Source organism: Candoia aspera, chromosome 16 (assembly GCF_035149785.1).
Source record: "Candoia aspera isolate rCanAsp1 chromosome 16, rCanAsp1.hap2, whole genome shotgun sequence".
Lineage (NCBI taxonomy): Eukaryota > Metazoa > Chordata > Lepidosauria > Squamata > Boidae > Candoia > Candoia aspera.
Window position 1 is genome coordinate 8,026,454 of NC_086168.1, and position 103,398 is coordinate 8,129,851.

The window sequence follows — 103,398 nt, forward strand, 5'->3', positions numbered from 1 at the left end:
TTTATTTTTCAAATTTCTATTACTGCCCATCTCTCCCAAAAGGGGGACTCTGGGCAGTTTACAACAAAATCAAAGTTAAAAGCGTACATATTACATATAAGAGACCAATAAATAAAGATAAAATAGATAGATAAAATATGAATGAAAAAAACCCCCTGCTATTAAAGTACTGTAATTAGGACTATTATCCCAGGGATAATTTATTATTGTTAGGGTACCATGTTTCCAGTGAGTACCCAGGGATGATGAAACCTTTCCTTAGCTAATAAGCTCGGAGAATAACCTTCCCACCCACCATCCCCAGAGATGGAACACAGGTAAAATGATGCAAGAATTGCATACAGAAGATAATGGAGTTCTTCAAACAAGTTGGATGCCGAACAAAATCAGGGGCGTACAACGCCTGGCATGCACAACGCACCAACCCTTGTTATGGCTAGTTTGGTCTTATAAGGCTCTTCATGAATCCAGCTGTTTGGAGATCAGGGTGTGACTTAGCACAGCAAGTGAGAACCCCTGTGGCTTATGCAACAAATCAGGGTTAAAATCAGAGCATCTGAAGTGGCTTGGCTTGGCCAAGTCTTCTGACTTGGCCAAGCCCTCCTCCAGAATATTCTGTTTCATCTTCTTTGATCAGCGTTTTCTGGAACACACTTTCCCACCAAACTCTTTTGGAAGTCTCTCCTTCCCCCTAAGTTTCACCCTATGTTTTTTTTTTTTTTGAACTTCTGGGATAAAAAAGTTCAATTTTGCAGAATCGGCAAAACATCCCTCTTCTGCGGAGAGGGGACTACTTTGGCTCAAAAGAATGCCCAGGCTGAGAATAGGGGTGTCATTGACAGAAAGATCAATTTCCTCATTGGTTTCCTTCTTCATCAGATACAGAGGCTCCCTAATTATTTGTTGAGTTAGACCAGGAAAAACTCTTTGGGAAAACTCTTCTTTAGAATTTGAAAAGGTTGGTTGACCTGGGACTGAGTTCAGGGGCAGAGACAGAAAATCTGACACGACCAGGCTGAAATGTACTGCAGAGCCGTGAAGAGCTTGGATACTAGAGTTTTAATAAAAACAGTAATTTAATCTGCTGTTTTGAGTTGTTTTGTACACCACGGCCATGCTTGAAAAAGGGCAGAAACTACTTAGCCTGGACGGAAAGGCTGTTTTAGTTTGCATGAAATGAATTGCCTTTTGCATTTTGACACTACGTTAACATCAGGAGACCTTTCACTCCAGCAGGGCAAGGAATCAAACGTCCAAGCAGCATGGAGAAATTTTCCCCCCATAACTTTTAGCAGGGTGAAGAAGCAGACCCAGAAGCCAGATGTTTATTTTATTTTATTATCGTCTTTTTAAAAAAACATTTCCAAAAGGCAGTTCTCTCCGCCCTCTGCAAGGACGCAAACGGCCCGAAGAGCTGCACGGCAACGATGAAAGCTGATTTCTTAAAAACGGTTATTCTTCTCCGGTGAAAACGCAATTTCGATTTCTCCCCGTTTGCCCGGCTGCCGCAACCAAGCTCCGCCCACCCCGTACGGCGGATGCTGCTCCTGGGCGCCGCCATGACAGCCGGCGTGAATTCTCGGGCGGCGCCATGGTCCGCGGCGGCGGCGCAAGCGCGCTGCGCTCCCCTCCCGAGCAAATGAATGAAGAGGGCGGGGCCGGGGGAGGGCCGCGCGCAGCGAGCTTTCGAAAAGGGGGCGGGGCCACGCTTCGGGGCTGCTCCGGCCATGGCCACTGTGGATCCCGAGGTGAGTGCGGGCGCTGGGTGCGTCCACCTCCCTTGTAAGGCGCGGGGGGTGAAACGAGGAGGAGACAAGCCTTGGGGGGAGCCTCCCACGGCCCTTCGGAAGCCGAGCCGATCCCTGGCGGGGCGCTCGCCCTCGCGTTCCTCCTCTTTTCTTCCCTAACCCCTCCCCCCCGCCGCCGCATGGTTCAGTCCAGCCCTCCCAATAGAAAGCTTGAGCGGGGGCGCTCCCATTGTGCTCGGAAAGGGGTGGGTGGAGGGGAAGGTGGCGCAGAGGAGGCGGGGGGAGGCGAGCCCAGAAACCTGTATAGCGATCGAACGCGCTTCGCAGCGGCTCCCCGAGCGGGCCGGCTATACAGGTTCCCGGGTTCGCCAAGCGGCGGCCGCTATGCAGAGTCCGGGGTTCGGCGTGGCCGCTCGCCAGCCCAGTTGGCGCTGCGCCATGCTCGGTCCGGGGCCCGGGCGACATGGGCAGGGCCCGGCCCGGCAGGAGGCGGAGCAGGAGCGCGTTAAGGCAGGGCTGTTGATGCCGCATTCAGAGCTCGGGGCCCGGCGGCTGTTATGAGCTGTCCAGCCGGCGGGGCCCCGGGCTCCCTGCTTGGAGCGGCTCATTCATTCATCGGCTGCTCGGTTGCGGGCGGGTGCAGCTGGGGTTAAATGCATCAGCTCCCTCTGAGGACTTCTCTCTCTCTTCTTTAAATGCTGATTTTTATTTGTACGTTTATTCTGAAAGCAGGCTTGGCCAGCTCGGTGCTTGCTCTGAGTTGGCCACCCTGGCTGGGGATGATAGGGCTTTGTAGTCCAGCGGGGCATGGCAGTTCAAGTTGGTGAATTGAATTTAATTCTGCATTACAGGGGTTGCCTTAAAATGTAGGGGTGTAAGAGCAGGGCTACTTCTCTTGAAAGCTCTTGCAAATCTTGGCTTCCTCCCATCTCTTCCTGTCTAAGAGACAAGTTACTTATCTCTTTGCTCCTGAATTTTTGGAAGTTCAGTTGAAACTCCAGGCGAGGGAGAAAAGGTGGTTATGTAGTTGCAGCAGGTTTTATCTCATCTTCTTTATGGTTTTTTTTTTTTTTGCAAATAAAAACAAGTGTCAGAGTTGGTCAGACAGTAGAAACGAATCCCCAGTTACCATCCTCCTTTAGGATTATTGCTATTAAACATAATGGGTGGCAATAATTGGAAAAATTCAGTGTGCTCCTCCACTTACTTCTAGGCAAATGTGTTTTAAGTTGAGAGTAGACCTTGCTACCAAGAGTAGGACTCTCAAACAAATATATTTAGGATTGCATTGTTACTCTTTCTTCATATGATGTGCATGGGATTGCAGGATAGTTAAAACACTGGTGTTAAAACACATTATGAAATTGGAATTTAGGCCCTCAAATTACTGTTTGCATTTAAAACTAAGAGCGTCCCATTTTTAATTCTCTGGTGAATGGTTGTTAACCTGCCTTCTCTTGATCTGTAGTAGGAAAGACATACAGAGCTAAAGCAGATAACTTAATAGGATGACATCTCCCAAATATTGCAAATTCATGGTAGATACCAGAGTAATTTTTTCCCCAGAAATAATGGGTGTGTATGTGTTTAATGGGGACTATGAAGGAATTTTAATGGCTCCTGTGTTGAAGAAAGATACTATGCAAAGGCCATGTGAATTTTGACTTAGGGAAGAAACAGGCTAATGTTTTGTTCAAAGCAAGACAGGAAGTTGGCTGATTGTGGAATTGCATCCTGTTCCCAGTTTGCAAGTTCCAGCTCTGAGGAATTATTGGGTGTATATGTGTGCTTTCTAAACATTCCCATTTATAGAACACTCTGATACTGGAGGAGAGATCTCCTCTAAGTGCCAAATGTTTCGAGAAAACGGTGTTTGCCAACTTCCTTGAATGCACAGTGGCAATTAGCTGTCATGTTCATAATTCCAAACATCTCCAGAGATTAAAATGCACAGCTCTGTTAACGTACCGCTAGAGACAGGAAATTTCACATGATGAAAAGATGCCTTTTTGCCTGTCTCCTCACAGAAGACCTAACATTGCTGTGTTCAAAAAACAGCTCCAGCTCCCTCGGAGTTCATTTCCTGACTTAGCAACTTTGCTGCAGTGGTGAAGGTGAGCAGGAAACGATCACTTCAGAGAAGGCTGGTAGAACGTAAAAGGTTGTGCAAAATACTGTGTGTTAAAGGAAAAAATGGTTATCGCTACATATTCCTGCACATTTAAATTGTGACTTTTAGCATGCGAAGGCTGCCATCTGTGAGAGGGGGGCTGTCTTGTCATTAGCCTGACTTCGACCTGTTGGAATGGGCTTTGGGACTTCAGAGTGACATTTCCTGCTGTGTTCTTGCCCCATGTTCTTCTCTGACGTTTTTCAAGAGAGAGGATGGTAGATGCAAGAGAATAGACCATGAAGAATCTCAGCCTTCTGGGCTGGTAGATGTGAGAAGGGAAATAGCTCAGAATTTTTTTATGGGGTCAGCATAGGAGAAATTCTCTAACAGTGGGCCAGACTCAGATTGCAGGAGGAGCGATAGCAAAGATTGTGATGATGATGATGATGATGGTGAATATTCCCAGTCAGGCTCAAGTTCTTCCTGGTAGGGAAAAAAGCCACAAACGCAAGCTTTTTTCTTCAGGCCTAGCCAGAGCCTTGCGTGAAGTTAGAAAATGGGGCCATTCTGTACAGTTAAATCTCAATTTCGTGAGACTTTGGATGCAATGGTCAAAATTTTAGTGTGGCTTTTACCCCCAAATGTTGGACAAAGACCTTTGTTTCTGAAGCAGCCCATACAATTCATTGAGTCACCTTTTTGCGTCAATTTCACTGCCAGCTGATGGAAATGGTGTCAGTTACCTAAGGATGTCACTTAGGTCAATTACCTGAAATTGCATTTAATGGACATTTGGCTCCAGGAGACACTTGAGGATTCCCCTCAATTAGTCTGTAAAATGGAGGTTTTACTCCAATCACGCTGTATATTCTCATATGAGAGCCTGACTGGGGTAAACTGTAGGGGTGATTCAGAAATAGGATTTGCATTTTTATTCCTTTTCTTATCTATTTTGTTTTCTATTTTTATATGCGGTCTTATTAATGTTCTGTGTTTTATATTCTGTTCTTTGATATGGCCTAATGGCTAATCAATCTGAACTATACTACGCTATATATTCTCTGAGTCCAGCCACTTTCCTGTTGAGTTAAAGTTTTTGCATCTTTAGGGCTGGATTGAACATTAAATTAGATCCTTTTAGTGTTTGGGTACTGGCTGGGTTCTCACATTGAACTAAACCAGGATTTGATTGGCTGGGCTTTGGCTTAATGTAATGTGTGAGCCCAGCCATTGATTCCTGCAAATCATGGTTTAGGCCTTAATGTGTTATATCATACCAGCAAGTTGCAGTTCATTCAACAAATGGTGGCTTGCCACAATACAAAGCCCAGCTTGGTTAAATCCCTGGGTAACATTAAGTGCACTGAATTCATCGGTTGATAGGTGGTGACTCTATATATTAAATAAGGACTGAAACCAATAGTTGCAAATGTCCTGTCATGGGTAAAGCCTTTCCAAAATAAGTCCTTAAATTTTTCTTCCTTCCTTCCAAAACACGGGGAAGGAAAGATACCAGCAATTGCTGCATTTTGGGCTGTCAACTGGATTGATGTTCCTCATTCTCCTGGATGTACCATTTGGTTTGGCTGGCTTTCTAGCCCGATTGTAAGTGGAAAAAAGGAGATTGGTTCATGCTGGTTTGTTAACATGGATTACAATTATGGAACTATTGTGTTTGCAAGTTTTTAGGGTTTTTAGGCTTGCCTGTTGACAGATAATTGCTTATTATTGACCAATTGCCCCACTTAGATCATTAAATTTGATCACTATAGATTTTATTTTCAGTCTTTGGAGGATGCGCTGTCAAAGAGAGAAGCCTTTTTCCAGGTTGATAGATCACGTCTGCTGTGTCTTTAATGCCCTAACTTTATAGGTTAATCCTAGAGAAATAAAGGACGAAATCATACAATAAGAAGTGTCCATTTCCTGTTTGCTGGCTTCACTCTTTTTGGGCAGCTCCAAATAGTTGGGGGGGGGGAGGTCAACTTTGACTTCTGGCTTTTAATTCTGCTCTTTCTGCACAAAAGAGCAGAATTGTCTAAAGTGTGAAGCAGAGAACGTAGCCAGTGTGGACATTTCATAAATTAAAAACTGAATCTTAAAATGGCCTGACAACGTTTTCTGTAGCAATTTCTTGCTGGTTGTTGACCTGATGTCATCAGTAGTAAAGGGCCCACCCTGTGATGACGTTGCCCTTTTAACTTTGCAATTCTGCAGAGGATTGGATCTTTTCAGCCAACAGCAATGGTCTTCTGTGACGGAAGGGCAACCCCGTACATTTCACGCTTGTGTAAGAAAATGAAATGAGGCTACGTAGGGAAGTCACAGCAAGCCAGCTATGGCTGGCTCTTGCTTTTGCATCTAAATCAACTTGACCTGACAAGCCAGCTTGTCAAACTGTGTTCTGAAGCAGGTTTATAAATCAGGGTTCAAGCTAGCAGGAGTTTGCAGTAATTTCTGTGTTCATAGATGGTTTCGTCGCAAGTGCTGAGCTGGTGGAACAAGGTACAAGCTTAGCTTGGGATGACGCGTGAACTGAACCGGTGTTAGCGCATAGCCTTTATAGCAATCTCGGAGGCAGGATTGGTGCTCAAATTCCCCTCCCCCTCATTGCAATAAATTTCAAACTTAAAAACATAACGCAGCGCTGGAGAAGAAGCAGGCAGAGCAATTCACGGGGTGTGAAAAATGCCTGTTGTGCAGCAGCTTTTTAAAATTTTAGTTTTGTGGAAGCACTTGATGGCCTGAATTGGATGGGAATTACTTGCAAATGGGGTAATCCTTTCTCTCAGGATATATGTATGTATGTATGTATGTCATAAATGCAGCTTCACTGATGCCAACAGAGGATTTTTTTTAAGTGTATGTGAGTGTGGGAATTTTTGCAAATAAAGGAACTAGAGGGAGAGGCTAAGGTTTTTTTGCTCATGTAGTGGCTTCCAATCTTCCTCTCAATTCTTTCTAACTGTCAAAGCCATAAGTCACAAAATCGTTTTCTTTCTTACACAAAAAGTCGATAGGGGGTTTCTAGTCATCCACGAATGTCAGTAATGACTGTTCTCTAATCAAGGAGGTCAGTTGGTGCATCTCAGCAAGTTCTGTCAGTTTCACCAGCCATCCCTCCATGGTGGGCAACGCGGAAGCTTTCCATCTTTGTGCCTTTAGTGATCTCGCCGCAGTAATCGTATATAGCTGCTCCTCGTGAGGAGACCCTAGGAATGGGGCTTTTCCCCCTAATTTTTTCTAAAAAGAAGACACATGAGCATGCTCACAGGAAGGCTGTTTCAGGGAGAGTTAGGCTGCCATTGTATTTCTCTGCAATAAACATCTGCTCAACATTCTTGACAGGGAGGATTAATGAGTTCCATAATGGTATTTTAAAGCATCAGATTTCTTTTATAAGGCGGAGAGTGGGTCTGAAAAGCTGCACTGCTTTCTTATGCGTGACTTCTAATCCAATTTTAAAGGAAGCCCACCTCTTGGATGTGGGAGAAGACTCGCTAGTGATGGAACGGCAAAGCCCAGTTGCAGTCTTCGCGAACGGGGTTGAGAGGAAGACCTCTTGAAACCAGTGGGAATGACTTGGAAGTCAACTCACATAGATTCCCCTCTTAGGAATTGTTCTTGTTGATGACTGTAGGCATTGGTTTTCATTCTAGTGGGTGCTGAGGGCAATTTGGAATTTCTGGACTGTAATCCAATCCAATTTCATGGGGATAAATACATTTCTTAGTGCACCTGACAAAGAAAAGGGATCAAGTTGACTAAGCAGGAAAAGGTTATAACTTTTGCTTATTTCTAATGGAATTAAAGCCTTATTCTTGGAGCTGGGAATAGCTAGAAGTACTTTGTGCCTGGTCAGGTAAGGTTTCAGGAGATTTGACCAAAGTAGAGATTTTAATCCATGGAGGCTTCCTTATTTATTAGAAGAATCCTGCTTTCTTGTGCTACAGGTGGTCCTCGCTTAATGACCACAATTGGAATTGGAATTTTGGTTGCTAAGTGAAGTGATCATTAAGCGAATCCAACCCAATTTTACAACCTTTTTTGCGGTGATTGTTAAGCGAATCACCACAGGTGTTAAGTGGACCATGTGGTCGTTAAGCGAATCATGTGGTTCCCCATTGATTTTACTTGCCAGAAGCCGGTTGGGAAGGTTGAAAATGGCGATTATGTGACCATGGGACACTGCGATGGTCATAAATGCAAACCAGCTGCCAAGTGCTGAAATTGTGATCATGTGACCGTGGGGACGCCGCAACAGTCATAAGTGTGAGGACAAGTTGCAGGTTGTTACTTCCAGCACTGTCGTAAGTCCAAAACATCACTAAACAAATGGTTGTTAAGCGAGGACTACCTGTGTTTCTGTTTTGTTCCCATATCCACCCCTGCTTAAAAAATGTAAGCATGGCTCAACTGTACTTTTCTTTTTTCATTTTGGGGGTCTCCCAGAATGGAACTTTGTGGGCTGGATAATGTCCTAACAGTCAGGAATCATGCTGAGACGAGGAGCAGGTCTCTAGTGTTTATTACTGCTACATAAACAGAATCCTAACAAACTGAATAAGCGTGGGAAAAACCCAGACAGATAAACCCCGAAAGTTAAGGCGGGTCTGATCTGTGCCTCTTTGAATGGCTGCTTAATTCCTCAGTACTATGCATGCGTTTTCCCCCCTGGATAGGGGCCCCCTCCTGCTTGCCATCAGTCCTCATGACAGATAAGTTCATTTCGTACCTATTTTATTCATGTGAACCTTACAGCCTCCTTGCTCCTGAAAGCTGTTGAAGAACAATTCTGTCCAGATAAAGTTTTTGTTTTTTAAAAGTTAAGAACAGCTTGGGTTTTAGAAAATAGTTCAGGGCAAAACGCCTGCAGTGCACGCGAGGACAGTATGTGGAACGCTAATGCGGGTGACAAATCAAGCAGTCATCCTTGGCATGAGGATATTACAGGCATCCATGTGAAATGCTGGCAGATGTGTCATTATATTCTTCATTTGGTTTGTATTTGGTGGGAGGAGAGGTAAAGGAGAATCTAATTTAGTTCTAGGCAAGACAAAAGATCTTTCTCCTTTCTTCCCCAGCAAAATCCGCTGGGACTTCCGAGAAGTCGCAGGGCAAGGTCGAAGGTGTGTGGCGTGTTTTAAATCCATCCATGTTTTGATGGAGCAGGGGGGAAAAAAAAATAGGGGGCAATCCATTGGAAGCCATTTTATCATTTCAATCTTTTTGCGACTTCTTGGGATGTCAGCAGAATCTGCTGAGGGTTGCAGTTCGAGGCTGAACAGTAAATAATCCAAATCTTAGGATTTTCTAGCTTAGCAGCATCGCGGCATACTTTTACGGCTAGCAAAATGGAGGAGGACCATATTGTAATTTTCTTGTTCGTTGCCGAGGTGTGGACTCTACCAGGGTGAATAATAGCACTGATTATTTTGTGTTAGACCTTCCATGGCATAAGTTGGGTCCTGTTTCACTTGCTGGAAATCAGATTTTTGCTTTAAGACTGATTAAAAAAAGGTGCTTTTTCGACACCATGGCAGACAATGCTAATGATTTTCCAGTGCTTTATAGCATAGGTCTATTGCAGCCTGAGAGATGTTGCATCTCATCATTTCTGCTTGTCAGCTTGCAAAAAGTGAATGATATCAATGGAATTTCAAGTGGCATGTGGTTTTTTTTTTAATGTTGCTTGTTATACGGGTTTGTCGAACGATCAGATTGTCTTTTCTGGCCTGTTATAGATTATATAACAGTAGAAGTCCCAATACCCAGGTAGACCTATCTGCAAACTTAAACTTGTCTTAAAAAAAAAAAGGAAGAAAAAGTATATAATTCTTAATTAAACGTATATTTTATTATGAATAAAAGAGGGCAGCAGAAGAGAAACAATATTAAACTTTGAGTAAATAATCAGTAAAATCCTGGGGTTTTAATATACAAGAAAGATTGGTTTGATCAGTAAGTAGCACATAGACTCCAGAAAATCAGTGAGATGCTTTGAACAAATAAATACCCTTGAAAGCTTAAATTAGATTGTGCATAAATAATGTTCTGTATTGGTGAGGCCCATTAGAAAATGTTCACTGGGTTGTTCCTAGCTCAGCTCCCTTTTGAAAGCTTCTGTAGATGATCTGCACTGGGAGGAAATCTTGAAAAGAAAGGGAAATACTCTGTGTGTAGAGGATATAGTAGTCAAGAACAGAAAATGCTTCAGTGCTCTTATTCCAGCTGTAGCAATGAGGTTTAGAAAGTGGTTGGACAAGATGCCTGCCAGTTTTTCCAGTTTGGTGCTTTGACAGTAAGTCGAAGCAACATTAGATTGTAGACTCATGAGAACAGAAGAGGAGTCTGGTCTTTGGCTATTTAGTTTCTTAAACATGAATATTTTTGTGAATTACATCTAAATTTACAATGTGGCTAGGGGTTTGTTGTTTATTCGTTCAGTCGCTTCCGACTCTTCGTGACTTCGTGGACCAGCCCACGCCAGAGCTTCCTGTCCGTCGTCAACACCCCCAGCTCCCCCAGGGACGAGTCCGTCACCTCTAGAATATCATCCATCCACCTTGCCCTTGGTCGGCCCCTCTTCCTTTTGCCCTCCACTCTCCCCAGCATCAGCGTCTTCTCCAGGGTGTCCTGTCTTCTCATTATGTGGCCAAAGTATTTCAGTTTTGCCTTTAGTATCATTCCCTCAAGTGAGCAGTCTGGCTTTATTTCCTGGAGGATGGACTGGTTTGATCTTCTTGCAGTCCAAGGCACTCTCAGGATTTTCCTCCAACACCACAGTTCCAAAGCATCGATCTTCCTTCTCTCAGCCTTCCTTATGGTCCAGCTCTCGCAGCCATATGTTACTACGGGAAACACCATTGCTTTAACTATGCGGACCTTTGTCGTCAGTGTGATGTCTCTGCTCTTCACTATTTTATCGAGATTTGTCATTGCTCTTCTCCCAAGGATTAAGCGTCTTCTGATTTCCTGACTGCAGTCAGCATCTGCAGTAATCTTCGCACCTAGAAATGCAAAGTCTTTCACTTCTTCTACATTTTCTCCCTCTATTTGCCAGTTATCAATCAAGCTGGTTGCCATAATCTTGGTTTTTTTGAGGTTTAGCTGCAAACCAGCTTTTGCACTTTCTTCTTTCACCTTCATCATAAGGCTCCTCAGTTCCTCTTCGCTTTCAGCCATCAAAGTGGTATCATCTGCATATCTGAGATCGTTAATGTTTCTTCCAGCAATTTTAACTCCAGCCTTGGATTCCTCAAGGCCAGCTTGTCGCATGATGTGTTCTGCATACAAGTTGAATAGGTAGGGTGAGAGGATACAGCCCTGCCGTACTCCTTTCCCAATCTTAAACCAGTGGCTAGGGGAACCTTCCTTTAATGTAAAATGGCTGTGTATGTACACTGTGATAGGCAGTGATTCATTTTGTTTGGGTTTGTTTACGTAAATCCAGTCACTGTGGTTTCTAAATCGTCGTTTAGTTTATGGGATAACCTATCCAGTGATGAGTTATTTGCCCAGCCAGTTGTTGTTTGTTCAGTAAGCCACGATTAGATGAACAATGGCTGGCTATATCATGGAACCACATTCATGCATACCGTAGAGAACATTAATGCAGTTTAGTTGCTAACATGCTAGGTTAGTAAAGCTATTTAATGAATTTGACCAATGTTCATTTGCTGCCCCTCCCTGCAAAATCAGTGCAGTTTCTTTTTTCCTTTCTAAAAGAAACCGATTTATATGCATCTATCTCATCTGCAGACTTGGAGCTATTTTAAGTTATCGCAGTGGCTTAATAAGCACAAAATGACCTTAGCTTGCACCAAGGGTGACCGGGCAGAAAAAAACATGTCTGCTTTCTGAAAATATAAAAGCTGGTGCTTATTATGGTTAGCTCCTGGGCCAAGCAGTTCCTAGACCAGCCACTTTGTAATCTTATAAAACTGTCTGTGTATGGGTGAATCACTGGGACTAGTTAGACCAGCCTTTCTCAACCTTTTGACCCTGGAGGAACCCCTGAAATATTTTCCAGGCCTGGGGGACTCCTGCACATTCAGGCTCAAATATAGGCCAGAAGTCGCAAAATTATTTTATTCGTTTCATGGGTAGGCCTGTAGGTATGCATTCACAGTATTCTCAGACTGAAAATAAAGAGTGAAACTTACCTCTTTAATGTGAAGTTGCCTGAATTTGAAATAATTTTTAAAATAAATAGTGATCTCCCAGGGAACCCCCGGTGCCCTCTCGCGGAGCCCTAGGGTGCCACAGAACCCTGGCTGAAAAACCCCGAGTTAGAGTAACTTGCATCCCTACGAGAGGAGATGGCTCACAGAATTCTGGATTTGTGCACTAAGGCTACGATCTCACCTTGGGTATTATAAAAGGTGCATATCAAATAATAGATTTTATTTTAGTGACCCCAAAATGAACGAATTCCCTGATGATCCAGGGCAAAAGGGTTGGTTAAAACATCCATGGAGAAAGAGGAGAAGTGGCAAACAGACAGCTTGATTCATTGTCGGCTGTCATTACTTGTTAATAAGGACCATTAAAAGCCCGTGGCCTTTTCTGCAGTCCCGTAACTCTTTTAGCTGCTCATTACCCAGTGGCTGATAACCTTAAATTCCTACATTATGGCTCTAAGGATTGTAATTATGCACTATGATGAATCCACTGTTTGCCAGGCGGGTGTGTGGGAGTTTTCTGTATTTTTCCTTCATTTTTCCAAGTTCAGAGCGTACCAACAAAGCCATTCCTGAAACAGTTTTGTTCCTCTTACCGTGGCTGGTGCCACCATTCAAACATTTTTTGTGGGGAAGCTAAAACATTGTGTGGGACAGGTTATGACTCCCCCCCCTTTTTTTTTAAAATCAGCTCTGTTTTTGCCATTGTTTTGCTTCTCTGAAGATTTTACTTTACAGCAAAATACAGAACACTCAGCCACGAAGATGTAAGGAGAGTTGAGCTTTTGATAGCTGAATTTTTGATCTTGCTGCTTGGGATTTCTGTGTTAGAAGGAGCAGAACAGGGAGTGGGAAAGGAGGAAGGAAGATGTTTCAGGGTTCTTTTTAGGAAGAAGCACCTCGTTGTTGTCTTCGACAGGAATAATGTTTGTAGGGAATACAAGGGATGTTCATTTTACTGGTTGGCCGTTCCTTTTATGCCTCAGAGGTGATGCATAACATCCAAAGTGGCTTGCAAAATCACTTAAAATCTTTATAATGAATGAGGCGATTGTGGCCCAGACTTTTTCAGAGCAAAGTTACCTGCCAAAATACGCACTCAGGTAGGAATAAGCTGCTGTTGTGGAGAAGATGACCCATTTTGGTACACTGTACCATAGTGTGTGTGATTTTGACCTAGTTTGCATGAACACTCTTGGCGATTTGGCGAATGGGAGGAGGTGAGAATCATGCATCCTTGGAGGAAAGGGAGAATAGAAATGTGGTAACCAGGAAGCCTGTGAGTTCAAGAGGTAGAAACTCAGGTTTAGTGAAAAGAATAACAGGGTCTGTCTGTATGGGTGTTGTCCCTTCCAGAATGGTAATGGCTGGAAAACAAGATGAAGAGCGTTCTTCAACAAGGCAGTCCTTTTCTGTATAGCTTCTGTGAGCTCCTTCCAGCCTCCTGAATCTCAAACCTCATAGCAACAAATCTGCTGATGGATGCAGCAGAGTCCCTGGATGAAAAGGCAGGGAGAAGACGGAACTGGAGTCCTCCAAAGGGGTATGGTCTACACACCCACCTTTCCCAAACTGTTGCCTTCCAGGTGTATTGGGGTTACCGTTGGCACCATTCCCACCTTTTTCTCCAGCCTCCAGATCTTTGCAGATTGCCAGGTTCATCTGGAATATTCAGTCTCAGACAACGAACACTTGGCCGTCTTCCTCTGTATGGGCGGTGAGCGAGTATCTCAGACTTCCTTAATTGTAAACTCCAAAGGTTAGATGCAGTTACAACGCTTAGCCTAACATTGCTGGGGGGTGGGTGAGAATCCACGTTAAACCTGTTTGAAATTGTCCTGTTCCACCTGGCTGTTAGTCTGTAATAGCAGGCAGCTTTGTTGTTAATAATAGGCAGATGTTTTATGTCTCTAAATCCATGATAGAGTTTCTTTTTTCTTTTAAATGGCTTTAACCTGAATCGAGCCTGTATCTCTGGGGGTTGTGTTAAGGCAATCCCTTATTGGTCCTATCAGTTCCTTGTATTTCAGGAACAATTAATGTCCCGCAATGATTCCTTCTCTGTTGGGTGTGCATGGATCCTCTATTTCAGGACAGTGCTTTCAAAAATAAACCTTGTGGGATGTCAGTCCCTTTCACATAGCAGGTGGTATTTGCAACATAAGTGGGAGCATCTCTTTCTATGGGATGGGACAATTGAAAAATAGCCTGGAGGTGATAGGAGAACATGCATTTGGATCTGTTGTGTTTCCTGTTTTTATCTTAAACCTACTCTTTCTGCTCACAAAGAACTATAAATCCATGTTGTCATAGAAACGGCAAAAACCAATTGAAGCGTTAAAATTTCCACACACACATGCACATACTTGCATATGCACGGTCTAGATTTTTTTTTAAAAAATGGCTTGCATTCTTCCCCCCCACCCCCTTGCTTGAGAATCTTTCTCCAGATGCTAAGAGTTGTGGCCGAGTCTTTTCATTGACATGGCAAGTTTCCCCAAATGCCCTCAATGGGTATGAAAACACCTTGGGTGGGCTTCCTTATTTCTGCCTCCCTTTGCTTTTGAGGGACGTAAAGTCTCTCTGAGCTTGGATACCTTCTGTTTTCCAACCTCTCTTGAGGGCACAATCTTTTGTTTTGGTAAACAACGTGGAGTTTTTATTTTGTTTGGAAACATCCTGCTGCTTTAAAAATAAATCAGGGCAGAGTGCTGCAAAACAGGGGAGCTCCAGGATCAGCCAGCCTTCTGGTATGCATGCAGTTTTATCTTTGGAACACCTCCTGATACATCCTTCTTCTCCTTCTCCCCTTCTCCTCCTCCCTTCCTTCCTTCCAGTTTACTTCCTCTTTTCTTTCTCTGGCTTGTAATGCAACAGCTGGGCCTCTGGAGGCGTAATGAGAAAGCTGACGGAGCATGCTCTTAATCACCTACCCTGGGCTTCAACTCGTGGAGAGAGTAGGCCTCTCTGAAGCCTTGCATGAAAATCCCCAGGCCAGCGCAGATAGGCTTCAGAGGTATGATCGCTTCCAAGTTTTCTTTACAACATTTCTTACAGCTGCAGCTCCCATCCCAAGTGCTTTTTCTAGAAGACAAGTTGGGGAGGAATGACTGGATCAACCAAAATAGCAGAGCTCTGTGTGTGTGTGTGTGTGTGTGTGTTTGTGTGTCTGTTCGATCCTTTTATCTATTCTTCTGGAGGCCAGAGCTGAAGGGCAGCTTGGATTCACCCCGAACGAAGCAATCCATCTTTGCATGTTCAGTTCGAAATGCTAAAAATGCTGTGCCGACTGAGCTCTGAATGAGCACATTCTGTGGTTGCAGTGAGGGCTTTCTGATCTTCTTCCACCATCTTTCTCCCTTCCCTTCCATGAAATGGTTGCAACCTTTCCTTTTTAATGCAGGAATTATGCAGCAAACCTATGGGGTCACTGTAGAAGATGTGGAAAATAATATAAAAAGAGAGGGGGTGGTCAGTGTCTTTGGGTCTTCAATCTGTGTCTTCAGTTTTTTTTTTCTCCTCCAGAATTGGAGAGTTAGGGATGTGAAAATTGGGTGGGGTAGAAGACAGACCAAAGGGATTGCAGGAAAACAGAAAAACAGCTTTCTGGTTTTTTTTTTAACAATCCTTTTTTCCCCAGTTATTTCCTGGAAAACGGGAAGTTTGTGGAAAGTTAGGAGAAAAGGTCCTCTATATCAGTTTTAGTTCTCTTTTAAATAGTCATAAGAAAAATGCTTTAAAGGTATTTCAAAAATGGCTTCTGTTCACCATATAAGGTTATCAGTAGGAGAGACTATCAGATATTTTTTTGAGAGATGTAGCATTCTAGTAATTTTTAATCCATGAGCTGAAATTGATTTCTTCTCCAAAAAACGAAACGGGGGAGAAAATTAAAATATGTGCCATGCCTAATCATGTCTATGCAGTGTTGATTTTCCAACTCAAATACAAAATGTTTTATGTACAATATAGTGTATAGAATAATATTTTGTACAGTTATTAATTTAAAAAGTATAGTTGTTTTAGTTGGACAATACCTATTGATATAACCAGTGTTACGGGTGGGCCAGCAAACTGCTTCTAAAACATTAAATGCATATTGGTTTCATGTTGGTTTCCTGATTTGCTGATAATCACAGTCTGCTGGTCTGGATGAAAATGGAAACTGTAGTTAATTACAGAATTTCTGCTTTGATGGCATGCAAACTGGAAAAAAGGGGGACTCTGTGGAGACCTGGTTTGAATTAGATAAATGTTTCAAGTTGACTTAGAAACATAATACATATTTCTGATTTGATTACAGAAGGGATATTGCTTCTTAGGTAAATAATAAACCTGATTTTTGTTACTACAATGCCCTCCTTATTTCTTGAAGTGTCAAAAACCGAACAGTTACTCAGGCATTTATATTTTCACATTTTTAGGAACACAACAAACAGTCCACTTTGGTGTGCTACCAAGTTGTAGACGGTGTGTTTTAGCTGCACCTGGAATGGCTTAAAAATAAGGGTCATCTTAAGTGTGGCATATTCTCCCATCCCACCATTTGTAGAAGTGTTCCATCTGTGTCCAGTTTTTATTTTAAATGTAAGAAGTTTGATTTTTTTAAAAATTTATATATTGCATTTATAAAGGGCGATATCCCTTGACTCTTGTGTTGAACAAGCGTTGAAGGTGACTGGCTAGAGCGGTATTTCTCAACCTTGGCAAGCTTAAGATATGTGGACTTCAACTCAGCATGCTGGCTGGGGAATTCTGGGGGTTGAAGTCCACATGTCTTAAAGCTGCCAAGGTTGAGCAACACTGGGCTAGAGAGCACCCTTCTCTTAAGTGGGCCTTTCCAGATAGACTTGGTCTACAAATCCTGTCATATCCATCAGATGTGTATGTGTTGACTGAAGGCAACAAACCTGTGTCCCACACCGTCATTGTAGGGGAGATTTGCCATAGAACAACTTAGCAGCCCATCTGGGAATTCACAATTGATTTAAAATCGATGCTATTTTAGCATTGTATGTATAATCATTGTGCACCACTGCCATTGGAAGGCTGCTTCTTCAATTTTATTTTTTTTTCTCTGTGACAGCCAAATCAAATCAAAGGCAATTTCAGAAATGCACCTGCGGTGGTCTTGCATGCTAACAGATCAAAGTATTAGCCCTGGAAGAATGGAACAGCTGTGCCTTTTTATTTTCACAAAGCTCCTTGAGTTCAGCTCTTTTTGCGTATCGCGTGCAGAGGTCCCACCAACCAAGCAGAGGGACCCCATACAGTGCTTTGGATTTAGAAGGAAAAGGATACTTCATGGCATGCAAGAGTACAAATGTAGCACTTGGTCTACCACCAAATTCATCTTTTTCCAGGATTGTGTTGCAGTAGGCAGCCGCTTGATTCCAGGAAAAGACATAGGTGCTTTAATGAGTACTATCAGACTGGTGTTGCATTTGTGAACTCTGGTGTTCCAAAGGACTTTTCCCCTTTCAGACCAAAGCACCACACAGCCCTCTTAAAGCCTATCCTTGGGCGAACCCAATGAACGAACACCTAGCATATGACGTACCACAGGAATAAATGTGATCCAACTCTTTGCCTAAAGCAAGATTTTTTTGCACAACGAGTCTAAACCTAGTTCTAAATCCTAAACCCATAAAATCCAAATCACAAGATTCTGCAACTGGAAACAAGGGTGGGAGGGAATGCGGTTGATGAAAAAGGATGTGATTTGTATGCAGAAAAGTTCTGTGTTCAACTAACAGAGAGTCCAGCAGAAAGAGGTTATAAGTGATCCTCTTAGGGGAGCAGAAATTAGGTGGACAAGCGGGCTGAAGTTCGCACTTCTCATGAAAAACAAGAGGAAGTAGATGAATTTGTATGCCTGGTAGAATGTTTACTGAAGGTCAGAAAATGGATGGAGAAATGCTGATGAGCAAATGTTGAGAGATGGGCAATGGGTTCCTACCCATCTCTCAACCTTATTGCTCACTGAGAGAGGCGAAAATGGTGGTGTTTAAGAGTGTGTTTTTGGAAGTGAGAGTTGGGTGGATCAGGAGAAATGTTGGAAATGTGTGGGTAAAACAAGGGTCAAGCGGGTATGGTTGTGGAACGAATGTAGGTTAAATGCAGAAATGGGAAGTGGGATCCCAGAGGGAATCACAAACCAGCTATATGAAGGAAAAGTGGGTTGAGAGGAAGGGGAAGAACAATAGATACATGGTTGGGTGGAGTTCATGAGCTCCTCAGAAAGAGCGAGTCAGAAGCTTGAAGAACAAAATGTATGAGGCTGTGTATGGATGCGATAAAAGCAAAAATAGAAATGTAGGGAGAAGTATAGCTAATGGTGTTGATATTAACTAGATTTAGGTATATTTTCCTTTACCTTACCTTGTGCCTTTAATTTTCTAGGCTTCCTGTCCCTTACCCCTTTTGCCCTTAGCAAAACATGGTTGTTATGGTAATTGAGTCAACCCTGGCTGCTACTGATTGCAAGAAACCATGTGGTTTTCCTGGGAACGTTTTTGACTTGCCAGTGCCTTCTTCCTAGGACTCATAGAAAGTGACTGGCCTGCTGTCACTTAGGAGCTTCTGTTGCTGAGCGGGGACTGGAACATGGCTCTCCCTGCCACTAGTCCACCATCTTCACCACTATACCACATTGGCTCTTACGCGAAGAGAGAGGGACTGGCCCAAAGTAATCCAGCTGGCTTTGGCACCTAAAGCAAGACTAACACTTATGGCCTCCCAGCTTCTAATCCAGCGCCTTTAATCCCTGCACCAAACTGGAGTGTGGTGTAACATTATGTTCCCTGAAAGAGAAGAACCTGGTTGATACGTCTGTTTATTTTACTCTTGGATGCTTCCAGAGGAAATGGACTCAAATCATTGAATCCAACCTCATTTTACAGGGGAAGACCAAAGATTTGCAAGCCTATATTCCCCCCCCCCCAAATAATGATGCCAGCCTTGAATGCTTTGGGAGCAGAGTTGCCTAGCTTCTTAGATTAGCTTTATTTTGATAGGGTTGAAACTGAATAATGCAAGAAGCAGGAACTGCATTTGAAGAGTTCATATGGTCTGGATTTTATTGTCTTGGATGAATTTCTTCCATGTCTGTATCTAATCTTGTTTTAGTCCTGGGTGCTAGTGCTCAGCACCATATAGTTTGAATCTCCTGCCTATTTGGCATGTGTCTGCTGAGTATTTATTTTAATCTTGCTACCTCTTCCCCTCCTGGAAAACTCTGGCATGGAGAGGGGAGTTGGTTTTATGTGTCTGTTGAAATCATGGCCTGGACCTAGATTGGGCCAGAATTTTTTCCCACCTTCAAAGAGCAGAATCATTCCCCCTGACTTGCAAGTAGCATCCTTGCCCTCTGGATGCTTGAAATTGAGTGGGGTTTTTTGGGGGGTGGTGGTGTTTATTATCTTGTGAAATGTGTAGGAAGCTTGGAATCTCCAGCAATGCACCAAGGAGACTGAAGCTTTTCTTCCTCTTCTTCAACCTTTCTCCTAATTGAATCAGCGTCTTTATATCTGAAGTTGCCTGGGGGAAAAGACAGATACGTTGAGCTCCTTATTCCGTATTTGTCAGAAAGGTATGCTTTCTGCATCTCAGAGAAAGGAATCCTAGTTCCTAAAATCACAGTAACTCATGGGTCATCTTTTGGGAGTCAAGGCAGTTTGTAACACAACATTTTTTTACTTAGAGGACAAGAGGTGGATTTTGTCTTCCTGGGTGATTTGATGATGTAAAGGGATCCTCTGATGCACATGGTTGACCTAAAAATAGTTCAGAGCCATCATGTTCCAAAGCAATGTCATTGTTTGTGGTTTGTTTTCTTGGGTAGACACCATCTCTTGTTTTTTGTGTGGTTCAGTCAAATCAGTGGAGAAGAAATGGGACCGACTGGATCATTAGAGAGCAGCTTGATTGATTGATTGAACCTAGATGCTAGCCTTCGGTCAAAAGCTTATGGGGTTGTACGTAACCCCCTCTGATTTTTTTCATCATAGATAATAAGTTGGACTATTTAAATAAGCTATCGTTGGCTGAGCTCACACAGGCTAACCCATAAATAATGTCTTACAGGCCAAAGGGGCTGGCTTTCTCAATATACTAAGCCTGCACCAAACTAATGACATGATGGTTTAGTGTAATGTCTGAGCTGTTGACTAAATGTGGATTTGAATCTGGGTCCTTCCCAGACCACTCCTTCAGCTGCTTCCTACATTTATTTAAAGCTGTTTTTCTTAATAGTTCATGCAAAGTATACATTCAGATAAACGCTTTTGGTAGCACTGCTTTTCCGTCTCTCCCAATGACCCGAGAGATGGGTTAAGGGGTTAATTGTGAGATGGAGGAAGGGGATGGATAGAGGAAAGGGGTAATGGAGGTAACAGTAAACAGAGGAAGAACATACAATTTTGAGTACACACCCTTCTCTTGTTATGAGTTAGAGATGCTCAGGGTTAACATTACCAAAACTTGGAACTTTTTCTTATTTGGAATGGGATGGGTATAATTACACGATGACGCGAGGTGTTTTTTAAGAAGAATGTCACAAGTCTTTAATTCACTTGAGTGTTGTGAAAAGCGTACCCAAGGTTTGCTCCCAACAAACGGCTCTTTCGTTTTCAACCCGCCTTTCAGAGCCTTCCCTCCATAAAAGGAGCTCTGGGTTGACTGACCTCCAGTAGATCATCTTGCGGACTTTCCACCAGCATCCCAAGGGATGTCAACACTTTCCCCACTTTTCATGATGGGCCTGGTTGAGCTCTCAGCTTTGTGCACGCACGTGGGAGTCTCCCTATTTTTATGGAGAAAAGCCAACACTTTGGTGCAGAGGTCTGCGGAGTGGTGGCCTTTAGCACATGTCTCTAAGATAGCTGTTTCAGGAGGGTCCCTGTTCGCAGGTTAGCAAGAAGAGCAAACTCTTCATTTTTAGCCTTGCCTTGCTAACAGGAAGGTCATAGGGGAACAGCACATGTCACTATGCAGTCTTCTCCTGAAAAGCATGTGTGCTGGTGAGGTGGAGGGGCTCCTGTGATGGTGGTCTAGCACTGTGCATTTAGCTTAGTTCCACCGTGTTCTGCAGTAACATTATGTAATCTTCAACTTGAATAAAAATGTGAACCATTTCTGGATTTCATACGGAACTATAGGTTGCAAACAGCTCCGTTTCATAACAGCCGCAGTACTTGGCCGAAGTTCCGTAGTCACATTCATAGACCGCAAAGAGACTCTCTTGGCTGTCCAGAAAGAAAGTGATGGCCTAGATTCTCTAAAGAGAATGTGGATTTTTTTCCCCTCTATTACTCAAATCCTGAGATTGCTGACTCAAAACCTGATGCCAGAGCCGAGGTATTTAGAATGAAAGACTTGTGAACTTTGGAATTTGTTTTGAGTATCAACATGGAACTGAGCTTATCATCCTTCTGGGCAAATAACTATTTCTGATTGTCCCAATAATTCTTCAGTTATTTGGGGAAAAGAAGAGAGCTCCAGTTGAGCTGGCATTAAACAATTAGGCGTTAGAAATGCCCACTTACCAGCAGATCCAAATCTGCTCCATTCTGTTCTCCCTCAGTCTGTTCGGGCCAACCAAAATAGGATCTCATTCAATAGGTTGCAAACAATTTCACAATTTAAAACTCTTTGGAGTAGCCTAGACGCTTCAAGTGCTCTGTTTTATTTTGCAGAGTGTCATATTCTATTTTACTGAAAGAAAGATGGAGTCGTAACTACATTTTTAAAGTAGTTACTGCTATGATGTAAAACCTGTATTTCTAGGTTGTTATTGTGTGACATGTCCCATCTTTGAATATGCCACTTCTGTTTATTTCATGGTATCTCTCTGGCTGAGGTGTATGGCTATTTAAAGGTATTTCTTCATTTGTTGGGAAAAATAGCTTCTTTTAGTAAAAAAAAAATGTGTATCCTACTCAAACACAGCAGAGCAAATGGATAAAAAACAATGTAGGTTTTAAACAAACCACGTTTACACTGTTTGCATGTAGGTGATTTATGCTTGTGGCATACTAATTCCCGTGTAAATCACTTTCCCTTTGCTTTTGGGACTGCATCGTTGCCGAAGAAAAAGCAGCAGTGCGTTTTTGCTTAAATCTGCAACTGTTGATGTCCTAATTAAAATATAAAACTTGTCCCTTAGATCAGCCGCTGTGCTGAAAAACAACCCCTGCAAGAAAAGAAAAAGAAAAAGTTTTTATTTGCAATCCAGGAGAGTTAACTTCAGAACTGGTAGAAACATGCTTAATGATAAAAAAAAAATGAAGTACGCAGAAGAACAAGTATCGCTGAAGAAGAATCAGCATGGCTTCAGCAAGGACAAGCCTCTTTTTGTAAATGTTGTAGAGTTCTTTGAAAATGTCAGAGATTTGGTGGACACCACATTGCTGAACATTTGACAAGCTTGGAAGAACATTGAGTCACCAGGGTGTTCTGAGTAAATGTAATGATCTTCAGATAGGATGGATAATGTTATAGATCTGTAATTGGTTAAAGGAAAGGAAGACCAGGTTTGGCACAAGTCAATAGTTTTCGTGCTGCAGGAAGGTAAGAAGTGAGTTCTCCAAGAATCTGCACTGAGATTGGTGCTTGTTTTAACGACTGGGCACATGCTGAATGCAGAACTCGGTGGCCTGTGCCCTGAATTATTTTCTAGGAACAAGCGTATTCATTGTCTCCAGCATGATGTGTAAATGGAACCTTCATAGTTAGATGCCACTGAACAGCTGTTGGGGTGGAACTCTGGGGATAGCCTCCCTGAAAACCTCTGGCTGGTCATTGTTGGAAATTAGATGCTAGATTAAATGAGCATTTGGATGGTTCCAGGAGGAATAATTTCCTGCAGATTCTTGATCACTAAATCAGCTAGTATGCCATTGGAGGCCCCTGAATGAAAGCAGCTACTGATCAGAAACACTTCTCCTGCTTGAATCCCTTATTTAGCACGACCACGCCGTTGAACGTCCTCTTTAAACATGTTCTGTGAGGTGGATGTTTGAACCAGAAGTAGGGGTCTTGATTTTGGACTACCATTCCAGCAGGGCCAGTCACAAGTGATCTTGAGAGTTGTAGTCCAATAGCCTCTAGACCAGGTCTTCCCCATGGGGTGACTTCCAGATGTGTGGACTTCAGCTTCCAGAATCCTCAGCCATAGCTATGCTATCACAGATTTTCTTTGTCACCAGGAGAATGTATTATTTTCAGCTTCCGTTGAGTTCCTCCAGAGAGAAGTCATACCCCAGTGAATGACCTTTCCTGAAGAAAGCAACCCACTTTTGCTTTTGAGATACCCTTGGGCATGTTCATTTTTCACCTGTAGTTTTGGCAAATGTTTCTCAAAGAAGCACATTAATGTGTGACGTATGATGCCTTTATATGGTTCTGACTGAATTTGCTGATTTCCCTACATGAGGCACAGGAATGTGACCCTCTCTGAAGACAGCCAAAGTAAATTATTTTTGCTTGGGCCGTGCGTTTTGAAAACGGTGTTCTCAGACATTTGTGTTGCTTCTTTTATTTATATAATTTAATAATAACAACCCCATACTGGAACCTCACCGCGCTGGTGCCAATGTTCATTCCATAGCATTTGCTTCTTGACATTCTGCTCATGTGATCTTTTTAAATAAAATAATAATTTGGTTTCCAAGGAGACAAGATGGAAACATTTGAGATAGATGCATATCAAATAAATAGCTGTGCCATCCTCATAGATGGTCTGAACAGTGTAACTGTTGGGATTTGAAATGGGGAGGGGGGAAGCAAGTATGCAGAAGGAATGATCTTTGCTTCAAGGATTATCTGGGTTTGTGGAAAATATTGACTAGGAAACCATATCTGTGGCCCAGCAGTTGGTTCATGCCCAGTCTTGTAGTTGGTTGTAGAAATATTCCAGAAAACATCGTGCCTCGCGCCCAATGATTGTGTCTGAGGCCCTTAGAATTGTCACTAGGCTGGCTAAATCTCTTCTGGAGATATAAAAGTGCGCACCAACACACTCTTCAAACATTATGGGCTACCCTTGGCGATGTGTGATTAAATGCTTGGCAAGATCCTGAACCCAGCAGTCTGCAACTTGATATGATCTTTTTTAAAAAAAAATATTTTTATTGCGTTAGCATATAGCAAGAAAAGAGGAGAAAAAAATGGAAAATTGGAAACCAAGCAAACTGGAAGGGGAAAAAAAAGAGGCCGAACAATATATTAACAAACTCTGTTTTTAAACGCAGAGTTAAACCTTGACCACATGGAAAAATATTGATCAGTCTTTCCATTATGTCATTATAGAGCCAGCAAAGAGGGGATGTATGTCGTCAGGACTGTAAATCTGGCGTGGCACTCTCTTTGCGTTCTAAAGGAGTAATATTTTTTACTACGTTCCTCTGATTGGTAAATCCGTAGTTCTTTATGTATTGTTGAATTCCAGATCTTTGGTACATAACCCAAAATCACGTTCCCTTCTTTAAATTGTATTACTGTTCCCAAAACCATATTAATAACTTATTGATACTAAACCACAAAGGAGCAATAGGGAGAAAAGCTCTTGGCACATGCATAAGTGTCCTCTTTATCTTTTTACACTTCCAGCACAATGAAGTTGGCAATCAACCCTTATAAAACATCCTCCAGTAAACAGGAAAAAAAATATTTTCTTGAATTTGTTTCGTCATAAGAAACATTCTTAATATTCTTTTTAGGACTCTTAACCATTGCTTTGTTAAAATGGGGTATTCCAACTTTTTATTCCAGAGTTTTTGCCAAGAATTGATGCCCACCTTAACAAAGTTCTCTATCATATATTATAGATTTAGAGCCATTCAAAACATATTTGAATATTTGATAATAATTCATGAGTTTTAGAATCAACCAATTTGTGAAATCAAAAGTTCTCTGATTGCATGTACTGACATTCTGCAGGTTTGGACAATCCAAAGTCCTTTTGCAAAAAACTTAAATGGTTTAAAATCTTGATTGGCAGTCTGCTATCTGAAGTATAAAGTTGGTCCATACCCCCCCTCCAATTACCTCTTATTTTCAAACTGGGATTATTCTAAAGTTTACCATGTGTATAAGCATCACAATTGTATTTCTCTCCTAATACCTTCCTAATATGCTTTGCAACTTTTAATGTTGGAATTGTTGCTAAAAGACAATCCCTGCCATGATATGGAAGGCTGGATGTAATAATTCTCTAGCTATGCCCAAAATGTTTTTTTGGGATTTAATCAGTTTGATGACCTGTGATAAAGCTGAAAGTCAAGAAAATTGAAAACTTCCATCATTATTTTATAACTCTAATTTAGATAAAGCAAATAAAGGGGTTTGTCTTTCCCATAAAAGCTTTCTTAATTTATTAACTAACTAACCAAGCCTTAACTAAGATTGGGAGAGGGTGAGCCACTTTCAGAAAAACTTCATCTTGGTTTATATGTGGATGATGGGTTTTCCAAATTTAAATGTGCTGATGCCTAATAAAAGGGGCTATCATGGAACTAAACACATGGAAGCAGTATATAGGAAACACCCCCCCCCCCAATGTTTTCTGGATAAACTTAAATGCCTAGAGAACTTTGCAAAGCCAAAGGAAATTCTAAAATAGAGATCCGAAGCTAGGACAGGATTTTGCGGATTTAATCCATCATGCAGGGCTCCGTTTTTGTTCCTGTTGAATCAAAATATACTAGACCTGGAAAACTGACCACCATTTTATCATGAGGAATTAATTTTGGAGGTAGGCTTATCTTCTTGTCCTCATGGAAATTCCTTGAGTTTACTTCAGGAACCTGAAGAAAACAAATTAAAAACGAAGAATTAATGTATTAGAGAATCCCTCCGCTGGCAATGACGTTTGTCAGCCAAATGAAACATAAATGTTTGTGTGTTTCTCTCGCTCGCTCTTATATATATTTATATATATAAAATATTTCCTGCTTCTTGCAAGGATATATGACAGGCTTTCTGTTCCTGCTCTGCAGAACCATCCATTGAGTTGGAATGTTTTGTTTGTTTTCCCGGGCGGTGTGAATGATTCCATGTTTAGACTCCTGTGACCCAGGAAAACCTATGGCATCTGGGTCTTTAAATATCATTGGCACATTTGGTTAATGCCATCTGAGGAAACGTGAGTCTTGGAAAAGGCCCGGCGTGGGAACGCTTCTGAAGCTATGTCTATTCCGACTCAACTTCATTGGCACTTTCTTTTTTCCTTCCTTCCTTCCTTCCTTTTTTTTTTTCATTTTAGGTCGGCCCTGGTGCAAACTTTTCCTTGCCGGGCAAAAGGTGGGCTCTGCCCGGCGCAGGACGTCTCTCCTTGATGGGCTACGATGCCAGAGGAGAGGTGGGCTGAATCCCAGGGAATCCTGCTCTTTTAGCTAATGACACTTCCTTATGCTTACGTTTCATTAAAGCTCTGAAATGGCTGGAGATCAGCCTGCAGTGAGCATGCTCCAGTTAGCAAACTGCACCCATAGAGGGAGATGGAATTGTGAATGAAGGAGTTAGAGGCCTGGACGGAGGTTTGTGGTTTCCCTCCAGACAGAACCAGAGGTAGGGTGATCTGGCCGTTCCCTTCTTTATGGGTTGCGGGCTTCAGGAAGGGATCTGCCCCCGGGGCTAAAGGTTTCTGGAAATGCTGGAATCGGTTTTGCAAGGAGCAAAGAGAACATTTGACATGAGATGGCTTCAGAAATCTTCCTGTGTATGTCTAGGACTTGGAAACAAGGATCTTTTGCTGACCTGTAAACCTGTATCGATCAGGCCACGTCCAGAAATTTTGGCACAGGGATTCACGAGCAAAGGGGGAGGTTTTGATGCTTGGGCTGTGCTTTGAATTGTACTTCTCTTCTCACATTGGTTTGTGCCCCATAGTGCAAGAACTTAATCTCAGTTTCACACCAAACCTGCTGGCTGTGAAGAAGAGGATTGCCGTATGCAGTGCCCATGTAACTTTCCCCCCCCCCTTTCCTCCTTTTGGTTTATTTATGGGATACCTTTTTGTTTGTCTGCCTGAGAACATCAGGCCATGCAAAGTGGGAAAAATAAATCTGTTCCAGAAATGCAGCGATTGGGGGCAGTGAAATGGCTATGTTTTGTCTTGGCGTTTGCTGTGATTGAGAGGTCATCTGAAAAGAAAACAGCACCTTAACATCTATAGGCTTGGTGTAAAGAGATTTTGGACTGGAGAACGTTGGGACAGAAGCGTGAGAAGAAAATGCCCATTGCTGCACCGTGGTTGCGGGATTAATGCTGGTTTGGTGTTTTAGATTGGCAGGGGTTGGAGCAATCCTACTGTAGCTTTTTAACAAACAGGTCTCTTCTGGGGAATCCAAGCATTTTTGCACCTAAAATTTTCCCGACCGTTGGTTGTCAGGTTGTATGTTGGTTTTGTTGTGCGCTCTGCATTTGTTGATCATGTGGCCCATGGAGAGATCAAGTAAACCTGAGATGCAAATATTGATCAAAATTTGAAGACTCAGTAGGAAGAAAGTCTCTGTCTATAGACAGCATCCACCAAGTGAGAATTCCTTTTGTCTTGAACATAAATCTTGCAGATCATAGTTTCTGGCAAGGTGATGGTACTTCTCATGGTCCAGAAATGCACCAGCAGGAATCATTTCTGAAATAGAGCAACTGTCAGGAAGGTGTGTGTGTGTGTGTGTGTGTGAGTGTGAACTTCGCTCAGCTAACTTTCGCTTCTTTCGTCAATGTTAAGAAATGTGTGTGGGAAATTTGGCAATTCCAGCTACTTAAAATCCTGTTAGCCCAGGCTGTGGAGCACCAACATTTCTGTGTGAGTTTACATACAGATCCAGAGAGATGAAGAGTCTGGTCATGGAGAGAAGCCGGTAATCGTTTTAGATCAGTGAGTTTAATGAGAGCTGGAGCGCCCGCATGAGATCAGAATGTCTGGAGAAGAAACAAACGGTGTGCTCGATGCTTTGTCTTCAAAATAGTTTCCGCCTCCCAACTTTCAGTTAGGGTTGCCTTCAGGAGGACAGAATGCGAGGGGTTTGGTGCTTAATTTTTATCACGCTGTTTTGATCTTCACTTAAAAAAAAACCCAGCAAGGCAGATTGGCTAACCTGCTGCCACTTCTTCACAACCTCAGCAGCTCCATTTCTGTGAGGTGGGACAGTGCCCTCCCCTCCCTTGGTTATTCGAAGAGTCTCTTTGTAGAGATCTGTGAGCATCTGCTTCGCTACTTAATCTGCTGATTCTTCTGTGGGAAACGTCTCTGGGCGAGATCTGCCTTTAAAACCCAAGTGTCAGCTGATGATCATGGAGGCAGTTGGGAATAAAAGCATGTTGAGCAAAACCAGCAGGATCCCTTGCTCCCAGAGTGCAAATATTGCAAAACGAAGAGCCAAGATGGGGAAGCGAGGAAGAGAGATGCTGGAGAAGTAGGAGCAGAAGGTCTGGAGCTGCAGAAAGCGAGCTGCATGGTGGCAGCCATTTTGTCTGTCTTCAGTGGCAGAGTGAAGTTCACCACTAACATGGCCAGATCTCTGTCTCGGTTGTAGAGAATCTCCAATTGTTTCTACTCTTGCTAGAGAAGAGAGGCATAAAACCCCGGTGGCTGAACGGCAAGATTGATTTCAACCAGCCCACCTGAAGCACGTTCTTGAATGTAAAAGCAGATGCATGATTCAGACAAATTTCTCCTCTTCCCAGGCAAAAGATTTATTTATACAGGCGCGGCTGCCACTGTAGAAGTGAAGCAGTTGAACGTGATGGTGCTGAGAAGGAATGACATATTTAGGCATTCATGGAGGGTTGAGCCTGTTGTTTGTTGAAAACCGAGGAGCTAGCAAATTGGAAATGCAGTGGTGTATTTGACTGATTTGTGTAGATGCTCAACTGGCATTTTGCCTCTTAAATGGCAGGACATTGTTTTCAAGAGTCTTATAAGAGATAAGCATGGACATTTATTTTTAAAGCAGCACCCAGCACCTCCTTCAATATTGCGGAAGAGTGTTGAAATAAATGGGACATGAACATGTTTAACTGTGTCTTGGATTAAGCCCATATTCTCTTTCTTTGCCTTTGAATATTTACACTTCTTAAAAGACTGGGGGTGGGGGGAGTAGGTGCAAATTGGATCAGTTTTGGTCTTACCTATAAATGTTGTGTCTTGGAATGGAGCAGTGATACAAGGGTAGTATTTTTCATCTGCGTTTAACCTGAAAAGCTTCAGACTGTTTTTCCTTCAAGAGCCCACGGTCTTCACAAGAGGCGGGGGGTAGCTTATATGGCTGGAGATATGAGAATCACGATAGGGCGTACAATTCTCCTTTTATACTCAAAGCAATTAAAATTAGCTCTGTTATGTGTAATTAAGCAACATCCTTATGGAAATACAAGCCCCCTTCCCCTTTTGGGGTAAAAGAAGGTTTTGTTCTTCCTGGGAATGGGAAAAAAGATTTAAAAACCACCCCAAGAATTTCAAATGCCATTTATAGAGAATTAGGCATACAAAAGAGTTTTAATAACAGCCTGGCCTCTTGGAGAACACATTCTAGAAAGAAAAAAAAAACTCCCTTGCCAAATTCCAGAAAGGTGCCGCCTACTTTTTGTCTGTTGAAGCAAAAACAGAAATAGCCCTAAGAGAGAGAAGAGACTAGCAGTAAATCTCTGCTCTTTCCACACTTGTTGATGGCTGAGTTTGAAAACATAAATGAAATTAAATACATTGGGTGGGTGTGAGGTTGGAAATCATTTTGAAGGAAGTTTCATGGTAGAGGTAAAGTAAATGAATATATTTTACTCATCCATGCAGGGTTCATACATTGCTTCATTGACCTGTGATTTAGCCTTGTCTACTCCAAACATGTTTTCCTTTTATATCAGCCTACCCTGTTGACTGATAACTGCTTTTGTTCTTGACCACCAGATTGGATGTGACTTGTGATCCAAAAAATGTAGACGGGTTGGGCAAGTCAAGACTCTTAAGGCAGGGAAGGTCTTCTGTGTGTGCAATTCCATCAGCCTCAGTCAAGGCCTGGAGAGCACGGCAAAGCTGTTCCTGCCCATAGTTAAGGCTAATCCTGTATGAGTTGCAGCCACAAACTTTAGGGGCAAGAGTTTTCAATGTTTTATGCAGGGCCTCTCTAGAGGAAGAGGGTGAAAGTGAGGCTTTGCAAGAGCAAGGTTCCTTCGCCAGACAACAGTTAGGGGTTATGTCTGAACGCAGCCAGCGTCATTCTATTCTTTATGGAGGGGTTAATTAGCAAAAATAGATCCTGCTGTTGCCGAGCTGCTTATGGTGAAAACACATCCAACTGTTTTCTCTCCTCACATGTTAGTCTTTTCCCCCCATAGTTAACGATGATAGCAATTTCCTGCTGGCTCTGCTTTGAGATACAGGGTTTGAGCCTATGACACTCCTATTTTTTTCCTCAACAAGTAGAGGGGTAAAAATCGGAAAGTTTGCCTGTTGCTCACGACCAGGAAGGAAACAAGCTTTTCTGCTGCAAACAGCCTTTGTCCTGTCTGCCAGGCAACAGATGTGAAAGCACTCTTGTGCAGAGATGACAATTCAACTTGACAAGTGCGGCATAACAGCATTCCTAAAGATCACACCTGAATCCCGCCATGCATTGAGCAAGATCGTCCCTTCCCTCAACAGCGTACCCCCAAACTGTGTCTTTCAGGGAGTGATTGTGGAATGGAAGGGTCAGAGGCTGGTTGATGGATTCCTATTTCCAAAGCTCCTTTGAAACAAATGTCCTCTGTTCTAACTTGGTAAATTACATTTCAAGGGCTTGATTTCTCTTTCCATACCATCTTGCCTTGTATTCTAGTTCCTCTCAGCCCCTATGGGTAGCACAGTCTTTAAATTGTAGCATAGAGCTTTGAAATCAAGGGACTTTGGTTTGGAGAAAGCATCTGTAAGACTGGGCTGTAAGGCGAACTGTCTTCCCACGTGCCCTTTGCTCTGCTCATCGTAAAGTTCCTCTGTGAATTTAAAGCATAGGGTGATTTCCTTCCTTGAGACGTCACATTAAACTCCAGAGGTTTAGAACAGCGTGAGAGGCTTTTTTTCCCCAAGCAAGGTTGGGTTTTGCTAGGCCAGAAACACCACCTGCTCTGCAATCTTGTTCGCTTAACCTTTTGCAGTTGCTTCATTTGTGAGGATTGAGATGCATCCTTTGGGAATCTGTGGGGTATCACCGTCCTAATTTCCTAGGCTTCCTCTTGAAACAGCTTATGATTGCTTGGCTGTTGGTTGCTTAAACAAAAGACTTCTGCGATTTCTAGGGGCTGATAGGGAGGCTGGAAAAATCCCCCTGTCAATTAAGCGTAACCTGAAGTTGTTTTATCAGAAATTTAGCAAAGCGGCTGTGATATTTTCTTGAAACTGAAGCCTTTCCCCCCCTCATTTTTTCTTTCTTTTTTATTCCTTTTAATTTGCCTTTTAGTTGTTCACCAGGGAATGATTAAGTGCTTGGGGAGAAAAAATAAGATCTTTTTGCTGATGCAGTCTTGTTCTTCTTTTCCATGGGCACGCTGAGTTTTTAGAATATCCAGATTTAACAGGGTTTGATACGTAGCTTCGGGAGCGCTGATGGGAACTTAAAACAAACTTCCTTGCATATGAAGGAAAGTGGAATTAACAGTGGGGCTTTCAGGTGGAAGTGTCTCTGCATATTTCTGTTTTCATGTTTTTTAAAACGTGTGCCTTTTCCCATATCATCCCATAATCACCTGGTTTGCAGCTGCTTGCATGTCTTGTGATCTTGAGCTGGTCATATTATTATTCAAGGAGAAGCACAGCAAATTTGGCTTCTGGAAAACCTTCCTTCCTTCCTTCCTTCCTTCCTTCCTTCCTTCCTTCCTTCCTTCCTTCCTTCCTTCCTATCGGTCCAGCTCTTTTAGTTTCAACCTAAAGAGAATTGTTCTGTTAGGAGCTTCCTACCTGTTATAAAAAGGATGCTTCGTTCAACAAGAGGAGGTTTTCGTGATGTGAGCATTTGCTGTATTGAAATGTAGGCAGTGTGTCACTTAGACGTGTATTTGTGTTGAATTTCCTTCTAGCCTGGTTGGTTGAAATAGACCAATTAATAATTGACATTAAATAAAACCACTAAATAAACTATCTTAAAACTAAATAAAAGAGTAACTAAAACGGAAGAGTTAAGAGCTCTCTAAAAATGTCGTCACTCTGTGGCCATCTTGCTCTGCACCCCCCTAGAAGGAGACAAGCAATGGAGAAGAAATTGCATTCGTCCAATAAAATGTAGATGATACACTTTTTAAATATTCTGTATTCTGCCTCTGCCAGAAGACCACAGATTTTAAATCCAAGCTTCTTCCAAAACGCTGCCACCTTCTCTAGAGGCAAGTGACCCCTCTGAAGCTTGGATCGGCATCAGAACTTAGACTTAGCCATCTTAATTTTTATGCGGCATGGTTCACAGTCCCCATATGTTTCTCTGTTGTCTGAACAAAGCTGGTGAGGTCTGCAGGTTCTCTTTGAAATGGCTTCAGCCTGAGTAGTGAAAATGGTTCCCACTGAGCATGCTCACTTGTAGGAGTTGTGTGTGTGTGTTTTTAATCACATGAGCAGAAATGAAGGACTGCTTATGAGGATCTAAGATCAAGAACTCTGTGCATCTCCCTTTAAAAGGATCCCCTTTCTCTGTGCACAGGTATAATTATTTGCAGCCACAGCTGCCCACCTTTTCCATTGCAGGCTAGTTCATTCCAGCCTGCTGTTGCATCAGGAGAAGGTTACCAGGCGCTGGAGAGAAAATCCTTGGAAAAGTTGCTAGTCATTTTGCTTTAGTTTCTGCTGCTCTACACCCAAAGGGCATAGGAAGGGAGAGAGGAATGCAGATGGCAAATGTTAGAAGTTGCTCCTACTCCTTTGAGGAAAAGTTAGGCATTGCTGGAGCTTCCCAACTCTTTCCTCTGAGTCCTTTTCTTGTTCAGCAGACACATAATCCACACATCCAAGGTGTGAGTAAAATGTGTCGGTTTTAGGAAGCACGTGCTGAAAATTATTCTGCCTTTGGACATCTGAGCCTCACCCACCTAATTTCCTATATATATTAGGGGAAGAGGACTGTGGATGAGCAGATTATCCAGAAATTTAGGTAACAGCTGAAGAGAGTTGGCGTTGTTGTTGTTGTTGTTGAAAGTTGTACTTCCAATGTTTTTCTGCTTGAAACAAAGTATAAAGCCCATGGTCTTCAGAAGTTGGAACGTTTTAGCTACCTAAGATGAGAGATGGGGCCTCTAGATGCGATTTTCAGTTGTCTGGTTAGAAATGAGTCTAAAAATCTTGCCTAAGGTAAAACAAACAAAGAGAATATGAATGAGGATCAGTTATGGATATTGGGATAGTGCAAGGTTGCCTTGGTGTGAATTAATTTTATTTGTTATTGAATTTATACCACAGCATTTTGTTTATTCCACTGCATAAGGTGGCTTGCAGCAATTTTTTTTTTTAAAAAAATGCAGATTTGGTGCTTAGCCAGAAGGCATCAGTTTGAATGAAAGATGCCATCTGTAGGGTAGTGACCTGTTTAGTTGACATGAAAGTGTTGACTAAAAAAAAAAAGAAGAAAAGAAACCATATGAGAAATTTCAGTTTTGAATAGATGCTCTAGGGATTGTGACAAATATTGTAGTCTTTAGTTCTAATCTTGTTTTAAACCAAGCAAAAAGTTGCATAAAATTCAAAAATACAGAGTTCATGTAGAGAAGTAATACGTCTATGTCTATGTCTATGTAGAGAAGAAAGTTTTCTATCAACCTTGGCCGCTGATGGGACATGAAATCCAAAACATTTGAAAAGCACCCGACAACTTACTCTTGATGCGACTGACTTGTAAATCACGCAAGGTTCTCTCACCTTGCTGAACATTTGATAATTCTGACTAGGTTCAGAATGAAGCTGTTCCTTTCCAGCCAACCATGATGATAGAAAACAGGGTTTACAACTTCGCACATCGCTTTTGCAGTCAATAAAACTGAAGGGACTAAACTGTCTCTGGTAAGACTGTGGCTCCTAATCTGGCGTGTTAATATGATGAGCTATTCAGAGTCCTTCTGCCCCCCCAACACAAAGACACAAAATGAAGGAAAATGCCTATTTAGCTAATCACATGCAGCTAGGAGTAGTTTAAAGATGAATGTATTTTTTAATTGAAGGTAGGAATACTGAAGGATGTCGCTGCAGCAATGAGGCAATATTCCTTTTGCGACTCCCAGCTTTGGTAAAATCTCCCAGGATCAGGCAGGGGGGCGTGGGGAGGGAAGGAATTCCTGTTTACTTCAGCGGAAAAAGCTATTGGATGCTTCAAACGTTGGAATTGCGGGAAATAGGACTGAGGCTGTTCATCTTAATTAAAACACCCTTGTGCTCTTTTGGCCTCAAGATGTCAACGGCATTTAATTTTTTTTTTTGCAATTTCCAACTGAAAAAAAAGAAAGGTTTGGATGGCTCATTTCCATTTTCATACTGTGTCAGTTATGTTGTGTCTAGGGCTGGCCTGACAAGCAGTAGATCAAGTGAACTTCCACCTTGAGCACCAAAATATCTTGTCTTCCTTCCGTTTTTTTTTCTTCTGAAGGTTTTGTGTTTCAATCCTTTAGCCTGTAGCTGTTTCCAGTGATTTATGGCTACTGTTTGCCAAGATATGGAGGTAACTCCTTGCTCTGGGTACAGTAAGTCTCACTTCTCATCCTTGGCATCTCTACGTTGAAAGGTCAGGTGAGCTGACGATGAGATCTTGTGAAGCTGTTGTCCTTCAAAGAATACAGTTTTGCACGAGACGTGTGTCGTAACTCCAGTTTAAGGCAGATGCCTCTTTTTCCAAGCAAACAGACCAGTTTCTGCAAGACTTGGATGCTCCAGCTCAGAATTAGGCTGTCCAGTAGGGCCTGTCCTTGATGGGCTTCCTAAACTTTCACCAATACTTTCAAGATTGTCTAAAAGAGCGTAAGAATCTCTAGGTTTCTTCTGTAATCAAAGATGTCCATAGCAGGACAAGTTGTTCCTGTATTTTCCTTTTAGCCAAGTCTTTACCACAGTGTTTCTCAACCTCCTCAGCTTTTAAGATCTGTGGACTTCAACTCCCAGAATTCCCCAGCCAGCAATCCTGGGAGTTGAAGTCCACACATCTTAAAAGTTGAGGAGGTTGAGAAACACTGCTGTTCCATCTGACCTCCTGATGCCAAGATGCAGCTGGAATTCCTGTGCTGATATAACTTCTGGACTTTCAGGTTGAGCCACTCAAAAAACGAAGCCAGTGAAGCTGAAGTAGAATTTGGGTTTGTTCTGAGATAAGTATTTCTGGGAGGATTTCTGATCCGTTTGTGTTGAGCCTGGGGGTAGTGATGGTCTGTTATCCAGCGAAGAGAGCCAGTTTGGTCTAGTGGTTAAGGTGCTGGGCTAGAAACCAGACGACCATGAGTTCTAGTCCTGCCGTAGGCATGAAAGCTGGCTGGGTGACCTTGGGCCAGTCACTCCCTCTCAGCCCAAGAGCCAATCAGGTGTGGTAGGTGAGTTCTAGTCCCACCTTAGGCATGAAAGCCGGCTGGGTGACCTTGGGCCAGTCCCTCTCTCTCAGCCCAAGAGCCAATCAGGAGTGGTATGAGAATTCTAGTTCCGCCTTAGGCACGAAAGCTGGCTGGGTGACCTTGGGCCAGTTCCCCCTCTCTCAGCCCAACCCACCTCACAGGCTTGTTGTTGAGGGGAAAATAGGAGGAGGAAGGAGTATTAGGGATGTTCGCCATCTTGTGCTATTTATAAAAATAATAAAGGCAGGATAGAAAATATATTTTTTTAAAAAGTAGGAAAGTGAGGTAGGCAGTGTTACTTGGGCCTGCAGCAATGGATCGTCCTGGTATCAGATAGGAAAGCTTTTGAACCCTTACCCAAGATGTTAGAGATTGAAACATCTGCATATTGACACTGAGTTATTGTCCTTGGCCTTGGGGGCTGGGAAGCAAGTACATAGTCCTAATGACTGAATAAATGGTTGAACTTAGTTTGAAAACAGGAAACTGTCTTCTGTGGAATTTGATCACTCGGACTCCTAACTCCATATTATATATACCGGCTGCCTTCGTGCATTGTGCAATGCCTAACCATGGGTAAGTTACATCTGGCTACGATTGCACATCTTTTTGTGCTTTAAGCCGTGGCTTGCAACAGGGTGGCTGAGTTCAAACAATATGCTCACCCAACTCCTTATGGCATAGTGACATGCAGTAGGTATGCTTAGTGAATAGAAGGAGGTTCCCAAAAGTTTGAGACAGGGATTGTGGCCAATTCTACCTGAAGATGCTGAGGAGCAGCCATGAGTGGCCAGGGGCATGGATGACATGCTAGAGTCCTGGTCATTCTTAATGCATGGCTTCTCAAGGACAACTCCTCCTCCTCCTGTTTTTATGGAGACTGAAATCTAGTAAGCACTTCCAGAAGCCAGCTGATCCTGGATCCTTCAGAGATGCTGTGCATTAAGATTTAAAGCTAGCTTCGCATGTCAGAGTCACCTGGACCTTTCTGTTGCACTGTGCTAAGAATATGTGAGGCTCTTTCTTCTCAATTTGCCCCCTGTCTTCCTTCCCCTCCACCCGCTTCCACAGATAGATGTGTTCTTCTGGCATCTGTGAGTTGTACAGCCAGGGATTTAGTTGTCCTTGATGTATTGCCCTGAAACACTCATTAAAAGGGCAACAAATTCCATGTGCCAAACCACTGAGTGAATTGCAAAATGTAAGCTAGTGTGATTGGATGGAAAAAAGGTGATGTGTCTCCTGTTTATGCTCTGGGAATGAGCTCCCTTTGAGTTTTTTTTTTTTTTGTTCACCCCTCTTGCAAACAATTCTCTGGTTTCCTAAACAAACAAACAAAAGGAAACAACAGATAAGCTGATTGTAAGAGAGAGTTTCATCCTCTTCCTTCCCTGCTGAAGGAATCTGCCCGTTTTGCCTGGAGCGCTGGCAGGAAGAAAAGGATTTGACCAAAGAGATGGGGGGTCACGATATGCAGAATATTGTTGGAGTGCCCTTGCACCAGATTTGGAGATGGCCCCTCTTTGGCTCCTGGCAGAATAAAGAAAGAAGTCGGGGGGCACCTCTGCATGCTGGGCTTCAGCGACTCCATTTTTGAGAAGGAAATCGCACCTTCCTGGTTCTTTTTCTTATTCTCCCCCCTCTCCAGCTCCAGTGGCAGGCATCGGAGGAATTCAGTGTTTGCAGTAGTTCCAAAAAGGATATGGCATCTGGAAGTTGGAGAGGGGGAATTCCTTAGCTCCAGTTTCTACTAGAGTGGGATTTCTGGAGCACAGGTCTCCCAGGCATTCCTCTTTTTCCTCCTTTTGTTTTGCATTGCCTTTAAACATTTCTAGACTGGCCATTCTTCCCTCTTTCGGACGTTGCAAGGAGAGTCGGTGGCCTGGGGAGGGGGGGGCGGGGAGACCTAAATGTAGAGGCTCTCCTTCCCCCCCTGCCCTACCCCCTACCCCAAGGTGGAAAACACCAGCTTCTATTTTCCTGTCAAAAAAAGATGGCAGGTCGGTGTGTGCCTGTAAACAATGCAGTTATGAAATGGCAGAGCCCCGGCGAGCTGAGCATGCTCAGAATCGGCCGGTAGGGGGAGGTGGTTTGAAAGAGATGATCTAATTCAGAGCAATTTTTGGGATGGAAAAGAAAGGCCAGGCTCCTTTCCCCCCGCCATGACAGAGCAGGAACGAAGCCTTGGGAGGCTTTGTCTAAGAGATTGCACAGCCTTGCAGCCCTTGAGGGAATCTTGGCCCGTTGAGTTGTGAAGAACCCTTGGTAGAAGTTCCACCCTCTGGGTTTTTCTCTTCCCTTCCTGCCTGTCCCTTCTTCTCTCTCTCTTTTCTCTCCCATTGCTTCCTCAGGCCTTTGAACCCACTGGCTCTCCCCTTGCTCTTGAGTTGGACGAGGGTGCGATTTCATTTCATCCTTGCGTTGTGTGGATGGCGCTCGGTTGCATTGGTTTCTTCCATCTTCCTTCTAAAAGCTGGGCTGGGCCTAGGACAGAAAGGAAGAAAACTGGTTCTGATTATTTGGAGTGTGTGTGTGTGTGTGTGTGTGCGCGCATATGGGGAAGGGACTTTTATTTCTTAAGGTAATTTTGGGGAAGTGAAGCACATATGTGTGCATTCTCTGGCCAGCCGTGGGTCTGAAGGATCTGCATTTAATTGGAACAAGCTCACCATGTTTTCTTCTTGTTGCTGTTGTAGATCTTCTAGGGGACCAGAAGTGTTCAAAATGGACAGCTTCCTGCTTTCGAGGGGGAAAACCCTGTGCAGTGTGGGATGCTAGTTTGCCTAAGCATGTTTACATTGAAGTAAGTCCCTTTTATTTCCCTAAGACTTACTTTCAGGTAAGTATGCTTAGGAAAATGTTTTAAACTCTTGATTTCTCCCTTCCCAATGTGGCTACCTCCCCCACCCTCCTTCCCAGGAAATTCTGAATAATATCACAATATTTTTCTCCATATCAGGCTAAGCAAGGAAGTGTTTTGACTCATTTGTGTTTGGATGTGAAGTTTTAAGAAATTTTTTTTGCCAATTAAACCTTTGATCTCTCTTGAAAGCCGTTCTTATTATGTCTTGATTCCCCCCCCCCCTTTTTTTTCTTTTGATGGGAAATGGATTGCAGATATTGGAGATCAAAGGTGGTAGGAAGAAAAATCAAAGAGCTGATCATGGAGTTGATCAAAGAAGGAGGAAGAACTATTGTTTCAGATTTAAACGATGGTATAAATGGTTGCAAAATTTGAACATGTACCTGGGAGCAACTGGCTGTGGTCACGGAGTGTGGTGAAATGATCAACCTTGTATCACCTTTCTGTCCCTTTCTGCCTCCTTTATTTGATAGTGCACAAGATGATTTCAACTACCCTCAGGGTGGAGCAGAGTGAGGACTTTACAGGTGCCTTCTCCAATACTATCTGGAATACTTTTTCTTCCACACAATTGCCAACCTGTTGGGGAGGTGGCAGTTTTTAAGACATGCGGCATAAAGAATGGCATTCTGTTGACACTGCCAACTGTTGCAACATTTGGGTGTCTGTGTTTTACGAAGGACTTGCTTCACTGTTCTTGGCTTCTCCACATCATACTTGTTTTGGCTGTCTTGGGCAGTAAGCGAACAGTCGCTTTGGCAAGGCGAATCCTGAGGCTGTGTAGCGATGATTAGAACATGGCAGGGACTTCTGGCGTTGGCTCTGGGAGGCAGAAGGATTCTTGGTGAAGGTGGAAAGTGGAGGAAGGCACTGCAGGAAAGGGGATGTTGCGAGAGATAGGGAGACACATCCAGCCCTTCTCGGGTTTCCAGTTAACTGTGGTTTCGGTGTGCCTTTGTAGGCCTTTGAGAATCCCCTGTTCCTTTGTCCGTGGTCCACATGTAGAGGCTGCTGTAGCTGGAAGGAGAGCAGAATTTTCCACAGTCGGAAGTTAACCTCTCCTTGATTTGTTTCCACCACGTTTTTGGGGAGGTTGACTCATGCTTGTCAAAGCAAGGTGAAATAAGAACCAAGGGAACTTTATGAAGGATGCCATCTCAGGGCTTCTTTACTGGGCATGTGAATGCCCCATTCCATGAGTTGGAAGAAGAATAAATAAAGCCATGTCACAGTTGATCCATTGGTGCCTTTTTGTGGCCCTTTCAAGACCCGTATGGACCTGGTTGCTCCCATATCGGCTTGGGCCTCCAAAGATCTGACTCAGAATTTGCTTGGCAGCAAGCAGTGCAAGTTCCTTTTAGAAATATGTTCCTGTATGCTCCTCTTTTCCAAACAGCAGGGGAGAGGCGAACCTAACATTTCCTTTGCCTTGCCATCTTAAAACAAAGAACCTCTTCCAACGAGGCTCATCAGCGTTGGCTTTAAGAAGCATATAATATCTCCTCGTCTGCCTGGGAGTCTGTGTCATGTGTCTTACTAATGCTGGTTTGGCTTCTGATACTCCACCTTTGTATAGACTCTCTGGTGACTGAACATTATTAATCATTCTGCTGTAGGCAGGAGAATAGAGACAGACAGCTGCAGGAAAAGGGGAGGAAGGGGAAAAAAAAGAGTGCAGAGGCTTTTATTCTGAAACAACCTTGGCTTGGCTGTTGGCTTTTGTTGGATCTGCTGCTAAGCAGACATTTCTTTGCTTGGGAGGGTTGGGTATAAGATTTCTCTGCCAATCAGAAGCCGGTAGATTGGGGCATGGTAGAGTGTGAGCAAAAGGGAAGTTTGTCTTGCATTTAAGTGGGGCGGGGGAAGGGGGGCGGATGGAGGTCTTGCTAGAGTTGCTGGAAGCACGTTGATGCTGGAAAAGGTTGGGTGGTCATTGCAAAAAGGCTCCTGGTTTGCCTGCATTGGGAGTCCATGGCGTTTGTTGAGTTCTTCATGGTTCTGTTTTGTGTGTATAACCTTCAGGCTGCGGTTCATGTTTGTGCTGGATCAAGAAGGGAGAGAGTGCATCCTTGGGATTTTCATGGAGTTGGAGCAAGGTGATTGCCCCCGTTTCCGTCCCGCGTCGATTCTGAATACTTAAAAACTTGTCAGGAGCAGTTGGTGGATGGGCTTTCTTTCTTCCTGCAAGACAAAGAGGCGGAGTGGCAACTTCAGCCCTTGCTGTTGAGTTTGGTTATGCTAAGATAGTTAAAGGAATAATGGCCCATGTATGCACGGCAGAAGAAAAAGGTTGAGTGGGATAGGCTTTGGATGTTGGAACTAATTCCTACCAGTTAAAGCAGTTCAACAGTGAACCAGAGAACTGGTGGGTCCCCTGTTGCTGGAGGGCTAGACAGGCATCTGTTCTGGATGCTTTATTTTGGAGTCCTCTCTTGAGCAAGGAGTTTGCCCATTCTGAGTCCAGCATCCTGGGATTCTGTGACTTGTCTTGCACTTTGGTGGTGAACAGGAACAAGAGCTGTCTTGTATATAGTGGAATACCTGTGCAGGCATCATTGGCTGGTTTCTGTGATGTAAATTAGGCCAGGAAATCTTCAACCAGGGTTTTCTAGTCTTGAAGGCCCAAGGTGTTGGGTATTTAGAACATGTCTGATTGAAGGAATCTGCTCTCTCAAAAAGGAAAAAAAAATGTCGGGCACATGACACTTCAGAAACTTGAAATCCTTCTCCATCCTCAAGTTCAGACTTGACTTTAGATCGAAGGGGCTTCTTGGTTTCAAAAATTTTTGAAAGGTTTTTGAGTCCTGCCTTCAAATCTTTTATCTGGAATCCTGAAATTTATACCTGATAGATTTATTTAAAACTGTATAAGCCCTGAGAACAAAGTGGATCCATATTTTTAGGATGTGGCTGGCCAGGCTTAAAAAAATAAAACAAAATAACACTTGTTCTTTGTTTGCACAAACTCAAAACAGTATTTTGGAAATGCTGGTGTTGAGTGGTGTTGGTTCTGTTGAAAATTTCCTCTTAGTTTAACCAAGGGAACACACAAACTTAATTCTGGTTTTAGGTGACAGAATCTTTCTTCCCAATAGGCGAGGCGAAATGGTTTGCTTTATTCTAAGTTGGATCTTTTACACCCACTGCTTTAAAATTCATAACCTTATCTTAATATATATGGGCTTCTTAGAATGAATTGGCAAACACCTTTATTTCTTTGTTGCTGTTTATCATCCATCCCATGGAATATGATTGTATATGCTATGAATTGGCAAAAAATATGTGCTAGGTAGCAGGTCCAGATTTTAGAGTTCCTGTAATCCTGGATATTGCTTTGAGACAAATCTGTACTGTATTCAGGGTTAGAGGATTGCGGGTTAGCCTTCTCCACTGGATTTTCATGTCCAGGCATAAGGACAAGTAAGCAGGGCTGGAAAAAAATGCATCTCACTCAATCCTTGGGTTTCCTTGAGACTAAGCTGCTTCCAGATGTATCTAAATAATACAAGGGCAACCAGTTTGAACTGGGTAAGACAAGCCTCTTTGGCAGGACTGGGTAAAAGGAACCTCTCGGGATCAAATGCAGTCATTAAATTCTTTAAACTAAAAGATTAAAGAATTTAAAACTAAACTAAATTCTGCAACCGTACATCTTTGGTCCTTACGATTCACAAAATTCAGTTATGGCTGGTAGCTGCTGTTCTTCCTTTCCAAATTAGAACATTTTGTCTTATTCCAAGTTTGAAACTGATGGAAAAATGGTAGTGGCCCACCTGGGGGAGGGGGAAAAAACGAAGATTTACTTACCAAGGTAAAAATGTGCCTTGCCGAAGGCTGAATAATACATATTTTGCCAGAACTGTGGAATTGGTTTGTTCTCACTTCCTACTGTCTTTTGCACATTGTGCTTCACCGAGGGAGACTTATATGTTCCACTGATACTCCCATCTGATGGCCCATTTTTGAATTGAATTTTATGCCACACAGTTGGTTTTGGAAGTATGGGATACGCGCCTTCCAATTCCAATGTGTTACTGTGCTATAAGCCTTTGCTTCTTGATTCAACATTGCATGAAACTACAGGAATTGATTTCAGAATTGAACCTGACTCAAAACTCCCATAGAAAATCCTTTAGAAAGATGCTGTACTCTTTGTACTCATCACTATACTTGGAAGGTTAAGTTTAAATTCTATGGGGGTTACTCGTTTTTTAAAAGTGGAAGTAGTATGGGATTGTCAAAGGGGAGAGGGTGATCTAGGAGGACGTCGAGCTATTTGTGTGTGTGGCTTTGATTGATTGATTGATTGATTGAATTTATGTCACCACCCATCTCCCCCAATGGGCGGTTGTCGAGTTTTCACATTTGAAATCGTTGGTCAGCTGGAATACCCCTTGGCCACCCCAAGGGTGACTCATAATTATGTGAAATAAACAATAAGCTCTTCGCAACGTGTTCCCTTTTGGTGGTGCTGGGGAAAATGTGATGATCTTCATGGTATTTAAACCACTGTTTCAGGATGTTTTGTAATTCTCCCACTCCAACCTTTTCTTTTGACAAGAGATTTCCATGAGTTCTTAGGTGTAGCATATGCTGATCTAATTCTGAATCCCAAAAACACTGTTTGGAAATGAAAAAAAAAAAAAGGTGAAGGGTCCACTGTGCAAGCACCGAGTCATGGAAATGAGCTGTCCGAAAATATAAAACTGGCATATACTGGGTTAGATAACTGGCATGCCCTGCCCCACCTCATCTATCTGCTTCCAGTGTCCCCCAGATCTCTCTTACATCCCAGCATGGCATAAGCTTTCATAAACTTGAGCCTACCAGAAATGAAACAAGCTTATGTCTCAATGCAGCTAATTGATTTTAAGATATTGCAGGGCTCAGGGTTGAGTTTGCCAGCTTTAAACAACCTTGTGGATTTAACCAATTTGCCTTTCCAACCAACACTGTGCCATGGAGTAGGATGAAGCAATGGCTTGGTTAAGTCCATGAAATAGACATTGAATTGGGTTGGAATCCCTATTCATGTATTCCAGGGAGGGACACAATTTGGCCTTCTGCTCCCATTCTCAACAGTTCCTGCTGGCCTAGCCAAAGATAAGGCAACATCAGAGCAGCCTCTTCTTGCCCCGTCTTTCTAGCTGCCACACTGCCATGGAATTCTTGGATGGTTCCTCATAGTGTTTAGTTGGAGATAGATAGATAGATAGATAGATAGATAGATAGATAGATAGATAGATAGATAGATAGATAGATAGATATTCAATCTAGTCATGAATCATGGGTCTGGCCTGGGGATTAAAATACATCTTATTCAGCAGTTCACAAACATATACAAACTCTGCTTCTCCTCCCCTTTTCCCATTTAGCAAGCTCTGATGAGTAAGGGAGAGACCAGAAGAGATAGCTGCATGAAGACGGAGCTGTTGAAAGACATCACCAACAATAAGGAAGAAGGTGAGTGCATCTTTTAAGCCCAGGCTGTCCTCTTCCTTTCTTGCATATGGAGAACAATGAACCTTGGCCCTTACCATTGGGCTGCTGCAGATTCTCTACCTCCAATTCAGATGTTACCAGTGTAAGCATAACCATAACTCACTTGAAAAGGTTGTAACAGGTGACTTGTGTTCCCTTCCAGAACTTTAAAAGTACAGGTTGTGTATAAATGTAAGCTCCCTCCCTCCTCCTGCTGGTTTGGATCCAATGCTAGACGTAGCCCTTGTGGAGACATGTAGCATAAACCTTCTTGCTCTAGATCCAAGATGACTGAATTCTGCTCCCCCTCTCTCCCTGAAACCCCTATCTGGGAGGAATGCCTCCTGAGGCCTCTGTTGAATAGAAGGGTGGGAAGCTGTCAGCCTTGTGGGGTAGTCCGGACAAGAAGCACACCCAGAAGTACTAGCTCTAACATTATTGTAAGGTGACATTAACAGAATCTTGCAAGTCTGAAAGTACGTGTCTTTCCCCCCGTCTTTGCAGTCCAAGAAACTAGGGAGGGCCCCTTCTGAGATGCTTCCCACACAACTTTTCCTTCTGTGGGCTCAGCTGCCTCTTATCTGACTGCTGCCTAGTCTGCAGTTCTCCCTCCGGTCTCCCAAGGTCATTCCCATGTACCACTGCAGTCCCAACCACCTTAATATTACCAGCTGGCTTTTGAACCCTGGCCCCTACGACAGGGCCCTGCACTGGCAGTTTGGGAAGCCTTCCCATTGGCCTTTTCCCCATTTTCTCATTTCTCTCTCTCTCTAGGATTTAATGCTATGGCCGCTGGCGATGGTGTGATAGACAAGCAAGTTGGGGAACTGAAGATGGCTCCCGACGGCGAGACCAACGGCGCCTGCGAGTGCACCGAATTCAAGGGCCACCCCAGCGTAGCCAAGAACACTCAGGACAACACGAAAATGAGCCAAGGGGACTCGGTGGCGAAGCTGAGCAGGATAGCTGAAAACGGCTTTTCTGAGAGAGACGGGGACGCAGGGAAGCCGAACCACCTCAGAGCGAGCGACTTCACCCAGACCACGGTGACGGGGAGCAACGGGTACATTTTGCCCAAGCAGGTGGCTCAGGACCTCCCTGTCAGGACTGCCGGTAGTGCTTTTGCATCCCTCCCTGGCCACGCCGCAAAGACGCTCCCCGCAGGAGGAAGCAAAGGGAGAACTCTGAGCCCTTTTGCCCAGGCGCAGGCTGCTCTCCCGGCCAAGCTCGGGGACGGGGGCGGCAAAGACACGGAGGCGAAAAAAACAGCCGGTATCAAGGTCCACCGCGCTCGGAAGACGATGCCCAAGTCTCCCTCCCACCTGGTAATGTGTATGAAAGATGCCCCGGTGATTCTTTTCTGATGCATGTGCATACATGTGTGTGTGTGTGTGGTGGCCGGTGCAGATGGAATCACACAGTTGCATGCACAAGGCAGGGCGTGTCACACACAGACACACACACACACACCAGTCTCCTCCTTCCTCCTTTAATGTTGGCCAAAATCAGATGGCGTTCCAGGAGTCCAAATTCATGACAAAGAGCTCTGATTTGAAGCATCCTGAGATTTGTCTGCACATCCTCCCCCCCCCCCCCCGACTTAAAAGCTGATTCAGTGAATAATCTTCCCTAGGTGCAGTTTGACACTAACTGTTCCTTTCTCCGTTTTGAACAGTTGCCCGTTTCTGCTCATCGTAGGTTGCAGCTTGTTCGTCAGTTTCAGAGAGAGATTTATAGGGCTCCTCTCCCACTCAGAGGCAGAATAAACTTTGAACTTTTCCTGAAAAGTAGCAGGTGGCATCTGGCTTGCTGCTGGGCCCTTAAAGGGCTGCCTCTGCAGCTGTTGTCACCTGGAAAGCTTCACTTATCCATGTGTTTACAAAGATCTCAGAGCCATTCAAAACTTGGCATATTATCTTCTTTTTCTGCAGTGGGTCTTTCCCACCCTCTTACTTGGGAGGCAGGGTTAGAAGGACTTCTGAATTCAATTCCTGGGCAGGAAGGAGTTCTCTGACCCGATCCCTTTATCTTCCACGTTCTTTTCGTGCCCAGCTTCTTCCATGTGATGGAATGACGAATTTGATGGCCTTCCCTCCCTCCCTCCCCTCCCCTCCCCTCCCCTCCCTCCTTCCTTCGCAATGGGGAGATCCAGGTCACTGGGTCATCCAAACGAAACCTGGGACTGATTTTTTTTCCCTGATCTCCCATGCTTGAAACAGGGCCAGAATTGCAGCCAGCAGTAGGCTCTGTTTTTACAACCAAGGAAAGGCAGGAGGCCAAATTCATGATTGCTTTCAACAGATCTTTTTTCCCCAGCCTCAGAATTTCTTGCTGCTTGCCAATCGCAGAGGTGCTTTTCATTTGTGGAGAGTTCACAAGCCACCCCAGGAGTTTAGTTCGATCCCAGCCTGAAGTGAGCAGGGTTTTTGATTCGTTTGTTCTTGATCAGCTTAGGACGGAGTTTAAGCTTAAATAGTTAGGAAGTTCTTCCAAGGGTGTGTCAAAACATTTCTGTCCTGGCATTTGGAGGTCAGAGATAATTGCTAAAAGACACCTGCTTTGCTAAGGGGCCAGATCTATCTTATCAGGGATGGGACGAATAGATAGGGACCTTCTGATGCATCTCTGGATCATTTGCAGTAGATCAGTCAGGGATTCTAACTCCCAGCAGTTTAAAAAATGGCAAGGCGTTATTTCAAATAGGTATTTCTATCCTCAGCTCTATGCTAATAGTTTCTCTTTCAGCCTCCAGCACATCCTCCTGCCTGCAAGCTCTGAGTAGTGATTGCCTGCCCTTTTCGGCAAAGCCGTAGGCTAGGTTTAAAGTCTTCCCACTGGAATCAATCCGGGGATGTCCAATGATGCACGGTGGAAAATCTCCCAGGGTTGCGCTTTCCTCTGTCAAAAGCCTCAAAGACATGACTCCCCAAGCCCCACTTTTACAAATGGTGTATTGTTTTGCACAAGGAAAGAACCACCCCAGCTTGGGAGAATGATGAAGTTGGTCTGATTGCCTCCTTTACTCCCCTGTCAATCAGGACACCAGGTGAACGGGCAGTATTTTTCCCTGTGTATCTCTTTAATTCCTGCAAGAACATGGCTTTAAAAAACCAGCAAGAATACTTAAACCAGGAATGGGTTGTTTTAAGTGGAGCTCTGGATTTAAGTGGAGCTCTGGCCAAGATTTAGCCCCTTTGGAATTCCCCATTTTTAGATAAGCCCTTAAGATTATGGTTCTCACAGTTAGCTGTAGAATTGCCAGAAGTACGTTTCTTGTCTATGGAACTGTTGGCTAGAAGACTTCTGGGCCTGTATGGAGCTAGACCTTGGCCTCTTCCCACCCCACTGGAAGATGCTCTTATGAATAACCCAGGACATGAACACAGTGCAGGTCACATTGGGCAAATGGAGCATCTGCAATACTGATACAGTTTTAAAGATAATGTCACTTGCCGATGGTGGTTCCTAGAAGGCACAGATATTTATACTTCAGGCATTCTGAAATTTATATATCCGGCAGTCTGATATGCATTTTGGAGGTTTTGAGGTCTGAAGTTTTGCTTTTGTAAAACCTAAATAATGCAAGGGAAATGTGAACTATCGAGTTGCTGTTCCTTAAGATATTTGCTGGTAATTCCAGTAAAAACGATGTCCAGGTAAAGCTCTGAACTTACCCGAAACGCACCTTAACCTTTAAAACGCAATGCCTCCTCTTCCCCCTTCTCAGATATCTCGATTTCAGCTCAACTGCTTTCGGTTATTGGAAAACCTTTTTAGTTATTTATAACAGATAAAATGAGCAACCCTATGTTTTATTAAAAATCCTGAAAATTTAAAGAACATTATCAGTCCATTTTCCATAAGTATAGTGGAACTGGATGATTGCGAGCTAAGTCTAACATTAGGCGAGAACGTTTCTCCAGGTGTAACTGGCATTAAACCTGTTGTAATGCCCGTTGGGGGGGAGATGGGCAGTGAGATAAATTTAATTAAATAAATAAATAAATTTTGGGGGGTCAGAGTTGGTCCTACAATATGCAGTGGGGGGACGAATCAAACTGCCAGCTGTTTTCTGTTCTGGTGCAAGAACACTGCTGGGTGCAATCCTGTGATGAGCTGTCTAGTAAACTCTTGTCCCTGGTGGTTGTTTGAAGAGAAGTATTGTATGTAAAGTATGGACATACATACATGTATTCCTGGGCCTTTGAATCAGTGTTGACTCCTAGTGACTGCCTGGACAAGTCCCTAAAGTTTTCTTGGCAAGAGTTTTGGAATGTTTTGCCCTTATCTTCTTCCTAGGGCTGAGAAGAAAGGACTGGCCCAAGGCCACCCAGTTGGCTTTGTGCTCAAGGTGGGACTATTACTCCTGGTCTCCTGGTTTCTAGCCTGGTGCCTGAACCGCTACACCAGACGGATTGTCATTGTATATACATTATACGTAGATAATTTCAGCAAAGAACTTATGCTTCTCTACCGTGCTTCATTCTGCTTTTGCCAGTCTGGGCACCTCTTCATGTGAGGACCAGCTTCCAGAACTCCTCAGCAGCATGGGCCCTGCTTAAATGGGAGTTGAAGTACACACCTCTGTAGGGTGTGCAAATTGGAGAAGGCTGATTTCATGGTTTCCATTCCTTGGTACTGTTTTGGAACTGGTTCCATCCTCCCCTCCCCTCCCCTCCCCTCCTCACCCCACCAGCAGAGATATTTGAATCTAGCTAGGAATAAAGGACCTTGGAACATGAGTCTCTGGGGAAAACAAAATTCTGGATTCCGTCTGCTTCTGTATCCCCCGTGAGTTCTGTTGGGATGGTTGTATTGTCACATCTGCTTCTGTCAGTGAAACTAGGACCTGGTGCTTTTTATTGTGCTTCAGGATGATCTGTGTGGGATCCTGGACTTTCAAGTTGAATCTTCACCTTAAAAAAAAAAAAAGGGAAAATAAAAGCAAGAGGAAGTGGCATCTGTGCAGTTGCTCTCTATGAAAATGTTTTGCATGGAAGGGAAATTGTACCCAGTTTCCTTGGTTAATTAACTGGTCCTGAATGTTTTGATTTGAATAGGGAATGGGGACTTCCGTTTCTGGGAAGTCTCGGACAGCGTTTCAGAAGTGCGGCAACTTCCAGGTTGTAGGCTTCAACTCCCAGAAGTCCCCAGCTTGCCTGGCTATTGTTGAGAATTCTGGGAAATGAAGTCCACACATTTGGAGTCCATGAGGCTGGGAAACACTGGATTATGGAGTAAAGAATAAAGAACAGAGCACCAGGCTGTGGATATGTTTTGGAAGGCAACCCAATGTAATTTCACTGATTGGATTTTCCCCCCCACATTCTTTTAAGTGATATTTCCCACTCCCACTCCCCTTCCCCTTAATTCCTTTTCACCGGGAAATATAAAAGATCCCTTTCGACTTCTGTTTTCCAGCATACCAATAAAGACCCCAAAGAAACAAGAACGCATAAGGAAGACGGCAGCAAAGCTGTTCTGGAATTTGGAAAGCCCCCATCGTTGCCCTCCATCCCTGGCCTTCACTCATCTCTACCTCAGAATCAGAGCTACCTGGCCACCTCAAAATCACAGACAGGTAAGAGAAGAAAATTCAGGCTTTAGAGATCTCCTCGGAGTGGGGCGGTCTGAGAAGCAGAGAGGTCAGGTCTTGGTCCCTGAATGGAGAGAGGGTGACCTGGTGTCTTCCAGACGCCTTAACTTCCCACATTTCCAAGTTCTATCAGTCCCTGCATGGTCGTGGTTCCCCAATTCCATCAGGTCCCATCAGCAAGACCGATGGCAATAGACTATGGCAGCTGTGATGCTGAACGTTCTGAGGGCCCTTGGCAATAGATCCGTTGTGCTTTCCCTTTGTGCGTTTGTGTGGTGGTTAGTGTAGTGCATCTTCAATGCCGCATTAGCAACCTGTCCTGGGTCGTGTTCCTCCCAGCCTGTCCCCTCAGAGCCCACCTTCTCCCCGCTCCTGATGGATCTTTCTCTTTGCCCTCCTGCACAGCTACTTCAGTATCTCGAAAGAAAAAACGAAGAATGGGAACATACAGCCTGGTTCCCAAGAAAAAGACCAAAGTTTTAAAGCAGAGGACTGTGATTGAGATGTTCAAAAGCATCACTCATTCTCCAGGCGGCAAGGTGAGAAGCAAGATGGAGGTGGCCAGATGTGTAAGAGGTGGCCACAAAATGCCCTAGAAGGGGTCTGCTGGGCAGATGAAGCTCAGAAGGTGATTGAAGAACGGGTCTGTGTTTCCATGCCACTTGTTCCTGATTGCAAGGAATTTGGCCTTAGGAACGTAAGAACAGCCCTGCTGGATTCCATCCTGTTTTGTCCAGTGTTTCTTTTCACACAGTAGCTACCCACAGATCTCTGGGAATCCCATGCCCAAGATGTGGGCAGCACTCTCCAGTATTTGTTACTTGGTAGTTTTATGGCTACTTGGGGATTTAGATAATAGCCTGTCATTGTGGGAAAATCAGTTTGTGTTTCTTCTGCCGCCTTCCACTTGTATAGGATTATAACTCTCATATCTGGGCAGCATGGCCTTCAGATCTTCTGCAGGAGCTTCTACCCAACATACCTGAAAGGCACCAAATCCTCTTGAGAAGCAAGATTTAAATTTGGGGCCTTCCTTAACATCTACACTTTAGCTGAACCATGGTTTGGTTAACCAAGGCCTACTTAACCATGTTGGCTGGGTCAATGCAACACTCTAAGCCAAAGCCAACAAGTTTTATGATGGCTTAGTGTGAACCAGGCCTTTGAGCGGGTGTGGTTACTCAAGAACACCTCTGGAAAGACCTGAGTTCAGTTTCTTGCATCGCCAGGTACACCTAGGAAAGACTCCTCCTCCTTTGAATCTATAGAGAGCCATGGTTAATTCATGGAGACACCGTTGAACTAGGTGGCTGAGTAATTTGACTTTCTGTGTTCAGAAATAAGATGCAGCGGGGAATGCCCATGAGCTCTAGATTCACGGTTGACCTTTATGTGTGGGGATGTCCAGGTTGAGAAGGATGATGGCAGTCCACATGTGAACGGGGAAAGATTGGATGTTGATTCCGAAGAAGATGACTCGGATGAACTGGAGGAAGATGATGGACGTGGAACAGATCAGACGGCTACCTTTCCTGTGGAGGAGGACAGAACTGCTAAGGAGAGAGATGTGGCAGTTGTTAGCGATGCCAGAAAGGTGATCTGAACGCTGCTCTGGAGGATTTTAGACTTGGCATGTGAGAACATGGGACTGGCTTAAGTGCCCTCTAAGACTTAGTTTGCAGTTTGGATTTCCTTTGCCACCTCCCTAATTCTTTGGTTATCGAAACCAGCACCCCCATTTTAGCTGAGGCATTATCGGTATGCAGAGAGCACGTAACCTTTTCTGCTCTGCTGCGCTAATTTAGGGAGTCATACAGTAGGTTCCAACTCCTCACGTAGCAAGGGTATTCTTTGCCGATTCCTGAGATGCAAAATCCCCAGGACTCGGCATTTGGCACCCTTTGCCAATCTGCTGCCAGGTCGTAAGCTGATCAGATGATGGTGCCCTAAGGCTTGTCAGTCTCTTGTAAATCTTTTGCCATGGGTTGAAAATCTGCCCCATATGATTTATGGTGAAAATAATGCACTAAGGGAAGAAGGCGATCCCTTTAGCTTGGCTTCACGTCTTGCATTGTAGGACATGCGAGGGAGCAAATGTATGTTCCACAGCGGAATCAGCACTATCCTGAAGACGTTATCATAGCACCTGCATATGAATTTTACAAATGAAACGGAGTTAAATATATAACTGATTTTCTAGTGACTAGTAGCAGCTGCCTGCTATGGTATTTATTATTTAAGTTCGTTACGATAGTTTGTGTACCTGTTTTTTTTCAAGGGTTGCATGTAGGCATTTGAAAAAGAATGCTCCCCCTTGCCCAAATTGAGACTTTATGAGCAAACTGGAAATTTGCTATATTAGGGGGAGAAAAAAAGCACACTACTTTTTTTCTTTCTAGCTCTCGTTCCTTTTCCTCTGCAAGCTTAATATGTTAAAAGCACCATATATGATAAAGTCTTATGGAAAGTCTGTAGTTGACATGCAGAGTGGACATGCTCTGTGTTGTTACAGGTCTTCATTGTCCGCAGTGAGAGTACATTCGTACTTCCAGCTTAACGCTTGTGTGTTGTCGATGTGCGGGTTCCATCACACTGGACCGTTGGCCAGATTGGGGAAAGATGAGGCTCAGGGTTGGAAGGCTAAAGGGTGCTCTTTCTTAGATCTGGAGAACCTAAAGAGAGCATCTGGAGGCAACCTGAGAACCTGAGTCTGGGACTTGCTTGAAGTGTCAGATAACATGAAAGACCCTCTATTTTGGGCTCGCTTGTCAGGAAAGACAGAGGATAGGAACTCTGGTGCCTCCAGGTACTTGGGGCCACATAGGGTCAGCAGAATTGGCAGACGTGCCGTCTCAGACACCTGAAGATGGCAACTTGGGCCACAGGTGGCATGGAGCTGAATGGATTCTGCCTAGCTCCAGGGCGCAGCACCCTTGCTCATGTGCAGTCCAGTTCCTGACATTGCCAAGAAGGAGAGAGCAGGGAACAAGGAAGATCTTTCCTTGCCCAGGACTCTGCAGAGGCACTGTAAGGCAAGATACAGGGTAGTGGACTTCACAGCCGAAAGGTCTGGTCCGGTGTAACCCAGTTTGCTTGATCCTTTCAGCGGGTGTGGCCTTCTGTGTTTTCACTCGGTCTTCTTTGGCTGTCACAGATGGTCGACGGAGAATCCGAGGAGGAACAGGATTCCGCAGACTCTGGCGAAGAAGAGGAAGACGGCGACGAGTCGGACTTGGTGAGTGCCGTCTTCTGAGCGCCTCTTCTCACTCAGTGCTCAGAGAAGGGACGATGGCGAGAAAGCCAGCGCCATCCAGGCTTGCCGTGACCCAGCCTCCAGTTGCGAGGGAGTTCCGTTCTTTGTGCAAGACCACTCTGTTTGCTTCTGATCCCTCCCTCCCCCCGTCCCTCCCTCCCTCCCTCCCTCCCTCCCCCGCTGATCCGGTTTGCGACCAGACTGTGTCGTTTGCCTTTTTTTCCCTCCCCCTTGCTGGTTTTGAGGGAGCTGCAGCGGAGGACGCCCGCCGTCTCTTCAATAAAAGTTTGTTGCTCTCTTGTCAGGCCTCAGCAGGGGTCTGCTCTTGGTTGCCAGGTGCCAGGACCAAGGCGCGGTCCAGACAGGCATGGCCAAAGCTGGAAGAAGCAGGACAGAAGCAGGCACGTGGCCCAGACAGACCCTGCCCCGGGCCAAGTTCTGCAGGAAGCAAGGCAAGGCTGCTGCTGCTGCTGCTGCTGCTGCTTGTAGGGAGCCATTGCTCAGATTCTTGGGCTTCAGTGGACCAGGATGGGCCCCCCCCAGCCCTACCAGTAGGCAGTTGCCTGGTGCGTGTTGGACTACAACTCCTGTCATCCCCTGCCAGAAGTGCTGGCAAGAGTGATATAGGATGTTGTAGGCTACTGCACCTGAAGGATCCCAGATTGGGGAATGCTGGCTTATGCATTGATTCTGTGCTTACTGCAGCCAGGTAGTCCTTGCTTAACAACCACAATTGGGACCGGGATTTCGGTGGCTAAGCAAAGCGGTCATTAAGCGAATCCGACTCGATTTTATGACCTTCTTTGCGGCAGCTGTTAAGCGAATCACTGTGGGCGTCAAGCAAGCCACGTGGTCGTTAGACGAATCTCGCGGCTCCCCACTGATTTTGCTCGCCGGAAGCTGGCCGGGAAGGTCAAAAATGGCGATCGCGTGACGATGGGACGCTGCGATGGTCATAAGTGTGAACCGGTTGCCAAGCGCCCAAATCGTGATCACATGACCGCGGGGACGCTGTGATGGCCGTAGGTGTGAGGACTGGCTGTAAGTCAGTTTTCTAGCACCGTCCTAAGTCCAAATGGTCACTAAATGAATGGTTGTTAAGTGAGGACTACCTGTATATGGCAACCCCTTACTTCATGGCAGGAAGATTGGTAGGAGAGGTGGATGCTGGATCTCTCTCTACCCGTCCCCCCCATCGATTCTAGACATGCTTCCCACGTGCTTTACATTTCCTCTTCTGTTCTGCGAATTCTGGCTTGGATTTCAGACCCCTGTTTTTTTTTTCCTTGTGCCCATTCTTCTTCTTCATTGCAGTAGAGCAGGAGGTGGCCTCAGATTCTAGATGACCACGTCACTGTCCCTGCATTAACATATGTCGTCATGTATTAAAGTTGCTGAAATCTTTCAAGGTTCGGGGTCTTTTGGGGATAGGGGCAGCTGAGGTTAGAAAAAAATAGTCAATTCCTGATTTAGGTGGTGGGTTTTGTCATGAAGGCGTGCGTTGGGTTTGGACATAGTGGTATTCAGTGGGGATCTCTGCTTTGCCGTGGTGCTCACTTGGGGTGGATTGTTCAGTTGAGGATCCTTGGTGGCTGGTGGTATTCACTGGGGAAGGGTGTTTCAAAATCCACAAGATGAGGTCCCAGTAGAAGTCCTGCCCAGTCTGTACAGAAGGGGCATGGCTCAGTTGAGGCGCCGTGCCCACCATCTTGCAGATTTTGACATCCCCATGCAGACACCCACGTTGATAGTGCAATAGATCGGTAGATCTACTCCAATGATTGTCTGGAAGCACACACATTCCTGTAAGAGTAGCACAGAACGCGGTTGCATTCAGATTCCCACAGCACTGTTCTCCGTATGTTGGCTTGCAATGAAGTACCGTTGTGTTCAGCAAGACTTACTCTTAAACAAACCCGTATAGGCATTGAGGCAGCGTGGTGTAGTCCTCTCCGTAGTTTTTCTACAGTCAACCTACCTGTGTTCAGTAGGACTTAGGCCAAAGAAAATATGCATCAGATTATAGTCTTGGATAACTATGTTCTGTATAGCCATTCAGAAGTTAGTTCCTTGGATTTCAGTGAGGGTAATTCTCAGGAAAGGAAATGTATAGGTTGGGAGCCTTGGTCTTTGCTGTTAGCTCATCCCTTATGAAAGTAGCCCTAAAATACATTGGCTTCCCTGGGCTTGTTTTAGATCCGTCTGCGAATGCAGTTATTTGACCTCTCAGTGATTAAAATTCAATAATTATTGTTTCTATCATATGACTACCAGACAAAACCATAGAAAAATGCAGCTCTGGGAAAATCAATTCTTCAAAAGGAATGGGGCAAGAACTAATCATCCTAACTGGTGTAAGAGACTCAGTGTTCAGATGTTGGACTGCTTTCTCTTAAAGGATTTTTAATTTACTGTTTTTTTAAAAAAAATTAAACATCGAGGACTATCTTAAATCTTCACATATTAATATATGGCCAAAACAGTTCATGGAACATAACAGTAAAATTAATTTTGCAATGGCTTTATCAATGAAACAACCTATCTTTCTGGGAGATGCATGCACACTGAACTCTTCTTTGTCTGTTTCCTAACTGAGTTAATAGTTACGTTGCCAAGGTTACCGTTCCCTGCATGGCTTAAAGAATAACTCAGGTTTGATCACAATAAAGCTTCCCATTAAGTTAAGACTGACAAACTGTGATGCAAAGCATCCCTCTGAATCCATGACCATGAATCATAGTTCAGTTGTGGTTTAGAGAGCTCCCTACAATGTGATTGTAGTGTGACTACAGACTACAGTTTGATTAAGCCAATGAGCTGGGTTTGTTCGTTTTTTTGATCAATCCACTAAGCTGTGTGAGGAGAAGTAGAGCTCCACTTTATTTATCAATCAATCAATCAAATTTATCACTGACCATCTCCCCCGAGGAAGTTTTAACTTCTCATTGATGGTTTGAGATAGTTGCCTGGTTTGCACACAGCAGTAAGCCATGTGGTTTACTACAGCATACCATCCATGAAGGCTTAGTGTTATATGCAAACCAAGCTACTATGCTAATTTATACAATAGACTCTGATTTGAAAACAGGATTATCCTGGCAGACCTAGATGATACGGTTGGGGAAAGAGGTTTCAAGGGAGGCGGAAATCATTCACCTGGAGGGCATCCAGATTAGCTAAGACTGGCTTAGCATGATGAGCAGAGTCTGCATTCATGGGAACACCATGGGGAAAGAGAGATTAAATACTGAATTTATGTGTTTGCCTAAGGAGACGGAAGGACATTTGGATCTTTCTGTCCTTGAGGTGGGTGGTAAATTGAAATCTTCTGTTTGTTTGAAGGTAGCTACAGTTTGAGCAGAAAGTTGCTCTCTCAGGGATCCTGTAGCTAGAGAAGGGAGACTGTGTTTCAAGCAAACCTCCTTTGTCTCTAGAAGACATGACATCTCACATCTCTAGCTCTGAATGTAATTGGTCACTCTGCACTCATCCCAGGTGTGGATTGCTCCCACCCCTTCCTAGTTGGGCTAACCTCAGACCCTGACCCTGACCTTCTACTCCTTGCAATCAGGATTGTGCTGACTGTAGTTCATCTCCTGCTTCCTTCTAGCCATGAGCATCCCTTGACCTAAAGAAGGTAGACTGTCTCCATTTGCAGCACATCACCTGTGTACTGAGGCTCTTCTCTTCTCCATTAAAGGGTCTTGGCATAACACAAGTGGAGCTGTGGTGTCTGATCTAAGTCTTCCTTTCAGTTGCTTCTCCAAAGGTTCTTCTCACATCAAGAATAGAAACAAAGCCTTTGGTTTCTTCTCCCTTCCCAACCCTCTTCATTTGTTTAATAAAGCCTGCTTCTATCGCCTTTCAGGGCAAGATGCCTCTTCAAGTGAATCTCTGGGGTCTTATTATAATGGTTGGCTTAAGCAGCAGAATGAAATGGTTTCATTTTGGTAGGAACCACATCGAGTCAAGAACCTGCAACTCAACTGGCCAATGCAGTTGGCTGTCATTATTGAGTTACAAAGCAGACCGCAAGATGGGTCTCTTCAAGAGACAATTAGGAAATGGTTGAGTTGGTATGAGGGAAGAGAATCCAGCTAGACTTCCAGGGGATTCCCTAACAGCAGGCCTACCACCAAAGAGGTTTTGAAGGGAACTAGGAAAATATTTCTACGGCGATCCTTTTGCAGAGTTAAGCATGTTTTTAAAAAATCTGTTGATTTCCATGGCCAGCCCAAGCGTTTTGCTGCTGGAGTTGAAATAATGATTACCCCTTGCCCTCTCTAAGAGCTGCTCAGGATACTGTAATGGTTAAGGCAGAAATGTGCATGCGTTCTCTTCCTGGTAATAAAATACAAGATGGAGGTTGAGGATGAAAAAGTAAGTTTCTGGGTTTTTCACGATAACCTCTATAGCTATCTATTTTTCCCCCCTCTTCCCTCTCTCTGTCTCCCCCCCCCCCACTTCTCTTTCTCTTTGGCTTATTCTTGATTACAGCTTTCTCCTTGCAGTTGTAAAGGCAGATAGAAGAGTGAGTGCAATTTAGTTTGATACAACAGGTTGAACAAGTGTGATGAAGCAAAACAGTTAAAGGGTTTTTTTTTTTGAAAGATAAACTTCTTTCCTCTTGTTAGCTCTTCTTGAAACCTCCAAATTCGAGTTGTTGGTTTTTTTTTTTTCCAGAAGGTGAATTTTATCTAGCGACAAATTGAGTTGGCCCATTGGGCTTAGATTTCCTCTGTTATTTATGACTGTGGTTCAGTTCCAGCCTGAAAACACTAGCTGTGCTTAGAGATCCTGTTGAAGAGGTGGGCAGGGGACTTTGGAAACAGTAGATCGTCAAGAGTTCCTGTTTAGCAGCAACAGAACAAAACCCTTCTCTGTTAGCATATAATAACAAACTTGCTATTCTTTCAGTGTGTTTTCTACAGGAGTCTGAACATAACTTAGCTTCTCTAAACCAGTGCCTTGAAATTTGAAATGCCGGATCCACGTGTTCCATCTATATGTTCTGACTGTGATCCTGGTTGTAGAAAGCTGTAATTTTGAGTTGCCTCCCTAGCTGAATTCCTCCTTAAATTCCAAATGTCACATTGATTTTTTTGACCCATTATTGAAATATTTTTCTCTGTGAGTTGTTACTGAGCCACTGTGACATGTAATGCCCAGAACAGCATACTGTGGTTTCAGGTAAGTTTACTAACCCAGGATCCTTTTAAACAATGGTTTTCCATTTTGGACATAATGGCAGAATTATGGTTAAATCAGACCAGGTTCAAGTTCCCCAAAAGGGCCAAGGGATGCCCGTGTGAGTCCATCTCTTGTGCTTTTAAAGTTATGGTCTATTAAGCCAGGACTGTTGGGTCCAAGCCAGCCTGTGATCTGGTTTATCTTCTTAACTGGGTTCTTTTTATTGATTCTGGTTTGTTGAGATTTGCTGACCTGCATACTATCTGTAACCTTCATATTCCTCTTCCCAAAATCTGTGTGTATTTATTGTTCTTGATCTATAGCTAGGTATCTTGCATAGGGCCAAGGTGAAAGGCTATGTCAGTCTTTTTTGTGGTTTTCTTTAATAATTGATTTATTTTTAGGTACCTTGCACTCAGATGGAAAGGCAGGGCAAAATATTTTAACAAATGCAACACTGTTAGCTAGGAGTAAAATCATCCAATGCTATATGCTTCTGTTATAGCATGTATTGTGCTGGGGGAAAAACACACAGACTAAGAGAAGATAGTCAAATTGCTTAAACTGGTAATTTTTAACAAATGAATTAACCTTAGCATTTCAATAGGCTGAATGCTCTTTCTTTCTTTCTTTCTTTCTTTCTTTCTTTCTTTCTTTCTTTCTTTCTTTCTTTCTTTCTTTCTTTCTTTCTTTCTTTCTTTCTTTCTTTCTTTCTTTCTGCTATGGGAAAAGCTGGATGGCCACACTTGCTAAGAAAATGGGGCTGTTATTTTTTTACAGTTCTATCCTGCAGTGTACCAGCATTGAATCCTTGGCCTCTGTTGTCTATTATGTGATCTTTCAGGGAGCAGCTTTGTTGCTAAATGTCGCTAAACTGTGCTCCTCTGATTCTGGCCACTTTAAAGAAAGGGGTGGGGGAACTAGGACCACAGTAACCATGGCGTAATGGCAGGCCAGGCCTCCTTTTCCTAAACCAGATGGTTCCTGTGGTTTTGCAGAGCTCTGAATCCAGCCTCAAGAAGAAAATGATGAAACGGAAAGGGAAAGCAGAGAGTCCCTGGTTGAAACCCACCCGAAAACGGAGGCGGAGAAATAAAAAGAAAAGAGCCAATATGTTAGGTAATGGAGTTTGACTACTCTTTTTTCTTTTAAATCCTTCTTTACTGGAGACCCCAAGGGAAGGGTGGTTAATGATGCTCTCCAGGAGGATGGGCGTGGGGATGCAGGCTGAGAGAACATCTGGAGAGGAAGTTGCCTTCCTCTCAAATCTTGGCTGCGGTGTGGTTCCTTCTGTGCTGTGAGACAGAGATGAACCTTTTTGTCCCTTACTTTATGGGGCAGGTTTCAGGGTCAAGCCCCTGAGACTAATCCAGCAACTTGAGAAACACCCAGTGTGGGCTTCCTCTCTTTTCCAAGGCACAGGCAGGAATAGGAGAGATGGAATGGCTGTATCCAGAGGTGCAGTTTGGAATGGGGCTCCGTCCATCAGTATTTCTACTGGCCATGCTGATACTTCTGGGTGAAGTTACTGGCTGGGCGGGGTTGTATTTTCCCCAATCTTGGATGTTCTCATTCTGAGATGGGAAGCTGCTGCTTTGCTTGTTCCTCCTTCAGGAGCGGGTTGTGGTCCTCGAGATGATTCTGGGCTACAGCTGAATACCTAGGATCATTTCCCCATGGGAAAGGAATGGAGGTGATCCCCAGGTCAAAAATCAGCCCTCCTCCTGCAAAGTCCTCTTTGTTCTCAGTGCATGGGCTGCTAAACTCTGATTCTGGATTGCAGAAGTTCTGCGCTCCAGTCTTATTCAGCCTCTCTCACACTCCCTCTGGGCGGTGGCTAAAATATAATTTTTTTAAAAAAGAGGTGTAGTTAGGCCATTTATTTCCCCACAGTCATTGGGATTCTTCTTCCCTTCTCCTTGGCCAATAGCAGCAGGGTTGAGCAGAAGGACGTGGCAAATGGTGGGGCAGGTGACCAGTGACATGGCATGATATGCGCTTTGCTTATTCCTGTGTGGCAGGGAGGTGAAGGGCTTTGTGTGTGTGTGTTTGTGTGTGTGTGTGTTGGAATGTGTGAGTGTGTGTGTGTGTGTGAGAGAGAGAGAGAGAGAGAGATGGAAGTGCAAATGGAGAAGAAGTGCGAACTGGTTCCCACACATTAGTTTTCATTAGCAGGCTCCGCCTTGCTCAACAGGAGCCTGCGATTGGCATGCAGCAGTCCTTTTTGCATTCAGCCAGATGTCTTCTGCTCCCTTCACCTCCTTCTGCATGATTGGCTTGTCTAGTCTGGCTTGGCTCTTCAGGCTTTTTGCATCAGGGTACGATGAGCCAAGAGGAGCCCAGCTCTTTCCTTCCATCTTCTCTCTGTGCCAGGCAAATTTCTGTTGCTAGTGCTGTGCAGAAGCAGACAGATGTCTCTGAAAAGGCAGGCTTCCCTTGCTTATGTTCCTGGTAGCTAACAACTTTCCACTGTGCAACAGGAGAAGATCTACCCCAATCCGGGCAAGAAGAGGAAGAGATCAGTGGGCCCAGCTGTTGCATTTTAATTGTTCTCTCTGCATCTGTATTTACTGATTCTTCAGCGGGTGTAGCCTGCCTACTGTCTGCTAGAGATGAATGTGGCCTTTAGAGAGAGAGACACATGCATAGTTCTTTCCTGGCGTTCTCAATCTATATATATTTTAAACCCAGGTTCTGAATCTTACAAGCCCCCTTTGGGGAGTGAAGAAGCAGCTGGGCAGGAGAACAACATGGAATACATGGAGGTGCCTCTGCATTCCTTGGATCTGCGAGTGAAGGGAGTTCTGTCTTCGCAATCAGAAGGTGAGTGTGTCAGGTTTCTAAATATGGCCATGTACCATTTTGGTTCTTTGTTTCCTTGGATTCATTTCTCTGTATTAAGACGATGCCCCCTGGTGGCTGCTAATAGGAGAATGATAGGAGGCTGGCGTCCCTTGAAAAGAGAGAGAGTGTGTCACAAATGGATCCAGTGGAGAGAGTGGCAAAGGGGGGAAGTAGTAGGTCACTTGGCCCAGCAACCTAGGGAGAGAGGAGGGATGTAGGAAATAGAATCTGTTTGGAGGACACTTCAGATGTTAAGGACTCGGTTGTGTCTGGATGCCACAGAGCCATTCAGTGCAGTGATGGTGCCTCCTGATGGCTTCCAGCTCTGGTTTCTTCTCTTTGGCTTCTCCACTGACCAGGAGTGGCCTTTCCTGCCCAATAGAGTTCAGATTCCATGACCTTCCGTGGGCTTCCTTGGAGTTTGGGTACTTTTGCAGAGCAGCGGAACTTCCCAATAGCTTTGCTCAACCTGGCTGGTCCAACAGCAACCTCTTGCTCTTGCCCAAGGTAGTGTCACTTGCGATCTTCAAGCAGGAGACACGTTCTGCCATGCGCACGCCATCTTGGCTGGAGAACCAGGTCATGTTCCAGGACCACCTGAGCTGCAGAAATCCCCTCTCCCTGTTGACCCTTCAGCTTACCTGTCTGAATCTTGGCTCTCCTTTGGACTCACTTGGCACATTAGTAGATGGAGCAAACTCTCCATTCCACAGTCCACGGTGGTTTTGGTTCTTGTTAAAGACGATGGCAAAGAATCTCTCCTCTCTCCCTTCCCACCTGTTAGAGCTTTGGCAAGCCAAAGCATATTGATTTTGAGAAACTGTGGCACCCACCTTGCGATGGGGAGCCTTGACTTCAAGCAGCAGCTGCTGAGGATCTGCTCCTGGTTCAGGAAATAATGGATCAGTTTACCCGTTCTGAGCAGCACCCAGGATTTCTGAATTGCCTGATGTCAAATGTAGCAGGCCAAACACCCGTATCTAGCTCTGATAGCTGGGCTGAAATCAGATCAGAAGACAGCATGTTCCTGTCCCTCTGGAAGGCTGGGGATGTGTCGATTCAGTAGAGGCACCTTGGAGCAACGTTCTTCAACCTTGCGTCTTTGGAATATATTGGACAACAAGTCTTGTAAACTCCAGACAGCTGGAGGACAACGCAGCTAAAGAGGAGTCTCACAGAATATGGAGCAAGGGGACATTTTTCACCGTAAAGAGTCTACAAGGTGCCATCAAAGTGTCCTTCCTTTCCCTTCTGTAACTTCTAACATGCATAGTTGACTGTGAATGCAGCATGGATGTCCCACAACCCCACCGTCCTTCGGATAAAGCCATTCCCCCCTTCTCCCGGGACAGCAGCAGAGATAGTGTCCTATGTTGCTATCCAGAAACACCTTTATCCTGTGATTTTCCTTATTAATGTTTCAGTCCTCCTCCTCAACTTGGGACATGATGTGTGCAGAGATGTGGAGGGAGAGAGTGGCTTCATTGACCAGGGGTTGAAATACTTTGCCTCATTAGGATTAGGGAAAGTCATCTTGAAACAAGGGGGACGGGTTGTTCCCATGTGTGGTTTATCTTAGACTGGTTGAAATCCACCCAAAAAGGAATAAAACTTCTAGCCAGTTCAGTATGGGGATTATGTGCTTAACAGATGCACTCTTGGTCTTCCTAACGGGGCACCACCTTCATAGCTGAGTTTTGAACATCCCTTAAACACTGGTCTCGTCAGCTCTTCCAAATCTCTTGTTATGATTGAAGTCAAGGTGGTGGGCTTGTTTTTCTAAGCGACCTGCTGACCATTCGCAAAGGAATGCCTTCGTTCTTCAGATTTATCTCTTGCTCATTTCTTAAAACTATTCACCATGTAGATGTTGGCATAAAAGCTGTTCTAGGTAGATTAAAAGCAACAGTTGTCCATTATTTATTACCTGTTTGCTGGCATGCTAGAATCCCATCCAGCCCTTCCTCTCTCCCATTGTTTTCCCCTTAACAGCAGCCCTATGAGGTAGTTTGGACTAAGACTGACCCAGAGTCATAGGTGAGCTTCCATAGCTAAGGGTGACCTCCTCCGTTCTGCTCCAATGCCTAAATCATTACACTTTACTGAAACTTGTTTAGTTATCCAATAAAAATGCATTGATACTCTTCCTGTACGGTAAAGCCTGGGAAGATTGAAAATGAACGTCTTAGGAACTGTTCAGGAATCATGCTTATTGGCACCATCAGAAGGGCAAACCTTCTAGCCCAGGTACATTCTCCCTCTTGTATATGTAGTAGCCCATCCAGATTCTCCCATGTTCATGATTTGGGACTCTCTTTGTAAAACTTTGCTAGCTGGTAACCAGCTAGTCCTGTCTTGTTGCGGATTGATTAGGAGATTGGTTCTTTGGGAGTGTGTGATGAGCTTCTCTCTCTTAACCTTCTGTAGGAATCTGTGTGTCTTTCTTCGTCCCCCTACAGGTCTTTCCAATGGTCCTGGAGCAATGGAAACAGACAGTCTTCAGGAAGTGCCTCTCTGCAGCTGCCGCATGGAAACGCCCAAAAGCCGGGAGATCACCACGCTAGCCAATAACCAGTGCATGGCCACAGAGAGTGTGGATAAGGAGGTAATGTCCCTTTATGTCTCCCCTCTTCTACTGCTACTTACGGGTGACTGTTGGCAGTGTCTGGTTCACCTGCATGTGCTAAGGAGATGTTTGGTCCTGTGTTAGGACTTTGAGCCTGTGCTTCAGACATTTGAGCTCCTGTCCCAGGTCTGGGATGGGTTCACCTGTTAGGAGACCGAGCCTGTCCTGAGCTTCCCAAAGCCTTCACTTCTGGTGGTGAGAGAAATGGGGTGCATTGCATGTCTTGTGGTTCGTTGTTGTCCTCTGTTGAGAATTTTTCAGAGTGGGTGTGATGCAGCGGTGGGGTTTACACATCATAGAGAACACAACTTTGGAATCTCTTGATACATGGACTGAGGCCTCCCATTTGTCTAAGCACAATCTGGGTATGGCTGGTTAGCTTTGGCTCAGTGCCTTATGTAATTCCTGGTAGTCATGGTTTGTCAAGTCTCACTTATGGCTTACCAAGTTGGTGAGACCCTAGCCAACAAACCGCATTTATCCCAACTGAGGCAAAAGACAGTGGGTGCACTCCAAGTGAGACACAGAGAACAGGAAACCACAGTTCATGAAGGGAAAGTTAAGATTTACTTGCTGTTAGGAGCTTGAAGTTCACCTGTTTCCTGGAACACGGCCCTGTGTGGAGGCATGGCTGTTTTATAGAAAGCACCTGCAAGTGTACTCACAACCAGGGTGCAATGAGAGAAGTTGGGTGTGATTGGATGGGCTGGGAATCTTAGTGCAGGAAGTGCAATGGAACAAAATGTCCATCAACCCTTTTTTCTCTCCTTGTGATCTTGAATGGGTTTTCACTGGGTTTTCCTGGTCCTTCTAGCTCTTTCTTAGATCTTGCTTCCTCTTGGTCTCTGGTACCTTCTGATTCTTCCTGCTGCCTTACCATTGGGTTTCCCCAGTAGGCCACCTCCTCTTTTGTCGCCCCTGAGTCATCTTTTGCTTCTGAAGACTTTCTCAGTTGCTGCTGCAGCTGCTTATTCCTGTAGGGTTTCAATTAGCCACTGCTGGGATAATCAAATGCTAATCAATGCTTATGGCTGGGAAGTAACTGCCAGGAGATTTTCTAACCAGGATGACCTCTCCGTGGAGCAATAAATAGGGTTAAAAAGCTGGAATGACTGCTTTCTGGACTCTCAGGTTGGCAGCTTTTGAACTGGGGAGAAAAGAGGCTCTGGTGAAGAGTTGGGGTGTTGTCAAGTCAAGTCAAATCTTTAGTATGGTCATCAACCAGCATAGGGGTGTTTTCATAGCTAAAGTGAAGAATGAAATATTCTAGAAAAATTAAATATGTTGGGCAACCTATTACCCTCCCAATGATTTGGGCTTCAGCTTCTGCCTGTCCCGGCCAGCAATGTCCAGTCCTGAGAGATCATGGGAATTGTAATCCAAAGCTGTCTTAGTTCAGAAGTTGACATGGCCAGGCAACGTGGAGAGAGAATCTCTCTGCTTTCTGCACTAGCATAAGGATATTAGAACGAAAAGCCAACCCAGAGCAGTAGCATCAGGAAGTGACTTGCATTAGTGATTTGGCTGTTCAAGATAGAACCTCCTAGATTGCTCCCTGTCTTTAATCTCAGTTCACACCTTTTTCTTTACCAGCTGGTGAAACAAGAACATGGATAAGCCCCTTCCCCCCGAAAGAGACCTCAATATTTTGGGTGGGGAGGCTAGAAGAGTTTTCTAAAAACAGGTTTTTCTCCAGCATATGGAGGAAAAAGAGAAAGAAAGAAGGAACTGCTTTCTCTAACAAAGCCAACCAGAGTTTGGATGTGGAATCTCTCTGAGCAGAAACAACCCTTTTCCTATCCATTTCCTTGGGCGACTTTTTGCATTTTAATTAGGATAAGTTACTCTTTTGTGCAAGGCGCGGTCTTCCGTCGGGCAGCCAAGGGAGAGGCAAAGATGCAGCTTCCACAGGTTGTGGCCCAAAATGTATCATTCTTTGGGTATCAAATTGGCTTGGGGCTCGTGGGATTTGCTCCCTGCCCAGGGCCGTTGTGCAAAAGGGCTCCCAATGCTCACAGCAGGGCAGAGGAATCTGTTCGGTTCTCTCTTTCACGTGCGCGAGCCAGAAATCTCTCTTCCCTCTCTCCTCTCTCCCCACCCCACCCCACCCTCAGCTGAGCCGATGCACCAACCGCGTGCTGAAATACGAGCTGATGCGTGCATCTAACAAAGTCCAGCTCCTGGTGCTATGTGAGGACCACAGAGGGAGGATGGTGAAACATCAGTGTTGTCCAGGCTGTGGTTTCTTTTGTGTGGCGGTAAGCATCCAAAGGGAGAACCTTGGTGCTGGACGGCCAGTGGGGAAAATGCTGTTGCCTCTTTGCAGGAGACAGTTGCCTTGTTGTTTACTCCTTTCTTTGGGGAACAGTTAAAACAACAACAACCTTCCTGGAATGTAGGCAGGCTGGGTGGATGCTGGCTATGATCCCTGGGTGCCCAAGCACTGTGGAAGCAGGTGTCCTCCTAAAATGAGGTCCTTCAACACTTCCTTTCTGGAAGAGGGTGGTATTCTGCAGGACAAGCTGTTCTGCAGGATATTTTGAACCCAGCTGGGGGCATGGTGTAGGGGAAAAAGCCCACCACAGTCAACAAGTTGGTGGGGGGGAAAGAAAGCCAAGATGGAAGCTTTGATTCCTGGGTTTGGGCACATCAAAAGGAAAACAACAACAACAAAGCTTTGTGGCATTGATTGGTCAGTGCTGCAGCCAGGACTGGACTTCAAAGCTGAGATCTAGTATTCAGCAGCTCAGTGTGTTCCATAGGAATAAGAACCTGCTAGGGCCCCTTGAGCCAGTAGCACTGATTGCAGGGCCTTCTTTTGACGCTTTAAGAAAATTGGGATGGGGGGCTGTGCATCCTCCTGATTATAGTTACTATTTTATTTTATTATTTTATTTTATTTTATTTTATTTTATTTTATTTTATTTTATTTTATTTTATTTTATTATTAATTTCCCCTTTAAAAACACATTATTCCTCCCAGCCATGACATGGCGCTCCTTAGTTTTTTAGATGTCTAGGAGAAGAGGCCTAGGACAGAATGAGGATGGGGTGGGAGCTGTGTTGATTGAGCTTTTCACAAAGGAAGTCATGCAACGTATCTGTCTAAAGAGACACTTTGGAAGAAATCAAGATCGTTAAACTGAGGATCTAAAATTAGCTGCATCACCGGGGTAGGTTTATAAATAGCTGGACCAGACCAAAAGCGGTTTCAGCCCTGCTTTCAGTTTCCTATGCTGGCCAACATATGCTAATTTCTCCTTCCTAGGTTGAATTTCCCTCTAAAGCCACATGGCCCTTAAAGGTGATTTCTGTCCGTTGTGTTGCAGCGCAGTAATTCTGCAGGCACTTCACTCGTCTTATTTAGCAGTTGGGGGCATCGGTGTTGAAATGAGGAGGCCTGGCTTCTGGGCCCAGCTCCTCTTCCACACTCAGCCATGCAGGGCACAAGGGGTTTGACGTCAGTGCTGCCTACCTGATCTAAAATGTGTTTTTGGAATGAAACAGCCCCTCTCTCCCACTTTTTCAAGGCAAGAGAGTGCCCAGGATACAGGCTTTCAAAGGCTTCTTCAATGTTATCTGTGGACTTTAAAAAAAAAAAAATCAGGGCACTTGACTCATTGCTAAGTCTAGTTGTACTTTTTCTCTAGGCCAGGAGTATTACAAGGTGCGTCTGTTTTGAGGCGTTCTAAAGTGCTTTTCTCCATTTGGGGGGTGAAGGCCAAACTGCTGGCGCCAGAGCACTAAGATGAAGTTTCTGGAGTCTGGTTGCCAAGTCTTGACTGCTTCGAAATGCCAGAAGACAACAGCAGAGCTAGAATAAAACCAGAAGGGGCCTTAGCTCACAAGGAATGGAAAGCCCAGGAGTAGAAGTCTTGGATTGGTTCTGTGGCTGTTGTTGCTAGGTCGACAGACATCACCCTGGCTTTATCCAGTCTCTCTCTGCTCATCTCCCATCCGAAGGTTGACAAAACCAAGGCAGAGAACTGGTGTTCTTGGGAAAGTTCTGGGCTCCCCCTCGCTGGTGGTGATTAAGCAGAATATGGATTGCCATCTGTTAGGAAGACTGTAGCTGCCTCCCACACTGCAGATCCTTCGTGGTTGAACCAGTGATCTAGGAGGCCCTTTCTAACCATCGAGATAATGAGTGTGTTAGGCTAAAGTTTCCCATTTTTTGCCCCCCAGTAGGGTCAGCCCTCCATCTTTCCCTGTTTCTCCCTCCCCCACCCTGCTTGAGACTCATACCCATTTCTACCTCTCCAAGTTAAGGCCTGTTCGGTGCTCTCTAGCCCCTGCCTATTTTGCCCTCTGCATCCTCTTCCAGGGCACTTTCATGGAGTGCCAGCCGGAAAGTGGCATTTCTCACCGGTTCCACAAGGAATGCACTTCCCACGTCAAAGGCGTGAGCTACTGCCCCCACTGTGGGGAGGAGGCCTCCAAGGCGAAAGAAGTTACTGTGGCCAAGGCGGACACCACCTCCATGCTCCTGCTGACCTTCGAGCAGAAGAAACCAGGTGCTTTAGAAGGAAAGGCTGACACGACGACTGGGAGGTAAGCCCCAGCAGATGCTGCCAGGAGAAGTTCTCTCTGAGGCTTTGTTTCCACGGGATGCGAGGTTCAAGTAAGGGGAGTTTCCCTTCTTTCTGAAAAGTTGTGTGGGACCCTGTCCTTGGTGGTTGGTTGTCCTCCCTAAAGCATAAATTGGAACGAGAATCAGAGGAGCCAAGAGTTTAGGGACCGACCTGCCATCGCGTCTGTCAGGAGGGACCAACGAATTTCATTTGGAGGCTGCAGGGTAAATGCAACAGCAATCAGCTGCAGACCAGCCTTGGCAAGTTAGCGTGAAGAGTTAGCTTTGAACCTTTCCCCAGATGTCGTAGTTTTCAGCTGCAGGATGCTTTTGAACAGGCAGGAGAGGTAGCGAGATGGCGGCCTGTGTCTCCCATCCCGGCAATTAGAAATGAAGTAGCCGGCCGAGTTCTTGTAGCTCAGCCTCTCTGCGTGACTGTTGCACCTCTAAAGCAAGAGTCGGGGTAGATAGCTTAGCTAGGTCTCAAAATTAATTTCTTGCAGTCCGGTGAGGATTATTCCACCTCCTTTGGAAAGACTTCCCTTTTCCGGGCTTCTGTGCAAAAAGGTGTGTGTTGCTTGATGGTGGGATTTTGTTCTCTTGGGTTCAGTTTCAGTGGGCCTGGAACCCAGCAACCTGAAGAAGGCAGGTCTGAGAGCTTGTCTACCGAGATGTTTGATCTGGCTGGGACATCCACGTTTCCTAAGCCAGCCCCGACTGGTGTATCCCAGGGGCCTGTGAAAGAAACGTTGGAGAGTGCCTTGATTGCCCTGGATTCCGAAAAGTAAGAACAACTACTTACTCTTGCACAGGGGACCTTTCCCACACTTTCACAAGAGCAGCTAAGTTGGTTGGGGCTTCTGTTCCATGACTCTGGTCCTAGTTGCATCACAGAAGGTCAAAATCACCTGCACTGACTCATTCTCCAGGCTGCCCTGATTAAGTTTATCCAATCCAGCTAAGCTAACTGAATACTGATGTTTCCCCATGGTGGGGATCAAGGGGAAAATCTTTGAGTGGGGTGGTGGGATCAAGGAGTTGTACCGTTCTCCCATTGCTCACACTCTGGTTTTGTGGCTCGGCTTCCAACTGTTTGCTCCTCGTTTCCAGCAGAGGAGACTCAGTACATTTCAGCAATAAAATGGGGTGGTTCTGTCAAAAATAGCAGAGTGGCCGTTAGCTACGAAACAAGTTAGTTTCAGCAGAGCAGAGGAACCGTATTGATATTCTTGCAGATAGAAAAGATATGCTGCATACAATAAGATAGAGAAAAGAGGGCTTTTCTGGTGCTCAAGAGAAATGAGAATGTTTTCCCTGTGTTTAATTTGTTTTCTTTGGGGAAGGTGAGGGGCCATATCAAAACCAGAAGCTTCTTTCCACGCAATGAGTGGAGAAGGCAGAAACATGCTGCAGATCCTTCACAAGACTTTGTCCTCCACCTCTGTGGCCTCCTTTTCTTCTCTCTCTTGCCCTACACTTTGTTCCCATACAGCCTGCTCAATCTTTCAGGTCCCCCACCCTACCAGGCCCTATATCCATAGGGCTCCTGCTACTGCTCAGCTGTCCTTGGGCCTGGCAACCTGAAAGTGTTAGCCTTCAGAGCCTGAAAGGGGGAAAAGTCACAGAAATTTCAGAGCCCTCCACCCACAGTGGAATGGATTAGCAAGCAGTGCCTTGGATAGCTTTAGCTGCCTTGTGCTTTCCAATTGTGGGCAAGCAATTCCAGAGCAGGCAGAATCCAGAAAGGCATTTCTGGTTCTATGCAAGAAGTCAGTGAGGAATTGACACTCTTTTGTGTTTTTAATACAGGTAGTCCTTGACTTACGGCCGTTAGTTTAATGGTGGTCCAAAGTTCTGTTGGCCTCGGAATGGGCACTTTACAGCCTGTAAAGCACTTCTGAGCGTTGCAAAATGTCACACCCCCCCGCAGTCACATGATCGCATTTCGGGCACTCGGCAACCAGCTCGCTTTTACGATGGGTTGCAGTGTCACGGGATCACGTTTTGTGACTTTTTTGCCGTTTTCCCGCAAAAATAAAACACCCACCGGGGAAGCTGGATTTTCTTAACTACTGTGGTGATTCGTGTAACAGCTGCTGTAAAAGTGGCCATAAAATCGGGTCTGGTCACATGGTGACTTGACTTATGACTGCGAAGACTTGCGGTGGAAATTCCAGTCCCAATTGTGGTCATAAGTTGAGGACTGCCTGTAAAGTAAGAGAGAGAGGACATAAATGGCATTCCACCATACCCACTTGGGGTAACTCTTCCTCCGCCTTCCGCAGACCCAAGAAATTACGGTTTCACTCGAAGCAGCTGTACTTCTCAGCCAGGCAGGGGGAGCTTCAGAAAGTTCTCCTTATGCTGGGTAAGTAAGATTCCTTCCCCCAGATTTAACAACACATGTTGCAATTAATAGGTATTCTTGATTTGTTGGATGGGACCTTTAGGATGGCTTGATGCTGTAGTGTGTATCCAACACAGTATCCTCCAAATGGGTGGAATTATGATCCTCGTAATTATCATCCAGCCTGGCCCATAGCTGCACCAGTGTGGGATTGTGGAAGTTGCACTCCTGGTCTGTCTGTAGGGTTCCAGGTTGAGGAAAGCTGGACCCTACAAAGGAAGGGAAGATGCTTTGCAAGAGAACATTTGAGCCAAGGACTGGCTGAGAGGAGTGCCAGTCCAACTTAAACTTAATTGAAGCTCTTCTCTGTATTCGCTGGAGAGCAATCAAGAGTTCTCCAGAAGGAGGTGGGGAAGAGAATCCAAGAATGTGATCTTGGATTCTCTTCCTCCCTTCTCAAGTGAATGCTCCTTCTGCTGAAGCTCAGGGAGGTGGTAGTGGGGGGACTGAGAAGCAGTAGGACTGGTGAGTTACGGGTTGGCAGAAAGCTTCTTGCTCTGTGCTGTTGATGATGCTGATGCAGACCATTTCCCATGAATTCTTCTTTGTGGTTCTGTTCCCCTTTTGCCTTGTTGAGGCTCTGAACTCAAGCCTGTTAGAGGGAGAAGAGGGCTATGGCAAGGCTTTTGTCAGCCTCTGATGGCACTGGGTCTAATCTCATAGCAGTGCTAAGACTCAAGAGGCATGCTGTGAGCTCCTCCTGGAGCAGAGGGTGTCCCCTCCCTAACGGCTGCAGAACCTCAACTCCCAGCTTCCTTCATCATTGACCATCATGGTGGGGCTGCTGGATGTCGACATTCAACAGCATCCAGGGGACCCATGTACCCGTCCCTGCTCTTCTCTGCCTCCTGTAATACTTACCTCTCCATAACTCAAGGAAAACTGGTTTCATTTTGTTTCGTTTGCCCCTTTTTTGCCCAGTGGACGGGATTGATCCCAACTTCAAAATGGAGCACCAGAGTAAAAGAACGCCTCTTCATGCAGCGGCCGAGTCGGGACATGTGGACATTTGCCACATGCTGCTTCAGGTTCATCCTTTATTGAAAAAATTGGTGGGGGGTGTCTTTTCTGCCTGGGGGCAGCTCCCCTCTTGAGCAGTTTTCCTAGAGAGCCTAATCAACCTGCAGGGACGTTGAAAGCCGGTTTCTTTCATTAAACAGCTGCTGAGTTTGTTCTAAGGCATAATAAACGTATTGCAGGTTCCAAGCCTCTGGTGGTAGTAATGAACCATTTGGCTCAGAGATACTCGTAACTGTATAGAAAATGAGATGCTTCATCTAGATCCATAATGCTTACCCCAACTATTGGCTCAAAGGTTGAGGAGGATTTTTTCAACTCTGGGCAGTGGAATCAAGTAGATTGTTTTGGATTTTCTGCATGGAAGTGAGCAATTTGGCTGTCGGTTGAAAGAGTGAGCTTTGTTCATTCTAGCCAGGGTGGTGTAGTGGTTTGAGTTGCAGATCAGGACCATGGAGAGCCACCTTCAAATCCCCACCTCCCTAAGGATGACTTGGATCATCCTCCTTTCTCTGACTGGCCCACTCAGTAGGCCTCTTGTGAGGAAACAGTAGGGGCCAGTCAGAGAACTGTGTGTGTCATCTTGCGCTTCTAAAAGAAAAGCAAAAGAAGAGACAGAGAAACTGCAATTCCACAACAGCAATGTCTTTATGGGTTCCGTGCAGCTCCAGAACCCATAAGGAACATTGGTTGTGTCTATCCGCGTTTTGTAGAGCAAGTGGCAGAGTCTGCACAACATCACTAAGCCACAAACTAGCAAATCTCATTATGGCTTAGTGTGATGTATGACCCCAATCGGTATGTCTGGTGGGCTGTTTAGCAACTCAGTTGTCTGAGTTATAAAGATACTAACTGATTCTTTCTTTGTGTTCTTACGTGCATGTGTACGTCTGCACAGGCTGGTGCTAACATAGACACCTGTTCTCAGGACCAGAGGACCCCCCTTATGGAAGCAGCAGAGAATAACCATCTGGAAACTGTGAAATACCTCATTAAGGCTGGAGCATTGGTAGACCCCAAGGTAATGCTTTGTTTGTTTTCTTAAACTTGATTTCCTGGATGAGCCACAATGGGTGCGAACCTGGTTTGCAAACCACAAATAATGCATTCACATAACCTGCCAAGAAAAACACTTTTCAGCGTAGCATCAAGTGGGAACTTCTTCTGAGAGCAGTTGGGTTGAAGATAATGCTGTTGCACAGCTGTTGATGCAGCAGTTCAGCCCTAGATGCCTCCCAAATGCTCCGGCATAGGAGAATTCGGTCTCCCTATAGGATGCCCCATGTGGACAAGCTCTGTACTCCTGTCTCAAGGTTTTGAAATTCAGCATTGACAGGCCATCATGAGATCTCAGCACACCCCAAGGGTGAATATATGCACTCCTAAAACCTGCTCACGGCTGTCTCAGAACTGAGGCGGTGCCAGGAAATAGGTTTGCAAGTTCTACCTGCCAACTGACAAACAGGTTGAATGCGGTGAGAGTTTGGATATGCAGCCAATGCGTTCGAGGTGGCTTTGCAATGCTGCTTGACGTGTTGACTCAGGAGCCTGGGTTTCGGTCCCTTGACTCTCACAGGAATGGCATTGACCGCTTCCTAAGCAAGCTAACGTTAGAAACAAAAACGAAAAAACAGAGCACTCCTTTTGCTTAGCAGTGAAAATCATTTGGCCAGCAATAGATTACCAGCCAGAAATCACCTGCCCCAAACCCTTGGCTAATAACCAAGGATCTTCTTTGCCCCTAAGCTGCAGACAGTATACTTGAGGTCCCTGAATCCCAGATTGGCCCACTGGAGAATATTAGCGATCTGCAGTTGAGAAAAGCTTCCTTTTCTTTCAGATGAAACCAAAACCACAGCTTCTTGATCTCGGCCGAGGTTAATTAACGTTGCATGTCAAATTAGGCTGGTTAAATGGTTATTCGTCTGTATTATTTTTTCCTTGTAGTATGTTAATCATCCTTGAAGGAGAAGCAGCAGCCCTTTACAAAAGAGGCAGCCTGTGTGGGTTGATTTAATTGTTGCTGAGTAAGGATAACAATAGGAATGCCGTGGAGGTCTCCTGTTGTCAAAAGATGGAGGCACCTTGCCTTGCAAGCTAGGGCGGATCCTTGATTCCCATGGAGTCAGGCGCAAGGATGGTGCTGCAGAGGATGATGGGAGAAGGGACTTGAAGCTCTTCATGCTCCTGGGGGCAGGAGGACATTTTTGGGAGACCCTCTCCTTCAGGATTGCACAACCCCAGGGCTGGATGCAGCCCACCCCAAGCTTGGGGTGCCCTTCTAGAGGTTGCACTTTTTTCATGTGCAGAAGAGGAGATGGCTAGAAGTATAATCCTATGAACTGCATTTAATTCAATTTAAAGACCAGATTTCCTTTTTGCCCTGCTCCCTGACATTGCCTCCTGTTTGTCTCAGGCACGTCACTCAAAAGCCCAAGGAAGTAGGTTCTCTACTTGGTTTTAGAAGAAATCTAATGTAGCAGGAAGAGAGATGGGTTGGAACCTACCTTCTTGATGGGTTTTTCACTTGTAGGGAGGATTTGGGAGGGTGGGTACCTTCAAGTCAGTGTTGACTCTGGTGACTGCCTGGACAAGTTCCTGCAGTTTTCTTAGCAAGATTTTAGAAGTGGTTTGCCCTTACTGCCTTCCCAAGGCCAAGAGAGAGGGACTGGCCCAAGGTCCCCCAGCTGGCTTCCTGTCCAAGGCAGGACTAGAACTCACAATCTCCCGGTTTCTAGCCTGGTGCCTTGACTGCAGAAACACCCACCTGTGGCTGCTATTCATTAACTGCCTGCCAAGGGGGGCTACTTGGAAGCTGCAGAATTGGGGGAGGGGGCAGGGGGTTATCAAAAACCTGGCATGTGGTTGTTGAGCTGCCTTATCACACCATCAACGGTGTATGGTTTTCCACACCTTCTGATCCTCCTCCTGGCTCTGCTGACACCTCTACCTGGTTACCTGTTTTGGCTTAGGATGCCGAAGGATCCACCTGTTTGCACCTGGCGGCCAAGAAGGGCCATTACGATGTGGTGCAGTACCTCCTATCCAATGAACAAATGGATGTCAACTGTCAAGTAAGTTGCTTCCCTTCTGGGTGGGACAAGCGTTTGCAGATATGTCAGGATGCACATTCCTCTTGGTAGAACAGCTTTGTATGCTCCAGGTGGCTGGGACTGTAGGCCCGCTCGCCCTTTCCCCTTGCCCAGCTTTTGGAAGCTGATGGGAGTCAGCCCAGAAGACTTTGCCTTACTCTGGGATCCGTTACAGCCAGAATTAATGAAGCCCACGCATTCTCCTTGTCTCTGATGCTTGCAGTTGCCTTGCAACAAAGGCATTTCAGGTTGTTATATGAGTCACCGAAAGGACATTTCTCCCCCCTCCCCCCCTTTGTTTTGTTTGTTTGGCCTTCTCCAGGCCTTTCCACCAGAATCAGCACATGATGAAAATAGACTGGTGTGGTTGCAGGACAGGAACGGGCCAACCACGGTTTGCCCTCAACTTCCTAGCACCCCATTTGTGGCCTCCTGAGCCCTTACAGAGTGGGCAGGGCTGAAAACATTGGGCTTGGAGGGGGCTGCCTGGATGCAGACTAGTTGCCATGGGTGGCACAGCTCATCACCAAGCTCCTATTTATCAGAAAGGTAATGATAGAGGGACACCTCTTACTTTGGACTTTTTTGCTTGGCACATGAGTGTCCTCCTAAACTAAGACTTGGTGGGCAGTCGCCCACCCTTTGATTTTCTAAAAATGCCATCAGGATCCACGTGGCCTCCTAAAGCCCTTGCAACTTTCCCCATACCATAATATTCCATTTCCAGAGTAGGCAGTGTCATGTTGGGGTCATCAGTCCCGTAACACTTGTTGGTCCTTGGAAATTTTCATAAAAACATCAAGACAGAGCATTCACCCTGCCTTCCTTTCACCTCCTCTGCTTTGCTTTTATTCCAGGTTTTGCCCTGGCAACTCCATATGTACAAAGGCTTGAGGTTGGGGACCAGTAATGGTGCAGGTTGGGTAGAAAGAGATTGGGAGAGATTGGGGGGAGGCAGGGAAAGGAAAGGAAGGGAGGGTAAATATAAACAATGAAGGAATTGAGAGCAAATCTGTTGGCAGCTTATCTCCTAAATGTCAGCTTAGCCCACGTGGAAAGAAATCTGGGAAGAAAGGCTTCAGAGTATTCAAAGAGACTCTACTGTAATGAAGTCACTGTAAGCAAGGCTGGCAACTTCCAGTTTTTCAAGATTGATTGTTGCCCCAGACTAGCTTTAAAGGTCCATCCTGAAATCTGTGTACCCCTTGCTTCCTTGATCTTGTCCAACTCCATGGAACTTCAGGGTTTGGGATCTGATCAACTGGTGTTCCTTTGTTCCCAGGATGACGGAGGCTGGACACCAATGATCTGGGCTACGGAGTACAAACACGTGGAGCTGGTGAAGCTGCTGTTGTCCAAAGGCTCTGACATCAACATCCGAGATAATGTAAGTTGGGTGGGGCTGAAACCCATCATTTTAGTGACAACCCAACTCAGACTAGGGAACCAGGCCATCAGAGGGAGCAAGTGGAAGTGCTGTGGTGTTTCAGTGCTGGATCAATTTAAGGTTGAGGGAAGGCGGCAGATGGGGAGAAAGAAACGTTATGTGCAATTTCAGTCTAGCAGTAAGGCAGGGAAAAGAGGGTGGCTGGTTTCCTTTTTTGTAAAAGAGTATTTTTCTCCTGCCATTCCTTCTTTGCAAGACTTGGAGGGGTGGCCAGGCTGAACTTCAGGTGAGGCCAGAACTGAGAACCCCTAGACTCCAAGAATCCCTAGACTTGAGAATAAACCCTTTCTCTGCCAAACGGATCAGCCCTCATAAACTTGCAGGGTTTGAGGGAAAGAGGAGGAGCAGAATAAAGTGTTTAACCGTGGCCTGCAGGCAGCTGCTGGCCGGGGACCCATGCTTACACGTGTTCTGCAGCTCCTTTCTTTCTGCCCTCCAAATTTGTCTGCGCTGGCTGCCCTAGAGGGATGTGTCATCTGGAGATCTCCAAGGGCTTTCCTACGCTTCTCGATCCGGCTGCTTGGCTCCGACACCTTTCCCTCTGCATCTGTGGCATTTCCCCGGGGATGCACCCTGAGCGTGCTGTGGCTTGCAAACAAATGAATCATCTGTCCTTGGAAAGCGGGGGAGGGCAGTCCCTGGAAAGCGGGGGAGGGCTTGGGTCTCCCCCCCTTCCCTTTCTCAGGGAGCTTGGAAGTGGCTGTTGCTGGGATCTCCCTGTCTGGAAGGAAGCTGAGCCATCTAGAGAAGGCAGCCCACAGAATTCGGAGGAGGGAAGATCTTAGGAATGGGGGGTGTTCCCCCAAGTGACAGGCAGGCAGGCAAGGCTCGACTGCCCCTTCCCTTCCCTTCCCTTCCACCTCCCCCAATGTCTCTTTTCCAGGAGCAGAATATTTGTTTACACTGGGCTGCTTTCTCTGGGTGCGTCGACATTGCCGAGATCCTCCTGGCTGCTAAATGCGACTTGCACGCGGTGAACATTCATGGAGATTCTCCTTTGCACATTGCAGCCCGGGAGAACCGCTATGAGTGTGTAGTGTAAGTACAGAACTGGGGGGGGGGGTCTTCCCCTCCCGCTATTGTTTTCTTCTCCCCAAGCTGGGCACTAAAAAAACTGGAGGGGGAAAAGATGCTTTTTTCCCCTGCTTAGGACATTAAAAGAAGCCTGTTGCTTTCTTTGCCCCAATCCCACTTTTCAAATCAGCGGCGATTCTTGCTGGGGTCAGAGAGAGGATTTGGCTAAGCTCGCTTTGCTGGCCTTGCGGCTGCGCCAATTCCCAGGACTTGTCTGCGACACCTTAGGGGCAGGGCATGAGCTCCAGCCACGATGACAGCCCGAAGGTCAAATGCCAGCTGGCTGCTGCTGAGTTCAGTCCCTTCTCTCTCTGTGACGTTGTCCTCCTTTCCTGGCAGACTGTTTCTCTCCCGCGGCTCGGACGTTGCCCTGAAAAACAAGGAGGGCGAGACTCCGCTGCAGTGCTCGAGCCTCAACTCCCAAGTCTGGGTCACTTTACAGATGAACAAGACACTGAAAGAATCAGCTCCAGAGAAACCCGCCCAGGTGGAGAAGATACTAAGCAGGTGTGACAGCCTGCCTTAAGTTTCAGGCCAACCAAAGTTGTGCTGCCTGCTTTTCTCCTGTCCCCCAAATTTTGGAGAGAAGCCCCCCATCCTCTTAGGAGATGGAGGCTGGGCTGCTGGTCTTTCCACTCGACCCAGGGTAGGTGGGAATCTCCCATGAAAGCAAAATTTTAAAAAGGACAGGGCAGGCAGGGATTTTACCAATCTCCCCCAGCTGAAGAGCATCCATGGCCAACTTGGGCAGAGTCCCTTGGATTCAATCAAACTCTTTAAAGAGCAGAGCTGCCTGCTCTCATTAGCAACCTCAGTGGGTCCTTCCAGCTTTGGATTTTCAGCATCAGCTCCTGCCAGCTCATATGTCGTATTTTGGGCTGATTGATTTGGTGGGATTGGTGGGTTGGAAGCAAAGCGAGATGAAGCTTGGATGACCGGCAAGCATCTAGCTGGTGCCTGCAGCCAAAAGGGAGTGAGCTAGTTCTAGATCCTGGATTTTTAACATGCGGCCTCCTTGGGGGATCCTGTGCCTTGCTTAATTTGCTTTCGGGTGTGGGAGGCCGGCCCTGAATCGCTGGTGTCCCGCCCCCTTGTCTCAACCCGCCCAGTGTGAACCAGAATGAGGCATCAGTTGCTGTTTCATCTGGGTTTTCAGCAAAGCCAAGGGAATTTTCTACCACCCCTTTTCTCTCCCTTGGCTGCAGTTTGGGGGAAGAGCTGTTGCTGGACAGCAGTTCAGGGAGAGGAGCTGCCCGAAGGAGTTGGGTGCAACGACGGACTGACTTTAGAATCCGGGTCGAATGGCCTGAAGCCACCTCTCCTGACTTTAGAATGCGGCAAGGGGGGAGTCTTCAGACACAAGGCTGCGTGTTTCACCTGTGTGCCTGCGCAGCTGCTTGCTTTTAGAGCAGTTCTTTCTCTTCTCCCTTCTGTGACAGAGACATCGCCCGGGGTTATGAGCGAATCCCGATTCCGTGCATCAATTCTGTAGACAGCGAGCCGTGCCCTGTCAACTACAAATACATTTCCCAGAACTGCGTGACTTCCCCCATGAACGTGGACAGGAACATCACTCATTTGCAGGTGCCAGACTGTTGCAGTACTACGTGCCCCTCCCTCCCTCCCTCCCTGATCCCCTCCCTCCCTCCCTCCCCCAGTTCACTGGAGCTGCATGGGTAAATACAGCTGGTCAGAGATGACCAGCTGTATTTCCTCCGTTTCTTTCTCCTCCTAGCAGTCACAATAGAAATTAACACCCTCCATTCTCCCTTCCTCCATCAATGGGCTGCAGGCCTGATGGATCTTCCTGAGCAGCAGCTTCCATCACCCATCACAGTTGACTCTGATGGGAGCAGGGGTCGAGCACCACATGGAAGAGCCTCGGTCCCCTCCTTGTGGTCGGTCCCCTCCTTTTGGAATTGTCCTGCTTGCGGATTTGAATCTCCTGAATAAGGAGAGATGCCAGGACACCACTTCTGCATGCTCAAATCCTTTGAAAGGATTTGCTTTCCTTCGGTGGGGCATGCCCTAGAGCGTATTTTCTTGCTTTAAACCAGAGAAAGACAGCAGTTAGCATCTGGAGGCCCCTTAAAAGAAAAACAAATCCTGTAGTGAAGAGTTGTGCCAAGAAGAACATGATGGCAGGATGCCAGCTGAGTGTGTGAAACCTAATAAAGGCATTTGAAAAATGGCGGACCATCAGGAAGTAGATAAAGCAGAGAGTGGTCTACTAAGAAGCAAATATAAAAAGAGAAAAAAGTAAAATAACATTAGAAACGATAGGAATAATAAGCAATAATGGCTTATAGAGCTGCGTAATCCAGGGTGGGGACTGTGGACCTAGTCAGACCCAACTTCTCTAATCCTGATGGCTCTGGCCCAGCATTTTGCAACTTCCATTGAGTTTTCATCAATGTTTTACTTAGTAGGAAAAACAAGGTACCTGATTATGGCTACCTTGAGCCTTTACACATAAGCAGGGTGAGAAACCCTAGGGGGCAGGTGGTCCAGGAGACATCTCAGAAGAACGTGAGTGGTTGAGTCAACCTCTGCATCACGTTCTTGATGAAGGATGTGCCCAGTCTCTCTTCCATCCCTTCCAAGGATAGGATGCAAATCTCATCCAGAATAAATGCCCTTCTTTCTTTCTTGTTGTTGTTGTTATTTCAGCCCTGGCCACTTGAATTAGGACTTCTTGGCCAGAGACCATGACAGTTTGCCTTTGGTTAGCTCTGCCCCTGTATCCAAACTGCAGAGCCTCTTAAGTAGTTGAACCCACTCCAGTGACTCTGGTTTTTGTTTCTTTGCTTGCAGTACTGTGTGTGCATAGATGACTGTTCCTCCAGTAAGTGCATGTGCGGACAGCTCAGTATGCGCTGCTGGTATGACCGGGTGAGGAATTTGCGCAGGCGTTTTCATCTGGGGAGTTCTGGGGGGTGACGGGGAAGGGGTTGCTTGATTTCTCTCCCCTGGTCTTCCAGCCGTGGTGCCCTGGAGCTCCCATATGGGTGGCAGAAAGGGGAGTACGGAAAACAGGGTTAAATAGGGCTAATGTCAATTTGTTGTCCTGGAGACCGACTCCTGGAGAACATCTGCGAGCAAGGATTCAGGCAATTAAGTTGTGAGAAAGCAAGAAGAGGGGAGGAGTTGGGCAGCTTTGCTGAAAACCTCAGGCCGCTGGGTTTACCTCTGATTTTTATTTTACCTAAAATGTTTATGCCGTGGAGGCTTGTTCTGATGGATCAGCTGGGGGGAGGACGCGCCCCTCGCTCCTGAGCGTCGGCAGAATCGCAAATCGATCCTCTGCCATGGTTTACGTCATTCAGCGAATGACGTAAATCGCCACACAACACTTCATTTGAATCATTCGCATAATGACGTCTTTGCACAAATGACGTAAATCTCTGTGGATAAATATATGTAGATGCTTCGTTGGGTCTACTTCGGGAGCAGTGGGTTTGTCTCTTACTTGCAGGGGGGGGACACATCCAGAGAGAAATCAGGGCCCTTAAGGGGTCCATTAAGTTGAGGTTCCACTATATTTGGCCTTGAGCCGCCTCGGGCGAGGGGGCAAAGGGCTTCATTGGTATGGGACCATAAACCAAGAATTCCCTTCTGTTGGGGACAACATGCAGCTCTCCTTGCCAACAGATGTACAGCTAAAACCTCCCTTTTCTCCTGCACAGGATGGACGGCTCTTGCCAGAATTCAACACGGCTGAGCCGCCACTCATCTTCGAGTGCAACCACGCCTGTTCCTGTTGGAGGACCTGCCGAAATCGGGTGGTGCAAAACGGCCTCCGGTGAGACGTTCAGATGTTCCTCCTTTTGATCCCTCCCTTTGGTGTTTCAGTAGCTCAGTTTTGGCTAGAAACCTTAGTACCTGGATTTGCACATGTGCGCATGCACACATGCACACACACAGTAGCTCCATGTAGCCAATACTAGTTTTGGCTGAATTGGGGGATGGGAAACGAATCACTTTGTAAAATCAGATTTTGAAAGTGCAAACAAAAGCACGTGGCCCTTCCTTGATTCAGCTGGGGAAAGGACATGGAGGGGCCACGCCAAGTCAAGGTTTGGAAAAAGTCTCAGCATCTCACTCCAAATCTGGTCTCCAAAACTAGAAGTCCCCACCAGGATTTGGCTGAGGGCATCATATGGCTTGAAATGAGTCCTGTAGAACTTGGCCAAGATGGCCACGGAACTGGTTCTTTTATGAATTATCCCCCTTGCCTTTGGCTGGAAACCCCACCTGTAGAAATCAAACTGGCCATTTCTCTGACCAGAGTTCACGCCCACTGGTATCACAGAGCCTCATGGGGCTGCCTCTCTGCTCTCTTCCAGGGCGAGGTTACAACTTTTCCGGACGAGGAAGATGGGCTGGGGTGTGAGGACGATGCAAGACATTCCGCTGGGAACCTTTGTGTGCGAGTGAGTGCCTTCTCTTTCAACCCCTGGACGAGGGAGCAAGGATGTGATGTTGGGGGGCAGACTTCTCCTTCTGTTCAGGCTTTCTTAGGAGAAACAAGGTGCCTTAATCATGTACAACATACAAGCTCTTCCGGATGCTTCCAGATTTGGCCCTCCAATGGCTCATTTCCCAAAATGTACGTGTCTCAAGCCAAGCAGCGTATAGATTGATGTCTCTCGGCTCCCTTCCTTGGGTTTCACCCAGACAACTTGGGGTCAGCGGCCTGAATGGTTTGCAGCCAGATTTCGAAGACTTCTGTGGGTAAAGAAGTTAGACCTCTGGAAAGGATTGTCTGACCCTAGCTTGGCAGTAGGACATGGGGTAATTTTGATGGCTTCCTTCAGGATGTGATGATGGTGCACTGGCTTAAAATGGTCCTGGGCAGATGCATGGAAGAGGATACCTTGGTAAGCTAATAATCTCGATGGCTCGATGTGGAACCTCCATGGCTCCGTTTCGCCCATGGGGGAAAGCTTTGGCCCTCTGCGTGCTCTTCGTGGCATTTGGAGGACCTCTGAGAGGCAGCCGGGGTCAGCTCAAAGGTACTTCGGTTGGACCAGCCAACACTTTCTTAATAGCCTCCCTCAAAAGGGAGGAATGTTTGAGAGTATCAGAGGCTCTTGTGAAAGAGGAAGATTGGCTGGATTAGGAACTAGAGCCAGAAATCCCTTCTTGGCAATGCATATCCCCCCCGTGGACCTCTTTAAGTGGAGTTGCGGGTTAATCAAGTTGATGAAAAACAGTCTCTGCTCTTCTTCTCCACTGTAGTGCTTTATTTGAAGCCATACGCGGTCGGTGGCTTGCTAGTCTGTTGGGAAGCTCAGGTCGTGCGGGAGCCAGTTGATTTCAGAAGGGCCACGTAAGATGAGCCACGCAGAGGGATGACACAAGTTCAAAAGGGGGAAAGAAACCTAAAGCTCCCCGTTGCATGAAAGTCCCATTGTGTGTTTTGCCGCTCACCGGCAGTCTGGAAAAGCTAATCCCTCAAACAACGTTCAGTCGCAGCTCCTTCCAAGATGCCTTCCAGGGAATCTGAAGTTTCAGTTTCAAGATAAAAACCTGAAGGTTGACTCTTAGTTGATTGATTGTGCAGCGGCCAACTTTACCAGGAGGCTTCTCAGGCAACGGTGATGTGTGTCAAACGAAAGACATTTGCTTGATTTTCAGAGCTGCCAAGATACTTGTCTCTTGTCTGAAGGCAGCTATGAAGAGTTTTTCTTTCTGGATTCCTCCGCTGTCAGATGACATCATCCCAGCAGAGGGCACAGAGGAACGTTGCAGGGTGTTCTTGTTAGTTTTGCTTTGTTTTTTATCCTGGTCTCTGGGTGGTTTGTAGTAAACCTGTGAAATGGGTTAAAAATTTAAAAGCAAACATACCAAGTGCACAAGCCCAACTGGAGCAAAGGCTCTTCCATATACCAAAAAAGATTTGGGTTAAAAGGCTGAGAAGATCAGTTGGCACTGAAGAAGCCCACTGTGTGGGTGCCAAGCATGCGTCTCTAGAGTGGCTATTTGGCAGTCAGGATGCTGCTATTACTGTACACTCCTCTGCTGGTAGCCGCTAGCCATATTTTGCTTGCAGTCACATCCCTGTGTGAGATTGGTTTGCTCCGAACAGTGCAGTCTTGAAGTATCATCAGGTGCTCTGGGGCTGGAGCTGTGGCAGATGCTTCACACAGGCAAGCCAGCGTATGCCTACCTGAATTGCTCAGCCCTTCTGTGACCTCACAGCAGCTCAGTGAAGAAAACTAGAGGGTAGTCACAAAGGATGCCTGCCATTCATGCTGGCTTGATGTCAAGGTCAACAAGGAGTTACGCCTGCAAGGTGGAATGATTGGCATCTTTGGTTTAAAAGGATTATGCGCAAGATGTGGTCTGGATAAGATGGTGGAAGGATTCTGGGAATTAGAAGATCAAGTGAGTGGACTCAGCGGTCCAGCGTAAGCTAAGGCAGCTTCCATCAAATAGTTACATCATGATTGGTTCATAGCCTTTGTCCTCTTGATGGGCTCCTCAGAGACTTCTTGCAGCCTACCTTTGGAGTGCTTTGGACCATAACTGCCACAGATCTTTGCTTTTGGGTCGTTCTCTCTGCGGCTGATGGGAAGCAAACTTCAAAACATCTGAAAAGACTCAAATAGTCTCTCTGCGTTTCCCAATCATAGCAGTTTCCTGATATGTAGACTTTAGCTTCCTGAATTCCCAACCAGCATGGCCCTTGCTGAGAATTTTGGGAGTTAGTTAGTTAGTTAGTTAGTTTGTTTGTTTATCGCCACCCGTCTCCCCCCAAAGGAGGGACTCTGGGTGGTTTGCAATAAAAACAATGTTAAAATTCAATGCAGTTATAAAAAATAATAAATATAAACAAAGAATAAAAATATAAAATATGATAAAATCCAGGTGGACTGAGAAATTCTGTATCAATCCGTTAAAGGGCCATTCTAGGGGGCTAGCCATCGCCAGGAATAACCATTCCCCTTCCCGCTCCAGGCATGCTGGCAGAACCAGGTTTTTAGTTTTTTTTGAAAGTCCAGGAGCAAGGGGGCTTGTCTCACCTCTGGGGGAAGAATGTTGCAGAGGGCGGGAGCTCCTGCAGAGAAGGCCCGCCTCCTGGACCCCGCCAGATGGAATTCTTTTACAGACGGGGTCCGCAGCATGCCCTCTCTGCATGACCTGGTGGGGCAGGTCGATGTGAGTTGAAGCCCATACATTTAGAACTTGCTAAAATTGGGAGTCACTGCCTTACATCCTACTTTCCTATTAAAAATCATGTATTCCATCCTCCCCGCACACAAAGTTTTTTTGGTTCTGTTCCTGCAGATACGTTGGAGAGCTGATTTCTGACTCAGAGGCAAATGTTCGTGAAGAAGATTGCTATCTTTTCGACCTTGGCAACAAGGTAAGTTTTTTTTTTTTAATTGCTAAGGGCTTCAAGGGCAAATAGAAGTGCTAAAATGAATCCTCCACGGCCTCCCCTCCTTCCATCTTCCATTACACCGGGCAGAACAATCTTTGAGCTGGTGTGTGAAGCTCTTCTCGCCTTTTAAAAAGCAAAGTCCTGTGGAATGGGGGCAGAGAAGCTCAGAGGTTTGATAGTGGGCTTGGGTGAAGGGAACAGAAGCAGACAGACCTTTTCAGGCTGCTGATTTAGAAAAAGGCTGGTTTGGTGGATGGCGAGAAGCAGGGAGCCAAACCCGATCATGTTAGGAAACGGAGCACCATCTTGGAGCGGTGTCTGAGAGCCAGATGACTCAACCAACCCTAATTTTTTGCGCATAGATGCCCTTGCTGGCAATCATAGTTTCAGCCTAGGTTGCCATCCTGGCCATGGAAGATGTACGGGAACAGCTTTTTGTGACTGCATTTTAGTTCATGCACCCCTGCCCCACCACTGATCATTTGGTAGGTCTATGCTGGTTTCCAGTGGGCCTTTAATGGAAGGAAAAACACAACTTAAGTCCCCAGAAAGAACAAATGAGCGAGTGCAAGGTGGCTGCCTTCAAGAAAGATAAGGCAGAACTATGGATATCATTTCTTTTTTTGTCTGGGGTATTGCATAGCTGCAGTCCCCCCACCCCCCTACACGCTTTCATCGTCTACTGCAGTAAGAACGTTAATGACAGAAACAGTAGACTTTTCTCCACCTTGCCTAGCAGCTGAGCAGGGAATCTATAGCTAGCATCATTGTATTGAGTTGGGTGGCCTTAAACATTTGACTTATAGGTAAACAAGGCTGCTGGTTTTGCAGAGTCCTGTACTGCCCAAATTGAACAAAGCCCTCAAGAGGTGCTGGCAGGCTGAGATACCAAAAAGTTCCCTTAGCTTCCATTGGAGGAGCACGCGTTGCTCCTTTCTTTCTCCGCCCCGCTCTTTTTTTTTTAAAGTTGGTCATCTCATTTGCAAAAAAAGTGGACATCCTGCAGGGCCTGGATTTCATACGATTGGATGTCAGGCTCAATAGCATGAACGGGAAGAGGAGATGCCTGGAGCTGTCATGGTCTCTGTTCCAGTGTTCCTAAAAACATCATAACGACTTCCCATGCCACAGGGCTGGCACGAGTTCTTGTACGGGAGGGGGCTGCTCCCGTTCCTTGTACCAGCTTTGAGTTTAAGGAACATGGCGATTGTCATCCCAGCTGCACAGAGAAACTCGTCGTAGGATTTTTCTGGTGGTTATGCATGTGTGAAGCAGTGTTGCCTACGTGTACTCAACTCTTGCATCAACTCAGGAACTCTAAGGGCAATTCATGGTGGGCTGTTTTTAGCTACTCTCCCATCCAGCTCAACTTCCTCCAGATGCGTTGGACCTCAACTCCCACAACCCCAGCTAGGAAGGCCACGTTCTGGTCCATCGGGGTGACTGGTGGCATGGCCCAGTGCCTCTGTGAGTGGGTGCCAAGTTGAGATGTGCAGGTCTAGCTCATGACGGATCTGCAGTGTTGTTGGTGCCCAGTTGGGTTCCTGAAATGAACAGCTGCTTTATTGTTGCTGTTGTTTGCTTATTTTATAAAATCTATAGGCCGTTCCAGCCTAAAAACATCTAAGCAGCATATGAATTGTAGAATAGGATTTCGTCTTCATTTCATTAGATTATCTTTCCAGGAAACAAGAGTGGGAAGCTATGGAAACTTGCTGGGGGGTTTTGGATCAATCATTCTCACTCCAACGTGACCCATAGGATTATTGTGGTGGAGAAAAATTGTAGGAGAGAGTGCGTTATACACTGCCCTGAGGAAACTCAGGGTATAAAATAAAAATGAAATTAATGGGGGTCTGGGGGATTAGAGTTTGACCAAAGCAGTCAGGCCAGCTTTGGAAATGAAGACAGCAGGAAAAAGGATCCAGATCATCATAATAATAAAAAAAAACAGTGAGAACATAAAAACACAATTTCACATTTTCAAAATGTTTTCCTGCATCAACGCAGTGAAAAAAAAAAAAGAAAAACTCAGAGACTATCAGCAGTTCTAAACTGACATGTTGCAGTTTCACAGTATAAAATATAAACTGCCGTTTGATCCTGCTTGCTTGGATTATGTTGTGAACTCGTTCGGACAGAACGCCATGAAGAGGAAGGCTGTAAGTGAATAACAGCAGCAATAATAAATGGGATTTTTCACAAGGTAGGATGCTCGACTCCCAGGGCACCAGCCCCCGCCAGCCCTTCCTTTACTGAACCGCCTTGCCACAAACCTAAACGATGTAGTATTATTTCCACAATAGCTTTAAAGTACTAATCCTTTTGCTCATGTCCAGCCAGAAGTGGGGCTCTTGGTTATGGTAGGAAGGCATGATTTTAAAATATTTAAAACCCCATTGGCACCCAGAGGGCATTAAAAACCTGGTTGCTCCCCCAGGTCTTTGGCTGAGGGAGTTACTATCCCATCTGCTGGATGTGAGACGTTGGGATGTTTTGGGCAGTGTGCCAGCTCTCCTCCTCCTCCTCCTGCTTCTCCTCCATCATCATCATAATCATCTCTCCTTCTCCTTCCTCTTCCTCTTCTGTTCTAATTTGGTTTTGTCATTCGTAGCTGCTGCTGCTTCTGTTCTTCTATTGTCTGGTCCACTGTGAGCTGTTTGGAGTCAGGCAGCATCAGATCAAATCGTAAAATGAATAATGCAGCAGTGCAAAGTGTTTAAAAGTCATCAGCAATGAGCGCTTTTCCCATTTTTCCCTCCCTCCCCTCCTCCTCCCCTCTTCCCCAGGACCGGGACGTCTACTGCATAGATGCTCGCTTCTACGGCAACGTCAGCCGCTTCATCAACCACTTTTGCGAACCCAATCTCATTGCCGTGCGAGTCTTCATGTCCCACCAGGACCTGCGCTTCCCCAGAATCGCCTTCTTCAGCAGCAGACACATACAGGCGGGAGAAGAAATTGGGTACGTCCCGCCCCGGAAGCAGAGATGGAAACTGAGGGGGCGGAAAGAGAGAAGGCCGGTGGGGGCACACCCCTGTAGCCCCCTTTCTCATTTCCCCCTTGAGCGTTGCTGCACCCTGTGCCTTAATTCAGGGAAGCTGGTTCAGAGGATCCTGCTGTAGAAGCAGCGCATCCATTTTTAAATCTCCCCCTTCTCCCATCGCTTCTCAAAAAGAAAAGCTTGTACTGTTTGGCAGGGCCTCACCTTGAGCCTGATCACAAGCCAAAAAAAAGGAGAAAGGGGCAGGGGGATGCGTGCCCCTGACAGCCAAAATTTCGCTCCCTTCTGCCTTTCTTTTCCTGGATCAGCTGCAGGAGGCCAAGAAAAGAGATTGGGGCAGAAACGCTGGGACCCTTAGCTTTGGGGCAGGCTGGCCTGGGTGGTTTCTGTCCTGTCACTTCTGTCTGGCCAGCACTTGGCCAGAAAAAGGCAGCCCAGGTGTGGGGCAGACCTGCGGGTCGCTTCCGAGGCAGGAACTTCCAATGCCATCCCCCGAGTCAGCAGGCCTCTATTTCTGCAGGTTCGACTACGGCGAGAGGTTCTGGAACATCAAGGCCAAGTATTTCAGCTGTCTCTGCAGCTCGCCGAAATGCAGGCACTCCAGCGCCGTCCTGGCTCAGCGGCAGGCCAGCGCGGCTTCCTTCCAGGACGCCCCGGAGAACAGACTCCCTGACACCAGTTCGGCAGCCTTGGCGCCCCCACCTGCCTTTGGAGGGCTTCCCTGAAGAGCCCGGCCCCACCCAAGCGGAGGCCAAGCCACCGGTGGCGTGACGACGATGATGATGGTTTTCGTTCGCTTTGTTTTGCCCTCTCCCTTCCCAGCAAGGCCAGACCCTCTGGCGCATCTGCCGTGATGGTTCCCTGGGGCACGGATGGCAGCGTCGCACCCGGCCTCCCTCCGCTCTTGCGACGTGGCAGGGGGAAGGCGGCCTCGACGTTGTGACAGGCTCCGGCGCGGCGGAAGGAGACTTTCTCTTCCTGCCCATCCCGCCTCTTAATGTGATAAGTGTTCTCCAAGCCCTGTTCCCCTCCCCCCGTTGGAAAGATGAACGTTTAAGCGGATGGCTCGCACCAAGGAGGCTCTCCCGTTGAGCGATCATAAAACTCTGAATACTTGATGGCGGTGAGTCTGCCTCCAAGTCAACACGCCTGCCTTGGCACACTTCAGGGGTCGGTTTTACTTGCGGCCGAATCTTCCCTCCCTCCCTCCCTCCCACTCACCCATTTGCCGGCTGCCCGCGGATTGAAACCGCAGCACCTTTGGAACAGGGGCCCACCAGAGACTGAATCCGGTAAATTCTTTGTTTGTCACTCACTCCCCACCCTCCACCCGATTCACCCAGGCCTGGTGGGCATTCTTCCGGGACTTCTCCGTTATACACCAGTTCTTGGGTAGGTCATTCTTATTTTCCCCCCAGCGTTTTTGTTTTTTAGAGTTTTATTTTATTTTTTCCTTCCCTGCCTCTTCTACCACGTGTATAGGAAACTTGTTTTAAATGACACTAACTCCAAAAGAGAGGGGTCGGGGGTCGGGAGGGGGGCACGGCGTTCTTAAGAAAATTGGTATTCATAGAAACCCTTTTTTGGGCATTTCTTAAGTTGATGCTCAAACTGGGCAGCTCAAGGATTGCCAACAGGAGATTATTTTGTGCCATTCCTGTTTCCTGGGCCAGTTCTGTTCCTTTCTCCTCGAAAGCTACCCGTTGTGAGGCCGAAGTTGGATCGAACCGAGTTTATTTTTTATCATCGGGGGGTGGCATGGGGGGAGGACGGGGCTGGGATGCTGAATGGACGAGTCTCCTCTGACCCTCCTGGTCCTCCTCCTCACCCGAGCAACTACACGGTGCTGATTCTATTGTGATTTTTACTCACTACGTGAATACAAATTTCAGTTGTATAATAAAAGGAGAAAAAAAGAAAAGAAAAAAAAAGAAAGAACAAAGTGATTTTAGTATGAAACGCAGGGACAAAACCCACAAAGCCCTTTTTTAAAAAAAGAAAAAAGTAGTGAGCATAAATCAGTCATCGCCTTTTGCGTGGTGACTAAACAGGTCATTTAATTTTTTTTTTCATATATCTTTCAATACTGTAATTAGTGCAGTATCAGGTTTGAGGTCTTTTCCCCCTTCCACCTGGTGCATCTCTTCTAGACCGTTCATATTGCCGGGTGTTATTCCCCCCCCTCTCGTTTTGTTTTGTTTGTTTTCTGTTAAATGTTTGGACAGTTTTAAGGGGCACCATCTTTCGGCTCTGTCATTTCCTTGTTCTGTTTTCAATGAGATCAATAAAAAAAAGTGCTTTAAAAAAAACTTGATTCTTTGCTCACCTTTTCCAGTCTTGAGTGGAATTCTTTTGGAGCGGAAGTACAAGGTGCCGGTGGCGGTGGTGGTGGTGGTGTGCAATTCCATCAATGTAAATAATATTTAATATTCAAGTTTGTTGGTCATGAAACCAGCAATTTGTCCATTTGAAGCAACAGGATCAGATTCAAAACGACTCAGCCTGTTTAGCAGCAAAGAAATGAGCTGTGTTTTCAATGGTCTCTGCCTTTGAGTTTGCCGATAATATATAAGTGTGGACAATTCATAGGCATAATCAAGGCTTTTATAATTTAAAATTCTAACATTTATGCTGCACAAGGGTAAGTATTGTTTGTGTTGTACTTCTCTATGAACAGATTCCAGCAAGTCAGGGTATGTTTTTCAGTTGTTTTCCATGTCTGCTGATGGTGAAGAATTAAATTTCACTCTGGATTATATTTCTAGTTTTTAAGGTTGTATTGAGCCCAGTGGCCTAGGTTATGCCTCTGGTAGGAAAGTTCTTAGGAGAGGCTGTGTGAAAGGTGAAAGGTCCCCTGTGCAAGCACCAAGTCATGTCTGACCCTTTGGGCTATAGCTGATGACCAGAAATAACCCACATCTCACCACCTTTTTGGCTGTTAGCTAACTAGTCATTCCCTAGTTCGTGCATCTTCCCAGAAATGCAGGTGCTTCACAAACTCTTCCTTCTGGCATAGCTGGTCCTGGTGAATAGCAGCCTTAGGCTATTAACCAAGCTCACCCAGCTCCAGTGGTTCATTGAATTTTTAAACTACTTGTCTGACAAGAGTTCTCTAAATGATGCACACAAAACACAGGGCATAAAATAGGTCCAGCCTCAGCAGACTACAAACCTGGTGTGAAAGATCTCCTTTTCTGCCTGGAAAGAATAGCAACCAATATGTTGGGGGCCATAACTTCAGAATTCTTGACTGGAACTCATTTCTCCAGGTACTTGAATCTTTGAAATGGGGACAGGGGACAGAGTGGGATTTTGCTCCTAGGAATCGCTCAGCCATTCACATTTCACCCATCCTTTGCCCTTATTGGCAAGTGGCAGCCAGCCATGAAAGGGAACAAAGGTTGAAGGGTATTTTCTGCCACCATTTGCTTTGAGATGGCCATTCCTAGTAACTCTCCAGTCTTGATCTAGATACGATTGTCATGGCTTTCCATTCCATGTAGATGAGTGCCATGTCCAATTCTGAGTGCCACGTTTCCAGGAAGACGTGGCAATCCAGAGTGTGTCTGGTGAGAGCAGACCAGGTTGAGGCCTGAAGGCAAGTGCTGTGCATGTGAAATAATTTCCAGCTTGGAGAAGAGAACGTTTAAGGGGAAGCCTTGCAGTAGTCAGCCGTCTAAAGGACTGTCACATAGAGAATGACTCAAATGTCTTTGCCATCTCTAGGAAGCATCCATTCCAATGGATGGAAATAGAAGACAGGTGGATTTTGACTAGACATTGGGGAAGCAGTGAGATGCTCTCCTCTTCAAGTATTTAAAGGAAGCTGAGGTGGCCACGTATCAGGGATTCTGTTTCCATTCTATGTGGAGAAGCAATTGTCTTTCAGGATACCTCCAGCTATTTAGAATTGTATGCATTTACTTAGAATGGCTTCCCCAAAAATCCCTCCCTTCCTCCCTCCCTCCCTTTGATTTACCTTGATGGGCTTGTGAAATATTTCACCTTATCCATTTTCAGCCCAGCATGCTAAATCTCTCTCTGACCCCACCCCATCACCCTATTTCTCGCTAAGCTTCAAAAGTCCCACTTTTTGTCACCTTTCCTCTTTTGATCAAGTACTTAAAACCTGAGAAATGAAAAAAAAAGACTCGCTTTTCTTTGAGAGTATCAACGTTCTTGCATTGGGGGACATCTTGGCTGCCTCTGGCCCACTTCGGCTGATTTCAAAATGCTAAGCAGGGTTGGGTTTGGTTAGGATTTGGAGGAGAGACCACCCCCCAAAATGCCAGGACTAGGTTTAATGGGGAAGTTGAAAACACATGAGCAAGACAGTGGCAAACTAATATATGTTGTCAAGAAAACTAGAGGTTCACGAAGTGACCAGGAGTTGAGCTGAATTCAAAGTCCTAATGCACCCCTCTTTTCAAATATAGGGCTGGGAAATCGCTGTTATTTACTTGCTGGGGGTGCATCGCCTGCAAAACAAAGGGGGGTTGTCTCCGAGCTGCTGAAAGATGTTTATCTCCAACAGATCTGGATGGAAGCGCAGCTGCTGGACTCTTATTTTGCTGAGGCTGGTACATTATGAGAAACTTGGCAGGTTAGAATTGTTCAGTCTGCCTATATAAAGGCAAGCCATTTCCTCACTCCCAAGACTTTGCCTTGCAAGAAATATTAGCTCATCTCTCCGATAACTGCTTCTGTTCCATCTCCGCAGCCCCGGGAGAGAAAAGCGACTCTCGTCTTTTTAATTTCCTTTTGGTGGCACTGCTTGAGCCTTGTTTGGGGTGGGGGAGTAAAAATCCAGAGATGGTTATCTGGGAAACTTGAAAGACCTGCAGGGGAAGCTTTGACAACCTCGATGGGCTGCAACCAATGGGAAAGTAACATGCTTTGCATCCCAGAATTTTCCGGTGTGACCCCTGGTGTAAGTCTGATCCAGATTCAGCTGCTGAAACTGAACAGACTCTGCTGTTTGCAAAACCAGGGCTAGATGCACTGAAACAGGGCTCATATCCTGGCTTGCTTTAGTTATGATTTGTTGAGCGAGCCATAGAATGGGTTCTGATATCATGCAAAGTCATAGTGTGGGTTGTTTGCTATTCACTGAAGTTATTTGTCAATGTGAATTGCAGCTGCAGTCTCTGGAGGTCAGCTGCCAGCAACAAAGCTGACTTCTATTGGGTGACTATTAAGATACCTACTTCAAAAGCATGTTAATATTGATTTTGATATAACTGCCTTGCCAATGGAAAAGCAGGTTCGTGTTTAATAAATACAGGATCATCCTTCATTCTTCCCAGAAGCAAAGCTCAAATGGTTGAGAGATAAAACATGAACCATATTATTTCAAGCCCATAGTGGAAATGATACGTGCCTGGCTCTGAACATACCTATATAGAAACAAAATCCCAGGTATCAGCTGGGGGTATTTCAAAGTACATGGGTATAGAATTGTGGCCTTAAAACTAGAACATTCACTTTGCCAGATACTTTGTTTTCTTGTTCAAATTTCTATCTGCTAGTGTTGCATATGTCATCTTGAGTGTGCTGGTTTTAAAGAGGAAATGAAGGTTTTTATTCCTTATTAAAAATTAAACATTTTTAAAAGCTGGGCTTTCTTCAGATGGTTTTCTGGAAGTGACAAGATGGTTCTGTATCGGTCAAACCCAGCCTGTGTGTTTCTTAACTATGATTTAAGGCTTAGTATTTTTGTAATCTATGGTTTGTTTGCATTTTGGGCTTAGCATCACAGTTAACTATAGTTTAAAGCTTAGCCAACTGAGACATAGTCAGCAAACCACTACTGCATTCATAAATTATGCACGATGTATTTAACCATAATGAATAAATCACAACATTATTTGTTATTTCATTTGTACAGCCACCCACATGCCATGCAACTCTGGGCTGCTAACAGAGGATTAAAAATATATTTTAAAAAATAACAAATCATTAAAACACATTGCCCTGGAGGCAACTCATATTCAGAACATTAAAAACAACACCCAAGCCACTGCCTAGGGAAAGAATCAGTTCTTCAAGACATTATAAAAGGCTGGTTTCACACGTATTAAACCATCAACCATTTTTTACAAACCTCAATAACTTGGTGCAGATTTTGCTAAGCTGTAGTTTATTTAACAAGCCACAGCTGACTTGCTTCCAGGGTTAAGCTCTGCTACCGTATAAACTCATATATAAACCCACCATAACTGTGTTCCCACAATCCACTAAGCCAAAATCAAACACATCGTATCATGGTTTAGATCAGTGGAAGGGTTCATGCGTTGCACAAAGTCCCAGTGAGGTTGGTTTGATTTCAGCTGGTCAACCCACCCATTAGAGCTTGTAAACCAGGATTTACAGCTTAGCATGTTGTGTAAACCCAGCCCATTGGAACTCAGGCAACTCATGTTTAGCAGAATAGGTAAGCCCAATGGTATTCAATCTGTGCTAGCCCAATCCTGCTGCATTTGCTTCCCCCACCCAGCTTATTCTGCTTAAACCTGGCTGGTGCTTTTGCAAAACCCCAAGCCACTGCTGCTACTTCCAGGTGGAGAAGATCAAGACAGGAGTGGCTTATCATTTAATGAGAGATCAGCAACCTTTCACTCTTTCCTTGGCCATGGAGCAGCTAACAGCAGTGGAGATGGATTTGAGGCCCAGGAGAAGCGTTTCTTTCTTTCTCTCTCTTCCATCCCCTGTGCATGATAGTTCCGGCCACCTTTGCCATTTTCTTATCCACTGCCAAACCACTGGGTTCACCCCAGAAGAGTTACATCCTGGAGAGGATCTCAACCCACAGCAGTGTTCTCAGGTGAAGTAAGTTGCTTCATTCACAGAGGCTCTTTGCTCACCACAATTGAGGGCCCGGTTTCAACCAAGCCAGTTTTAATTCAATATATGGGTGCTTTCATGTTTTGATAGCAATGTCTTCCTTGCAGACAAAGCTATTAATGGATTGCTATTGGGGAAGGAAGGTTTTGGACTGTGGCTTGTATGGTACAAGGTGGTGGTTGCTTCATACGATATTGTGAAAGCAAAACAAACTGGGTGATGGCTTTGTGTGGCATGGGAATCCTGGTGCTGTGGTTTGGGTTTAGACTGATTTTCTCAGAAGATGAAGGTCTCTTCCCTTTGTTTCCTGTCTTGTGTTTTACTTTTTTTCTTAAGCACTTATTTAAAGTATCTTTTTCTGGGAAAGGTGCACATGGCTAGTGCTGCCAGGGCCTGTTCCTTCTGTAAGTAGGCATGTGATCTCTAAGGGCTCACTCTCCTACAGCCCTCTTTCTTGTCTGTGACTTGCTTTGCAAGAGCAACCAGGATGATGATGATGATTAATACCGGATTTGTATTATGAGCATGGTTAGCATTTCCAAAGGCTGCCTGGAATGGAATCTTGAGTATGCAAGCCACATCTCAGACCAAGGTTGCTTTTAGAGGCCGCCCTCTTCTTTGCTTTGTGACTCTTCTTCAGAAGACTGAAATGAACTGGGAGAGCACAGGCAGCTAACTGATTGGCAAGCAATGCTGGCACTTGGACAGAGGAAATAAGGAAAGGCTGAGCAGCCTATCCAGCTTGAGAACGAGGGCACTGGAGGATGGTTGGATTTCAGCAGCCACTCCAAGCTGACCATGGGTTTTTGTGCAAGATGCCACAAGCCTCTTCTCTGAGGTTCCTTTATACTGGTCTATGACCAGAATAAAGAATGCAATCAGATCAAATCTGAGGTTCCTCTTGACTTGGAAAATGCGAGGGAGGCTGAAGACAGGGAAGACGTTTGTTCTGTCTCTCCTCTCTTTCCTTACTCAGAAGAAGGCAGCCTGAGACAATCTAGGGGTGCTACAGTATGACTCTCATCATTTGTCAGCGCCACTATATATACCAAACCAAGGAAGTAACTCCAAAGGAAGGCTAAAGATACTTTATTACACTGTTTTCTCAACCTTGGCCACTTGAAGATGTGTGGCCTTCAACTCCCAGAATTCCCCAGCCAGCAAGTTGAGAAACACTGCTTTATTATATCAGCTAATGTAACAGAAGTGGAATTGTACTTTACTCGCCCACCCCATACTCTGTAAGCTAAGGAGTTTGGCAAAGCTGTTTCCTCCTCTCCTACTGCTTCAGGCTTGAGTTCTGCTTCTTACCTTGTACCTCTGGGGACAGATCTGGCTTATCTCCATCAAGATTGCCATCTTTACACTCTGCATGTCATTGGTGGAGGCTGATGCAGTTGGAAATGGGACACTTCTGGTCAGCTTAGTTTGTGGTAGACTTGTTGCATGGGAAAGAGGAAATACTGTATCCCACTACTGTCCATACCTCCTGCGCTGCAGTTCTAGAAGGAGGACCTTATTTGTAGAAGAACGTCCATAGCTCAAGATCAGAATGCCTGGTTTGTGTGTCAGAGATCCCAACATTTAACTCTCACTATCTCTTGGTAGGACTGGGAAAGCCTTGGGTCAAACCAACATCCATCAAATCGGTTTGGCCTAGTGGTTAAGGTGCTGGGCTAGAAACCAGGCAATGGTGAGTTCTAGTCCTGCTTTAGGCCTGAAAGCTGGCTGGGTGATCTTGGGCCAGTCCCCCTCTCTCAGCCTAACTCACCTCACAGGGTTGCTGTTGTGGGGAAAATAGGAGGAGGAAGGAGTATTAGATATGTTTGCCACCTTGCGTTATTTATGAAAATAATAAAGGCAGGATGAAAATTAAATAAATAAATCTGCTATCCATTGGTAGATGGTTGCATCAAGCCAGTGTGCAGCTGATTAAATAGCTGTATCAAGATAAGTCATTGTGGTTTGTAAACCACTTTGTGTAGGGAGACCTCTCTTAAACTGGCTGCCTTCCAAATACATAGACTGGTCCCAGAGATCTCTACTTAGCACGGTCGTTCTTGGGATTGTGGGAGTTGAAATGCACGTAGGATGGACAACATGGGTTCACAGTTCAGTATTGCTCATGTTTGGCCATGCTGGCTAGCAGTGCTGGGAGTCATAGATTGACAAAAGCTAGGGGAAGTTTGGGTTACAGTTCAGCATCACATGTAAACTAGGCCAGTCAGGAAATAGGAATAATGATGGCATGGGTGACTGGTTTAGCATATACGCCTGGCCTGGTGATAGCAAATATTGGATGCTTGAATGTTCATATTTTCAGACAAGAGTGTGAGTTTGGAGATCAGCTGGCTAACAAATTTCAGAAACCAGGTTGGTGGTAGAGTAGCTCTTTTCCTTTGGCTTTGCTCTCTGCACCTTGCATGGTGGCTTCTTTTTGGACTCCAGAAGTTACAGAAGACAATTTGGAGTTGCTGAAGCAAACTCTAATCCAAGCTGCTTGTCAGGTGGAAGACCTGCTACTCTGGGGTTAGCTGCTTGTTAAATGAATTTAACATGTTGGCAATTAGCAAGGAAAGAATTGTTGATACACAGAAGAGCAAGGTTGGCTTGCAAGGCAGAGGAAGTGGTTCCATTTTAAAGGTTAATGACTAATTGCACAAATAAGAAGCAAGTGCTACAAATTAGGATAGTCATGTCTTTGTATGAGGAAGCAGTAAAACTCTTAAAACCTACTTTAAACAAAACAGTTTCAAGGAAGTAGATAACATGATTCCTTTTGGAAAAAGAAAATGACTTTTCTGCTTATTTTATTCTTCACATGCCTCTGAGACTTCATGTATGACATATACAGTATTTGGGGGGGAGGCAAGGACTAAATGTGTGGGCCAATAATGTGAAAAGGGTGGGGCACGTAACATCAAGATTTTCTGATTTTTCCCCTTTTGTGGGGTGGGAGCGAGAAGAACCTTTGTATTTTTACAATTTTGCAATTATGTCTAGCCTGTATTAGCCTTTATAGTTTTTTTTTTAAAATCAAAATCACATGATAATGATTTGGGGCAATTGTGCTTTGAATGGGTTCCAGGACCCATGCACACAAAACCATTTGGAAGCTATGTGGGTCCTTGTGACCTCAGATCATTGTCTTTTGTATTTGGTTTGTTCATTTCCTAGGTCCATGCTGTAAACGTTGGATTTTAAAAATAGCATCCACCGTCTTGTATGAGTAATTTTTGTTCTAATAATGGTATGAGCGTATCATTGGATTTATATATATTTAAATCACAGGGCTTCCAAAATATCCCTGGTTTTGTGTTTATCATCATTCGTGGTTTTCTTTCTGCTGTGACTGCACTTCTTCCCCCTTGCCTCTGCATAAAAACAGTTGCTTGGAATCTGGCAGAAGGTTTTAGATCGATCTAGCTGATGCTGGAAATGTTTGGCATATGAGACAAATTGGCACTGTGATTGGTTTCCACTTTTGATCACAGGGTATTAACAGAAAATAAAATCATTAGGGGGCAGAATATCAATATTATCCATGTCTGTGTTCAAACAAGTCTTTGAAATGGGGATCATCAGTTAAATGCAAGGCCTGGAAGAAGTTAACTCTGCATTTTTGGAGGGGGAGGAGAGGGGTGAGATAAGAAGTTGGTTTTGATCCACCATTAGAAATGCTTGATCTGGTGGCAGCACAAATGCCTTTGAAAGTGTCTTGAAATTACCTATGTGGGCAGAATCAGATTCATTTATTGAATGGGCCTGAAAGCCATTGACTTCACAGTTTCAGCTTTCTTTGTGTGTGTATGCATGGGATTGAATTTATTTTCCTGAAACACAGAACTTTGTTTATAGTATCTTCTTCCCAACCTGGCCCATAGATACTGCATCATGCAATAAATATACAGTATAATAAGCAATCAACAATAAATATGATCAAAGCACATCACTGCAGAGAGAAGCCGGTATCCAAACATACCTACTGAACTTGATGAAGCTTACTTTAGAACAGAAATATGAAGCTGCACTTTAAGGACGTTTTCAATCTTAGGTCTGCAAATCTAAGGACACCAACTGGGAATAAGCTTCAGTAGGCATTGCAAGCTTATATTCCCAGCAAAGCAAGGAAGACACACATGGCAGTTTCATGACTTTAAAACTTGCGTGTTTAAAAAAGCAGCTGATTTAAAATAGCTCTTTCCAAACAAAATTTCCAAGGTGGCCTATAGCCCAGCTGCACTGATCTGTTTCAAGCAGGGTTTTAAAATGCATTTTCTGAAATGTTGTCAGTGGAATAATACTCATCTGGAGAAGTATTAAAGAATGTTCTTTTAGAATACAGTCCAGGGAAATGGGGATTGGCAATGAAGAAGCTAAGGGGAAGGGTGTTCTGTACAAGCTCAGAGTGGTCACTTCATTCTTGATCATGATGGTTTCATTCTTGATCCTGTCGGGTTTTTTTTTCTTTTTTAAAGAAGGAACTAGTGGAATGAGTAGGGCTAAAAATGAACTTGGCAGGACAGCTTGTACTGATGAAATCCCACTTCCCAAACACTGATTTGCTCTATCTGCAGATGGTCTTTGCATGTTGCTAGTGCAATATCTCAAGCCTGTATACCTTCAAGACCATCTTCTCCAGACTGAATATGTCCCATCTAGTGAAATTGGCAAGGGAGGGATTGCTGAGCATCCCCTCTTTGAAAGAATGCCATCTATGGGACCCCAGGAGTGAGCCTTTTCAGTGATGGCCCCCTTTCTTTGGGTCCTCTAGATATCTGGTCCTCTTCCACTCTATTGGGCATCTGAAGGGCTGTGGAGGTGTTCTGAATTTAGCCACCCGCAACCCCCAGGATGGGACTGTCATAATTTGTGGGGTGTTTCTGTGTTGGATTGATTTAATTTTAACCTGTTTAGCATCCTGTGGGATACTTAAGGCTGATTTAGTGATATGGATGCCTTAGTAAATAAAATAAAACATTATTTTCTTTAAATTGGGAGACTTCTCAAATTTGAGGGCCATTTGTTCTTGCTCCAGGGGTCTGTAGGTGACTGGAACAGTGTACCTCAATTGGGATTAATAGTATGCCACACTGTGTGGTGGTGTATAGTCCAGAGTGAGAAAATACAGTAATGTTTGTTACCAGAAGTGATCGGGAATGGGAATTACTGGCTTGTTGTACCTGTGTAGCCATGAAGGTTTTGGAACCCATGGAGATGCTCCACTGTTAAGTCCGTCTACAGCTTTTGGAGGCAGAGGGATACAAATCTTCAAGGGTGACCATTACCTCCGGTAGCATCTTCAAAGAAGGGCATAATTCTACATGCCAATGACTGAAGTCTTGTCAAGAATGAGTGATATTTTATTGATCATCAATTTGTTGACAAGATTCACCCATGCCACTAAGGCCTTTGTGAGCCTGTTAGGTTTTGGATCCCAGGTAGGAAGCCAGGCCTTACAGCTTGTCCATCTTGCTCCCTGGCTTAGTGCCAGGGTCATCCCTGATCATTGTAGCTCACCCAGCAAAGTGTGGTTAAAGCAAACTGGCTGATCAAGATAATCTAGCCTCAGTCTTTTGGGACTGGAGCATTTCTTCACTGCTGGCTGCAAGTTGAAGGATCGAATGTTCTTTGGGCCTGCCTTTCCCTTGGCACTGAGTGGCATTTACCTCTAGGAAAATCGAATCCTTTGGAGAGCGCAAAGCTCGCAGAGGTCTGGTGAAAAGTAGGAATCTCGCCGTTCTGAAGAGACGTGCGTGCGCTTTCAAGAGCGTTCGTTTCAGCACCTGGATAGTTCCCGGGGCCGAGCCGCCCGCCTCTCCGGCGCTCCTCCCCGATTCAATTTGTTCCCCCTCTGGGTGCCGCCTCCCGTGGTCCTTTCCCAAGGCTTCCATTGCTCTCGTGTTCCATCCTTCGTGTTTTTTTTTAGTGTCCCCATCCCAACCCCGGGCTCCTTGAACCTCCAAGCTTAGCACGTAAGCAGGTGGGGATGAGATTTGGGGAAAGAAAGTGGGTGGGAGGGAGCGAAAGGTTGGCGCTCCAGAGCCGCCCCCTGCTATCTAGAGCCGCCCCCTGTTCGAGCGCCGAGCCTTGGAGAAGGGGCGGATCCTTTCTCTCCCTTCTCCCTTATTGATACAGGGTTTCGTTGGGTACCCATGCGGAGTCGGGTGGAGCAGGCGTCGCTGATTGGCTTCCCGACTGTCAGCTGGCTGTGCCTTCTTTCTTTTTTTTTTTTTTTTGAGGGGCGAGGTTCACTTACCGGTTGCTCTTGACGTTTCCATTTCGCTCTCGCCAAGGCTGCCGGCAAGCCCCCGACCCCTGCAAGGAGAAAAGCCGGGGGGACCGAATAAGCATCTCCCCACCCTCAGACCCGGGGAGGAAGGAGAAGAGAGGCCCAGGCCAGGCTGAGTGGCTCCCAGCCCCTTCTGGATCACCCGTGCAAATCTCTGCGGCTCGCCCCCAGCTCCGGGGGAGCCAGGCTGCCTTCTGCGCGCCGCGCCATGGTGGGGTGTCGGAAAGGAGGCTCCTGGGTGGGAAGTTGATGCGGCTCTCCTCTTCTTCCAGCCGAAGCGGTGGGACCCGAGCCTCGCCTCCGCCTCCGCCTCCAGCGCTTGACGGCCTCCGCCTCGCCGAGCCTCGCCCCTGAGCGGCGGCGGCCGCTTCTTCCTGCTGCTGCTTCCAGAGTCCAGCCGCAGCCTGCCCGCCTTCGTCAGCAGCAAGAACAGCAGCCGCGGCGGCGGCGGCGGCGGCGGCACCACCAGAAGCCCAGGCTTCCTCCCTCCCTCCCTGGCGCTGGGATGCGTCTTTCCCCTCGCCGCTCGGAGGGCCAGCACTGCGCGCTTGCAGAAGGAGCACCAGCATGGCTCGCTTCGGAGAGGACCTGCCCAGCCGCTACGGAGCTGGCGGCGCGGGGGCCCCCGCGGGGCCTGGCGGGGCCCGCGGCAGCAGCCGCCAGGGGCCCCCCGGCCAGCCGGGCCCGAGGCCCCAGATGTATAAGCAGACAAAGGCCCAGCGGGCCCGGACGATGGCTATCTACAACCCCATCCCGGTCAAGCAGAACTGCTTCACGGTCAACCGCTCGCTCTTCATCTTCAGCGAGGACAACGTGATCCGCAAATACGCCAAGCGCATCACCGAGTGGCCATATCCTTGCTGGCACTGGGGCGGGGGGGCTTGGGATTCTCCCCACTCCCTCCATCCCAGGCACCCTCCTCCGTCCCCAGGAGCCTGGCTTTCTGCACCCAACGGGACACGCGTAGATGTGGGAAAGGGGGCTTTCGGAGAACGTGGGCTCCTTCCTGTGTCCGGGCAGGAGGGTTCCACATTGGGGATGGGCGTGTCGGCATGCTTGGTGTGGCCGGAGGGGGCCCTGGAATGCTTTTGGGGAGGGGAGCAGGAGAGGTTTCTAGGGCCATCTGTGGAAATGGAGGGGGTGTCTGTCTCTCTCTCCTCCGGACCCCGAGCTGGTTCTAAGTCCCTCTAGAGTAAAACCACTTTGCAGCCTCTTTGGCACAGCTTTTCTGCTTTTTTTGGCAGGGAAAGGAGGCTTAACTTGGAGTGGGTGGGTGGATGATGGTTGGTTCCCCCATAGGAAGGTGAGGATTCTCCACCCCCACTGGCCAGAAGTCAACTTTGGCTGCTGGGAATTGTTCTCATAGATGCCTCTTTTACATGTATGTAGGTACGTATGTACATATGGGTGTACCTGTAATCTCTGAAATTTAAGAGGTTGCCCAAAGGCCTGTAAAAGATCCCTTACCGTTTCCAGGTGCTGCATTTTTTTGTTAATCCATTTGTTTTAGTTGTGTCTCTTTGGCAACAGAAAGTCAGATCACCTTTCCCTGAGTTTCCTAAAGCCTCTTGTGAGTTTCATTGGATTCCCACCCCGCCTGCTGTGGCTTGTTCCTTAACTCTTCTGGTGTGTTAGGTCAAGACAACCCAAGCAACAGTCTGATATCCAAGTTAGGTTAAGAAGAAGGATTATTTCATCTTCCTTGGAGTGAAGGAGTTAGAAGAAGCATTTTTTACTTCTTCTGCCTCCTCTTGTGTCAGTTTGACCTTTTTAGTTTGTGCAGAAAGAGAGGGAAGGTGTTTTCATGCATTCACCCTTGCCATCTTGTTGCTGACAAAATCCTGGGGAAAGAATAAATATTTATGGAAAATCAAAATCAAAACCAATACACTACCACCTTAGCATTTGCACACGACGAGGCATAATGTGAATTGGGTCTGCCACTGCATGTTGTTGGAATCTAAGCTTTGTAGCTTCTAAAACCCAAATTTGTGGCTTTGTGCAATGTGTGAACCCAACCACGAGGGCCTCAGCCAAACCTATGTTAAAACAAACCACGTTGTACATGATGGGTGAGGCCATCCATTATGGTTTGTATGCTGCAGCTTGTGTCTAGGTATGATTTGCAATTTTGGTCCATTGTGGCTTGATCAGTGGTGTATAGTTAAAAGAAATCACAGTTTGGCATGATGAGCAAACCCAGGCTTTGTGAAAATTAAAAAAAAAACCGAAAATTTTATTTATTTAAATTGGGCACATCTAACAATCAAATGTAACATATGCCTTTGTCATATAATTGGAAATCAGATGCATGGGAATAATTCAGAGGCTTGTTGATATTTTTTACCTGTGAGGGTCATTATCCATAGGCTTGGTATTGTACATTACCTAATCCAGAATAATGCTGTGCCAAAATATGCCTTGCCGTATCTCAGAGGTATCCTTCCCTTGAAAAAGTGGCTTCTGTTTTTCTACCTTATTCTCGGCATGCTTGAGAATTTCTTTCCAATTTCTCTGGCTGGCATTTTGATCTGATTTTATTGTTAGAAACGGGCATGCTGATAGTGGTATTTGCTGTTGCATTTTCCATCCCATTGCAGCCTCCCTGGCTCACTCCCCCCCCCCAATCTAAATAAAGCTTTCTGGGGGGAGTTCCTTTCTTTTTGAGGCCTCTAGGATTGAATGGAAGCTAGGAGGGCTACAGATGGCTGTTCCCCATCTTTCTATCCCTCTGAAGTCCCTCTGGCTGCCCACTCTTCCCAATCTGAAGAAGCCCCCTTCTGAGGTCTTTCTCTGACTCTAAATGAAAGATGGGGGG

The 103,398-nt window shown here is 45.4% G+C and overlaps 1 protein-coding gene across 10 annotated transcripts; it reads left to right on the forward strand.

Moving 5' to 3' along the window:
* Nucleotides 1–1,699: 1,699 nt before the first annotated feature.
* On the forward strand, nucleotides 1,700–89,376 carry EHMT1 (euchromatic histone lysine methyltransferase 1). Of its 10 annotated transcripts, none has more exons than XM_063316403.1 (28): nucleotides 1,703–1,748; nucleotides 38,288–38,394; nucleotides 43,830–43,917; nucleotides 44,710–45,260; nucleotides 49,357–49,516; nucleotides 49,937–50,070; nucleotides 50,940–51,125; nucleotides 52,686–52,766; nucleotides 58,973–59,093; nucleotides 60,666–60,797; nucleotides 63,278–63,423; nucleotides 65,559–65,702; nucleotides 67,769–67,995; nucleotides 68,625–68,798; nucleotides 70,300–70,382; nucleotides 71,343–71,449; nucleotides 72,337–72,459; nucleotides 74,411–74,512; nucleotides 75,813–75,917; nucleotides 76,861–77,015; nucleotides 77,391–77,558; nucleotides 78,491–78,635; nucleotides 79,866–79,943; nucleotides 80,738–80,853; nucleotides 81,398–81,484; nucleotides 84,345–84,423; nucleotides 87,231–87,406; nucleotides 87,966–89,376. In XM_063316403.1, exons 3-28 carry the CDS (start codon nucleotides 43,839–43,841, stop codon nucleotides 88,168–88,170), a joined length of 3,864 nt encoding a protein of 1,287 aa, XP_063172473.1. In that variant the 5' UTR covers nucleotides 1,703–1,748; nucleotides 38,288–38,394; nucleotides 43,830–43,838; the 3' UTR covers nucleotides 88,171–89,376. The 10 variants fall into 10 exon arrangements, 9 of the variants coding, with proteins under 9 accessions (XP_063172468.1, XP_063172473.1, XP_063172474.1 ...); XM_063316397.1 differs by lacking the exon at nucleotides 1,703–1,748 and adding an exon at nucleotides 14,923–15,060; XM_063316398.1 differs by lacking the exon at nucleotides 38,288–38,394 and having other exon boundaries at nucleotides 1,700–1,748.
* The last annotated feature ends 14,022 nt before the right edge of the window (nucleotides 89,377–103,398 follow it).

Excerpts from the sequence above, each read along its gene's own strand:
- EHMT1 (XM_063316397.1), top strand. The coding sequence starts at position 15,024 with ATGAAAATCCCCAGGCCAGCGCAGATAGGCTTCAGAG. Across the intron at positions 70,383-71,342 it reads GAAAGTTCTCCTTATGCTGG|TGGACGGGATTGATCCCAAC; the intron begins GTAAGTAAGATT and ends TTTTTTGCCCAG. Across the intron at positions 71,450-72,336 it reads TTTGCCACATGCTGCTTCAG|GCTGGTGCTAACATAGACAC; the intron begins GTTCATCCTTTA and ends ACGTCTGCACAG.